Source organism: Zingiber officinale, chromosome 6A (assembly GCF_018446385.1).
Source record: "Zingiber officinale cultivar Zhangliang chromosome 6A, Zo_v1.1, whole genome shotgun sequence".
NCBI lineage: Eukaryota > Viridiplantae > Streptophyta > Magnoliopsida > Zingiberales > Zingiberaceae > Zingiber > Zingiber officinale.
This window is the reverse complement of record NC_055997.1, coordinates 145,104,280-145,248,458: the sequence shown is the minus strand read 5'-3', so window position 1 is coordinate 145,248,458 and position 144,179 is coordinate 145,104,280. Positions and strand designations below refer to the sequence as shown.

The window sequence follows — 144,179 nt, the reverse complement described above, 5'->3', positions numbered from 1 at the left end:
ACCCTAAATAGCTTTGATACTATAACCCAAAGCCTGAACACTAGAGGTAAAATCTAAACAAAAATTAACTTTGATACTATAACCCAAAGCCTGAACCCTAAAAATAAAATTTTTAAACAATATTTTAATTATTTTTTTAATTCAAAAATTTTAAAAAATTAAAAAAAACTAAATTCAAGTGATATCCTGCGCGCGCGCACAGTCGTGCACTGTGCGGGCGCGCAGGATATCAACTTTGTGTGTGTATATATATATATATATATATATATATATATATATATATATAGTTTTGATATGCTGCGCGATGCCACAGTACGCGACTATGCGCATCACGCAGCATATCAACTTCTTTTTTTTTAAATTATTTTTTTTAAGATTTTGAATTTTAAAAAATTCAAACATTTCCTAATATAAAATCTTAATACATAGATATATCTCCTAAACATGTTACAATACTCTATAATTACTTAAATTTATTCCATTTTTAATTTGTTTTAATTAAACATTATAATCCAATTGGGAAGCCTGAACCCTAGAGGTAAAATCTTAAAAAAAAAATTAGTTTAAAAATTATAACCCAATTGGAAAGACTGAAGCCTAGAAATAAAATCTTAAAAAATATTTTAATTATTTTTTTAATTCAAAATTTAAAAAAATTTAAAAAAAAAACAAAGAAATTTTAAAATAAAAAAAAAATCAATATTTCCTTATATAAATCCCTAATACATTAATATATCCCCTTAACATATTACAATACTCCGTAAATACTTAAATTTATTTCATTTTTATTTTTTTTTAACTAATCACTATAACCCAATTGGGAAACCTGAACCCTAGAGGTAAAATCTTTAAAAAAAAATTAGCTTAAAAATTATAATCCAATTAGAAAGTCTGAACACTATAAATAAAATTTTAAAAAATATATTTTAATTAAAATTTTAATTCAAAGTTTAAAAAAATACAAAGGAATCTGATATACTGCGCGACGCGCACAGTCGCGCACTGTGCGCGTCGCGCAGTATATCAAAATCGTGTATATATATATATATATATTCTATTTTAAATTGTTTTTATAAAACTTGATTTTTATTGATAATTATCTAATTTCTAAAATTGCACTTAAAATTTTAAAAACCAAATTAAACTGAACTAAAATTCAATTAGGTCTCTATTATATTAATTAAATTCTATCATAAATGTTTTTTAAAAAATATTTAATTTTTTCATTATATCAATTAATACGTTATATTGATTAAAAAAATCAATATAAATAAAGGAATTCGATTTAACTTAAAATTTTCATCTTTTCTATTTGTTTTCTCATAAATGACTAAATTATAGTAAAAATTTTAATTTGATTTATTATTTCTAAAAAAATAAATCACACAAAATTAATTCTTTTCAACATAAATTACATTACAGGAAAAATTGAATTAGCATGGGAGGCACAGTCATCGTAATCATTAAGTATATATCCCTTGTTCAAGAGTGATCTTATATTTTGTATTCGGGGTTATGCAAGATTAAAGCATAAGAATAGTCAAATAAATCAAATTATTATTAATTACATTAACTAAAATTCTTTTCAATCTTCCTCCATTGCTTACCGTGTCCTCTTATTGATTCAATATATCTCTGAGTATGTGTCATGCCATGTCAAAGTTTTTTCAAGTTAATCCTTCTATTGAATATGTGCAAAGCTATATTATTAATAATATTCAAAATCTCTTGAACTCATCTTTTTTTTTTTCCATTAACAAATGTTTTCTTTTATCTCACTCTACAAATCTATATTATCTCACCCTATAAAAGGTCATCGTCAGGCGGGAGGTCAGAGTCAAGATGATCAAGACCCGATTATTCGTTCGATCGGGCGAACCACCTTCCCGATCGGCACGAGGAGTAGCCGGTTCGACATCACTACAACTCGGCCAGGTACCGAGCTTCCGACGCTCAGGGAAGTCTCATCGAAGCACGCGCCTAGCGACCGTCCCGCTCGGACTCTCACCAGGTCCCAGATCCAGTAATGCAGAGGCGTAGCTCCCTCGCTTGGCAATAGGGGTCAGGACGGTCGAATAGTGGACGAGCGGCCTTCCCGCTCGACCCCAGAGACGACAGCGCCAGAACAACCGGCGGTTAGCCGAGTGGCTCTTCCACTCGGCCCCAAGAAGAGTAGACATCTAATGGGAATGGATCAGCTGAGCGGCTCTCTTGCTCGGCACTCTCCCGCTCGGCCCAGTAACAAACAAAGAGAGCAGCTGGGGATATCTTCCTAGGGACTAGTGTCGCCGACAGACGACATGGTTGGTGGCAGTGTCAGACAGAGAATCGTACGGTGGAAGTTTCCACTATCACGTCAGGGATATGCTCAGGCTGTTAAAGTATGGCGTCAGACACGCTTTTCTGACATGCACTTTCCAGGTATGCTTTAAGGAGTGTGCACGCCTCAGGAAGCGTGCACGCACATCCCGAGAGCCCTCTATAAGGACCCCCAGACTTCGACGGAGGTAGACTCACTTCTATTGTAGCTACTATTACACTGTTGCTGTCTCGTCTTCATCTTCCTGCCGCCGGTGACTGACTTGAGCGTCGGAGGGCCATCGCGGGGGAACCTCTCCCTGGCTTGGCACTAACGACTTGTGGTTGTAGGATCAACTCGTCGAAAGTCCAAACACAATCAGCAGTAGCACTACGCCCCCAGCATCCGTTAGCTCGACTCTTAGATAGGATCACTATACTTGTAATTTTCTAATATTTTTTTGGGAAAGTAAATGTATTATACACCCAAATAAAACATACAAGATACAATCATAGGATGATGGATATATAGCAAACGATTAATGAGTGATGAGTCTGAAGGCTTACTTCTCTAATGTGAAAAGTCCACATTCGAAGGTAGTGATGATGGGCCCATCTCACCTAAAGCGACTCCCTTCTATTTTGGATGTTCCATACGATCCATCATAGAAGAGCCATATCCATCATTGTAAGTCACGTATGCCATAACCATCTTCATCCTTAGGAAGACATATAGTAGCCCAAGATATTGGTGGATGTTTTATTGACTATATAAAAGAACAAGAGATGTCATAAATTTTACTAATATATAACTCCACTAGATATTGGGAGAATACATATCCAAAAACATTCAGCCCCTTGGAGTACCAATCTTACCAATTCCTATCTTCCGGCATGAGAAAGAGTGTGCTTTGGCTAAGATATTACTTTCTTTGTGATTGAGTCAAGGAGTGATCCATAATTCGCAATTAGTATTTTTTCCATATATTGCTAATGGAATACCAAGATATAGAAAGGGGAATGCGCCTTATTGAAAACTGATTATTTGTAGCAACTCCTCCTTTAATTGATCACTAACCCTGACCATGTATATATTTGGTTTAAGCGAGTTTGCTCGAAGCCCCGCTTTGTCACCAAAAATCATTAAACATTCCATAATGAGGTTAAGTGTAGGGACATCCTCCCTTGCAAACAATAAGAGGTCATCAACATATATGCTAGATGTGTGAGCTCTACTTGACACTTTGGATGATAATGAAAAATATTTTTTCCAAAAATTTCCTTCATAGAGCTTGAAAAAACTTCTAAACATAGACCAAATATTAATGGAGATAGAAGGTCACCTCATCTCAAACTTCTCCTTCTACTAAAAAATTCATGTAATTCACCATTTACACTTACGGAGTAAGATATGTGGTAATGCATTCTTATATCCATCCATAAAATTGTTGAGGAAAATCAAAACCAATAAGAGCAAACATAAGAAAACCCCAATCAATCGTATCAAAAGCCTTGAGCAAGTTAATTTTGATCACACATCTTGGAGAAATCCTCTTGCGGCCATACTTCCTTAGTAGTTCTTGAGCCAAATATATGTTGTCACCAATGGACCAGTTTTTTATGAAGGCCACTTGAGCCGGATGCAATAATATATCCATAACCTTTGTCAATCTAGCCTCCAAAACTTTGTAGATAACCTTGTAGAATACCGTACAACATGATATTGACCTAAAATTCGAAACCCTTGGAGAATGATCAGATTTGGGAATAAGGGCTATCAAGGTGTGATTCCATTGTTTAAAGAGCCGACCAATAGTGAAAAACTCCTTTATCGCCATGGTAAAATCATCCCCTACTATATCCCAAGCCGCCGTGTAGAATTTTGCATTATAACCATCCAAACCGGAAGCTTTATCCACTCTAATATCAAATAAGGCTTCCTTTATCTCTCACTACAGCCAATCTGCACAAAGACAACACCACAAAGATAACGATTTTAGAAAAAGCTGTTGTAAATTTAGTAAAAGACAATGATTTTTTATAAAACCATTGTCTTTGATGCAACAGTTACCCTAAAAGAACGTTGTAACAACAGTTGAGACAATAATTAAATGAACCATTATAAAAGATAATATTTTCACAATGCTTGGAATAAGGTGCATAAACTGTTATTGCTGTACTAATAAGACAATGGTTTATACCGTTATTAATGAAATTAAAATTTGTTGTGTTTTTTTTACCCCAAACTCCTGCTAAAAATTTTAGCAACGTGCATTTTGTGTGCTATAAATAATTTTTTTTACTGAGATCGTGCTCACCCTTGTGACTTATTTTATTTTGACCACGCCCAAAATTTCCCCGTTGCCTGCCTCATTGTTCCTTTGCCTCCTTGGCCCCCCGTGCTAAGGCAACAAATTGACTGATAAGCAAAGGTGGGGATGGTGATGGGGGGTGACTTGATAAGCTGCTGTCGCCACCCTACTCAGACCAGGTGCTGGAGAACGTGCTTCAGTTCTTGGTCTACCGAAGGGACCAGAACACGACGTCGTTAGTTTGTCAGTCATGGTACCACACCGAGGTATAGACCCAACGTGAGCTCTTCATTGGGAATTGCTACGATGTGTCATCGGTGCACGTGCTACGGTGATTTTGCGACGCCCGAGGCTCGTGCTCAAGAGGCACCCCCATTTCGTCGATTTCAACCTGGTTCCACTTGGCTGGGACGCCCGCTTCTCCCTCTGGCTCTCCGCTATGCCCTCCATCAACCCCTAGCTTAAGCGTGTCTACCTCAAGTGGATGACTGACACCGACCTCACCCTCCTCGCCCGCTCCTTCCCCTCCTTTAGCGATCTCACGCTCATATGCTGCAATGAGTTCAGTACCCCTGGTCTCGCCATCACTGCTGAGCTCTGCAGTTTATCCTCTCTGACACATTCCCTCCTTGAGCTGATTTGAAACTTTAGGATCTAACTTCGCTCATCCACCCCTAAAATTCCTCGATTTGGATCAGAATTCCTTCAATTGATTGTTCCGATCTACTTGCAGGAATCTTACAGTCTTGGATCTAATCAAGAATGATGTGAAGGATGAGGAGCTCATTGACTGGATCTCGAGGTTCCCGGAGACAAGTACCTCTTTGGAGCTCCTGTTTGAGTGCATGAGTTCCAGACAGCAGCCGCATCTGAAGCTCTCTTGCAACTGTCGTCATCCATCTCAGATGTGTTGGGTCTATCTCTTCATTATGATTATGCTTGTTGAATGTTGTTGGTTGTCTTTCTTTGAGTTAACATATAATTGATTGAATGCTTGTAATGGGATTTGCTCCCATGTTTAAAATTGCATGTTTTAGGTTTGAATTGCTAGATGCATATTAGGTGTTCGATGAATTTCCCCAATCACTTGTATTTTTTTTTCATTTCTTGCAATTAGGTTAGTTTAATTCTTGCATGTCTTGTCTCTTTCAATTGTTTTAAGTTCTTGTTTTTGTTTGGACGCAATTAGATTAGATTAGTATAAGTTTCATTCATGCTTTACATTATGTTGCTTTTAATTTTCTAGCAATTATAGTTTAAGTTAGCATAGATTCCCTTAATTTACATTGCCTTTCATTTATTATGATTAGATTTCATACTTGCTTTGTTATTTCATCCTATCATTACATTCCTCCATGCTGCTCGCTAAGGGGAGGGAAAATTTATGTAGCCGACTACAAATAGTTGGAACTAATTTAGCTCCTTATTGTTGTTTCTGTTGTATAGGATATATGTCTTAAACGCCTATGCCACAACATGGATAAATTCTCATCAGTCAATTTATTTTTTGTGCCTATACTATGCATTATTATGTTGTTAATCATAGGAGTTATGGTATTTAATTTATAAATCTTATCAACCATGGAACCATTGTCAACCAACACTGAATTAAAGAAAATACTGAACATTCATGTCTGTCTAAATGAACAATAATAACCTAATTTGTCTAAATAAGAAATTGAAATTAAATTCTATTAAAAAGATAATACAATAAATATATTTTATAAATCCAGAAAGATATTAGTCCCTAAATAAAGCCTAAAAATATCAATCAACTCTACTTTAATCTTCTTTCTATTCCCCATATAGATGTATCTTTCACCATCGAGCAGAAGTCGGTTCCTGAGATAGCCCTGCATAGTGCCACTTATGTGAGTAGTAGCACCTGTATCTATCCACCAAATGTTAGTGGGTACAATAGCCAAATTGACTTATAAACTAATAAAGTTGAGAAATATACCTTTCTTTATACGTCAGTTAGCATATTTGGGAAAGTCTTTCTTCATATGATATTTCTTCTTCCAAAAGAAATAAGTGGACTCATTATTCTATTTCTTTTGCTCCTTATGACCAACACCCTCAAAATCTACAGTTTACTTTTCCTTTCCTTTATTGATCCTTTTTATCTTCTTGCCCAAACCTTGAGAACCAGATGATAGGTGAGCATTTTCAGGTGTCTCACACCTCAGTCTATTCTCTTCTTGCATGCATTAAGCTATAAACTCATTTATGTCCACTTTTTCTTTTGAGTATTATAAGAAATCTTAAACGTAGTGAATCATGCAGATAGAGACATCAAAATGAAATGTACTAACATTGACTCAGATATATCGAGTTTAAGTTTTTACAGACTTGTGATGATATTGGACATCTCCATAATGTACTCCCTAATGTTTCTTTTACTATTATACCATATAGTTATCAATTTCGAAAGAAGTGTGGTACTCTCGACCTTTTAATTTGTTATAAAATAATCTGCTAATTGGCTAAGGAAACTCCTAGCATTTTCTCCCTCAGTTATTAAGTCTTCAATTAGTGCTATAATGGAAAGTCTCATGATACTTAGACACATGCGGTTTGATCACTCCCACTTTTAAAGTTCTACCTTCTATTCTATAGTGCTAGCACTAGTAAGGGTGCGGGGTAATCATATCTTAATGCATAGTCTAAGTTCATATAGCCTAAGACTATGACAAAGTATTATTTTCATTCAACAAAATTTGAATCAGTGAGTGTGAAGATGTTATTAATGCTAGTAGTAATAGACTGCACTGAAATTAAAGAGTGAAAAATAATGTAAGCTCATGATTTAATTAAAGCCAAGAACATATAATAAACAAAAGGTTATAAAATTAAAATAAAATTTAAATGCATATGAATGGACACTTTATGAGATATTAAATACAATATTGTATTTTACTCTATGGACTAAATATAATTTGTTAATGGCCTCTGATATAACTCAATCTTTAGTTAGCCACATAATGTGTCTTTTTTTGGACTGACCCATTGTATGCATAACACGATACTTTATATGAGTTATAAATTGGTCCATAGCTTACAACAACCTTAATCTGTCATACAACATGTCTTCCTTTGGGCTGATATATTTTGTGCATGATCTGAATAAAATAAATTTTGTTCTATAGTTATAGAGTACCCGTAAACATATATCCGACATAAAAATAATTTTCCTTTGGGTCAATTACTTTTAGCATAGATACACGTCTATCCATATAAAATATACTAAACTTACCCAAAATGTCTTCCTTTGGGCCATATAATAATTCAATTTAGTAGTACATGTATAGATAAAACCAAAAAACCCTAGCAATGCTAATCTAATATTCAGTCATACGATAAAACTTAATTGCTCAGAACTAGGCTTATCAATCGATTGACAATGTGTATCAATTGATTGGTATCATCCCATCGATCCCACTAGTCGATTATAGAACCTTCTGTATTCGATAATACACTGATCAATCAATTGATGATTCATGACAATTGATTAGCAATCACCAATCAATTCACCAATGCCTTGTGTGCTTGATTTCCATATTGACAATTAATTACTGAAAATTAGTAATCGATTGCCGCAAGAAATCGATCCATCTGTAGTGTAAAATCTGAAATAATACATGGTGATGCAGACTTATCTAGCTATTTTCTGACAAGTTTGAAAATGCCAAAATCTTACATAAAAGCAAAATTATTATTTTGGTGCATGACCAGCAGATTTCAACCTATTAATCGATTGATAAAATTAGATTGACACCATTAAATTGATTGACTTGATTGATTGAAAATTAATTCCGTATTTGATCCAGTTGTACTAATCAATTGATGAAATTTATCAATCGATTAGTGTCAATTGAATCGATTGGATAATTGATTCGGCTTAGTTCTGCTCGTAATTTTAGACTCGATAATCGATTGCTCAACCAAGACAATTGGTTACACCGTCACAATTTTGACCTAGAATAGATCAAATGTGATAATTATTCTCGAAGACGGCGGCGATTTACCTTTGTTCTTCATGAAATCATGAAAGCATAGAAGAGCAAGTCTTTCCTAGGTTTCTATTACATAATTTCAACCATCAAATACTATTAAACATTGATCAAGCATGAAATTAAAGGATCGACCAAAAACTCAAAAACTTCAGACCGTGAAAAATGATAAAATAGAGTTTTGACTTTGATACCAATTAAAAGAGTTAATTATTTTCCCTAATCTCAAGATTTCTAAGAATAAATAAAGAAATCAAACAGAGAAACACAAGAAACCTAAGCAAGATCTAGTTTCATCAGATCATGGCAATCCAAAATAGAAGCTTAAACCAAAAGTGACAAGGATCTAATTGAACCGTTATTGTCCTTGTCCTAGCATTATCGGTTTAATCCCTATGGAAAAAGATATAACGGAAAAAAGAAGGTCTTTCAAGGGACTTAGGATTGACGGTGCTACAAAACCTTCATCAATGGAGAATAAAGGGATATGTCAAGATATCCTAAACCAACATTCCTCAATGGAAACAAAGGGATATGTCAAGATATTGTAAATCTTTGGGGATCAACCATATATATAAGGAAATCCGATCTATTATCAACTCATAGATGATAATGAATCTTATTACGTGCTCTACACATTAAACCGATTTTTAATAACCTAAAATATAATAACCTTAAGTTAGAAAACTTTAATAGATTGCTGTGTATTCAGCCCAACTTATAATTAAGCCTTATAACCAACATGAAGATCAATATCAAGTGAAAGTGACGTTAAATGGACAGCTTATAAAATATCGACATGGAAAAAAGTAAGAAAAATCTCTCATATATAATACCTATAGTAAATTTTCAGATAGTTTCTGCATCAGATTATTCTGTATTTTTAATTTTTCGCTGGCCTCCAAGAAAGCTTTCTCTTTAGATGACCATATCGATTTTTCTACCTCCATTTCTAAAGGGTATCTGCAAATTGCTGCAGATCAAATGGAAATGAAGAAATTGGATGAAGTTCATAAGAAAAATACCAGAATCAGTGTTCCAAATGAAAGTTGCAAAAAATAATTATTATTCCCATCTCTTCTTTTTCTCTTAACACAGACTTCATAGAGGACTCCATTTCTTTCAAAACTGATTCAGACTCAACCAATCTCTCTGCCTGTAGCAATAGAACATGTGAAAGACAAACCATTAGGAAAAAGGAAACAAGATAAAGTAAAGGGAAATGTTTATCTTAAGTGGGACACACCATGGCCACCATCTCCTTCAATGACTTTATCTCAGAACCAGCAGTGCCTAACTTCTCCGAAAGGGCCTCTATTCTGAATTCAAAAATTCATTCCTTGAGAGTGCTTCTTCCTTTTCACTAAATGCACACAGCAAAGCCTCATTCAAACAAGTGAGCTCAACCTCCATTTCAAAGACATGAAGCTCGAGTTTTTGCTGGTCTTCCTAAACAAACAAATGGAGCTTTATATCTATAGTAATTGCAGTCTAATCAATTGGCACAAGATCATATGAAATATGAAAAGATTAAAATATAACAGAATAAGAAACCTGACCTGAAGATTTTCCTCAATCATGTTGACAGCCTTTTGCCGGTTATAATCACTTGATTTAGAGTCATGCATCCTAGCACCAAGGGAGTCACGTCTCCAAATGTCACGCATCCTAACACCCTTTTGCCAGTTTTGGATCTTCTCCTCTGAACCACTCAGAAGGCACACTTTCAAAATGCATAGGGTCTTTCTTTATTTTGGATTGTTTAAAGCCTTGTTCTTCTTATTATTCTCAGCTAAAAGTTATCATCCCAGGTCGGGTCTTAGGTGGGGTTAATTGTAGAGATAAGTAACCATAACATTAATGCATAATTATTTCTTCTTCTTATCCAAAAAAAAACTTGCAAGATGAAATTAAAGAGACAGAATCATTGTCTAGTGGACATGGAATTATACCAATTGCCTACTATGATTCTGGTGTTCTTTCAACAACTAGATTCTCTGGTTGGATTTTAGAATTTTAACAGATTATTGATGTAGAGTAGCTTCGCAAATTTTCCGATAATGTACCTCTCTTTATTGGTTTCCTACTCAAGTTTCTTGATTTTATCTTGACAAAATTGCAGATTAGTGATAATGCCTTAAGTTGCCTAGAAAGTGATCATGCCTTTAGTTATCTATTAACAAGGATTTAAGATGGTAAATGCTCACATGTTATTGTGGACTTGTGGTAATTTTAACTTGTAAATGTTTATCAATGAGATTTACACAAAATAACATGAGTATCATTTTTACAAAGATCGCCACAATATTGTTCTTGAGAATTCCTCTATTTGGAGTCTTCTTGTGTCAATTTCAGTTGAGTACTTTTATTAATTTTCATTTTCTTAGAAACATTTTAACAGAACCTTTTCTATTTTATACAAAAGTGCATCATCATATAAGAAAAACACTACAATGTATGCAAATAACAGGATCAAATCACATAACTGCCAACTCTATGTCAATATCATGTAGTTTATTTATTACAACATAACGACACCATAAAGCAACAACAAGATCTCACACTGGCAGTAAACCTTTAAGAGAGAAAAATCATAATGTATCAAGCAATAAAATGAAGTCTAGTGTGACATTATAATGAACCACATGTATAACTTAAAGCTTCAACTAGAATAAATTTACTTTCAAGATACAATATATATGATTGAGCAACAACTAAGATCTCATGCTGAGTCTAAATCCTCCGTGACTGAATATAGTGGTTAAAGAAAAGCAAAGGATGTGATGATCACAAAAGAATTAAATGAGTTAAAAGTTAAAAAAAACATAATTGAATATTACTAAATGAAAGATAACAACAGTAAAATATTATTGAATTATGCTTATTTAATACATCTTACCTATTATTTTTGGAGTATTCTAATCAATTTGAACACATGGCAGATGTGAGATGATGGACCAATCTTCGCCTTTCTCCCATCTTCTTTTCAATTGTGGCAACATATGTAGATTCTTCAAACCCCCTAATTCCATGTATGTGGAGTGATAGAACAGTTGTGGAGTGATAGAACACGAAGAGACTTGAGATGCTTTAGCCAGTCAGGCAAGGTCGTAAGATTGGAAATTCTATGTATGTATAGTTCTTCTAACACATTGCTTGTTGGTTCTGCTGTCATCAACGACTCCAATTCATCACAACAACAAATACCTAATTGTGTGACATTGTTGCCATCAATGCAACTATGCTTCATATTTATCCCATGTGCACCCGTTATAAACAATTTTTTGAGCGTGTGAAAGTGTTGCAGTTGCCCTCGTACATCGACATTCTTGTAACAAATATCTATTTGGAACTTATGTAGTAAATTCATTATTTGTACGAGTACTTCTGGCTGCACTATTATACTTGGACAACCTCTGAGACGTAGAAAGCAAAGAGAACCGAGGCATCCCACTTCTGACGGTAAGGATGCCAAATTATCACACCTGTCAATGGTCAATGTACGAATCATTTCTAAGTGCTGCATTTCATCGCCAGGAAGACATTGGAGTTGTTTGCACCCTTTGATTTCAAATGCCGTCAAAGATGTGAGGTTTCTGATGCAGCCATTAGGAAGGGATGTCATGTCGTCCATGGCCTCCACTCGAAGAACAGAAAGAGAAGTCAGTCTTCCAACGCATGGGAGTAGGCTCCCACTGCAGTATGATATGTCAAGGTATTGGATCCTAGGAAGCCTTGGCATACTTTTCAATTTAGGACATTTGACAATAAACAACGTCTTTAGTAAAGGGAACGATTCATCGACATAATCAGACTCTGACCATTCCTCTAAGTCATCCATCCTATCCAAGTAGAGTTCTTGAAGGGAAGGAAAGCCTCCGAACCCATGGAACTCAGCACCCATCTGTGTAACGGCATTCATTTTGTGCAATTCAAGCTTCTTAAGAAACTGCAGATTTCCAAATGGAGGAATGTGCTCACAACCACGGCAGTTTTTAAGGCAAACTTCAACCAAATTTGGCAACTGTGATTCTATCAACAATTCTGGAAATTGTCGGCTCCCATAATTGCATATGCTTAGCTTTTTTAAGCTACTGTTGGGACAAAGATCCTCCAACATATCCTTGTCATTACTTTCTGAACAATTAAACTTTAAGCGTAGTTCATTAAGATGTTTATTCTTCAAAATTTTTCTTCCACCGCAAGAGTAGTTTGTAAAATTCTCTGAAAATTGAATTTTCATTTCTCCATGGAGCTTCAAATCCTCAAGTTCTATGATTGAACATGCGCCAGCTCCATCCGCAGCAGCAAAGAAAGATAAACTTCGAAGATTAATTAGTCGTGACAACCCGCAGGGCATGTGTGTCAATCTTAAATGATGGCAATAAAGATATTGTAAATTGTGGAGAAGGGTAATGGAGTCGGGTAGAACTTTAATCCTATTCTTAGATAAGTTGAGGTACCTCAAATGTATCAGATTTCCTATTGACGTCGGCACCTCCTTGATTTTATTGCCAGTTAACTCTAACACCCGCAAATATTTCAGTTCTGAGAAAACAATTTCAAGCTGATCGCCGTTTAAACTAACATAGTTCAATATAAGGGTACGCAAGTACAATGGCTTCTTGCTTAAGGCCCGAGTAACTTTCGATGTATTTGCCAAGTATATGTGCAAATGATATGTTCTGTTTCCAATATGTTTCACCGAGTCTTGTTTAGAATTACAATATACATCTGCAGATACTGATCGTGCCAGATCATGCATCAAATCATGCATCGTGCACTTGGTTACATCTTGAGATGGTATCAAGAGAAAGAATGATCTCGACACAAGATCATCAAAGACACGGTTGCCCACTGTTTCAGCATCAAAATTTCCTTCTGAACTTACGAAACCATTTGCTATCCACAATTTTATTAGTTCATCCTTTGCCATCCTATTATTTTTTGAGAATAGAGAGGCAAATGCAAAACACTTCTTTGATCGTGGAGGGAGACTGTCATAGCTTAACTTTAGTACAGCTAACACTTTATCTTCCTTGTTTCCCAGCTGCCAAATTTCACTGTTCAATACCGAGGACCAATAGGGTTCATCCCGGGTGATGCGGAGCATGCTACCAAGAGAAATGGCAGCCAAGGGAACACCACCACATTTTTTAACAATCTTTTCACCAATTTCCATCAAGTTTTGGTCCACTGCTTCATCTCCAAATGCAAATTGTTGAAACAAGGACAAACAATCATCTCGGGACAATTGTTGTATTTGGTGGGTGGTATTGGACGAGCCCATAATTGAAGAGACCTGTTGGCTACGGGTTGTCACCAAAATTTTGCTTCCTCTCGCCCCACATGTTAAGGCTGGTTTCAATACATTCCACTTTGTTGCGTCTTCATTCCATACATCATCCAACACCAACAGAAATTTCTTCCCAGATAATGCTTTTTCTATTTTCTGCCTCACTAAATCTATTTGTGAGATGTTGACTGATGCACCAGTAGCCAATTCTAAAACAGACTTCATTATTTTTGCCGGGTCAAATTCAGCCCCCACAACTGTCCACATTCTTGAACTTTCAAAATGAGCTTTCACCCCCTCGTCATTGAAAACAAGCTGAGCAAGTGTAGTCTTCCCTAGGCCACCCATCCCAACAATGGTGATGACCTTCAATGTACCATGAGTACTGCTTTCATCATCATCATTTGTTAACATGCCGACAATCATATTCTTCTCTATTTCTCTCCCTATAACATCAAAGCTATTGCGGGAGTGGGTTTCTCTGTAGGGATTTAGTGACATGTGGCTACTGCTTTGTGGCAAATTAGGAAGAAAGGACTTTTGTCGCAAAATAGAATCCAGACTATTTGTTACAGCTTGTATCATATCACTTATCCTACTCGTAAACACAATTTGATTATTAGAAGAGAAGAAATCACGCACCGGCTCGAAAGAAGATATTGATGATCTCTGCCTCCGCAAGGCTTCGGTGTCGTAACAATCCATTACATCCTCCAGATCGTAGGCCAAGTATTTGAGCTTCCTCAACCAGTCCTTCACGGCATCTTTATTTAAAGTATGGGACTCGACATCTTCGATCACCATGTCAATAATCGTCGACAACTCCTTGATATTCTCCATCTTCTCTTCGATATCAGTCATTGCCTTGAGTTTCTCGTCGAGTTGGAAGAGAATTGCCGCCTTATCAGCTACGAAGCGAGTTGCAGCTACCAAAGCTCCTTCCATAGCTAATGGCTATGTTTGAAACTTAGAACAACAAAGATCCAGAAGCTCTTCTTCGTTGTGCCTGGAAGATTTGGAGAATGTAAATAACCACTAATTTAGACGAAGACAATTCTTTGCAGTTTTTAACAATATGCATTTTTATATACATAAAAGAATGTCGTCGATCCATACAATGATGGTAAATAAAATAAAATAAAGTCTTGGATGATCGTAAAAATACAATGGACAACTTCTCTAGGTTTCGTCGCTGCTACATAATTTACTTCCCCAACTTAAATAAAAGACACGTTTGACAAGTTTGTATGCTCTTGAAAAGGATTAATTCATCCTGCCCTGCATAAGACTTATGGGGATGGGTGATTATATAATTTATATTATATAACCTATTAGAATTATTTATTTATAATCTTAGGATAATTTAATTTTTTATCTTTATAATTTTGAGTTTAGATATAGTAGTTGACCTTTTCAATTTAGAATTTAGATTTTTTTTCTTATAATTAACTATATAAAGACCTTATATTCTTTATTTCTTAATCAATTTTGAATTTAATAATATAATTATATTTTCCTTCTCTTAATCTCTATATGGTATCAGAGATAGGTTCTCCTTCTCTGATCTATTTTTTTCTACCGCCCTCTATTATTGGTTCCTGTTACTGCTGTCGTCTCCTACTGCTGTTGTTGATTTCGACGTCATCATCTATTTTCTGTTCTATTTTTGTCAATTTCGACGCTGCCACCCTATCCTACCGATTTCGGTGCCAACATTCTTTTCTACTGATTTCAGCATCAACATTATTTTCTGCCGATTTCGGCACCAATATCCTGTGCTGCCAATTTCGACGCTGACGCCCTTTTCTGTCAATTTAGGTGTCGACATCTTATGTTGTCAATTTTGACATTGACATCCTTTTCTACTGATTTCGACACTGACGTCAATTTTTGCGGATCATACGACTTATTGTAATACCCCAGTTCTGAGATTCTAGTTAAGTATGACTTAAAAGGTTAGACGGTACTATCCATATCACTAAGGTGCACCTTCTTTTCGGAAGCACAAACTTAAGAACTCCAAAGTTAAGATTGCTTGACTTGGAGTAATTTGAGGATGGGTGACCTCCTAGGAAGTTTTCCAAGGTGCGTGCGAGTGAGGACAAAGTATGCTAAAAGGACCTTCGGTGGTTTGTGGAGCTAGTCGTCAACCCGATGGAAAATTCTAGTGGTGTTCCCGGTTCAATCCGGGTAGGGTCCGCCCGGGCCGGGGCGTTACAGATGGTATCAAAGCAACCTTGCGACCGTGAGTGCGCCTGTGGCAGGAGCACCCAGGGCACCACCTAGCGAGAGAGATTCTGGGATTTGTCTGTGGTGTAATTCATGGTGACACAACAAGGACGTTGTGTCTTAAGTGGGGGTGATTGTAATACCCCGGTTATGAGATTCTGGTTAAGTATGGCTTAAAAGGTTAGATGATACTATCCATATCATTAAGGTGCACCTTCCTTTTCGGAAGCACAAACTTAAGAAGAAGTCCCTGGTACCAAATAAATTGTCACGCCTCAGGTAGTCCCTGCCAGAAGAAGTTTCGGCAGCATCTCCCTTGTACGGGTGATAATATGAAACTTTACTACATTATTCCATATACCTCGGCCAACACGACTGGAACATATGTATAACATAAAACTACAATAAGTAAGTATCCACGCAGTTTAATAGTAACAACTAAACTAAAGAAAAGATAAGGAAATCATCGCAAAAATTCTACTCAACTACACCCATAAAACACAAATCCGATATCCTACTCAACTGCACCCATAAAACACAAATCACCAGCATACATTCAAACGAAAACCCATCTATAATAAGAGATCATACAAGATCCAAGTGGCAAAAGATGCAAGTCTAAATAACATAGACAATAACATAATAAGAAAATAAAAACCAAAATGTGCGAACTCGTTGCTACGTGAAGTGGTGGGGGACTAGCGATTGGAACCTCCTGAACAGCCTCAACCTGAAAATAGTAATAACGAGGTGTGAGTCCAACACTCAGCGGATACCTAGTTGACATGCATAGTAAATAATAACCAGCAGAAATAAATATGCGTACAGTCTCCTGGATAGAAAATGTAAAATGGCAAAGTAAGGAGTATCTGTACTAACCAGAACTTGAGAATAGGGATATCAAGGTCGTCAGACCCCAAGTATCATAAATCCTGTATGCATGTCAAACAATACATCCATCCAATAGGCAGCATATAAAGTGCAACAAACACAAGCAATAAATGCAAATATATGCATATGATGCCAATAACATGTCCTGGTCACCCCTGACGCCAGTCATCCATCTCACACACGATGGTGAGACCAAGTGGGTAGGACTATGACAACCGTGCACTCTGTCATCACTACTCCTGAGCGATCGAGTGGACGGGATGCTGTCGGAGTACACCTATCCTCCTACCCTAAATCATAAGCCGGGGAGCGCAATGCTCTCATCTCCTCGAGCCAGTCCAGAGGAGGGATCCCTGCCGGCTACCACGCTGCGTCACACTACCCATGAACGAACAAACGAAGCCAAACAGAGCAACCTGCTACACACACCCTGCCTTCTTGGTACCATATAGTTCTGTCGTGGGACCCCCATATCAGCTGCAGCCTCAACCCCTAGTCCAATATATGCAGCCCCGACCACTGGTTCAGTATCAGACGTAGTCTCAACTACCAGTACAGTATCAGTCGAAGCCCTCTCATCCACCTCTGGCACAGTCTCCAGCACCGCCTCAATGGTAGGCTCCTACCCAGATGCAGCACTCGCTAGCAGTGTTACCACCTCTACCTCCACTAGAGACTGGACGGATACACGCGATTACTAGAGAGGATGTGCAGCGGGCCGACGGATCCATTTTCCGCGGTACAATTTCTATTTATGCCTTATCTGCGGATATGCTGATAGATATTGGTAGCTCGTATTCTTTTATATCTCATACCTTTATGAGGGAGATTGGTAGATTACCCACCTTCAAACCACAGTGACTGACTATCTCTCTACCGTCCGGTGATGCTTTGGACGTCACCCAGGAGGTCAAAGGTTGCCCGTTAGAGTTTGGCAACAAGATACTTATGGTAGATCTATTAGTACTGGAAATGATCGAGTTCGATATTATTCTTGGCATGGATTGTTTGTCAGCATATCATGCCACTGTTGATTGCCAGATGAGGGTGGTTACATTCCGGCCTCCGAATCAACCCTCGTGGGATTTCACTGGCATCAGAGATGATGACGTATTGATCATTTCGACGATTCAGGCTCAGAAGCTGCTGTCACATGGCTGTCAGGGTTTTCTATTATCTTTGATTCATACTGAAGATAACAATAATTCTCAACTCTCCGACGTTCTAGTAGTCTGAGAGTATCTGGATGTATTTCCAGAGAAGCTACCAGGTTTACCTCCCAGAAGGCAAGTGGAGTTTGCTATTGAGTTGATTCCGGAAACCACGCCGATATCGAAAGCTCCTTATCGTATGACACCAAAAGAGTTAAACGAACTGAAGGTTCAACTCCAGGAGCTTTTAGACCGGGGATTTATACGCCCTAGTGCTTCTTCATGGGGTTCTCCGGTATTATTTGTCAAGAAAAAGGATGGTATTATGAGGTTGTGCATAGACTACAGACAGCTAAATGCAGTGACCATCAGAAATAAGTACCTCTTACCGTGGATCGAGGATTTATTTGATCAGCTCAGAGGTACCTCAGTGTATTCTAAGATTGATCTACGGTCCGGATATCATCAGCTGAGAGTCAAAGAATTTGATATTCAGAAGATAGCTTTCCGTACCAGATACGATCATTATGAGTTTTTGGTAATGCTATTTGGGTTTACCAATGCTCCAGCGGTATTTATGAATTTGATGAACCGCATCTTTCTGGAGTATCTAGATCAGTTCGTTGTCGTTTTCATCGACGACATATTGGTCTACTCACGTTCCGAGGAGGAAAATGCACAGCATCTTCGCACAGTATTGGAGACTCTTCGACGACATCAGCTATATGCGAAGTTCAGCAAGTGTGCTTTCTAGCTATCCTTAGTCGGTTTTCTGGGACATGTGGTCTCTAGCCGAGGTATTTTAGTAGACCCTCAGAAGATCGAGGCTGTCACTAGCTAGTAGCAGCCGAAATCAGTTCAGGAGATCCGTAGTTTTTTGGGATTGGCTGGATATTACAGACGGTTCGTCAAGGGTTTCTCGCGTATCACTATGTCACTGACATGCCTGACCAGGAAAGGCGTGAAGTTCACATGGTCCGAGCACTGCGAGACCAGCTTCCAAGAGCTGAAGTGGAGATTAGTGTTGGCTCCAGTTTTGGTTTTGCCCACTGGAGAGGACGGATTCGTGCTCTACACCGACGCATCTCTACAGGGTTTGGGTGTTGTTCTGATGCAGCACGGCAGGGTAGTCTCCTATGCTTCTCGACAGTTGAAGGAGCATGAGAAGAACTACCCAGTTCATGATTTGGAGTTGGCCGCTATTATATTTGCTCTGAAGATTTGGCGGCATTACCTGTACGGTATTACCTTTGAGATTCTCACTGACCATAAGAGTCTCAGATATCTGTTTACCCAGAAGGAGCTTAATCTCCGACAGAGGAGATGGATGGAGTTCCTAAAGGATTATGATTGTACCATTAGCTATCACCCAGGGAAAGCTAATGTGGTTGCCGATGCACTCAGCAGGAAGTCCAGAGGGACTTTGACTTGCCACCGAGCTTCAGTCACAGACTTGATTCAGGGTTTCTCCGAGTTAGGCCTTGAGGAGCAGGGACAGACAGAGCAGGATATTCTTGTTACCATGGTTGCTCAGTCGTCGATCAAGATGAGGATCCAAGAGGCCCAGGCTGATGATCAGCATTTTCAGTTCATTGGCAGCCAGATAGCTTCCGGGCAGCAGACCGAGTTCACACGAGATGAGGAGGGTATTATATACTTCTGAGGCAGATTATACGTACCTCAGTCTCACCCGGTCTTATAGGAGCTACTTCAGGAGGCTCATCACTCTCGATTTACGATCCATCCAGGTGGAACCCACATGTATCGAGATTTGAGGCGTTCCTACTGGTGGAACGGTATGAAGAAAGACATCGTGGAATTTGTAGCTAGATGTCTTGTCTGTCAGCAAGTGAAGGCTGAGCACCAGAGACCTGCCGGATTACTTCAGCGGATTCCTATTCCTGAGTGGAACTAAGAACACATTACCATGGACTTTGTGGTGAGTTTCCCTAGGATAAGTCGAGGTCATAACGCGATTTGGGTAATCGTTGATCAATTAATCAAATCAGCGCACTTCTTATCGATCCGGAAGACTGATTCCCTGGATTGATTGACAGATATGTATTGTCGGTAGATCATCAGATTACATGGTGTTCCTTTGAGTATTATTTCGGATAAAGACCCACGGTTCACGTCTTGATTCTGACAGAGTCTGCAGCAGACCTTGGGCACTTAGCTCCGTTTCAATACAGCTTTCCATCCACAGACAGATGGACAGTCAGAGCAGACCATTCAGACTCTAGAGGACTTGCTGAGGTCTTGCGTATTGGATTTTGCAGGCAGTGGGAGGACCATTTGCCATTGGTAGAGTTCGCCTACAACAACAGCTTTCATTCGGCTATCGAGATGGCACCGTTTGAAGTGTTGTATGGTAGGCCTTGTCGGACACCCACCCTCTGGGATGAGGTTGGAGAGGCCTAGCTGTTGGGACCTCATAAAGCTCAGCAGGAGGCAGAGTTGATCCGTACTATCAGATGGAGGATGTTAGAGACGCAGGACCGCCAGAAGAGTTATGCAGATCAGAGACGGAGACCCCTGGAGTTCTCTACTAGCGACCATGTTTTTCTGCGAGTTTCACCCACGAAAGGGGTGAAGAGATTTGGCCTCAGAGGTAAGCTAGCTCCGTGGTACATTGGCCCTTTCCAGATCCTGGAGAGGATTGGAGCAGTAGCTTATCGTCTGACACTGCCACCGTCCCTGGCAGACGTCCACGACGTATTCCATATGTCTATGCTGAGGAGATATATATCCGACCCGACACATGTGCTATCTGATATATCAATTCTCCTTCAGCCTAACGTTACCTACGAGGAGGTTCCGGTACGGATTCTGGACTACAAGGAGCGTCGGCTGCAGAACAAGACTATCCGGCTGATCAAAGTCTGATGGTGGCACCATTCGGACGAGGAGGCTACCTAGGAGCTCGAGGATATGATCTGAGCTCGATACCCCCACCTTTTCACTTGAGGTATGTGGATTAATTTACCGTTCAGTATTTATACTCTTTATCTGTTGCTAATACTTGCTGATGGTAGATAACGAAATTTGAAGACTAAATTTTTATTAGTGGGGGAGAATGTAAAATACTGAAAAAGGACGGATAACCATAAGGGAGTTTTCCGAAATTTTTATAAAAAATTTGAGAATTTTTCGGAGCTCGTATGGCTTAGGTTATGAGGATAAAAACTCGGTCCCGGGAAAACATGTTTAGACTACCCAATTTAAATGAGGAAAAGTTGAATTTTTATATTCTTTTTCTTTTTTTTTTCTTTTCCTCTCCTTCCCCGTTTCCGTACCCGACCCGCGCCTCCCGCCTCTACCATCGCCGTTTCTTCTTCTTCCCAAAACTAACGTGTCGTCGCTCGCATCGATTCTTCTTCTTCCCCGTGTACAAAGCCCTTGGTTAAGGAAGCCGAGCCTACTCTTCCTCTCTTCTGCCAATCACCCCTCTGCCCTAGGTTCACTGCCCGGCGCTAACTCCGATCGCCCGGTGCCCTAGCCGTCTCCACCGCCGATCCTCCTATGTTCTATCGGTGAGCGGAGGCTTTTGATTTGGTTCTTCTTCTCCCTCAATGTGGTCACACCTCTGTTGCCACCGTGCCCTAGATCGTCGACATCGAGTGGGGCTCAGGGCACAGAGGTGAGAATTCGGATCTGGCAACGATCTCTGGAGGCGGCTAATCAAGGTAAGGCAGTGACGAGAAGTATAGGGATTCGAGGATCTTGTTTGATCTCGGATCAATTTCTTGTGACCTTCTTCCTGTTCGGCTTGATTCATAGATTGTTTTGTGTTTTGGTGTTAGGATGTTAATAAGTGGTGTTGAATTCGTGTTCTTCTTTTCTTAATCTGTTTAGTGAATTGGGCCAGCAGGTGTAGGGTTCTCTGAAGCTAGGCTGGGAGGTTTCTTGTCTTGTCTAGCAGATCACCTTAATTCCAGCAGCTCACCTTGTTTCCGGTTGCAAACGTACTCCTTGACTGTGGGTCAGTCACGGCTGTGAATTAAGGTAAGGTATATGGTTTTGATCTTGTTGTCGATGATTGATTGTGGGTAAGAGGTTAGTTTAAAAGTTGTGGATTTAGATTTGAGTTTAAATTCCCAGCTGTGGATGTATTGATGTTCTTTAGGGTAAATTGTTTTGGAAATCCACAGCTCCAACCTCGCTCCAGTCAGGTCTACTGGCAGCAAGTTGTCTCCGGCTATGGATCACCGGCAGATCATCCGGATTTGGGTGAGTCTTGATGTTATTGCATTTCTATAAAGGATGATAATAGTGTAATGTGGATTAGGATTTTTGTTTAGCTATTTTGTTTTTAGCTAAACTGTACGATTTTATCACAGGATTCAGATTGGGGACGAGCACATCGACATAGAGGTTGATTAGCTCGATCTACATTGGAGGCGGGTACCTTGACTTATCTATTTTGATATGTCTTGTTGATATGTTTAGTAGATTTTAGCAAGTAGTAATAATTATATTTATATCTGCATCGGCATGCCACTATTTGTTTCCGAGCATGATTTGTTTGTTACTTGTTTAGCGTTCATGCCTTGTTTATTATTTATGTATGGAGGTAGTGACACGTCATGCTTTATGATATACTAGACTGGTTAGATACCATACCTGACATGTGTACTTAGATCATATTATTTGATTCACGTATATGGTACATGTTTTTATGGAGGTAGATAGGATCAAGATATTTCTATGCTTAGTGTCATGCACCATCTCGCATGATTGCATGCTGTACGATAGTCGACTCTATTATTGTTGAGCGCATCGCCAGTTACATGAGTCTGCACATACAACCACTCATCGGTTAGTGGTTTTTATACAATTGTAATACCCCGGTTCTGAGATTCTGGTTAAGTATGACTTAAAATGTTATATGGTACTATCCATATCACTAAGGTGCACCTTCCTTTTCGGAAGCACAAATTTAAGAACTTCAAAGTTAAGCGTGCTTGGCTTTGAGTAATTTGAGGATGGGTGACCTCCTAGGAAATTTTCCAAGGTGCGTGCGAGTGAGGACAAAGTATGCTGAAAGGACCTCCGGTGGTCTATGGAGCTAGTCGTCAACCCGATGGGTAATTCTGGCGGCGTTCCCGATTCAATCCAGGTGGGGCCCGCCTGGGCTGGGGCGTTACACTTATAGTTTGGTTGTTCTGAGAATTATTTATTCTGTCATCATGCCTGGTCATGCAGATGTTTCATGAAAATCTGATTCGTATATGTTTGAGCAGTTTCAACAGTTTCTTGCTTCACAACCTTCTGCCATGTCAGCTTCCTCTCATATAGATTTGTCATTGTCTGGTATTTCAAATATATCTTCGTCCTTATGGAGTTTGGACTCTGATGCCTCTCATTATATGTCATCCAATTTGTCATCTTTTATTTCTTTTTCTCCAATTCATTTATATCTATTGTGACTGCTGATGATACTCCTATGTCATTATCAAGTGTTGGTTCAATTGTTACATTTTCTTTTTCTCTAACTAATGTTTATTATATTCCGAGTCTTACTCTAAATCTTGTTTCTGTTAATCAATTATGTGAGTCTGGATATCTAGTTTCTTTTTCTTCATCCAATTGTTATGTTCAGGACCCGTGATCTCAGAGGCTGATTGGGACCGATTATAGGCAAGGAGAACTCTTATGTTTTTGATCAATTCAAAGTACCAGAAGTTGTATCTTCAAGTGTGAATTTATCATCTTTTCATTTGAGTCGTTCATCTTCTGATTTTTATTTGTGGCACTCCCGTTTAGGTCATGTTTCAGCATCCCGTTTGTAGTTTTTAGCTTCTATAGGAGTATTAGAACCTTTAAAAAGTTTTGATATTTTTGATTGCAGTGGTTGTAAACTGACCAAATTTTCTACCTTATCATTTTCTAAAAGTCTTTCTTTTTCTTCTACTCTATTTGATCTTATCCATTCTGATGTGTGGGGACCCTCTCCTATTCCTACAAAATGGGATTCAAGGTATTATGTTTCATTTATTGATGATTGCACTCGTTACTCTTGGGTCTATCTTATGAAACATAGATCTGATTATCTTACCATTTTTAATAACTGATCTTGTCCGAACCAGGAGTCAACGGACGCTGGGGATGTGGCGCTCCCTGCTGGATCCTCGAGTGCTCCGGCGAACCTGCAACAAAACCGAGCCGGGAGGGGTATCTCGGCGACGGCCCTCCGACGCTCAAGTCAGGCGAGGAATGACAAAGAGGTGACTTCAGAGATTCAGACCCGCGTACCTCCGGTGAAGAAATGGAGACCTTATATAGACCTCTCGAAGGAGCCTGGGCACGCCAATCAAAGCAATCACCTGCTTTCAACCATGCCCAGGTATGGGTCTGTCAGAAGGGCATCCATAAGGTCATACCGCTACTGTATCAACCTCTCCATGATGTGACGGCAAGACCCTCTATCGTGAAATCTTGTGTACGGCATAATCATCAAACATGCCTTTGCTGACATCCCATATCCCGAGCCGAACGAATAGGCCGCTCGGCTAACCTTTGTATCCTCGCCCTTATCCTGGCCGAACGGACAACCCGCTCGGCCCTTCGGTTCCAGCCGGCGGCCATTCAGTCCTCCCGCCTTGGCGTCGGAAACCCAAGTCTGGCTGGGTTATCTCTGGCTCCGCTCGGACCTGCTCAACTGCTTGACGCGGCCATTACCCGCTTAGTCAGCCCTCCATCCGTCCTCAGGCTGGGACCCTTCAGGAAGTGGGTCCCCCATTCTTACCGCCGGATCACTTGCCTCCCCTTCAAGTCTAGTCGAAGGAGGCAGTGAGTCCGACTGACTGGACTATGTGTCCGAGCGGGCGATCGTCGCCTTACCGTCGCTTATAATATCCCTTGAGCCGTTCGGCCCTTATGCTAAATTCAGCCGCTCGGCTCTTCGTTTTGGATGTCTTGGCGCTTAACGTGGATGTTTGCTTGTCTAAATTTTCTCGAAAATCACGTAAATCCTTTTCATTAAGTCGAAGCATGCGCGGTATGGGCGCATTAATTGCGCCTGGTGACAGAGCGCCACGTGGCTCTTCTCGCGTGGCGGTGATGATCCGTACGATGGGACGCCGATTGTTTTGAAATGGACGGTTAGATGATGACCTCGTCTCTCGTGACCTGCATCCAACGGACGAGGCCGACCAGCCTCGTTCGCATAAAGCCTTCGTCTTCGCCCTTACGCTGCATTCTCTGTTTAATTGCGCGTCCTCCGTCGAAGGTGCCCACGGCTGCATCGTTCCGGCTGTCCTAGTTCTTGCCTCTTGGTGGTTTTCGGCTTTCTGGTGATCCTCTCCGTTCATCTTCCCTCAGTAAGCTTCTCCCTTCCTTTCGTTCGGCCTTTCCCTTTCACGGGGAACTCCTTTCGTCCCCTTGCTTGCGAACTTTTATCTGTCCTCCGTTTTCGAGTTTCTTTCGGCTTCCTTCTTTCTTTTTCTTGGTACTTTAGTCATGGCGAGCACTTCCGTACCCGCTGTTGATGTTCATGGTCCCTAGTATATGACCATGGAGAGTAAATTTGACGAGGAGGGCGCTCGGCGTCTTGTTCGGACGTACGGGATCCCGGACGACCATGAAATAGTTGTAGCCGACCCGACCGATCGGCCCCATAACCCGCCGATCGGTACCATTTGTTTTTTTCTGGACCAATTCCAGGGCGACCTTAGATTTCCTACCCATCCATTTATTTTGGAAGTTTGTAATTATTTCCGCATCCCGCTCGGCCAACTTGTGCCGAATTCCTTTAGGCTGCTGAGCGGGGTGGTCGTCCTCTTTAAGCTGCACAGTATCCCACTCGACCCCAAAATATTCCACTACTTCTTCTACCCCAAACAATCCGAGTTGGGTACTTTTATTTTCCAAAGTAGAATAGGCTTCAAATTTTTTGAGAATATGCCGACCTCCAACAAGCACTGGAAGGAGTTCTTCTTCTATATACGACTTCCCGAGCGGCCAGCATTCAGAACCAAATGGCAGACCGCTGTGCCGACCCAGCCGGAGCTCGGCAAATTCAGAAGCAATCCGGCCTACCTTCATGCGGCGAACTGGTTGTCCGGTCAGCGGTACAAAATCGACCAGTTGCTTCTCAAGGGGGTGTTGTACATTTTTGGATTATCTCCCGTTCGGGCCAATCTTCCCTACCGCATGGGTAAGGACTCTTTACTCACTTCGCCTTTTTTGTCTAACTGATTTTAATTTTTTCTACTGCAGCTGAAGTCATGTGGCGCTCCAAGGCTACTGATCATCTGAAATTGAAAGCCGTGGAAATTGAGGTGGCTGGGGGGGGGGGGGGGGGGGGGCGGGCGCAGTCCGCCCCTGAAATAGAAGTTACCCAATCCGCTTCAACGGAGGTTGAGGCGGATCCTGTTTCCTCTGCTCCAGCCGAGCTGGGAGTCCCCCAGGCCGGGGGTTCACTACTGGAAGTTCGGCGGAAACGTCGAAGGGACTCCAGCCTTCCGCCGACCCCAGAGGGCGAACCACAGGCGCCGATCGAGATCGCTTCGCCAGATCGCACGCCGTCGCAGATCAGGACCGCCGTGGCCTTGCCTACCGCACAGCCCTCTGGCTCTCCTCCACGGACTCGTCGTCGCTTACGACGGTTGGGCGAGACTTCAACCATAGGGGAGTCCTCGGGCCAGGCGACTGCGGCTGAGGAAGTGCCGGCCGGCCACCCGACCATCAAGACTACGATTCCCATCGGAGGAATATTTATTGTCTGCCGATCGGCCATCAAGCCCCGTTCATGAAATAACCTTGACGGGCCCGCTCGCCAAACTTTTCGAGGACGCCCAGATTCGGGTGGCCCTCATGACGCCCAAGCAGCTCGGCGATAACCACATGCAGCAGGCCACTCAAGTAGGTTCGTTTTTCTTCCTGCGCTATGCTACTGTTTGGTTTCTGATTTTATTATTTCACTTACAGCATTGGGCGGAGCAAATCGCCACTAGCCATCGGCTGGCCGAGCTGGAGGATCTCATGGAAAAACTCCAAGTCTCGGGGGGTCCATCGGCCGAGCGAGAGAAACAAGCCCGTGAGGCCGAACAGAAGAAGGCCGCCGACCTGGCTATAGAGGTGGCTCGACTTGAAGGCCTAGTGAAGAAACGCGACGCAGACGTGAAGCGCGCCAGTAGCCGGAAGAAGCGGGCGATCGCTGATCTGGACAAGATGAAAGTTGAAGTCCGAGCTCTAGATCAGCAATCTAAGGATCTGGAAGCCCAATTAACTGCCGAACGGGATGGGCGCTCAGCTGAACGCACTAAAGCGGAGGTGGACCAAAAAGTTCTCCAAGATTCACTAATTGCCTCCCGAGCGGCGCTCAGAAAGTACAAGGAGGGGGAGCCGAGTCACCTAGCAGCAGCGCGCCAAGAATACCTCCTCTCGGAGCGGTTCGGCGAAAAGTTCGGTGGCAACGTCTCCTCAACTTTCGCCGAGGCGGTCAAGGTCACCATGGCGTACTTGAAGAAGGGTGGCCACCTCCCGGCGGAAATGCACATTCCCGCCTCTGATCTGGCAACCATGATAGACGACATTCCGGACGGTTTCTTTAACTTCGAAGACCCGGAGTGAGGCGAGTTCTTCCAAGTACTTTCTGTATTTCATCCGTTTTGCGGATGTAAAATTTTTGTACGCGCCGTTCGGCATAGTTGTGTTCCTTTGCTTGTATTTTTGTTTGCCCTTCATTGCCCTTCTTTTGTCTGTTTGGTGCTTATCCGTAGAGTCAGTTAAGCTCCACGTGTTCCCCACTAGACGACCGATCAGGCTAATCAGTTGACTTGTTTTCCTCGAAATCGTTTAGCGCTTGGCTATGCTGTTTGCATTCAGTGAATGCGAAGTATTGGCAAACTGATGGCCGATCGGACTTAATCAATTTAGTACTTGCGAACGCTCGTTATTTGGCGTCCTTAGTTTCGTCCAGTAAGCTCACAGTCACGGGTTCGACTCTCGATCTTTAACGACGGAGCTCGTCGGCGCGGCTCTCGATTTTTAACGACGGAGCTCGTCGGCCTTCTGCTCGGGGATTTATAGACGCCGGCTCGTCTCCCGGTTTCCCGGCCGGAGGGTTTATAGACGCCGGACCGTCTCTCGATCTTTAACGTCGAAGCTCGACGGCGCGGATATTTATAGCCGGTCGGCGCGGCTCTCGATCTTTAACGACGGAGCTCGTCGGCGCGGATATTTATAGCCGGTCGGCGCGGCTCTCGATCTTTAACGATGGAGCTCGTCGGCGCGGATATTTATAGCCGGTCGGCGCGGCTCTCGATCTTTAACGACGGAGCTCGTTGGGCTTTTAAGCCTAATTTGGACAACGTTTACCTGGCCGAACGGCACAGGGTCTTCGGAATTGAGCCTTTGGCTCGTACAATATACCTCCGGCTGAGCAGCTCGGGGCCTTCGTCGTCGAGCGCTTGGCTCCGATAATTTACCTCCGGCCGAGCGGCACGGGGCCTTCGGAATTGAGCCTTTGGCTCGTACAATATACCTCCGGCTGAGCAGCTCGGGGCCTTCGTCGTCGAGCGCTTGGCTCCGATAATTTACCTCCGGCCGAGCGGCACGGGGCCTTCGAAATTGAGCCTTTGGCTCGTACAATATACCTCCGGCTGAGCAGCTCGGGGCCTTCGTCCTCGAGCTCCCAGCTCGGATATAAACCTCCAGCTGAGCAGCTCGGGGCCTTCGTCGTCGAGCGCTTGGCTCGAATATAAACCTCCCGGCCGATCGGCTCGGGGGCCTTCGCTCTTCGAGCGCCCAGCTCGAATATAAACCTCCCGGCCGATCGGCTCGGGGGCCTTCGCTCTTCGAGCGCCCAGCTCGGATATAAACCTCCCGGCGGATCGGCTCGGGGGCCTTCGCTCTTCGAGCGCCCAGCTCGGATATAAACCTCCCGGCCGATCGGCTCGGGGGCCTTCGCTCTCGAGCTCCCAGCTCGGATATAAACCTCCCGGCCGATCGGCTCGGGGGCCTTCGCTCTCGAGCTCCCAGCTCGGATATAAACCTCCCGGCCGATCGGCTCGGGGGCCTTCGCTCTCGAGCTCCCAGCTCGGATATAAACCTCCCGGCCGATCGGCTCGGGGGCCTTCGCTCTCGAGCTCCCAGCTCGGATATAAACCTCCCGGCCGATCGGCTCGGGGGCCTTCGCTCTCCGAGCGCCCAGCTCGGATATAAACCTCCCGGCCGATCGGCTTGGGGGCCTTCGCTATTCGAGCTCTTGGCTCGGCTAATTTATATGCCCCTGCCGAATCGGCGTGGGGTCTTCACGCGGTAAGCCGTTCGGCGGAGAATGCTCAATGTGTGCATCTCTTTGCTTCTTGCATTACAAGAATATTGGCGACCGAAATGTATATAAATTTACATTTAGCGCACCTTTCACCCAGCTCGGATAACGTACTCCCGGCCGAACGGCTCGGGGTCTGCTTCGTCGAGCGCTTGGCTCGGATATTATACCTCCGGCTGAACGGCTCGGGGCCTACTTTATTGAGTCGGTGGCTTGGATCTTCATCCGCTCGACTGCCCGTCCACCCATCTTTCTCCTATGTAGTCAATTCATCGCTTGACATCAAACTCCCGCTCTTGAGGTTCCAGAAGAGGGGCTTGCTATAAGTTGAATTCGGGAGACGAAGCATCTGCTTTTGAGGGAAATGACTGGGGCAGTCGATGCTTCCGCTCGGCCGCTACCTCTTGGACCACCGGGGACTTCGCATGATGTGCCCGGGATGCCTCAACTCTTGGTCCTCTTGGTGGTTGATGGGCAGCGGGCTGCTTCTGTTCGGCATGGGTTCCCTTCCGTCGGGCAGCCTCCGCCTCTTCCACGTTTATATACTCATTCGCCCGGTGTAGCATGTGGTCGTAGTCTCTGGGCGGTTTGCGAATGAGCGCTCGGAAGAAGTCCCCTTCCACGAGGCCTTGCGTGAAGGCGTTTACCATTGTCTCCGAGGTGGCTGTGGGGATGTCCACCGCTACCTGATTAAATCGCTATATATACGCCCGGAGAGATTCTCTTGGCTCTTGTTTGATGGTGAACAGGCTGACGCTTGTCCTTTGATAACGTCGGCTGCTCGCAAAGTGATGAAGAAATGCCGTTCAGAACTCCTGAAAACTAGTGATAGAGCTGTCCGGCAACCTCCGAAACCACCTATGTGCGGATTCAGATAGAGTGGTGAGAAATACTCGGCACTTTACGCCATCGGAGTACTGATGCAAGGTGGCGATGCTGTCGAACTTCCCCAAATGATCGTCGGGGTCGGTCGTCCCATTGTAAGCTCCGATCGGCGGTGGTGTATAGTATTTTGGTAACGGATCCCGATGTATGGCTTCAGAGAACTGTCGGTGAACCTGCTCGGGCGGTGCATTCGCTCGGGGAGCTTTGCCCTTCCTATGATCCCGAACGGGAGGCTCATCAGATGAAGATCCTTGCTCCCCGTGAGCGGGCGCGATTTCTGGGGGAGTACGGAAGAGTGCCTGAGGGAACCCTCCTGTTGAAACATATTCCAGGCGGTCTGCTTGCGCCGCCGGGCCTGTTGAAGCCGAGGTTGTTTGCTGTTGCGCTCGCTCAGCTTGTGCTTTCTCCTTTTGCTGCGCCACTATCTTGGCTGCCCTCGCCTCGACTATAGCGTCCAACTCTTCTTGTGAGAGTACCACGGTATGTAGTCTTCCAACCTCGTCCATTGCCTCTACTCGGATGCAAGTGCGTTCCCACAGACGGTGCCAAATTGATCCTATCCGAACCAGGAGTCAACGGACGCTGGGGATGTGGCGCTCCCTGCTGGATCCTCGAGTGCTCCGGCGAACCTGCAACAAAACCGAGCCGGGAGGGGTATCCCAGCGACGGCCCTCCGACGCTCAAGTCAGGCGACGAATGACAAAGAGGTGGCTTCAGAGATTCAGACCCGCGTACCTCCGGTGAAGAAATGGAGACCTTATATAGACCTCTCGAAGGAGCCTGGGCGCGCCAATCAAAGCAATCACCTGCTTTCGACCATGTCCAGGTATGGGTCTGTCAGAAGGGCATCCATAAGGCCATACCGCTACTGTATCAACCTCTCCATGATGTGACGGCAAGACCCTCTATCGTGAAATCTTGTGTACGGCATAATCATCAGACATGCCTTTGCTGACATCCCATATCCCGAGCCGAACGAATAGGCCGCTCGGCTAACCTTTGTATCCTCGCCCTTATCCTGGCCGAACAGACAACTCGCTCGGCCCTTCGGTTCCAGCCGGGCAGACACCCGCTCGGCCATTCAGTCCTCCCGCCTTGGCGTCAGAAACCCAAGTCTGGCTGGGTTATCTCTGGCTCCGCTCGGACCTGCTCAACTGCTTGACGCGGCCATTACCCGCTTAGTCAGCCCTCCATCCGTCCTCAGGCTGGGACCCTTCAGGAAGTGGGTCCCCCATTCTTACCGCCGGATCAATAACTTTAGAACTTTTGTGAGAACTCAACATTCTAGTGCCATAAAGTGTTTTCGTTGTGATTTGGGGGGCGAATACACTTCAAATCCTTTTTCACAGTTACTTGCTTTTGATGGTACTATTTATCAAACTCATGTACAGATACTCCTGAACAGAATGGTATGACTGAACGAAAATATAGGCATCTTGTTGAAACAACCCGTTCATTTTTATTGTCTGCCAGTGTTCCTAGTACCTTTTGGGGGGAAGCAATCCTTACCGCTGCTCACATGATTAATAAAATTCCAACCTCACACAATCCAAGCTTGTCACCCTTTGAAAAATTGTATGGGCATGCTCCTCTCTACTCCTCTTTGCGTGTTTTTGGTTGTACTTGCTTCGTCCTTCATCCACATATCGAATGTAATAAATTAGCCTCTCGGTCTGCTCTTTGTATCTTTCTGGATTATGGTGTTAGTCAAAAAGAATATCATTGCTTTAATCTTATTAGTCAAAATTGTATGTCTCTCGTCATGTTATATTTCTTGAATATATTTCATTATTTTCTATTCCTGCTAGTTCGCATAATATGACAAAGTCAGATCTACTTTGCATTGATCCTTTCAATACCGACACTGATGAAGCTTCACCCATATCTCCTACTGGTAGCTCAACTGAATTTGGTACATTGGTTCCCGAGATATCCACTCCACATGCTCCTCCTTCTGCCACTACCAAATCATCTCCTGAGATTGCAGATGATCCTTCTCTCCACCGTTGTCAATCCACTCATGTTCGTAAGTCTACTAAACTATCAGGTTTTGCTTACTCTTATTATTCTCATTATTTTGCTTCATTTGTTGCATCTATTCATTATCTTTCTGAGTTCATATCCTATAGAGAAGCTGTTTGTAACCCACTTTGGCAGAGTGCTATGACTGAGGAACTAACTGCTTTATATCAGAGTCATACATGAGATTTGGTCTCATTGCCCAGGAAAACATACTATTGGTTCTCGTTGGGTATATAAGATCAAAACTAAATTTGATGGATCTATCGAACGATACAAAGCTCGTCTTGTTGCTAAAGGTTATTCTCAGGAGTATAACATGGATTATGAAGAAACATTTGCTCCTGTTGCAAAAATGACGACCATTCGTACTCTGATTGTTGTTGCTTCTGTTTGTCGATGGAGAATATCTCAGATGGATGTTGAATGCATTTCTAAATGGTGATCTTCATGAAGAATTTTATATGACACCTCCTCCTGGTATTTCACACCAACCTGGTGAAGTTTACAAGCTTTGTAAAGTGTTTTATGGTCTAAAACAAGCACCTCGTGCTTGGTTTGAGAAGTTCTCTACAATGATTACTTCGTTTGATTTTCATCATAGTAATCATGATTCAACATTGTTTGTCAGATGTACGAGTGCAAGTCCTATTCTTTTATCATTATATGTTGATGACATGATTATTATTGGTGATGATTATGATAGAATTGCTTCCTTGAAGTCTGAGTTGGCTCATTGTTTTGCTATGAAAGACTTGGGTATGCTACGCTACTTTTTGGGCATTGAGGTTGCTTATTCCCTGAAAGGTTATCTTTTATCTCAGTCGAAGTATATAAATGATCTATTTGAGTGTGCTCGTCTTACTGATAATAGAGTTATTGATACTCCTATTGAGACTAATGCTCGATATTTTCTATCTAATAGCTCACCTTTACTGGATCATAATTTGTATAGAACTATTGTTGGAAGCTTAGTTTATCTCACCGTGACTCATCCAGATATTGCGTACGCTGTTCATGTGGTTAGTCAATTTGTCGCTGAACGAACTACAATTCATTGGGTTGTTGTTCTTCATATTCTCAGGTATCTTCGGGGCACTCAATTTCAAAGCCTTTTATTTCCTTTTACATCATCTCTTGAGCTACGTGTATACTCTGATGCGGATTGGGCTGATGGTCCTACAGATCGCAAATCTACCACTGGTTTCTGCATTTTTCTTGATGATTCCCTCATTTCTTGGAAGAGTAAAAAGCAAGATGTTATTTCTAGATCTTCCACAGAAGCTGAGTATTGTGCCATGACCTCAACTACTTGTGAGATAGTTTGGTTGCGTTGGTTTCTTGCGGAGATGGGTATATCTCTTCATCAATCTACTCCGTTATATTGTGATAATTAGAGTGCTATTCAAATTACGCGCAATTCAGTTTTTCATGAACGGACGAAACATATTGAAATTGATTGTCACATTACTCGTCACCATCTTCAGATTGACACCATCACATTGTCTTTTGTTCTTTCAAAACTATAGATTGCTGATATGTTTACCAAAGCTCATTTTGCTTCGCGCTTCCGATTTTTATTTGATAGACTCTCAATGCTTCTGGCTGTAGCATCGTGAGTTTGAGGAGGGATGTTAGATTATCTAATTTATATTATATAATCTATTAGAATTATTTGTTTATAGCCTTGAGGGCAATTTAGTCTTTTATCTTTTTTGTTTTGAGTTTAGATATAGTTTTTTACCTTTTCAGTTTATAATTTAGATTTTTTTTCTTATAATTAACTATATAAAGGACTTGTACTCTTTATTTCTCAATCAATTTTGGATTCAATAAAATGATTATTTTTTCCTTCTCTTAATTTTTATAGGCCTACTCAGGGGTTGATGGGACCCACCCCAAAATCGGACCGTGATCGTGGTCGCTAGCATGGTTGTTAGATTGTAGCCAGATTTCGACAGTAATCCGGCCATGAACCGATCGGGGTCTGGCAGCAACCGGATTCCGACCATGATCGCACCGGATTCCAACCACGATCGTGCCGGATCGCGGCTTAAATCCAACAGTGATCGAGCTGGATTACAACCGATCGCTATTGGATTCCAACTGGAATCCATGCCACGATCCCCCAAGGGTTCATCTTCTCCCTAGATTATGGTTTGGGTGGATCCAAGCGGCCGGAGGCCGTCGTCGGTAGGCAGGCGGCTAGCGGGTGAGCGGGTGGCCAGCGGGCCAGCAGGTGCGATGAGCACGACGCATGTAGTTTTGATGAGAAAGAAGAAAAAAAACAAGAGAAAAAATTATATTTTAAAAATATAAAATTGGCATGGACCAGCCACGAGAACAGTCCATAGCAATCCGTCGAAAATGGTCCCTAGTGTAAATTTTGTTTTTTTTTTCCATGAGACTTAAAGCTCTAAGGATTCTCTCTTATTCCATATTTTGAAAATGATTTTTAGTTTTAAAAATTTACTAATAGCATTCATACATATCAGGGACTGAACAACCTGTTCTGGATTAAGGTTAATATTGTGCGGACAAGTTTGAACATTCTATCTTTTTTCAATAGATGAAATGGAAAGTGCAACCAGTACAAATACATATAATTATCTCATATATTATATAGTCAATATGAATCCATAATCTATTTTATTCAACTAAAATGGTTTTCTTTCTCGTACCTTTTGAACCATGTCCGACTGAATTCGAGGAGCCTATGAAATATGAACACATGGTGGATGTGAGATGATGGACCAATCTTCGCATGTATCCCTTTCGCATCTTCTTTTCAATTGTGGACAGTTGATAATTCTCATAGTTTCCAACATATATAGATTCTTCAAACCCCTTGGCAGAGTTCCTAGTTGTGAACAGTTGTGGATTGCTAGAAAACGAAGAGAATTGAATTGTTGTAGCCAGTCAGGCAAGGTCGTGAGGTTTTAAACTCCATCTATGTATTAGATGTTGTAGCATACTACTTGCTGGTTCTGTTGTCATCAACGACTCCAATTCATTACAACAACAAATACGTAATTTTGGATTTCCATACTGATCAGAATACTTGTAGGTAGATGATGCATCATGTGCACCACTTAGAGACAATCGTCTGAGCGTGTGTTAGTGTTGTAGTTGCCCATGTAAATCGACTTTTGTTACTACAAATCTGTATTTGGAACTCATGTGCTAAATTCAAGATTTGTACGAGTTCTTCTGGCTGCCATATTATATTTGGACAACCTAAGAGGCGTAGAAAACGAAGAGAACTAAGACGCCCCACTTCTTCTGATGGGAAGGATGCCAAATTATCACAACTGTCAACGGCCAACAAATGAATCATGTTTAGGTCCTGTAATTCTTCCCCAGGAATGTGAGGTTTCTGATGCAGCCACTAGGAAGGGATGTCATGTCGTCCATCTTTGTCACTTTGAGAGTAGGTTCCCACTGCAGTTAGCTACCTCAAGAGATTGGATTTTAGGAAGCCTCGGCATACATTTCAATTTAGGGCAATGGAAAATCCACAACTTCTGCAGTAAAGGGAACAATTGATCTACAACATGAGACTCCGACCATTCCTCTAAATTATCCATCCAAGAAAAGAAGAGTTCTCGAAGGGAAGGAAAGCCTTTGTACCCATGGAAATCAGAGCCCAGGTGGGTAATGCCATTCATAAATCATAATTCAAGCTTCTTATAAAACTGCAGATTTCCAAATGTAGGAATGTGCTCACAACCACCGAAGTTTTCAAGATGAACTTCAACCAAATTTGGTAGTTGTAACTCTATAAACCATGTTGGGAATTGTCGGCTCCCATAATTGCATATGCTCAACTTCCTTAAGCTCATGTTGGGACAAAGACCATCCAACATGTCCCTGTCATTACTCTCTGATCTATTAAACTCTAAGCGCAGTTCATTAAGATCTTTATTTTTCAAAATTTTTCTTCCGCCACGAATAATTAGGAAAATTCCTAGAAAATGTAAGATTCATTTTGCCACGAAACTTCAAATCCTCAAGTTCTATAATTGAGCATGCATCACTTTGGTTATCAGCAACAAAGACTGGCAAACTTCGAAGATTAATTAGACGTGACAACCCACGGGGCATGTGTGTCAATCTAAAATTATGGCAATAAAGATATTATAAATTGGAGAGAAGGGTTATGGAGTTGGATAAAACTTCAATATTATTCTTAGATAAGTTGAGGTACCTCAAATGTATCAGATTTCCTATTGACGTCGGCACCTCCTTGATTTTATTGTTAGTTAAATCTGACACCCTCAATAGTTTCAGTTCGGAGAAAACAAATTCAAGATGATCGACATTTAAGCTAAAATAGTTCAATTATATAAGGGTACGCAAGTACAATGGCTTCTTGCAATGTAAGTACGATCAGCACATAATACCCAATCGACTTATGACTGATTAAATATATACTAAGTGTCTTAGCACGAGTGAAGTACTAGGTGCCTCAAGTCCGATTGACTCTTAGGCCAATCGTCCCCTTATAGAAAACTTTAGCATTGGGTGAGGAATAAAATCCTGTTGAAAGTCACACGCTAATTGTTATTTTTCTTATGACTTTGATCACCATATCATATTAATTTTGACCGTCACATCATGGCCGGAGCCGCTCACAACATTCCCGTATCAGTATAATTTGTAATTTCATCAAGAATGTGAGGTGCTGCATTTCATCACCGAGAAGAGATAGGAGTTGTCTGCATCCAACACTATTTACCGTTCTAATTATGATCGTATTATTTAATCGGTTTAAACTCAAATATAATTCTTTTAATATATCTCTTAGAAATCTAATGGTATCTAAAAGAATTACATGATTTTTTTTAATAAAATAATACATTAATTACAGATATTTTAGGCAACGGAATTGAAAATTTGTGGCCTGTGGGGTTCGCGACGTAGATTTTATCAAGCGAGATGGAATTTGTAAGCAATCTTATCGGAGACGCAACTATTTTTATTAACGATTAATTGGAGAAAAATTTTTAATCATAATTTACTTTCATATGTCTTTATATTAATAAATATATATTTTCATTTCTTACATATACAATTTTAATTATTTCAACTCTCTCTCATGTAATCATCATTATTTAATTGTCTTTCATATTTTTTTTAGATAAAAAAATCTAAAAATAAATATAATTCTTTTTAAATTCAATACTTAAAATTTGAATCTAAATATATTTTCTATCAAAATTACTCATCATAGTTTTTTAGCTATAAAAGATTTTAAAATAAATATAATTCCTATTAAATTTAGCATTTTAAAATAGAATCGAATATATTTTCTATCAAATTGAGCATAATTTTTTTCTATTTAATATAATTTCTCCTAAATTTAGTACATTTAAAAAAAATCTAATATATTTTTCATTCAATTGAGCACTATTTAAAGAGAATATAGTATATTTTTTATCAAATTAAGATGGAAAAAAAAAGTCGTGCTTAATTTAATAAAAAATTTAACATATTCTAGTTTAATATCTTAAATTTAAGAGAAATTATATTATTTTTAGATTTTTTTATCTTACAAAATATGAGAAATAATTAGATTAATTAATATCTATTGTGTTAGATTAGGAAGTGAAAATAAAGAATTTTTAGACATGAGTGATGCCTTCAAAATTTAAATTATGAATGGACAGCATGTAAAATTTCTCTTTTAATAATCCATCAAAAAGGATGATTTTGAGCCAGTAGGGATTCTCTGGTCCGTAAATTATAGACCAGACGATGCCCCATTTTTCACCTTGGATGTTGAGCAAAGGGCGCCTTCATGTAGCTTGAGGGTGCCCTAAAGTCTGAGCATAGGGCGCCCTCTATGGAGCTGAGGGTGCCTTGGATGCAGGTGGAGGGCGTCCTCCATGCGGTTGGAGGCGCCCTTAGGCGGATAAGCTGCGAAGTAGTCAGAGCTTATCCACGCTACAGATTTGGTGTAGATGAGGGTGCCCTCCATGGTGTTGGAGGCGCCCTCAACAGGCTATATAAATCTGTCTCGAGTAGTAGCAAAAGAAAAAAAATAATTTGACAACCTTTCTTTTGTATGCTGTTCAAAGAACGATTTAGCGAAGCTGTGACAAGTCCCCGACAACCAGGAGCTTCAAAGATTATTGTTTTCATTGTCGGTATAATTTCGTTACTGTTTAATATTGTAAATCTGAATTGTAACTTTCCTAGCTTATAGTGATTGCTAAAGTAAATGCTCAACGAGCGTGAGCCTTGGAGTAGGAGTTGCCCCAGGCTTCGAACCAAGTAAAAAATCCTTAGTGTTTGCGTCTGCATTATTATTTACTTTTCCGCTACGTAATTACTTGAAAGTTTTACGAAACGTAAGCGAAAGTCACGAGTGTTATTAACCCTCCCTAGCGCTTTCGATCCAACATAACTCGTATCAGATATGATCTAAAATTTTAGATATATTTTTTTTTAATATATATTTTGAAATGCTTGGATGAATCCAATACAAAATCCAAAATTATGCTTGACACAGGGATTCCACTTGTGTAGCACAAGGCAATTTGTTTGCTCCAGTGTCCTAGTTAATCAGTTCATAGGTCAATGGAGGAGGTAAATCATGAGTAACTATTAGCTATTAGTGTAGATGGATAAGGTATGGAGGAAGGTATGTTCAAATGTGTTGAGTTTTGACTCTAAGACCTTATGTGATAATATTTTATACTTCAACTACTGTACCACCTGGAAGAAACGAGTTAGAGATTGTACTTGACATATGCATATATCATTATTGACCCGACATAAAATTGAATCGTGCTTATTAAGTTGTCTTCATTTGACTCAACTCGTGTATATATATATATATATATATATATATATATATATATATATGTCGGGGTCAACCCCCATCGGGTAAAAGATTAGTTAGTGTTGAGTTTTGTGTTTTCTTTTTTAATTTAATTCAAAGTATATTTCTTATTTTTAGTTGTTATGGTAAACATATGTGAATGTATTTAGTTTCATATTGCTAAGTTAAGAAGGTTGGAAGATCTTCTATATGGATTCCTTCCATCCTTGCTTAGCAAAGTTAAGGGGACCTACACGTATGCACAGGCCGAGTCCAAATCAGGTGGTTTCGAGGGGTTCGAGTCTGAAATCCATAAACCGGGTGTAACGCACACGATCATCGCGCGTAGGGGGGTGCAAATCCCCAGCTCGTGGGCCTCACACTTGCAGGTGAACTGGTTTGGTTTGGTTCTGTCCCGCGTGTGAGGGAATCGATGCTTTTGTTCGCTGGCGAAGCAGACGCGAGTGGTTGTCGGATCTTGGGAGAATTTTGCCGAAGAACCTCTGCACTGTGGGTGGCAATAAATTCTCTAAAGACAGTCGGCACGTCGACACTTCAACCGGAAGATAACAATTTCTGAATCTTACTCTTTTATTTACTTGTTTATTGCATGCTTATTATTTTTGGTACGAACATATTATTGTGTTAGTGCTCTTCTAGATCATGTCACAAGCTACCTAATATTTTTTATACTTTTAATTATGATCACATTATTTAATCCGTTTAAATTTAAATATAATTTTTTAATAGATCTCTTAGAAATCTAACGGTACCAAAAATAATTACATGACGTTTTAAAAAATAAAATAATACATTAATTACAGATATTTTAAGCAACGGAACTGAAAATTCATGAATTCCCACGTCACTGCCACGGCGAGCTGGAATGTGTAGGCAATTGGCCCAGATTATGGTGTAGCGGAAGTTATCACTCTAGTATTCGTAATTCGATCTTTGCTACACTGCATGTATTGGATTTTTTTTTTTTAATGGACGTGTACCTAATTACTAGATTTATGGTTTATATCCATAGCGGCCACTTTTCCGATTTACAATGAGGACGAATGAAAAACTTCTAACACCATATCAATCACCCCATATTAAATTTTTTTTTTCAATATTTTTTTTTTAAATGTGCAAACAATCTTATTCAAGACTCAACCCTTTTTAATAATCCATCCAAAAAAAGAGACTTCAAGTAGTCGTCGCCCTGCAAATTGTTGCTTCTCTTTAACCCTCTAAGCAAATTATTGCTTCTAAAAATTACAATATAATTACAGATATTTTAAGTAACGGAATTGAAAATTTGTGGTCGGTGGGGTTAGGGACGTAGATTTAATTAATACTATCACTATCACGGTGAGCTGGAATTTATAAACAATTTTAATGGAGATCCAACCCTTTTTAATAATTCATCAAAAAAAGGAAGACTTCAAGGAGTCGTCGCCCTGCATTATTGTTCCTCTTTTCTCCTCCAAGCTATCTATTGTTAGCCAGGCCCAGATCCACAGGAAACAACTTCTGCATCCTTCATCAGAAGCTATGGCAGCAGCTTTGGTAAGTGATGCGTCTCGCTTCAAGGGCGAGAATGTAGCAGATCTCCTCCAACTCAAGGACAAACTCAAGGCTATAACGGGTATCGAAGGGAAGATGGAGAAGCTCAAGGAGTCGTCTGCGATCATTGACAAGGTGATCCAAGACGTTGACTCCCGCCCTTTTGATCATGCTGTGAAGGAGTTGGTGAAGAAGCTCAAATACTTGGCCTACGATCTCGAGGATGTTGTGGATTACTATGACACCAAAGTCTTGCAGAAAAAGCCGAGATCAAAAACTTCTTTGGGGCCGGTACGTGATTTCTTCTCTTCTGATAATCAAGTTGTGTATACCAGTAGGATAAGTGGCATGATCCAAGCTGTAACAGAAAGTTTGGAATCTATTTTGCTGCAAAAGTCCATCCTTCTCAATTTGCCACAAGGCAATATCCTCGTGTCGAAACCAAGTCCCTACAGAGAGACCCACTCCCGCAATAGCTTTGATGTTATAGGGAGAGAAACAGAGAAGAAAATGATTGTCGACATGTTAACAAAGGATGATGATGATGATGAAAGCAGTCATGGTACATTGAAGGTCATCACCATTGTAGGGATGGGTGGCCTGGGGAAGACTGCACTTGCTCAGCTTGTTTTCAATGATGACAGTGTAAAAGAGTATTTTTATCTAAGAATGTGGAAAGTTGTTGGGACTGAATTTGATCCCGCAAAGATAATGAGGTCTGTATTAGAACTGGCTATTGCTGCACCGGTCAAAATCTCAGAAATTGATTTAGTGAGGCAGAACCTAGAAGAAGCATTATCGGGGAAGAGATTTCTGCTCGTACTGGATGATGTATGGAATGAAAATGTATTAAAGTGGGGTGTACTGAAAGCAGCCTTAACCTGTAGGGCTCCCGGAAGCAAAATTTTGATGACAACCCGTAGCCAAAAGGTCCCTTTGATTATGGGCTCATCCAAAACCACCTATCACATACAACAATTGCCCCGAGATGATTGTCTGTCCTTGTTTTATCATTTTGCATTTGAAGACGAACCAGTCGATCAAAAGTTGATGGAAATTGGTGAAAAGATTGTTGAGAAATGTGACGGTGTGCCCTTGGCTGTCATATCTCTTGGTAGCATGCTCCGTGGCACTCGAGATAAAACTGATTGGTCCACGGTATTGAACTGCAGTGAAATATGGCAGATCCCAGATAAGGAACAGAATGTGTTAGATGTGCATAAGTGAAGCTATGACACTCTTAGTATACAGTCAAAGAAGCGTTTGTCCTCAGATTCAGCCGGATATGGTTGAAAAGGTAAGATAGAAAACCATTTTAGTTGAATAAAATAGATCACTATATGGATTTGTATGGTTGCACAACATGATTTCCTTTTTGTTTCTATAAAAAAAATTTAGTCTTCAAGCATCCAGTCAATAATAATCTGGATATGGTAATCTAGAGAGGTTGTTAAGTCTCCTCATATACATGCATATTGTTCGAATTCTTGTAAAATTAAAAATAGTTACTCATAATTCTCATAAAAAAATAGTCACTTATTAATTTAGACATTTACTATATATATATATATATATATATATATATATATATATATATATATATATATATATATATATATATATATATATATATATATATATATATATATATATATATATAAAATCATCGTACGATTTTCCCGATCTAAATCGAATAGGTTTTACATGAAGAAGATTTTATTTAACATGTTCTATTCGATACTAGTAGGAGAAGAACCCGACTCGGTATTGTTAAAAAAAGAGGGGAAGCAGAACCAAGTCAACAAGTCAAGATGATATGAATCACCCCTTCTTCTTGTGCCAAAGATCTTATCATTTCCGAAGAAATTGGAGTTACATTCCTTTTCAATTTTCATTCAAGAGTTCCTATGTATTTCCACATCCTTTTTGGAGATCTTGAAATATATAATTCTTTCTTTGCAATGCAATAGTCGCTTATATTATGTGCAACATAAATATATTTGTCATTCAAAAAAGATATTACTGATTGGCATACTCTTAAAATAACTAGTAAGATAATATTGAATAAATATTAATTCAATTATATGTATAGTGCCGTTATCCTTCCTTTTAGTTTTATTCAATCATGATTCTTTTAATCTCTTTTAGGTCAGTAAAGCCATTTGTGCTCATCATGTTTTTTGTTTTTCTTTGACCTATAAATTGGTAGGCTGAGGATGGAGACTGGGCATGAGATCGTAGTTACGTTGTTGCATCTTATGAAATCCTTTTGTTGCTAGTAAAATTATTTTAGTTTTTTATATTCAGAGACTCTAATGTTAGATTTAATTTCTCAATTTTTGTGAGTTCTAATTGGTTTCTTAATTGTGGGTTTGTGTGTATTAGGATGTGGGTTGTATACTTGTATGTGTGTAATCCATTAACTCATTATCGTTAATATTGACAAGCTATTAACGGGTTTCGGGTGGGTCTAAAGTTTATAAAACGTGTGATGCCCTCTGGGTTAAGGAATCTGGAAACTCTGCTTATCCCATTCGAGAGAGACTCAAAATATGGTTGTCGTAACTCCAGTAGAAGATCTCATCTGTCGAGTCTTCTCCATCTTCGGTTTTCAAATCAAAATCGAGACTAGGTGATGTTTTTGGATTCAGGTTTGGTTTATGATTTTTCACAATTATTGCTTTCTGCAATTGTATGCTATGAATTTTAGACAATTGCATGATCTTGTATATAGAATTGTTTTTGTTTAATTGGTTGCATGAAGTAGAATGATTCATAAAGTCTCCATCAAATCGTATGAGAGCCACAAGTTTTAGGAGGGTTGTCGAGTTCATGGCATTCAATTTTCGACAATTTTGGTTCATATGTGAGCATTTTCATCTTCGTCAAATTTTGGTATAGAAAACATAGGAGTCGCGCTAGTTATGTGTTGTTTGTGTTTTTCCGTTAAGAGCAGCGACGGTTTTGGCAGCAGCCATCAGAGTTCGTCGGAGTTCGCCGGAGCTAGCTGAGTCCGCCAGCGAAGAGGGGAAACGGAGCCCTAGTTGCTGCCCTCTTCCAGCTCCCTCTTCCAGCAACATGAGTAGAGCCCTTTCTTCTCTCGTTTCCAGCAACAACACCAAGAGCAGAAAGTTTTTCCCTTTCTTCTTTCGTTCTTCCAGCAACACTCAACATGCTAAGTATGGATTCAATAATCCTTTCTTCTTCCCTTCCTGCTTTTCCAATGGCAGGCCAACATCAACAAGCTAACCGGACGGGCGACTGTCGCTAGTCGCCGGAGAAACGAGGAAAAGCCACAGTTGGCTATTTTTCTTTCTCGTTTTCTGAGATGTTTTTCTGACCAATTTAAGGTAATGGATTGTTAAATTTGATTTATTGATGTTGGAGAAGAATTAGTTAATTTGGACTAATTATTGTTCGTCCTAACAAAAAATCTGCTAGTTAACTATCCAGTGCCAATATAATTACACAGGTGTATGGTTGGTAAATCTTAGATTGACACTTGTTGAAATTTGACCTTTAATCATTCGATGTCAGTGGTCACTGTGGTATGCCCTGCGATTACTATTCATCAAGATTGGCTGGAACAGTTTGGTATTGACAAAACATCTTTGTTGTTTTATCGGTCTAAAGAATATTACGAGATATATATTTTTATCTAGCATATTATTCAAAAGTAATGGGTGTCATTTAGGAATTAAAAATATTATGAGATAATGGAATAAGATTTGACACGTCTTGTGTTATTATGTTATTAGTTATTATTTTGAGTATTTGAATTTTTTTTATATGATATTTATAATAAAAATATAGATCAATTATATTAACGAACTTTTACTGTCGACCTCATGAATTATATTAACGAACTTTTACTGTCGACCTCATGAATATAGAAGAAGGTAAATATAGATACACAAGTTAAAAATGTCATGTGACTACTGTCTATGCTATGTTTTGGGATCTATATATATTTCAAAAATTGATTTAACTTAAAAATTTATTTAAAAAAATATTTTAACTTAAATATTATCTTAAAAAATTATTTTAAAAATTGACTTAACTTAAAAAATTATTTAAAAAATATTTTAAAAATTGATTTAACTTAAAAAATTATTTTAAAAAATTAACCTAAAAATTTATTTTAAAAACTTATTTTAACTTAAAAATTATTTTAAAATTAACTTAAAAATTTTTATTTAAACTTAAAAATCATCTAAATTAAAAAAAAATTGAATGTAAAAATTTTAACGTTAAGATTAAAATTTAGAAATAAAATTAACAATTAAAACTTAAAAATTAGATTAAAATTAACTTAAACTAATTTTTAACTTCTACTTATTGTAAGAAACTAAGTGGATATTGAACAATGGTTGTTCCAAACATATGACTGGAGATCACACCAAATTCACTCAATTAACCTACAAAAGCTTAGGAATAGTTGCCTTTGGAAACAATAGAAAACTCAAGGTAATTGGGATAGGTAATATTGAATTCAAAATCGATTTTATTATTAAGAAAGTTTTACTTGTTGAAAAACTCAAGTACAATCTTCTTAGTATAAGTCAACTGTATAATTCTGATTATAAGGTTAGGTTTCTTTCTGCTGAATGTTTAGTTAAGCACTTAGATAACCCTACTATAAGCTTAAAAGGGTTTAGTGATGGTGCAACGGGGCCGACAAGAGGGGAGGGATGAATTGCCTGCAAGTAAAAACAAAACCCTCCTCGTTCTTTCAACTCAAAAATAGAAACAATAATAAAATAAAATAGAAATAAAACAGTAGAGAAAAGACCCAGGCTTTTGACTTGATTACAACCTAGGTGGTTATTAATCCAAGGCGATTGGAAAGCGCATTAAGAAAGTCTTCTTCTCTGAAGGCGGAGAAACTTTTACACACTAAAAGCTCAAACAGTTGTTAGGAAGTTGATACAGAGTTGAATGAATAATTTCCTACCTCCAGGGGCCTTTATATAGCTCCTGGAAATCCTATCTCGAGCCTTGAGGGTGCCTCCAGAGGGGTTGAGGGTGCCTCCAGTCAAGGCAATGGATAAAACTTTATCCAGATTCGAAACGGTCAAGTTGACACGGTTGAAGGTGTCTCCAATGACATTGAGGGTGCTCGTGTCGGCCTTTTTGCATTGCACGAGGTACCCCAAATTGCTAAAGATTAGAACTCATTAAAATTAAGACAAATGTTGTAATAACGAGTCCCAAGTCGTATTTTTCCAAGGATAACTGGTGAGTGTGTATAAATCAAGGTTAGAATCAAAGAAGGTTCATTCTCTTCGAAACATAATCCAATTCCTTTTCACCAAGTTAGCATCAACTAAATTCAAATTCCTCCATTCACAATTCAATAACAAAAGATACATTACTAGAACAGAAATATCCTTCACTCAAAACTTAAACCTAATTCAAACTTGCACAAACTGAAATAAATTCCAATTCGTAATCACACTCAAAGGTCACCCAATTAATTTATAACTCAAGCTTGCATTAAGAATTTCACAGAATTCTTTCTCCATCTAAATTCAATCTCAGTGACATAGTACAAGAGTTTCCCAATTCCATAATCGAATCTAACACAAACTTATGGGGATTCAAATGGAAGATTTAAACTAGAAAGTGATTTATTCATGTAGCCAAAATAAGATCCGCATTATATTTGTTCATAGAATTCAAATGGCACATTTTAGAAAATCAGAAACAATTTGCATCTACACTAAATAAATGAACAGGGGGTTGAAATGCAGAATTCTAAAGGAATCATATTGCAAGTAAGAAAATAGAACAAGATTGCAAAAGTAAACTTAAACAGAAAAGAAAATGAAAAAAAAATTATCAGATCATCATATCTTAGCAGGAACATTAACAATTCAAATATAAAGATAAAGAAAATTAAACCCTAAGCATTCCACAACTAAATCCGGATCAGATCTTCTTCATTCTGCTAGAAAAATAGAGTCACCTCTGAGAACGCCCTTCGAGTAACCACGGGCGAAGAATCAAGCTTCCAACTAGTGCAACCTTTCAATCACAGCCTCTGGGAAACGCCCTTCGGGCTCACGAATCGGTAGGAACTCACATCGCACGAAGATCAGTAGCTCTATTCTGGAATTTGCTTCATTCGATCAACTGATCAGATTGGTTCGTGTTGGTTGGTCCTAGGAAGATCGTACCGGTTCTACTGTACAAAAATTTTGTACAAGTGTCGAACCTTTCCTAAACAACCTATTGTGTTCTTTAGAAATTAAATTAGGAATCGCAAACGGAACTTAACATTATTGATTCCAAATTTAACTTATCTGTTCTTAATGATTTAGACTTGGATCGCAAGCGGAACTTAACACTATTGATCCAAATAACTTCTTGATCTTCTACCATATTCCTCTTCTTATCTCGGACGTTGTGTGGGCAACGATCTACCGAGATGAGAACCACCAAAGCTCCTTCTTCTCCTTGCAAGATTCGGCCACCACAAGTACTCTAAGAATAGATATGGTTCGGCCACCACCACTAAGCTCCAAGGGATGCTAGAAACAAAGCCTCCTTTTCCTCCTTCTCCAAGCAAGATCCGACCACCTTCCAAGCTTCAAAGGTTGAAGAAATTCGGCCAAGGAGAAGAAAGAAAAAGGAGAGGGAAGAACTTGAAGGGCCGGCCACACCAAGGAAGAGAAAAAGAATAGAGTTGTTCCTCATGAAGGCTCCTCTACCCCCTCTTTTATAATCTTTGGTCTTGGCAAATAAGGAAAATAAAAAACTTTCTTATTACTTTGCCATGAAAAGAAAATTTTAATTAATTAAAATTAAATTTTTTTTCTTAAACCATATGTCCGGCCACTTAAAATTCTCCATCAAGGAAAGTTTTTATTCACAAGAATTAAAATTTCCTAATTTGTTTTCGAAAATTTATAAAAAAATTCTCTAATAATTTTTCCCTTCATGGTGGGTTATAAAAGGAAATTTTATAAATGAAAATCTTTCTTTTAAACATGTGGATGATTTCCAAAAAGGAAAGTTATCTCTAAAAATTAAAATCTCCTTTCAATCTACAAATAAGGAAAGATATCAAATCTTTTCTTAATCTTTTGTAGAAACTTATAAAAGGGAATATTTAATTTTTAAACTCTCTTTTAAATCATGAACATGGTTAAAAAAAAGAAAGTTTTCTCAAAATTAAAATCTACCTTTCAATCTACAAATAAGGAAAGATTTCAAATCTTTTCTTAATCTTTTGTAGAAAGTTATAAAAGGAAAGATTTAAATTTTAAACTCTCTTTTAAAACTATGGAATCCACATAAGAAAAATTTATAAATAAAATCCTTTTTATATTATATGTGGCCGACCACACCTAGCTTAGACTCCAAGCTAGGACCGGCCACTAATCTTGGCTCAATCCTTGGGTCTTGGCCGGCCCTAGCTTGAGTTCCAAGCTAGCTTGGCTGGCCACCAAAGAATGGGTAAGAAGGCGGGTATAATTCTCTATATACAAGAGGCTACGATAGGGACCGAGAGGAGGAATTGGTTTTGGTCTCCCGATGAAAATAAGCTTCCCGTGTTCACCCTGACACAACTTAATTTCATCAATAATAATTCATACCACTAAAGAATTATTATTGAACTACTGCACCAATCCCAAATTACATTTTGGGCTCCTTCTTATTATGAGTGTGTTAGTCTCCCTGTGTTTAAGATATCGAATGTCCACTAATTAAATGAGTTATTGACAACTCACTTAATTAATATCTTAGTCCAAGAGTAGTACCACTCAACTTCATCGTCATGTCGGACTAAGTCCACCTGCAGGGTTTAACATGACAATCCTTATGAGCTCCTCTTGGGGTCATTCTCAACCTAGATTACTAGGGCACAGTTTCCTTCTATAATCAACAACACACACTATAAGTAATATCATTTCCCAACTTATCGGGCTTATTGATTTATCGAGCTAAATCTCACCCATTGATAAGTCAAAGAAATAAATACTAAATATATGTGTTTGTTATTATATTAGGATTAAGAGTACACACTTCCATAATAACTAAGGTATAGTTCTTTTATCAAGTCAGTATAAAAAAAAATTTACCTAAAATGATCCTACTCAATACACTTAGAGTGTACTAGTGTAATTTATTAGTCAAGATAAACTAATTCCTAATCACACTACGACTTTACCGACGGTTTGTTCCTTTCCATTTTAGTCGTGAGCAATTGTTTATAATTTATAAAGAACTGATAACATGATCTTCTGTGCGTGACACCACACACCATATTATCTACAATATAAATTAATTAAACAACTACACTTAACATAAATGTAAATATTTTTGGCCAAAAGTGATTCTTTATTTCAAAATAAATGTTTACAAAAGCTAGGCTTTTAGTATACACTCTAACAATCTCCCACTTATACTAAAAGGCTAAGCTGTCATATCTGCTGCCATATATCTGATTCCCAAACCTTCAACATACCCATCAAAAGCTCTTGCCTTAAGGGCCTTAATGAAAGGATCTCTTAGGCTATCATCTGATGCAATCTAGGCGGCAACAACTTCTCCTCGTTTATACGATTTCTCGTATTAGGTGGTACTTGTTGGTGCGGGAAGCATCCGACAATCGAACTTAAGTTTTGATAATGGCAAAGGATTCAAAGTTAAGGTTATGTTGTGATCTAACAAGTCTGTTTAAGTGTTTCAGGAAAAGTCCTAGCTGTGGTTAGGCAAGTGAAAACCCTAGGGGGTGGTAACCCTAGGTCATAGGGGGTGGTAACCCTATGCGGAAAGTCTTGGTGGGTCGAGTGCTTCAGGAAAAAGTCCTTGGGAGGGTAACCTTAGGTGGAAAGTCCTGGTGTCGCGGACCAGGTGAAAGACTAGACCAGCCGGGAAGCGGAAGTCCAGCAGAAAGTCCGGAAGTATCGAGCACCAAGCAAAAGTCCAGTCGATCTGGAGGATCACACTGGCAACAGGTAAATCTCTTGAATAGAGTAGGTGAGGACGCGTTCCCCGTAGAGGAAACAGTAGGCGTCGGGTCGACTTAGGATTTCCGGTCGAAAATCTCAAGTCAGACTCGGACAGTCGGGAGACTGTCAAACTTTAATTCATTATTATTATTATGCACTAACTCTGTGTTGCAGGTACTCTGGACTAACACATTTCGCAGGTACCAAAAAACACAAGCTATGCTCGGATGTACAGTGTCCGAGGCGCCTCCATGGGGCTTGGAGGCGCCTCAGGTGCGAGCCAGCTTCTGCCAGCGCAGCTCAGTGGAGGCACCTTAGTCCAGACCGGAGGCACCTTGGACCGGGCTTTGAAGGCGCCTTGGAGAGCACAGAAGGCGCCTTGAAGGGATAAGTCACGATTAGTTTAGGCTTGATCCACGCGGGCGACTAGGCCATCCTGGAGGCGCCTTGGATGGCTTTCAAGGCGCCTTGAACACCCTTTATAAGCAGCACTCGACCAGCAGCTCATAATAACTACTCCTAAGCGATACTCTTACGACAAACTGCAAACTTAACGACCCCGAAGTGCTGTAGCAACCTCCCGACAACCCGGAACTCCAAATTCGCTATTTTTAAATGTTGTCGGTATACTTTAACTTTTGTTTATTGTACTTAATCTGTAGTATTTTCAAACTTATAGTTGTTGCCCACTGAAAGCGGTCAACGACCGCGGGCCTTCGAGTAGGAGTCGAGATAGGCTCCGAATGAAGTAACATCTCGTGTCTTTTGTGTGTTTGTGCATTTTTATTTCTGCTGCTTTATAACTCGATAGTTTTACGAATTCGAAACAGTGAAAGCCACGAGCGCTATTCACCCCCCCTCTAGCGCTTTCGATCCAACAATTGGTATCAGAGCGGGGTTGTTTTGAACCAGTGCAACCACTATTCAAAATATTTTTTTTCGTGATATTTTCAGATTTTTCAAAGTCAAATTAGAATTAGCTTATTAGCTACATTCTAATTGTTTTATTGAATCGGTTTTGCTCGAGGTTGGTACAATACCACTCGAGCTCGTTTTCCCTTCTTCTCCCGCACTACTAATCCAAGACCCAGTCTTGGAACCGGTTTTATTGTTTTTGTCATTCAGGATTTTAAATGGCCCAACAAGAAGGTTTCAGCACCGTTCGCCCCCCACTTTTTTCCGGAGAAGACTTCGGATATTGGAAGGGGCGAATGGAAACCTTCCTCAAGACACAATTCGACACGTGGATGATAATCAAGACCGGACTACAACTGCCATCCGACGAAGACGGCAAGCCAACACCTTGCGAAAAATGGGAACCGTCCCTAATCAAGAAGGTGGAATATGATGTCAGAGCAATCTACACCCTCCAATGCGGACTGACCAAGGAGGAACTCAACAAAGTTGGACCATTCTCCAGAGCAAAAGAGCTTTGGGAGAAGCTGATCGAACTCCACGAGGGAACCTCTGACACAAAAGTAAGTAAATGTGATTTGTTGCTTAATAAATTGTATAACCTAAAAATGCAGGAAAATGAGACGACCTGTCAACTCCACGCACGTATACAAGACATCCTCAACTCCCTCCACGTAATTGGTCAAAAGGTCGAGAATAGGGACATCATAAGGTATGCACTCAACTCTTTCCCTAGGAGTACATTGTGGGCATCAATGGTAGATGCCTACAAAGTCTCCAAAGATTTATCTTCAATTAGATTAGACGAGTTATTTTCAGAATTCGAACTTCATGAGCAGACTAATACACAGTCTTCCGAGAAAGGAATTACTTTACTTGCAGGTACCGGTGGAACTCGCGAATCAAGATCACGTCGAAGAACTGAACAGGAGCCGGAAGCAGAAACCGACTCAGAAGAAGAAGACAATGAAGTAACCATTAAACTCATGAACCTTGTGCAAAGACTCTACAAGAAGAAGAAAAGCTTCAACAAGAGGGACCTAAAGAAGGCAGTCCAATCCAAGGAGACCCAACCGAATTCTAAAGTAAAATTTGAGGTGATTTGCTACGGATGCAACTAGAAGGGGCACATCAAGACCAACTACCCCAACCAAAAGGAAGCCAAGAAGCAGAGAAGGAAGAAGGCCCTGAAGGCGACATGGGATGAATCTTCCTCAGAAGACGACGACGACGAACTCGATCAGACGAGTTTACTTGCGATGATGGCCCGAGACCAAATCAACCTGTCCGAGAGTGAGAGCGAGTCGGAGGCCGAGTCTGAGCAAAGCCACGGATCCGTATCCGTTTCCGAAGGGCCTGATCCCTCTGTAAGTATCTCTTGACTCAATAATTTAGTTAATTATTTGTTACGAAAGTTAGCTAAATCAAACCTTAGAGTCAAGTCACTTCTAAAGGAAGTAGAAGTCCTTAAAAAAGTGACTAACTCCGAATCTTTGACTGAACCAGTTCAGACTGGAAACTCAACTCAAGTCCAAAAACTTGTAGAAGAGAATTCCAGCCTGAAAATTCAAGTCAAGGATCTGGAGAAAACACTAGAACGATTTTCTTTAGGTTCCAAGAATCTTGACCTAATTCTTGGGATACAAAGAGTCGTTTACAATAGAACTGGTCTAGGATTTAAACCAAAGAAAAAATATAAATCTTATTTATCTCTTGTACAAAGAGCAAATAGAAAAACAGTCCAAGCATGGGTCTCCAAGTCCAACCTGGTTAATCAATTTGGACTTGGTCAATATTGGGTCCCTAAGGATCAAATACATTACCTCGATAGACCATACCGAGGTTATGATCCTGGGGAAGCTAGAAGAAAAATAATACAAATAAAATTAAATTAAAACTCAAATTAAAAATAAAATTAATTTAAAATTCAAATAAAATTAAATTAAAATTCAAATTAATCCAAATTCAATTAAGTTTTTACAAAAATCTTAAAAAAACCAAGGGAAGGCTCCAGAATAGTTGGCACCTCCGAACTTAATCTACCCGATAAGGGTAACAAAGAGTAGACTACCCGATAGGGTAATTAAGGTTAGAATAAAAAGGGTTAGGGTTAACTTGATTCCATGATCTCCGTGTTTTGTTGCTAAGGAGGAGTCTTCTGGACTTGTATGTCGCTTGCGAAAATCTTTATATGGTCTCAAGTAGTCACCCAGAGCATGGTTCAGTAGATTTAGTACCGTAATTCAACAGTTTGACATGACTCGAAGCGAGGCTGATCATTCTGTCTTTTATCACCGCTCATCTACTGGTTGCATCTATGTAGTGGTTTATATTGATGATCATTACATGTAATTACAATATCATCAACATAAACCACTACATAGATGCAACTAGTAGATGAGTGGCGATAAAAGACAGAATGATCAGCCTCGCTTTGAGTCATACCAAACTGTTGAATTACAGTACTAAATCTACTGAACCATGCTCTGGGTGACTGCTTAAGACCATATAAAGATTTTCGTAAGCGACATACAAGTCTAGAAGACTCTCCCTGAGCAACAAAACACGGAGGTTGCTCCATGTAGACTTCCTCGAGCAGGTCACCATGTAAGAATGCATTTTTGATGTCCAATTGATAAAGGGGCCAAAATCTCATATCTTGGGAGCCACGAGTTAGACCTTTATATAGGAAAGAAGATATACAAAAAAGTCAAAAATACCTTTATAAATATTCTATTCTAACACACCCCCCCAAGCTGGAGAATATAGATCATACACACCAAGCTTGTTACATATGTAGTCAATTCGGGGACCTCTAAGTGACTTAGTGAATATATCTGCTAGCTGATTATGTGAGTTGACAAAACTAGTAGATATTTCTCCAGATATGACTTCCTCTCTAACGAAGTGACAGTCAACTTCAATATGTTTTGTCCTCTCATGAAAGACTGGATTTGAGGCAATATGGATAGCGGCCTGGTTGTCACATATGAGTGACATTTGTGTAACCTCTCTAAACCTTAGTTCCTGAAGTAACTGTTTTAACCATATAAGTTCTTGACTGGCTATAGCCATAGCTCGATATTCTGCCTCTGCACTGGATCTTGCCACAACATTCTGCTTTTTGCTTTTCCAAGAAACAAGATTACCTCCGACAAATATACAAAATCCAGAAGTAGATCTTCTATCAGAGGGAGATCCTGCCCAATCTGCATCAAAATATCCCACAACTTGAGTATGTCCTTTGTCTTCATATAGAAGACCCTTTCCCGGTGCACCCTTGATATATCGAATAATGCGAGTCATGATATCCCAATGTTCTTTGCACGAAGAGTTGAAAACCTGACTTACTACACTTACTGCAAATGAGATATCCAGACGAGTGATAGTAAGATAGCTTAGTTTCCCTACTAATCGCCTGTACCGTTCAGGATCTGAAAGAGGCTCCCCTTGATTTGGCAGGAGCTTGACATTAGGATCCATGGGATTGTCGACTGTCTTTGAGTTTAACATTCCTGTTTCTTCCAGAATATTCATTGCATACTTCCTTTGAGATATAATGATCTCATCTTTAGACTGTGTCACTTCTATCCCTAGGAAATATTTGAGTTTGCCAAGATCTTTTGTCTGGAAATGTTTGAAAAGATGTTGTTTTAAGGAGAAAGAAGAAAAATACAAAGCAATGTTTGAGATCATTGATAAGAGATAGGAATGCCAACTTCATCGGCCTCTGCATGTTGCAGGACATTATTTGAATCTAGAATTTTTTTTATTCATACACAGATTCAAAAATCTGTGGAGAAGTGGTGAATGATTTGTTTGAAACTATGGAGAGATTGGTTTCAATCGCTGTTGAGCAAGATAAAATCACTACTCAACTCTCTATATATCGAAAGACAGAAGAACTATTTGGGAGGAATATGATAATTAGACATAAAAGTTCATTATCTCCAACAGAATGGTGGGAATGCTATGGAGCAAATACTCCAGAATTACAAAAGTTTGCTATTAAAGTGCTTAGCCTCACTTGTAGTGTTTTCGGCTGTGAGTACAATTGGAGTGTATTTGAGCAGGTATGTAATAAATATAAATGTATAATACTATTAATATGTTACCTTTATAAGTAGAAAATAATCTTTGCTATTTTATTATACTTATTATGATTTTTGACATTTTGTAGATTCACAACAAAAAAAAGAATAGGCTAGCTCAACAGCGTTTAAATGATTTGGTATTTGTGAAATACAATCGTGTCTTAAAACTTCGATATGATGCACGTGATAAGATTGACCCCATCTCTTTGATGGATATTGATGACAGTAATGAATGGCTAATGGGTAGAATGAATGGATAAAGTGATAATGGAGAAGATGAGTTGGGTTTTGAAGGTGATGACTTGACATGGGATGTCGTTGCTAGAGCTAGTGGAGTTGAAGAGCCTGAATATTGTACTAGAGAAAAAAACATTACATCCATGACCTCTAGTTCACATGCTAGGTTTAAACAAGTTGAGAAGGGAAATACATCTTCTTCTATGAGACACTCATCTCTAAGACTTAGAAGATAAAGAAGGAGAAGAAGAATACAATGAGGATGATCTTGAGCTTGATGATTAATTTGACTTATTACACTTGTTTTGATGAACTTTGTTAGTTTAGATTAGAAAGTTGAAACTTGAAAGTTTGAAACTTTTATTAATTTTATCATGGTATTATTTTGCTTGTCATATTATGTAGTTTATGGCTAGTGGTTCGATATTTGTATGTGGAATATTAATAGTTATCACATATAATATGAGTGTGTCAGTAGTTTAGTAATCAACCTTATGTTTAAGAGGCGCGTCTCGAGATAGTATAAAATCGTTATCTTCTGTTGATTGTATAAAAAAATCATCATAAAAGATGTTGCTGATTAAAAAATGAGCTCAATTATAACATATAGTATAAAATCATTATCTTTTGCGTAATATAAACACTCAAACATAATGATTTTATCATCTTTTATTAAAATCATAATGATTTCTTCTAAAATGACTATCTTTATGGTATTATCTTTTAGTAATTTTTTTTATAGTCTATCTTACTAGTTACTTTAAGAGTATTCACAACAATAATATGAATTCATAATTTATTTTATTCAACTAAAATAATTTTCTAGCTTATCTGTTGAGCTATGTCTTGCCGAAACTGAGAAACTTGACAAATAATAATATGTGGCACATGTGAGATGATGCACCTTTCGGCATCTTCGTCCCCGCTGTGGGCAGTTCATAAGCCTCAAATCTTCCAGATGTAGATCCTTCAAACCCCTTGGCACCCTTTTTAATAGTGGATAGTGCCGGATTGATAAAAGACGAAGAGACTTAGGTAATGTAGATTGGAAAATTCATTTATGTATAGATCTTCTAGCACAGTAGTGCTTGCTACTGGCTTGTCATCAACGACTCCAATTCATCACAATAACAAATGCCTAACTGCGTGGCTTTGAGGTAATAGAAAAATATACCATATTCATCGCTTATTAACAATTCTGATTGCGCAGTTGCCCAGGTAACTTGACTTTCTTGCCACGAATCTCTAACCGGAACTTATGCTGTGAATTCAAGGTTCTCCTCTGTGTAAGTTGTGGCTTCTAGTAGTCAGAGGATGTAAGGCATGGAGTTTATATAGCATGGTTTTAGATGAACCACTCGGAAGGCACACCTTCAAAATGCATAGGGCCTTTCTTTATTTTGGATTGTTTAAAGCCTTGTTCTTCTTATTATGATCCCAGGCCCGTTCTTAGGTCGGGTTACTTGTAGAGATAAGTAAGCCTTACATTAATGCATAATTGTTTGTCCTTCTTATCCAAAAAAAACTTGCAAGATGAAATTAAATCGACAAAATCATGGTTCATTAGACATGGAGTTATAGCAATTGCCTACTGTGATTCGGGTCAGAGCCAGACCTGAGACAAATCTCAGGAGTTATACCAATTGCCTACTTGTTGTCCGTTTTAAGGGGTCATTTTTAAAATTTGATTCAGGCCCAGAAAATCTCAGGTACGGCACTTATTCTGGTCCCTTTCAACAGTTAGATATTCTCTCGTTAGATTTGAGAATTTTAACAGATTATTGAGGTAGAGTAGCTTTGCAAATTTTCCAAATCATGTACCTCTCTTTATTGGTTTCCTACTCGAGTTTCTTAGTTTTTTCTTGACGAAATCGCACTCCTTTCAACTTGAAATTCTAGTTACACCCTCCTCTAACCCAAACGATAGCCAAGGATTATGTTCCTAGGAAAAAAAAAATGAATTCACTGTGTTATCCAGTCGTTTAATTAAAAAGTGATCATGCCATTAGTTTTCTATTAGCAAGGATTTAAGATGGCAAATAATGCTCAAATGTTGTTGTGGACTTCTTGTGATTTTAGCTTGTAAATGTTTATCAATGAGATTTATACAAAATAAATTAGGTACCATTTTTACAAAGATTGCCACAATACTGTTCTTGAGAATTCCTTTATTTGGAGTCTTCTTGTGTCGATTTTAATTGACTTTCATAGAAATATTTTAACAGAACCTTTTCTATTTTATACAAAAGAGCATCATCATATAAGAAAAAAAACTACAATGTATGCAAATAATAGGATCAAATCACATAATATCCAACTCCATGTCAATATCAAGTAGTTTATTTATTACAACATAACGACACCATAAAGCAACAACAAGATCTCACATAGCAATAATCCTTCGAGAGAGAAAAATCATAATGTATCAAACAATGAAGTCTAGTGTGACATATATTGAATCACATGTATAATTTTAAAGGCTCAACCAAAACAAATTTACTTGCAATAAAAGGACTTCATAAGACACAATGTATATAGGTTTGAGCAACCACTAAGATCTCATGCGCAGTCGAACCGTTCGCCAATGAATCTAGAGGTTAAAGAAAAGCAAAGGATGTGGTGAGCACAAAATGAATTTAATGAGCCAAAATTAAAAAAGAAAATCATAATTGAATATTACTAAAAGGAAAGGTAAGAAGACTACAAAATAATTGAATTAATGCTTATTCAATGTCATCTTAATTGTTATTTTTGGAGTATTCCAAACAATATTCACACATTTGAATTACAAATGCATTTTGTGTTGTGTATGGTGGCAAAGTATTTAGTGCCTTCGTTAATTGTACATTTTATCTAGACATAAGTACTCTATTTAATAATATATTCATCGAATGTCAAAATTTTGTCCTTTTTTTCTATGAGACTTCTGAAAGCTCTAAGAATTCTCCCTTTTTCCTTGTCTTGAAATTGATTTTTAATTTTAAAAACTTTCTAATAGTGCTCTGCATTAAGCTTATTATTGAATGAAGAAGTTTTGAATACTATCATTTTTCAATTAAAAAAAAAAGGAAACTGCAACTAAAATAGTTTTCTAACGTACCTTTTGAACTATGTCGATCGGCTGAATCTGAGGAGCATATTAAATATCAACATATGGCACATGTGCGATGATCGGCCAATCTTCGCCGCTGTCCCTTTCGTATCTTCTTTTCAGTTGCGGGCAGTCAATAATTGTCAAAGTTTGCAACCACAAAAGCCGTGGCAGCGTTTCTAGTCGTGAGCAGTTGTGGATTGACAGAAAACGAAGAGACTCGAGATGCTGTAGCCAGTCAGGCAACTTCGTGAGATTGGAAATTCCATCTATGTATAGATGTTGTAGCACACTGCTTGCTGGATCTGGTATCATCAATGACTCCAATTCCTCACAACAACAGATACATAACTGGGTGTCGCTATAGATATCATGTTCGCCAGTTATAAACAATTCTCTGAGCGTGTATAAGCGTTGTAGTTGCTCATGTAAATTGACATTCTTGCCACAAATCGTTATTTCAAACTCATGTACCGAATTCAATATTTGTACGACTTCGTATGGCTGCAATTTTATCCTTGGACAACCTGCGAGCCGTAGAAAACGAAGAGAATTGAGACGTCCCACTTCCGACGGCAAGAATGCCAAACTATCACAACGATCAATGGTCAATGAACGAATCTTTTTTAGGCGCTTCATTTCACCCCTAGGAAGAGACAGAAGTTGATCGCATCCTATAATTCGTAATTCTATCAAGGAAGTGAGGTTTCTAATGCAACCACTTGGAAAAGATGTCATGTTGTCCATCTTCTCCACTCGGAGAATAGAAAGAGAAGTGAGACTTCCAACATATGAGAGTAGGCTCCCATCGCAGTAAAATATCTCAAGGGATTGAATGTTAGGAAGCCTCGGCATACATTTCAATTCAGGACATCTGTAAACCCGCAGCCGCTGCAGTGAAGGGAACAACTGATCGGCACCATGAGACTCTGACCATTCCTTTAAATTATTCATCCTATGCAAGTTGAGTTCTTGAAGAGAAGGAAAGCCTCCGTTCCCATGAAACTCAGCTCCCAGGTGTGTAATGCCATACGTAGAGATTAAGTCAAGCTTCTTAAGAAAGTGCAGATTTCCAAACGGAGGAATATGCTCACAGCCACGGCAATAATTAAGACTAACTTCAACTAAATTTGGCAGTTGTGACTGTAACTGTATAAACCATGTTGGAAATTGTGAGCTCCCATAATGCCATATGCCCAACTTCTTTAAGCTCGTGTTGGGACAAAGATCGTCCAACATGCCCTTGTCATTTGTCTCCGAACGATTAAACTCTAAACTTAGTTCTTTAAGATGTTTATCCTGTAAAATTTTTCTTCCACCACAAGAGTAGTTTGTGAAATTCTCAGAAAATTTAATTGTCATTTCTCCATTAAGCTTCAAATCCTCCAGTTCTGTAATTGAGCATGCACCACTTCTACTATCAGCAACAAAGACAGGTAAACTTTGAAGATTAGTTAGTCTCGACAACCCACAGGGAATGCGTATAAATCCAGAATTACAACACCTGCAATCAAGATCCCGAAGGCTTTGCATATTCCATAACTCTTTTGGTAGCTCTTGAAGTCCCTCATTGAAACTGAGATTGAGATATTGTAAATTGGCAAGAAGGGTTATGGAGTCAGATAGAACTTCAATAATATTCCGAGATAAATTGAGGTACCTCAAATGTATCAGATTTCTTATTGACGTTGGCACCTCCTTGATTTTATTGCCAGTTAAATCTAACACCCGTAAAAATTTCAAATTTGAGAAAACAAATTCAAGTTGATCGGTGTTTAAACTAATATCTTTCAATATAAGGGTACGCAAGTACAATCTCTTCTTGCCCCGGGCTTGAATAGTGTTTGATAAATTTTCAAAATCTTTGTGCATGTGCAAATGATATATTCTGTCTCCAATATCTTTCGCCAAATCTTCTTTATCATTCCAATATATATTTACCGATACTGATCGTGCCAAGTCATGCATCACATCATGCATCGTGCAGTTGGTTACATGACTAACATCTCCAAGATCATACCCCTCGGAAGATGCCCATAGAAAATCTCTAAAATCACGCTCCTTGGAAGATGCTAAGAGAAAGAATGACTTATGTACAAGTTCAGTAAAGACGTGGTTGCCAATTGTTTCGGCATCAAAATTAGCGTCTGAACGCACAAAATCATTTGCTATCCATAGTTTTATCAATTCATCCTTCACCATCGTACAGTTCTTTGGGTATAGGGAGCCAAATGTGAAACACTTCTTTGACTGCAGAGAGAGATTGTTATAGCTCAACTTTAGTACAGCTAGCAGGTTGTTTTCATTGTCCCGCTTCCATATTTTACTGCTCAATAAGGAGGACCAATACGATTCATCTCGAGTGCTATGGAGCATGCTACCAAGAGAAATGGCAGCCAAGGGCACGCCGCCACATTTCTCAACAATCTTTCCACCAATTTCCATCAAACTTTGATCCACTGTTTGATCTCCAAAAGCAAACTGTTGAAACAAGGACAAACAATGATCTTTGGACAACTGTTGTAATTGGTGGGTTTTGGATGAACCCATTATCGAAGAGATATGTAGGCTGCGGGTTGTCACTAGAATTTTGCTTCCTTTTACTCCGCATATTAAGGCTGCTTTCAGTACACCCCACTTTAATGGATCTTCATTCCATACGTCATCCAGCACGAGTAGAAATTTCTTCCCGGTTAATACTTTTTCTAGGTTCTGCCTTGCTGAATCTATTTGTGTGTAGTTGGCTGGTGCACCAGTAGCGAGTTCTAAAACAGAGTTCATTATTTTTAGAGGATCAAATTCAGCCTCAACAACTGTCCACATTCTCAAACTTGCAAAATGAATTTTCACCGTTTCATCATGGAAAACAAGCTGAGCAAGTGTAGTCTTCCCCAGGCCACCCATCCCAACGATGGCAATGACCTTCACTGTTTCATGGCTGCTTTCATCATCGTCATCTATCAACATGTTGACAATCATCTCCTTCTCTGGTTCTCTCCCTATAACAACAAACCTATTGCGGGAGTGGTTCTCTCTGTAAGGACTTGGTTGCGACATGCCTGGTGGCAAATTGAGAAGAATGGACTTTTGCAGCAAAATAGATTCCAGACTTTCTGTTATAGCTTTTATCATGCTGCCTATCCTACTCTTAAACAAAACTTGATTATTAGTAGAGAAGAAATCACGCACCGGCCTTAAAACAGTACTGTGTGATCTCTGCTTCTTATGCAAGACTTTGGTGTCATAGTAATCCACAACATCCTCGAGATCGTAGGCCAAGTATTTGAGCTTCTTCAGCAAGTCCTTCACAGCATCATCGATAAAAGGGCGGGACTCGACGTTTTGGATCACCGAGTCAATGTTCGTCAACAACTCCTTAAACTTCTCCATCTTCCTTTTGGTACCAGCCATTGCCTTGAGTTTCTCGTCGAGTTCGACGAGAATTGCCACCTTGTTGGCTAAGAAGCCAGCCGTGGCACCTACCAAAGCTCCTGCCATAGCTCCGGATGAATTAAGGATGCGGAAGTTGTTTGGTGTGGATCTGGCTAATGATAGATTTGGAGGAGAAAAGAGAAGTAATAATTTGCAAGGCGATGACTCCCGAAGTCTTCCGTTTGGGTCTACATTAAGATTGATTATAAATTCCAGCTCACCATGACAGTGATAGTATTAATTAAATCTACGTCCCGAACCCCACATACCACAAATTTTCAATTCCGTTACTTAAAATATCTGTAATTATATTGTAATTTATAGAAGCAATAATTTGCTTAGAGGATTAAAGAGAAGCAACTGTCGGGAAGTTGAGAAGATAGATTTGTCGGTGTGACATGTCTGAAATGTTGACCGCATCTCCTTGACCCGAGTGGTGAGCTGTCTTCTATGTTTATCAAGTCATCAGAAATCCTCCGGTCGACGCTACCTGCAGTCAGCGACCGGGTTGCTCCGGTCTCTGGCGATGCTCGAGGCAGGTCCTGGGCACAATGAAATAAATATAGTGTGAGTACAATGATGTACCCTGGCCCCGGGGGGCGCCCTCGGATGGATCGGTGAGCTGATCGCGGTATTGATTGAGTAGTCGCGGCCCTGACAAGCAGATGGATGTGAGTCAACTGAGGAGCCGGATCTGAGGGCGACGACATGGAATCTGATGCAGTCGGGGTCCAAAGAGACGACACGTAGGAAGGATGTGATAGCGGCTCGTAGGCCGTCACACGTCACGCAGGCTGTATAATGTCACTAACTCAACGGCTCGATGGCCGGAATACAACACGCAAAGCATAATACAAACCATGGAGGTCGGGGGTCGGCTAGTGGTTGTCTCTAGAGGTGACATCGGAGGTGGGAGTCGGCGGAGGCGGCGACAGCCGTTGTAGGCGGTGATGACAACCGCTGGAGGCGACTGCGATGGCAGTGGCGACATCAGTTGCTGTAGACGACAGTGGTGGCTGCTAGGCCTAGCGACAGCGACTGCTGGACTCAGCGGTGGTCGCGGGACTCGACGGCGGTGGCGGTTGCTAGAGGCGTCGCCGGCAACCGGTGGAACAGGTGGCTCTGGCCAGAGGTGAAGGCGGTTCCCACTGGAGCCTGCAGCGCTCGCTGGAGGCGTAGGCACCTGCTGGAAGGGGCGGCGACCACTGTAGGAGATGGCGGTCGACTGAGGAGGTGCTCCGTGGCTATGGCAGCGCTGGAGAGGAGCACGAGAGGGAGAGAGGAAGAAGTGGAGGCTAGTGTAGCCAGCGGCTCGCGTGAAGGGGAAAGGCAACAGTGGCGTCGGAGGCGGGAGGAGACTATTAGAGTGTATACTAAAAGTCTAGTTTTTGTAAACATTTATTTGTTGAAATAAAAGAATCACATTGGTAATATCTGTATTTATTTGTTAAATGTAATTGTTCAATTAATTTATATAGTAGACAACATGGAGTGTGGTGTCACACTCAGAAGATCATATTGTCAGTTCTCTATAAATTATAAACAAGTTGCTCACGACTAAGATGGAAAGGAACAAACCATCAGAATAGTCGTAGTGTAATTAAGTATTAGTTTATCTTGACTAATAAATTACACTGATACACTTTAAGTGTATTGAGTAGGACCATTTAGGTAAGTTCTTTTTGTACTGACTTAGTAAAAAAACTAGACCTTAGTTATTATGGAAGTGTGTGCTCTTAATCCTAATATAATAACAAGCACATATATTTAATATTTATTTCTTTGACTTATCAAAGGGTGAGATTTAGCTCGATAAATCAATATGTCCGATAAGTTGGGAAATGATATTACTTATAGTGTGTGTTGTTGATTATAGAAGGAATCTGTGTCCTAGTTATTTAGGTTGAGAATGTCCCCAAGAGGAGCTCATAAGGATTGTCATGTTAAACCCTGCAGGTGGACTTAGTCCGACATGACAATAAAGTTGAGTGGTACTACTCTTGGAGCTAGATATTAATTAAGTGAGTTGTCAGTAACTTACTTAATTAGTGGACATTCATAATCTTAAACACAGGGAGACTTACACACTCATAATAAGAAGGAGCCCATAATGTAATTTGGGATTGCTGCGGTAGTGCGATAATAACTCTCTAGTGGAATGAGTTATTATCAATGAACTTGAGTTGTGTGTTCGGGGCGAGCACGGGATACTCAAGCTCATCGGAAGACCAAAACCAATTTCTCCTCTAGGTCCCTGTCGTAGCCTCATTATAGCCTCAAGTCCATCCAAATATAAGGCTCTTCTTAGTGTCCAAGAAGTGGGCCGGTCCAATGCTTGGTGACCAAACAAGGGCCGGCCACATCCTCTTTATAGGGGTCGGCCCCTTGCTTGGTGACCAAGCATGAAGGGGGCGGCCACAATATTCAAACAAGGAGGGTTGTTTTTGAATTTTTAAAATCTTCTCTTTGTAGAAAACTATAAGTTTTAAAAGAGAGATTTTATTTTTTTTTAAAAAAACTTTTCTTATTTGAATTTGGTCACATGTTTTAATAGAGAGTTTTAAAAGTTTTAAAACTTTCCTTTTTTAACCATCCTCATGGTTTAAAAAAAAAAGAAGAAAAGTTTTAAAATTAAAATTTTCTATCATCATGTTAAAAAGAGAAATTTTATGAGAAGTTTTAAATTTTAAAACATGGTTTTAATTTTTAGAACTTTCCTTTTTTAACTCCTAATTTAGGAAAGAGAGCTTGTAAATTTTATAAGAGGATTTTTTATTGTAAAATTTATAAAAATTATATTTCTTTTTTCCCTTGATAGGGTGGCCGGCCACCTTGCTTGGTGCCCAAGCAAGTGGCTGGCAATATTAAAAATAATAAAATCATCACAAAATAAAATTGGTGATTGATTTAATCAAGAGGAAAGAAAAGGAAAAATTAAAAGGGAAAAGGAAAAACTCTTGGATGATTTTATTTTTGTAAAAACCTTTTCCTTATTTGCCTTGGACAAGTAATATAAAAGAAGAGGTGAGGGGGGCTTCATGAGACACAATTCTTATTCTCTTGCTTAGAGATCATCAAGTGGATGGCCCTCTCTCTCTTCTCTCTTTTCCCTTTTGCTCTCTTCTCCTTGGTGGTGTTGGTGGCCGGATTTTAGAAGAAGAGGAGGAAGCTTTTGGGTGGTGTTCATCTTGGAGGATCGTCTCCCACACGACGTCCAAGGCGAGATGACGAATACGGCAGAAGATCTCGAGGTCATTAGCTTACAAAGAGAAGGTATAACTAGTAATTTTCTTCCGCATCATACTAGTTATTTTCTTTGTAAGAATTCTAAATACAAGAGGCAATTAGATCTAGTTTTTTGAATTTATTTTTCGAGTTTGTGTTTTCTTCTTTTTCGAATTTGTGATTCGATTGTTCTTTTTGGTTAACCTAGAGTTATTTAAGGAAATTAAATGTTAGCTTTCCTTAAAAGGCTTTGCCTAGCCGGTGGTGGTTGCTCCCATATCCAAAAAGGTCATGTGCCTCGCCATGCAGTCCTAGAAGCCAATTTTGGAAATTAATATTTAATGAAATTAATAACTTAGGTGGATTTGAATCAATAGTGTTAAGTTCCGCTTGCGATTCAAATTTAAATCATTAAGAACAGATAAGTTAAATTTGGAATCAATGATATTAAGTTCTGTCTACGATTCCTAATTTAACTTCTAAAGAACACAATAGGTTATTTAAGGAAAGGTTCGACACTTGTACAAAAAATTTTATTCAGTGGAACCGGTACGTTTTCCTAGGATTAACTAACAATTGGTATCTGAGCTAGGGTTTGCCTCTGTGTGTTTAGAATTCAAATAGTTTATACACATGTCATACATAATTTAGGCAGGATAATAGTAGGATGTGCTAACTCTTTGGTTGCAGGCTCCAACTATTATGGCTTATTGATATTGTGTGTGATTGGACCCTTGGATATGTCAAGGGCATTATTTGTGTGCATAATTGTATGTATAAAATACAGCAGGAGTTGTATTATTTTTAGAATTTTATTTTTGTTCGATCTAGAATACATGTACATTCGCTCGTGGAATATAGGATCGATATATGTAAAATTCTATTTTTGTCGCGGATCGGATTCTTACGAGGCGTGGTACTTTTGGAGCACCAGAGGCGCAGCAGAATAAGAAGCAAGATGGATGCGACTGTTGGATCGTGAAGTTTCGATAGAGGGGGGGGGGGGTGAATATCGATTACAAAAATTTCGATAAGAGTGAGCGCAGCGAAAAAGAAAATCAATGCTAACACAGAACTAATTTTACTTGGTTCAGAGTCTGTGTCGACTCCTACTCCAAAGCCCGCACACGAGGGTGCTTTCGATGGGCAATTCACTAGCAATTCGATAACTATTACAAGCTAATACAGGAATGCTAATAAAAAACAAAGTAAAGCTATACCGACAAAAGAAGAAATTAAAAGAACAGCGTTGTCGGAACTTCGCAGCGTTGCAAGAGCGTAGGAAAGTGGATTCTGAGTTGTTCTGAAGCTCCCCTCTGACCCTCCTTTTATATGAGGCTCGGGGCGCCCCGGATCCCTTCCGGGCACCCTGGTGAGACGTGGCAGGTCCAACCAACGAGCTCCACGTGGCGACGCACGATCTGAATAAAAATCACCTCCCGGGCGCCGGGATCCCTTCCGGGCTCTCGGACCTTTGGGCGCTCGGATCCCCTCCGGGCGCCCGGATCACCTTTCTCCAGAAACCAGCTTTCCTGCAAAACAAGGTTAGTCCGAGGTGCATAAATAGTGTATATCCTGCAAAACAGAGTGTTAGCGCAGTTCATGAGTTTGACACAGAAAGTATGACTTAGACTCCGTCTTTCCGAGACCGGAATCTAGTCACGATCTCGACTTAGAGATCCGAAATGGATCTAAGCCAGATCGACGCCTAATGTCCCCTTCCCGGGAATGCGTCCTCACAGTCACTCCCTTCTAGTGACTTCCCTTCACTTACCTGTCAGACGTCCGGTCAGCCTTTCGATCCATCTGGACTTCTTGCCAAGCGTCCGGTCAGCCCGTCGACCCGCTTGGTCTTCTCACCAGCTATCCGGTCAGCCCGTTTACCTAGCTGGACTTCTTGCCAGATATCCGGTCAGCCCGTCGACCTGTCTGGACTTCGTCTGCACACTCGGTCAGAGTGTTAGATCACAACAAACCTAACTTAATCCGATTTGTCATTCATCAAAACCCGAGTTAGACCGTTAGTGCTAACCGCACCAACAATCTCCCCCTTTTTGATGGAATGATAACCTGGTTAAGTTAGTAAAAATATGCGAGTAAACAGGTTAAACATTTTGTTCTGTTCTAGCATGAAGTTTAAGTTAGTTTTTAATTTTATTTTATTTTTCTAACTTAACTACCTATCCCTCCCCCTTTGGCATTCATCAAACAAGGATATAATTTAAACATACAGAATACATAAAAAAATGAGGGAAATGATGTCAAGTTAACTTGGGGGAGTTTTAAATTTCACCACATAGTAATTTAATTTTTGTAACATAACTAAGTTTTGAAAAATAACGAATTTAGCAACATAACTTAGTATATTTTAAGTTTTAAATGCTAATTTTAAAATATAAGTATCCAAGTTTCAATAAATTGAATTTTCAAAATAAGTTTCAACTTGGAATTCTTTACAAACATGAGTTTTCAAAATTTTAACATTAAGTTTGTAAATCTACTTTTCAAGGCTAATTAAAATTTATTTTTCAAGTCTAAGTTTACAAAATCCAGATTTTCAAAATAAAGTGAAGTTTAATTTTCAAATCAAACTTTAAAGCTAGATCTAATTATTGAAATTTTCAAAATAAGCTTGTAAAGTTAAAACACCGTTTTAAACATAAGTTTTATAAAGATTATTTTACAAAAGTAAGATTTTCAAAACCAAGTTTATTAGTGTTTACAAAGATAAGTCAGATTTGTTAAATATATTTAAAATATTTTTAAGAAAGTATTTTTAAAAAATACCAAACATAAATATGAGACTAATTAATCCTCCCCCTAAACCTGATATCTACAATAGCTGTGTAACCAATTAGTTACTTACTGACTATCAGAAGATGACAACTTTCACTTGGTTAGTCAAGTTAAGTTCATTGTGATCAGTTAGTGGTTGACTAAGCAGAATAACTTAACTTGATTAATGTAGGTTTTGTATTTAACACCCAGACTTATATCGATGCACTGACATAAGCATCTTAAGTCCAGACAATTGGCATATACATCTCACCCCTTTCTAAGTTTGTCAATCACAAGCAAGGTAATCCTAAGGTGTTGGTGAGATGCTCAAATACTAGTCCTGGGGGAACATGATTTCTAAGGGGATTTTTCTAGTCTAAGGCTAAAGTTGTTTTGAAATTCTAAAAGTTGGAAGGTTTTAAAACAAATGAAAACAAATTTAACCTAGAATTTAAAACAGTCAATTTGAAAGTAATTTTGAATTTTAAAAATCCTAGTCTATTAAACACATTCCTAACTATCTACGCAAATTGCTAAATTCACTTTCAGGGAGTGGTTTTGTGAATATGTCAGCTAAATTGGATTTGGACTCAATGTATTTGAGTTCAATGTCCCCTTTAGTAACATGATCCCTGATGAAGTGATGTCTAATTTCAATATGTTTAGTTCTGGAATGATGCACTGGATTTTTTGTTAGGTTGATTGAGCTAATGTTGTCAATTAAGACTTTGACATTTGTGAGGTTCAAGTTGAAGTCTTTTAGGGTGTGCATCATCCATAATAATTGTGCAACACACTCTCCTATTGCTATATATTCTGACTCAGTTGTAGAAAGGGCAACATAATGTTGCTTTCTACCAAACTAGCTGACAAGTGATGGACCTAATAATTGACATCCGCCACTTGTGCTTTTGCGGTCTAACTTGCATCCAGCATAATCTGAGTCAGAGTACCCTATTAATTCAAAGTTATTAGTCCTAGGATACCAAATGCCTAGATTTGTTGTTCCTTTAAGATATCTAAAGATTCTTTTGACTTGAGTCAGATGGGATCCTTTAGCACAGGTTTGGTATCTTGCACACATACTAACTGCAAATAAGATATCTGGTCGACTTACAGTTAAGTATAGTAGGCTACCTATGACACTCCTATAATATTTTAGATCAACTGGTTTTCCATTGGGATCATCATCTAGGATTGTGTTTACTGCCATAGGTGTTTCCATTTCTTTGGTGTTTTCCATTTCAAATTTCTTAAGTAATTCCTTAGTATATTTTTGTTGATAAATGTACTTACCTTCATTTGTTTGTTTGATTTGTAACCCTAAAAAGTAGGTTAATTTGCCTACCAGACTCATTTCAAACTCGCATTCCATTAAACTTGTAAATTCATCTAGGAAATCTGAATTTGTTGAACCAAAGATTATGTCATCTACATAAACTTGTGCTATAAAGATATCTTCCTTTATTAATTTGACAAATAAGGTTGGGTCAATTTGTCCTTGGTTAAATCCTTTAGATATTAGGTAAGATATTAATCTTTCATACCATGCCCTAGGTGCTTGCTTAAGTCCATTTAAGGCTTTCTTCAATTTATAGATATAATCAGGATGTTCTAGACTCTCAAATCCAAGTGGTTGTCCTACGTAGACTTCTTCCTTTATTAGTCCGTTTAGGAATGCTGACTTAACGTCCATTTGGTATAGTCTAAACCCTTTGTATGATGCATAACTTAGTAGCATTCTAATGGATTCCAGTCTAGCTACTGGGGCATATGTTTCATCGTAGTCAAGTCCTTCTACTTGACTGAACCCCTTAGCAACTAGCCTGACTTTATTTCGTGTAATTTCTCCAGTTTCACTTAATTTGTTTCTAAATACCCATTTTGTTTCTATTATTTTCTTATTTTTGGGTGGTGGTACCAAGTCCCAAACTTCATTTCACTCAAATTGAGCTAATTCTTCTTGCATAGCTATGACCCAGTCTGGGTCAAGTAGTGATTCAGCTATGGTTTTGGGTTCAATTTTTGAAATTAAAGATATTTGACTTAGATTTCTGAAGGATGATCTAGTTTGAACTCTAAGATCTGGGTCACCAATTATTTGATCAGTTGGGTGATTTGGGTTGACTCTTATAGTTCTAGGGGGTTGACTTTCCTGAGGTTGTTCTTCTTCTTCAGGACTTAGAGTTTGGTTGGTTCCTTCAGAATTGTTATTTTGTTGAACAAATTCAATTGGTTGAAGTTGTGTTTGTTCTGGGTTTTGTTTGGATTCTTCAAATTTCACATTAGTAGTTTCTTCAATTCTTAAGGTAACCTTATTGTAAACCCTGTAGCCTCTACTATTTAGGGAGTAGCCTAGAAAGATTCCATTTTCAACTTTAGAGGTGAATTTTCCTAAGTGTTCTCTTGTGTTTAGGATAAAAATGGGACACCCAAATACTCTAAAGTATTTTATATTGGGTTGTTTATTATGATAAACTTCAAAAGATGTTTTGTTATGGATTTTATTTAGTGTTGTTCTGTTTTGTACGTAGCAAGCTGTACTGACAGCTTCTGCCCAAAAGTATTTAGGTAGGTTGTATTCATTTAACATTGTTCTAGAGGCTTCAAGTAAGGTTCTATTTTTTCTTTCTACAATTCCATTTTGTTGGGGGGGTTTTAGGACACGAAAATTTGTGATGGTAGCCATTTTCAAGACAGAATTTGTTGAAATTATGATTTTTGAATTCTCCCTCATTATCACTTCTAATTCTTTTAATTTTAAGGTCCTTTTCATTTTCAACTTGTTTACAAAAGTTTGTAAAAATTTCAAAAGTTTCGTCCTTATTTTTTAAGAATTTTACCCAGGTGAACCTAGAGTAGTCATCTATTATCACTAGACAGTATAGACTTCCATTTATTGATTTGACTCCATGGGAGTCAAATAGGTCTAAGTGTAATAGTTCTAGTATTGAGTTGGTTTGTGATTGATTAGTTGGTTTGTGGGTGGATTTTGTCTGTTTACCTTGTTGACAAGCATTACATATGGTTGAATCTAAGTTAGGTAATTTTGGTAGACCTCTAACTAATCCATTTAGTTTACTTATATTTCTAAAATTTGTGTGTGACATCCTTCTATGCCATAACCATGTTTCTTCTTTTTGTGTTAAGTGACACTCAATTGAAGAAGTGGTTAAGTTGATTGCATAGATGTTGTCTTTTCTAAACTCTTTTAGTCTTATGTTAGGGTTATCTAGGTGTTTGATTAAGCATTTTTTAGATAAAAACCTAACCTTATACCTAGTATCACACAGTTGACTGATACTCAAGAGATTATATTTGAAATTTTCAACAAGTAAAACATTTGTAATAATAAAGTCAATTTTTAGTTCTATGTTACCTATACCAATTACCTTAAGTTTGTCATTGTTTCCAAAGGCAACTGTTCCTAGGCTTTTGTAGGTGAGTTGAGTGAATTTTGTGTGATCTCCAGTCATGTGTTTGGAGCAACCACTATCCAAAATCCACTTAGTTTCCTACAATAGGTAGGAATTGAGGTTAGTCTACCTATTGAAAAAATGTTTTAAGTTTTAATAAATTTTTAAGTTAAAATATTTAAGTTTCAATTTTAACATAAATTTTTTAAAAAAATTTTAAAGTAAAAAAATAAAAATTTTAAAGTTAAAAAATAAAAATTTTAAAGTTAAAAAATAATAATTTTAATTTAATTTAATTTTAATTTAATTTAATTTAATTTAATTTTAATTTAATTTAATATAATTTTAATTTAATTTTAATTTTAATTTTAATTTAATTAAATTTTAATTTAATTTAATTTAATTTTAATTAATTTAAACTTTCTTAGTCATCTCACCCGATCTATGTTTTCAATCAGGGAATCCTATAATTTTGTAAGATGAATTTTGTTTCAGTTTTGGATTTTGTTTTTAACTTGTGTTAGATTAAGGTTTAGCTTTGGGTTCAACAAATAGGCGTTGTCTGGATAAACTTCTGGCTATGGTGAGTTATTCGGACATCATTAAAGTAACCATACCTTCGAGGTTTTCCAAATAGTCCTATCCACTAGACTTAGTACAAAGCATTGGTCTAACTAGTTAGGATTCATAAAGGGTAGCTTCGGTCAGTTCCACTTAGCCAAATGCACCAGGTCGAAGCCATATCTTCCTAGACATGCATAGACTAAGCTTCCCTAACGTACTATCATCCAATATTTCACCAGTACCATTTTTCAAGTTAAACTTGAACCCTTTTTAACTAATCCTAATTACCCTGCCGGGTAGGTTGGTTAGGGTTACCCTGCCGGATATGTTAGTTTTGGAGGTGTCAGCTATTCTGGAGCCTCCCCCTGAATTAATTACCATTTAATTTAACTTTGTTCTCGGTTTATGTCTATTTTTTTTTATAATTACATTTCACTTGATGATAATTTACATTTTGTTGAGTTTTAATATGTTTAGACTTTAACCCTTTTGGTTCAGGTTTGTATTCTGGTTTATTTGACTTTATATAATATACTTTATCTTTAGGGATGTAGTATTGATTAAGTCCTATTTGCGTGATTAAACACGCTTTCGGAACCCAAGCTTGTTTTGTTGGTTTGTGTTGGGTTATTAATGATTTAAAAGTTTTAGTTGAACTTGATTTGTAACCAAGTCCAGTTTTGTTGTAACTTGCTTTTTTGATTATTTAAAATTAAATCTAAGTTCTTTGACCTCGTTGTGAATTTTTCTAATATTTCTTTTAAATTATTAATTTCTAATTTTAGTGATAGATTCTCCACCTCAAGTGTTAGATCTTGAGTTGGACTCGAGTTTTTATTTGTTCCTTGAGATCTTGATTTTCCTCGAGGAGTGACTTATTTTCATTTTCTATTTTTACTAATTTATTATTTAAGCAGGAAATAATTTTAAAAAACTTTCTGTTTAGATTTCGGTATACCTCTTCGAAACCTTCGGAAACGAGTACGGACTCGTGGCTTGATTCGGGTTCAGACCCGTCTTCCGATTCATCCTCCGATTCTTCTTCGCGGGCCATCAACGTGAGGTAACTCTAGTTCTTTTGTTCTTCGGCTTCCGATTCGTCTGAGGAAGTGTCGTCCCATGTCGCTTTGAGCGCCTTCTTTTTGATCAGCTTTGGTTTGTCGTTCTTCAGTTTCGGGCACTCGTTCTTGTAGTGGCCCTTTTTGTTGCATCTGAAGCACGTTACGCTCCTTGGTTAGGGGGAGTTGATTTTCTGAAGGTCTTTCTTGCTGAAGCCTCTCTTTCTCCTGGTGAACATTTTCCTTACCAAGTTCACCAGGTGCTCTTCATCTTCAAAGTCCTGGTCAGAATCTGCTTCAGACTCAGGCTTGTTCTTCTTTTCTTTGGAGGGACCTGCAAACAAAGCAATTCCTTTCTCGGCCCCGACGTTAGTTTGTTCGTGTAGTTCTAATTCATAAAACAACTCGTCTAATTTAAGTTTCGATAAATTCTTAGAAATTTTATAGGCATCTACGATAGATGCCCACAAACTATTACGTGGAAATGCGTTTAATGCATACCTTATCAAATCCCGGTTCTCCATTTGGTGGCCGATGGCGCGGAGCCCATTGAGGATGCCCTTGATCCTCGTGTGAAGTTGACTTGCAGTTTCTCCTTCCTGTATTTTTATATTAAATATTTTATTTAATAATAAGTCTCGTTTTGTTACCTTAGCGTCGCTCGTTCCTTCGTGCAGCTCGATCAGTTTGTCCCACAGTTCTTTGGCTTTCTTATGTGGTCCGACCCGGTTTAGTTCTTCTCTGGTCAATCCGCACTGTAGGGTGATGATTGCTTTGTTTTCTGTTGACGCCTTCTTCTTTAGGTCTGACGTCCAATCTTCTGGATCCAGTAGATTTCCGGAACTGTCTACTGGTATTTTATAGGGTCTGGTGATGCTCATCCACTGGTCGAAGTCCGTTTTGAGATAGACTTCCATTCTCTTCTTCCAATACGGGAAGTCATCCCCGTTGAAGAGGGGAGGACGCACTGTGCTGAATCCTTCAAGCTGTGACATTTTAGTCCTGTACACAAGTAAACAAAATAGACAAAAAGTCCCAAGACTCTGTCTTGGATTAGTAGTGCGGGAAGAATTAAAACTAGTAGAAAGATCTAGATTGGTGTTGCACCAATTTAGATTTAATTGCCAAAAAAAACTTTCCACAAGGGCAATGATATTAATCGTAAAAAAAATGAAAGCCGGGAAAAAAAAAGAAAAAATATTTTACCCCCTTTTCTGATTGGTGGTTACACCAAATCAGAGCGATACCTGCTCTGATACCACTTGTTGGATCTTGAAGTTTCGATAGAGGGGGGGTGAATATCGATTACAAAAATTTCGATAAGAGTGAGCGCAGCGGAAAAGAAAATCAATGCTAACACAGAACTAATTTTACTTGGTTCGGAGCCTGTGTCGACTCCTACTCCAAGGCCAACATACGAGGGTGCTTTCGATGGCCAATTCGATAACTATTACAAGCTAATACAGGAATGATAATGAAAAACAAAGTAAAGCTATACTGACAGAAGAAGAAATTAAAAGAACAGCGTTGTCGGAACTTCGCAGCGTTGCAGGAGCGTAGGAAAGCGGATTCTGAGTTGTTCTGAAGCTCCCCTCTGACCCTCCTTTTATATGAGGCTCGGGGCGCCCCGGATCCCTTCCGGGCGCCCTAGTGAGACGTGGCAGGTCCAACCAACGAGCTCCACATGGCAACGCGCGATCTGGATAAAAATCCCCTCCGGGCGCCCGGACCTCCGGGGGTTCGGATCCCCTCCGGGTGCCCGGACCACCTTTCTCCAGAAATCAGCTTTCCTGCAAGACAAGGTTAGTCCGAGGTGCATAAATAGTGTATATCCTGCAAAACAGAGTGTTAGTACAGTTCATGAGTTTGACACAGAAAGTATGACTTAGACTCCGTCTTTCCGAGACCGGAATCTAGTCACGATCTCAACTTAGAGATCCGAAATGGATCTAAGCCGGATCGACGCCTAATGTCCCCTTCCGGGGAACGTGTCCTCACAGTCACTCCCTTCCAGTGACTTCCCTTCACTTACCTACCAGACGTTCGGTCAGCCTTTCGACCCGTCTGGACTTCTTGCCAAGCGTCCGGTCAGCCCGTCGACCCGCTTGGTCTTCTCGCCAGCTATCCGGTCAACCCGTCGACCTAGCTAGACTTCTTGCCAGACATCCAGTCAACTCGTCGACCTATCTAGACTTCGTCTGCACACTCGGTCAGAGTATTAGATCACAACAAACCTAACTTAATCTGATTTGTCATTCATCAAAACCCGAGTTAGACCGTTAGTGCTAACCGCACCGACGACGACGACTCGACCTGATGGCGGTGGCTAAATAAGGCAGCAACTAGGGTTGGAGCACATGGAGGACAGTAACAAAAAAAGGCCATAATAGTTGGAAAATAATTTCCATATTTATTGCTTTTATTTACTGTGATGTGTGTATATGCATTTGATGTATGCTAGGATAGTTTAAAATTCCTCATTTTAAATAACTAAGTAGGAGAGGGATTTTAATAAATCTCATGGTCTCTATTACTGGTTTGTAAGTGATGCAACAAGCTTGCGTGTTGGCTCTGAGTGCCTCCCTCCACAACGGGTGGGTTTATTGCGGATCACTAGATCAAATTTCCTTAATGGATGGTTATAGGAAATTATTTAGGAGCGTGTGATCTTCTCCAACTGAAGGGGCACAATCCTATTTAATGGACTTAGTATCAAGTAATGGTATACACTTAGACGCATTCAATATTATCCTCCCCAACGGAGTCACTGCTATTGTATTGTGTGACCAAAGTGAAACCAACTATTAATTTTATTTGTCATAAAGTTAGGATGACAAGATAATAAAATTAATGGGTCACACTCTCCTCTTACAAATGTTGAATTTGTATACGTCCACACTAACGTGGCATGTAATATTTACGGTGATTTAAGGTGTTGCTTAATTTAAAATAGTATTATTTGAGGAATCAATATTATTCTAAATTTAGAGTCTTGACCAAAGTTTATTTTTATAATTCTTAGGATGACTTTCAACCCACTGGCCATTATACTGAAAGAGAACAAACTTACTGGACCCAACTACATAGATTGGAAAAGAAACTTGGACATTGTCCTTACTGCTGAAAGCTATAAGTTTGTACTGACTGAGGCTTGCCCTGATGCACCTGACGGTGACTCTATCACAGAGGAGATTGAGTATCATAAGAAATGGGCAAAAGCTGATGAGATGGCGCGGTATTACATTTTGGCATCAATGTCAAATGTATTGCAACATCAACATCAAGATTTACCAACAGCTTATGATATAATGAACAATCTCAAAGAACTCTTTGGGCATCAGAGTCAGACTGCTAGGCAAGAGGCAATGAGAAAGCTAATGACAGCCACCATGTCTGAGGGAATACTCGTAAGGGATCATATCCTCAAAATGATGGCTTATCTGAATGAAATACAAGTCCTTGGATGAGAAATAGATGGGGAAACCCAGGTCGATATAATTCTCCAAACGCTACCCAGAAGTTTTGAGAAGTTCCGCCTGAACTATAACATGAACAAAAGAGAGTATACGTTGGCGGAACTTCTGACAGAACTACAGACAGCAGAAGGAATATTTCGTCATAGTTCTCAGATTCACTATACTGAAAATGATTCTACTTCTATGTCGAAAGGCAAGAAGAAGAAGAAACAGGTCTTTTCAGCAAAGAAGGTGAATAAACCTCAAGGTACAGGACAGAAATCTGGTATGAAGAAGTCGAAGGGCAAGTGCTTCATCTGTAAGCAGTCTGGACATTGGAAAGCGGACTGTCCTCATGGGAACCAGAACAATAAAGGTATATCTCATACTCTAGTAGTTGAAGCATGTTTAGCGGTGTTATCTACCAGCACCTGGTGTGTAGATACAGGAGCCACTGATCATGTCTGCAATTCTTTGCAGGGGTTCCAGGAAACTCGGCAACTATTTGATGGAGAGATAACTGTCTACATGGGCAATGCTACTAAGGTGGCGGCTGTTGCAGTGGGAGACGTCTACTTATCATTTGATAGGAATAGAAATTTGATTTTAAGAAATTATCTTTATGTACCTAGTTTTAGAAAGAATTTAATTTCAGTTTCTAAACTGTATTTGGATGGATATTCAGTTTCCTTTAGTAACAATGTCGTTATAAAGAGAAATAAGGTGATTATCTGTTCTGGTGCATTGGTTGACAATTTATACACTTTAAATGTAATTTCTCCCACAAAGCAAAATATGAAAATTAATAACACATCTTTTAACTCTAATAAGAGAAAAGAACCTTCGGAAATAAACCAAATATATCTTTGGCATCTAAGGCTTGGACATATTAACTTAAGTAGGATTCAAAGCTTGTAGCCGATGGACTCTTGGGTTCATTAGAGTTGGAAAACTTTCCAACATGTGAATCTTGCTTGGAAGGTAAAATGACCAAGAGACCTTTTAAGGCCAAGGGGTATAGAGCCAAAGATGCGTTAGAACTGGTTCATTCTGATTTGTGTGGTCCTATGTCTATCCAGGCAAGAGGTGGTTATGAATACTTCGTTTCCTTTATAGACGATTATTCAAGATACGGATATTTACCTGATGCGCCGTAAGTCTGAATGCTTTGACAAGTTCAAAGAATATAGGGCTGATGTGGAGAAACGTCTTGGTAAAAGTATCAAGACACTACGGTCTGACCGTGGTAGCGAATACCTCTTTGGAGAGTTTAGGAATTACTTATCAAAAGTCGGGATTCAATCCCAATTGTCTGCACTTGGTACACCCCAATAGAATGGTGTGGCAGAACGAAGGAATAAGACTCTTATGGAAATGGTTAGATCGATGATGAGTGTACTGGGGATATGCTCTGGAAACAACAGTGTACATTCTGAATATGGTATCTCCTAAAACAGTTCATTCTACACCCATGAAATTATGGAATGGGCGAAATCCTAGTCTGAATCATATCCGGATATGGAGTAGTCCAGCACATGTGCTGAAGGGATATACTGACAAGTTGGAATCACGTACAGAAGTTTATCTGTTTGTGGGATATCCTAAGGGAACGAAAGGTGATTTGTTTTATAATCCTAAAAATCAGAAGATCATTGTTAGTACCAATGCTCGATTTTTAGAAGAAGATTATGTAATGAACCATAAGTCCATGAGCGAAATTGTTCTAGAAGAAATTAGAGAGGACACGTCTACTTTAGTACCAACAGTACAAGATGAAGTACCATAAAAAACTGCAACACGTGTCACATATGATACACAGCCAGAGACAGTGCCTCGTCGTAGTGAGAGGGTTGTGAGGCAACCTGAGAGATTCATGTTTTTGGGAGAGTCTTCGGACTTGATCCCAGGAAAACATGAACCTGATCTCCGAACATATGACGAAGCACTCCAAGATATAGATGCAGTATCTTGACAAAAGGCAATGAATTCCGAAATAGAATTTATGTATTATAATAAGGTATGGGAGCTTGTAGAACCACCTGATGGTGTAAAAGCCATTGGATGCAAGTGGATCTACAAAAGGAAAAGAGCGATAGATGGGAAGGTAGAAACCTTCAAAGCAAGGCTTGTTGCGAAAGGGTATACTCAGAAAGAGGGAATCGATTATGAGGAGACTTTTTCACCGGTAGTCTATCCGGATACTCTTATCCATTGCCGCTCATATGGATTATGAGATTTGGCAAATGGATGTCAAGACAGCTTTCCTTAACGGAAGTCTTGAAGAAAACATCCATATGAAGCAACCAGAAGGTTCATTGAAAAGGGCAAAGAGCATCTAGTGTGTAAGCTCAATCGGTCCATTTATGAACTGAAGCAAGCTTCAAGATCTTGAAACATCCGGTTTAATGAAGTAATTCAGTCATATGGATTTATTTAGTGTCCGGATGAGTCTTGTGTATACAAGAAGTGTAACGGAAATGTGGTGGTATTTATTGTACTATACGTAGATGATATTTTGTTAATTGGCAACAATGTCAAGGTATTATCGGACGTAAGGGTATGGTTGTCCAGACAATTTGATATGAAGGACTTAGGAGAATGTGCACATATTCTTGGGATCAAAGTTATAAGGGATCGCAAGAAAAGAATGTTGTGCTTATCCCAAGCTTTATATATAGATACAATCTTTGCTCATTTTAGCATGCAAAACTCCAAGAAAGGTTTCTTACCTTTTAGGCATGGAGTAGCTTTATCTAAAGAGATGTCTCCGAAGACATCAAAGGAGATAGAGGACATGAAGGCAGTTCTTTATGCCTCGGCTGTAGGAAGCCTTATGTATGCAATGCTGTGTACGAGACCTGATATCTGTTTTGTCATGGGCATGGTTAGCAGATATCAGAGTAACCCTGAACAAGGACATTGGACTGTGGTAAAGCATATATTAAAGTACCTGAGAAGGACTAGAGACTATATGCTAGTTTACCAAGCAGACGATTTGCTCCCTATGGGTTACATGGATTCGGATTTCCAATCAGATAGGGACAATAGTAAGTCTACGTCAGGCTATGTGTTTACTCTAGAAGGTGGAGCTATTGCATGGAGGAGTATTAAGCAGAAATGCGTTTCGGACTCAACCATGGAAACTGAGTATGTGGTCTGAGGTAGCCAAAGAAGCTGTACGGCTCAGGAACTTTCTAATGGACTTAGATGTGATTCCTGGTTTTCCCAAGATCATCACAATTTATTATGATAATAGCGGTGCAGTTGCAAACTCGAAGGAACTGTTGGTGCGGGAAGCATCCGACGATCGAACCTAAGTTTTGATAATGGCAAAGGATTCAAAGTTAAGGTGCTTTGTTATCTGACAGCTTTTGCTGAGTGTTTCAGGAAAGTCCTAACTGCGGTTAGGCAAGGTAAAACCCTAGGGGGTGGTAACCCTAGGTCATAGGGGGTGGTAACCCTATGCGGAAAGTCTTGGCAGGTCGATGGCTTCAGGCAAAAGTCCTAGGGGGTGGTAACCCTAGGTGGAAAGTCCTGGTGTCGCGAACTAGGTGAAAGTCCGCAGGCCGGTGGGCGGATGTTCACAGAAGTCCGAAGCATCGAGTCGAGCAAAGTCCAATCGATCCGGAGGATCGATCGGCAATGTAAATCTCCGAGTGGAGTAGGTGAGGACGCGTTCCCGTAGAGGGAACAGAGGCGTGTCGACCTAGGGTTTCCGGTAGGAAACCCGAAGTCGGACAGTTCGAATGTTGTCAAAACTTTTATTATTATCATTCATTATGTTTTGCTAACTTTGTTTTGCGGGGTATGTGTTTGGGACTAACACATTTTGCGGAACAAAGGAGCAAGTTACAACTCGGATAATGTCCGAGGCGCCTCCATGGAGCTTGAGGCGCCTCAAGTGCAAAAGCAGACTGGAGGCGCCTTGAATGGAGTTCAAGGCGCCTGGACCGGAGGTTGAAGGCGCCTATAGGCTGAAGGCGCCTTGAACCGGATAGAGTTCGACCAGGTCCGTGATCCACGCTGGTGACTCGGCTCGTTCAAGGCGCCTGGGTGAACAGTATAAGGCGCCTTGAACCCCTTTATAAGGGGTCTCGACCAGCGACTTCAGAGGAACAACTTTGTGATCTTACTCTACAAGCTGCTCACGATTCCAAAGTGCTGTTGCGAGACATCGACGACCCGGAGCTCTGAATCTTCAGATTACGATATTGTCGTCGGTATAACTGTATTCTTTTTAATACTTAACTGTAATATTTGTACTCTTGTCGAGCTTATAGTTGTTGCCCACGGAAAGCGATCAAGGATCACGGGCCTTCGAGTAGGAGTCGTCACAGGCTCCGAACGAAGTAAAAATCCCTTGTCTCTCTGTGTTATTTTATTCCGCTGCATTAACTCTTACGTTTTACGATTCCGATAATCGAACGATTATAGCCACGAGCGCTATTCACCCCCCCCTCTAGCGCGTCTCGATCCAACAATTGGTATCAGAGCGGGGTCATTTTGAATTGGTGCAACCACCTTTCAAAACAAATTTTTCGCAGTTTTTTTCGTTTTCGGAGTCGAATTAGAATTTAGCCTTATAGCTATATTCTGTTTCCCTCGAATCGACTTTTGCTCGAAGTAGGTGCAACACCACTCGAGTTCGTTTTTATTATTCTTTATTCCAGCACTACTAATCCAAGACTTAGTCTTGGAACATATTCTGTTGTTTTCTTTTGTTACATATTATAAATGGCCCAACAAGAGGGTTTCAGCACTGTACGTCCCCCGCTATTCTCCGGAGAGGATTTTGGCTACTGGAAGGGAAGAATGGAAACGTATCTAAAGATACAATTCGAAACGTGGATGATCATAAAGACGGGATTGAAACTGCCAATCGATGACGACGGCAAAACTACACCCTGCGAGAAGTGGGACGCTTCTCTAATAAAAAAGGTGGAAGCCGACGCCAAAGCTACCTGCACCCTCCAGTGTGGTCTTACCAAGGAAGAACTCAACAGAGTTGGCTCGTTCTCCTCTGCAAAGGAGCTCTGGGAAAAGCTCATCGAACTCCATGAAGGCACTGACGACACTAAGGTAAGTAAAAGAGATCTTTTACTTAATAAATTATATAATCTAAAAATACAGGAAGGCGAAACGGCGAGTTCTCTTCACGCGAGAATACAAGACATCCTTAACTCTCTTCACGGAATTGGCCAGAAGATAGAAAATCGGGACGTAATAAGGTATGCCCTAAACTCGTTTCCAAGGAATACATTGTGGGCATCAATGGTAGATGCCTACAAAGTTTCCAAGGATTTATCTTCTTTAAAACTAGATGAACTTTTTAGTGAATTTGAACTTCATGAGCAGACTAATGCACAGCCAACCGAGAAAGGTATTGCGTTGGTTGCAGGTACAAGCCGAACCCGGGAACCGAGACCACGACAGAGAACCGAACCAGCATCAGAAGCTGAACCAGATTCTGACGATGAAGAAGGTGACATTACAACCGAGCTGGTAAACCTCGTGAAGAAGCTCTACAAGACGAAAGGATTCGACAAAAGAGATCTAAAGAAGGCAGTAAAATCAAAGGAAGGCCCACAAAATACAAAGATGAAGTTTGAAGTTACATGCTACCGGTGTAACCAAAAAGGGCACATCAAATCAAACTGCCCTAACTGAAGGAGGTCAAAAAGCAAAGAAGGAAAAGGTCCTTAAGGCAACATGGGACGAATCTTCATCGGAGGACGACGACGACGAGCTGGAACAAACGAGTCTACTCGCATTAATGGCCCGGGACCAAGTCGTCGAATACGGATGCGAGAGCGAGTCCGAGGCAGAGTCCGAGCAAAGCCACGGATCCGTATCCGCTTCCGAAGGACCGGACCCCATAAGTATCTCCCGGTTGAACATTTTAGTTAGCTATTTATTGCACAAATTAGCTAAGTCAAACTCGAAAGTTAAGTCACTTCTAAAGGAAGTAAGTGTCCTTAAAGAAGTGGTCGACACTAAACCCTCACTGACCAGAGGACTGGAATTTCAACTCAAATTCAAAAACTTGAGGAAGAAAATTCAAGTCTAACAAATCAGGTTAAAGATTTAGAAAATACCTTAGAACGGTTTACTTTGGGCTCCAAGAATTTGGACTTGATTCTTGGGACACAAAGAGCCGTCTACAACAGAACTGGGCTGGGATACAAAAGTAAATATAGATCTTATTTATCATTAATAAACAAACAAAGTATTAAATCAGTCCAAGAATGGGTCTCCAAGTCTAACTTGGTCAATCAAGTTGGACTTGGACAATACTGGGTTCCGAAGGATCAAATATACTACCTCGATAAACCATATCGAGGCCATGATCCAGGGGGAGCAAAAAGAAAAACAATCCTAAAAATTTAAAATTCTAAATTCTAAATTGAAATTAAAGTTAAATTCAAAATTCGAAATTGAAATTAAAAATAAAATTCAAAATTCGAAATTGAAATTAAAATTAAATTAAATTCAAAATTCGAAATTGAAATTAAAATTAAATTAAATTCAAAATTAAAATTAAAATTAAATTCAAAATTCAAAATTCGAAATTGAAATTAAAAATAAAATTCAAAATTCGAAATTAAAATTAAAATTAAATTCAAAATTCAAAATTAAAATCAACTTCAAAATTTAAAATTAAAATTAAATTCAAAATTCGAAATTAAAATTAAATTCAAAATTCGAAATTGAAATTAAAATTCAAAATTAAATTATAAATTCAAAATTCAAAATTAAAATCAACTTCAAAATTTAAAATTAAAATTAAATTCAAGATTTGAAATTAAATTAAATGGAGGATCCAGACTCGCTGGCACCCCCAACTAAACTACCCGGCAGGGTAACTGAACCTAATCTACCCGAAATGGGTAAAACAAGAGTAGATTACTCGGCAGGGTAATTAAGGTTAGATTAAAAGGCAAGGATTAACTTGACCCACAGTACTAGTGAAGTTTTTTGGATGATAGTACGTTAGGGAAACTTGGGCATCGCATGTCTAGGAAGATATGGCTTCGACCTTGTGCATTTGGCCAAGTGGAACTGACCGAAGCTACCCTTAAATGGATCCTAACTAGTTAGACCAAGATTTAGTACTAAGCTCAATGGGTAGGACTATTTGGAAAACCTCGAAGGCATGGTTACTTTAATGAGTTCCTTGTGACTCACCATAGCCCAGAAGTTTATCCAAAGAATGCTTACTTGTTGAACCCAAAGCTAAACCTGAATCTAACACAAAGTTAACCCAAACCTTAAAATTGAATTATAATTCATCTCACAACAATTATAGGATTACCTGATTGAAAATTTAGGTCGGGTGAGATGATTAAGAAATTTAAAATTAAAAAAAAAATTATTTTAAAAACTTAAATTTCAAAATTATTTTAAAAAACTTAAATTTCAAAATTATTTAAAAAAAAAACTTAAATTTCTAAATTATTTTAAAAAACTTAAATTTCAAAATTATTTTAAAAAAAAAACTTAAATTTCAAAATTATTTTTTTAAAAAAAACTTAAATTTCAAAATTATTTTAAAAAAATAAAACTTAAATTTCAAAGTTATTTTAAAAAAAAAAACTTAAATTTCAAAATTATTTTAAAAACTTAAATTTCAAAATTATTTTAAAAACTTAAATTTCAAAATTATTTTAAAAAACTTAAATTTCAAAATTATTTTAAAAAACTTAAATTTCAAAATTATTTTAAAAACTTAAATTTCAAAATTATTTTAAAAAACTTAAATTTCAAAATTATTTTAAAAACTTAAATTTCAAAATTATTTTAAAAACTTCAATTTCAAAATTATTTTAAAAACTTCAATTTCAAAATTATTTTAAAAACTTCAATTTCTAAATTATTTTAAAAAAAAAACTTAAATTTCAAAATTATTTTAAAAAAAACTTAAATTTCAAAATTATTTTAAAAACTTAAATTTCAAAATTATTTTAAAAAAATTAAATTTCAAAATTATTTTAAAAAAAAAAAACTTAATTTTCAAAATTATTTTTCAAAATTATTTTAAAAACTTAAATTTCAAAATTATTTTAAAAAATTAAATTTCAAAATTATTTTAAAAGCTTAAATTTCAGAATTATTTTAAAAAGTTAAATTTCAAAATTATTTTTCAAAATTATTTTAAAAACTTAAATTTCAAAATTATTTTTCAAAATTTTTTAAAAACTTAAATTTCAAAATTATTTTAAAAACTTAAATTATTTTAAAAACTAAATTTCAAAATTATTTTAAAACTTAAACTTCAAAATTATTTTAAAAACTCAATTTCAAAAAATGTTAAAACTAAATTTCGAAATGAAATTAAACTTCAAAATTATTTCAAAACTAAATTGCAAAACTCTTTCAAAATTTATCTCTAACAAGTTTACTTCAATTTAACTATCGTGAAATCCATTAAAACAATTCAACCACGTCCTATGTAGGAATTGGATCAATAGATGTTGGATAGTGGCTGCTCCAGACACATGACTGGAGATAAATTGATGTTTACTAAACTCACGTACAAGAACTTAGGATCAGTTGCATTCGGTAACGAAGGTCAACTTAAGGTAATCGGAAAAGGTAATATCGAACTCAACTCCGATTTTATTATTCGAAAAGTCCTTTTAGTTGAAAATTTCAAGTTTAATTTACTAAGTATAAGCCAATTGTGTGATAGCGGATACTTAGTAACTTTTGACAAAACCAAGTGTTTAGTTAAAAACATTGAAAATTCTGAAATCTTACTTAAAGGACTTAGGATAAATAATATGTATTCAATTAATCTACCGACATCCTCAACAAAGTGTTTTCTAACACAAGAAGAGGAAACTGATTTGTGGCACAGAAGATTGTGTCACACTCACACTAGACTCATTTCAAAAATGAGTCATAATGGTCTAGTTAGAGGTTTGCCCAAATTAAAATTTATTGAAAACTCAATCTGTAATGCTTGTCAACAAGGAAAACAAACCAAGTCAACCCACAAGTCAACCAATCTAGAAAGAACTAACACTTTACTTGAGCTCCTTCACCTTGACCTATTTGATTCACATGGAGCCAAGTCACTAAACAAAAACCAGTATTGTTTAGTGATAATTGATGACTACTCTAGGTTCACATGGGTAAAATTTCTAAAAACAAAAGATGAAACCTATGAAATATTCAGTAATTTTTGCAAATTAGTAGAAAATGAAAAAGACACTAAAATTAAACGAATAAGAAGTGATCATGGGGGAGAATTTGAAAATCATAGGTTTACCCAACTTTTTAAAATAAATGGATATCAACATGAATTTTCATGTCCTAGAACCCCCCAACAAAATGGTCTAGTGGAACGTAAAAATAGAACACTACAAGAAGCCGCTAGAACCATGCTAAATGAATATAATTTAAATCACCAATTTTGGGCTGAAGCAATAAATACTGCAAATCATATTCAAAACAGAATCTTGATCAACAAATTTCACAAGAAAACTCCTTATGAACTATATTATCATAAAATTCCTAACTTAAATTATTTAAAAGTATTTGGATGTAAAGTTCACATTTTAAATACTAAAGATTATTTAAGAAAATTCACACCCAAATCTAACAAAGGAATATTTTTAGGATACTCCTCAAACAGTCGAGCCTATAGAGTCTACAATCAAAACACCCTAAAAGTTGAAGAAACAACTAATATAATATTTGATGAAGAAAATAATCTACCAAATATAAATGAGAATGTTGATATTGATCCAAGAAATATAGAAGATGATGAAATTCAACCAAATCTTAATAAACCAGAGGAACCAGCCCCTGACCCACTTATAAGACCAACTAGGGCCAGTACCTCTCACCCATCCGATCAAATTTTGGGTGATCCAAATCTAGGAGTCAGAACTAGATCCTCCTATAGAATCCACAGTCAGATTGCCCTAATTTCTAAAATCGAACCAAAAACAATAGAAGAAGCACTACCTGACCCGGACTGGATCATAGCTATGCAGGAAGAGTTAGCCCAATTTGAGAGAAATCAAGTCTGGGAACTTGTATCTAAACCCTCAAATAAATCAATAATCGATACAAAATGGGTATTTAGAAACAAGCTAGATGATCAAGGCGAAATAATTAGAAATAAGGCTAGGCTTGTAGCTAAAGGATTTAGCCAAGTTGAAGGTTTGGACTATGATGAAACCTATGCCCCAGTAGCTAGACTCGAATCCATTAGAATGTTGTTAGCCTATGCAGCAAACAAAGGATTTAAACTATACCAAATGAATGTCAAGTCAGCATTCTTAAATGGATTTATTAAGGAGGAAGTATATGTAAGCCAACCCCCAGGATTTGAGGACTTAGGATATCCTAATCATGTATTTAAGTTAAAAAAAGGCCTTGTACAGACTTAAACAAGCCCCTAGGGCATGGTATGAACGATTATCAAATCACTTAATATCTAAAGGTTTCAACCAAGGTCAAATAGATCCAACTCTATTTGTAAAAACTGTAGAAAAAGACATCTTCATAGCTCAAATCTATGTTGATGATATAATTTTTGGATCAAATAACTCTAAATTTTTAAAAGAATTTATTAGATTAATGGAAAATGAATTTGAAATGAGTATGGTTGGTGAACTTAATTTTTTTCTTAGGCTTACAAATAAAACAAACTAAAGATGGAATATACATTTATCAAACTAAATATGCAAAGGAATTAATTAAAAAATTCTGCATGAAAAATTCAAAAATAATAAATACTCCAATGGCAACCAACATTAACATAGACTCTGACCCTGAAGGAAAACCAGTAGATCCAAAGTACTATAGGAGTGCCATAGGAAGCTTGCTTTACCTAACTGCAAGCCGACCCGACATATTATTTGCGGTTGGTATGTGCGCAAGATACCAATCTTGTGCAAAAGAGTCACATTTAACCTATGTTAAAAGAATACTTAGGTACATTAAAGGTACTCTAAATATAGGACTCTGGTACCCTAGAACTTGCACCTTTGACCTTCTTGGCTATTCTGACTCGGATTACGCCGGATGCAAGTTAGATAGAAAAAGCACAAGTGGTAGTTGTCAATGTCTATGGCAATGCCTAGTAAGTTGGTCAAGTAGAAAGCAACATTGTGTTGCTTTATCTACCACTGAAGCTGAATATATAGCCTTAGGTGAATGCACATCTCAATTGCTTTGGATGATGCACACTCTTAAAGACTATCAACTGAACTATCATAACACAAAAATCTCAATTGATAATATAAGTTCCATAAATTTAACAAAAAAACCCAATTCATCACTCAAGGACTAAACATATAGAAGTGAAGCACCATTTTGTAAGGGATCATGTAGCTAAGGGTGATATTATACTCAACTATGTTGAGTCAAAATCAAATCTAGCTGACATCTTCACAAAACCCTTACCTGAACTTGAGTTCAGCTCACTTAGAAGACAAATAGGAATGTGTTGGGTAGAATAGACAATGTTTTTTAAATTGGTTATCATTTGCTTTTAAAATTTCTAGGAAAATACTTATTTCAAAATTCCAATTTCTTAGAATTTTCAAAAATTCGGATTACGCCTAGCTTTCCCCCTAGATATCATGTACCCCTAGATTAAAGCCAGAGCATCTCACAATCACCTAGGTATACCTTGCTTGTGTTTGACAAACTTAGAATGGCGTGAGATGCATAGGGTACAGCTTGGACTCAGGAATGCTTATATTTGTGCATCAATATGAGTCTGGGCGTTAAACACATCATAAATAATAATCAAGTCAAGTCTTCCAGCTCTAGCCAACTCTAACTGGACTTAATTTGACTAACCATGTGAAAGCTACTGCCCTCTAGGCAATCAGCAAGTAGCTAAAGGTTAGACAATTGGGAAAAGTGTGTTTCAATTTTTTGTTTAAGCATGATTGTACTTTAAAGTTCTAATCAAATTACTTTACCTGATTATTTTAGGCTCTGATACTTAATCAAATTAAACTCAATAATTTAATTTGACTCATGCTTGGACTAGAAACCAAACTACTGCTACTCCCTTTGTCCTAAAACTAAATATTTTTCTTTAATATCAAATTTTCTTCAAAATGAGTATTCAAAACTTAATTACAGTTTTTCAAAAAACTTGTCCATGTAAGTGAGTATTCAAATATTTTCAAATCTAGTCAACTTTTTATAACGTTTTAAAGTTATTTTTTTTCAAATGACCTCATATTTTATAACTTCTAAGCAAATCCTTTTATTGAAAATTCAAATACTCATATTTTCAAACTTAGTTAATTTTAAGACTATTTTAACTAGACTTAGTTAGATTGTACTCTAAACTTAGCTATTTGGCAAAATATTTTCTCAATACAAATCATTTCGAAGCTGAATATATAGCTAAGTATTTTCAAATTTCAAAAAGCTAAGTCGTTTTGCTAAGAAGAAAATTTATTTTTTTTCCTCTTTGAAAATTTTCCTTCAGAAAAATACAAATCTACTTTCAAACTGGTTTGTTTTTGATATATGGCAAAGGGGGAGAGTAGGTAAATTAAAGTTAAAGGAAAATTCAAAGTATTTAATAAAAAGAGGGCTTTTATTAAGGGGGAGTCTAATATTACAAAGTTAAAAGTTTTCAGCTTAACTGTTATTGCATTTGAAGTTTATTTACTTAAGCTTGGTTAACTTTATGCAGTTATTACATATGTTGTTTTTCTTAACTTTGAATTACGTGTTGCCATAATCAAAAAGGGGGAGATTATTGGTGCGGGAAGCATCCGACGATCGAACCTAAGTTTTGATAATGGCAAAGGATTCAAAGTTAAGGTGCTTTGTTATCTGACAGCTTTTGCTGAGTGTTTCAGGAAAGTCCTAACTGCGGTTAGGCAAGGTAAAACCCTAGGGGGTGGTAACCCTAGGTCATAGGGGGTGGTAACCCTATGCGCGGAAAGTCTTGGCGGTCGATAGCTTCAGCAAAAGTCCTAGGGGTGGTAACCCTAGGTGGAAAGTCCCGTGTCGCGAACCGTGAAAGTCCGAATGAAGCGGATGTTCGCAGAAAGTCCGAAGCATCGAGTGCCGAGCAAAGTCCGGTCGATCCGGAGGATCGCCTGGCAAGTAAATTCTCCGAGTGGAGTAGGTGAGGACGCGTTCCCGTAGAGGGAACGCGTCGGTCGACCTAGGGTTTCGGTAGGAAACCCAAGTCAGACTTCGAATGCTGTCAAAACTTTTATTATTATCATTCATTATGTTTCTGTGCTAACTTTGTTTTGCAGGTATGTGTTTGGGACTAACACATTTTGCGAGAACAAAGGAGCAAGTTACAACTCGGATGAACAATGTCGAGGCGCCTCATGGAGCTTGAGGCGCCTCGGGTGCAAGAACCAGGCAGCAGACTGGAGGCGCCTTGAATGGAGTTCAAGGCGCCTTGGACCGAGGTTGAAGGCGCCTTGATAGGTCAAGGCGCCTTGAACCGATAGAGTTCGACCAGTCCGTCTGATCCACGCGGTGACTCGGCTCAAGGCGCCTGGTGAAGATAAGGCGCCAACCCCTTTATAAGGGGTCTCGACCAGCAGCTTCAGAGGAACAACTTTCAGGTGATCTTACTGCTACAAGCTGCTCACGAGACGATTCCAAAGTGCTGTTGCGAGACATCGACGACCCGGAGCTCTGAATCTTCAGATTACGATATTGTCGTCGGTATAACTATATATTCTTTTTAATACTTAACTGTAATACTTGTACTCTTGTCGAGCTTATAGTTGTTGCCCACGGAAAGCGATCAAGGATCGCGGGCCTTCGAGTAGGAGTCGTCACAGGCTCCGAACGAAGTAAAAATCCCTTGTCTCTCTGTGTTATTTTATTCCGCTGCATTAACTCTTACGTTTTACGATTCCGATAATCGAACGATTATAGCCACGAGCGCTATTCACCCCCCCTCTAGCGCGTCTCGATCCAACAGGAACCACGAGCCCATAAGGCAAGTAAACATATAGAGCCACCTGATACGAGACATCGTCAAGAGAGGAGAAGTTGTCGTCGCTAAGATTGCTTCAGCAGATAACCTGGCAGATCCTTTCACAAAGGCACTTCCGGCGAAAGCTTTTGATCGACATGTGGAGGGGATGAGAATCAGATGTATGGCAACAGATATGGCAGCTTAGTCTTTTAGTATAAGTGGGAGATTGTTGGAGTGTATACTAAAAGCCTAGCTTTTGTAAACATTTATTTGTTGAAATAAAAGAATCACATTGGTCAATATCTACATTTATTTGTTAAATGTAATTATTCAATTAATTTATATAGTAGATAACAAGGAGTGTGGTGTCACACTCAGAAGATCATGTTGTCGGCTCTCTATAAATTATAAACAAGTTTCTCACGACTAAGCTGGAAAGGAAAAAACCATCAGAATAGTCGTAATGTAATTAAGTATTAGTTTATCTTGACTAATAAATTACACTGATACACTTTAAGTGTATTGAGTAGGATCATTTAGGTAAGTTCTTTTTATACTGACTTAGTAAAAGAACTAGACCTTAGTTATTATGGAAGTGTGTGCTCTTAATCCTAATATAATAACAAGCACATATATTTAATATTTATTTCTTTGACTTATCAAAGGGTGAGGTTTAGCTCGATAAATCAATATGCCCGATAAGTTGGGAAGTGATATTATTTATAGTGTGTGTTGTTGATTATAGAAGGAATTTATGTCCTAGTTATTTAGGTTGAGAATGTCCCCAAGAGGAGCTCATAAGGATTGCCATGTTAAACCCTGCAGGTGGACTTAGTCCGACATGACAATAAAGTTGAGTGGTACTACTCTTGGAGCTAGATATTAATTAAGTGAGTTGCCAGTAACTTACTTAATTAGTGGACATTCGTAATCTTAAACACAGGGAGACTAACACACTCATAATAAGAAGGAGCCCATAATGTAATTTGGGATTGGTGTGGTAGTGCGATAATAAATCTCTAGTGGAATGAGTTATTATCGATGAACTTGAGTTGTGTGTTTGGGGCGAGCACGGGATACTCAAGCTCATCGGAAGGCCAAAACCAATTTCTCCTCTAGGTCCCTGTCGTAGCCTCATTATAGCCTCAAGTCCATCCAAATATAAGGCTCTTCTTGGTGTCCAAGAAGTGGGTCGGTCCAATGCTTGGTGACCAAGCAAGGGCCGGCCACATCCTCTTTATAGGGGCCGGCCCTTTGCTTGGTGACCAAACATGAAGGGGTCGGCCACAATATTCAAACAACGAGGGTTGTTTTTGAATTTTTAAAATCTTCTCTTTGTAGAAAACTATAAGTTTTAAAAGCGATATTTTATTTTTTTTAAAAAAAATTCCTTATTTGAATTTGACCACATGTTTTAATAGAGAGTTTTAAAAGTTTCCTTTTTTAACCATCCTCATGATTTTTAAAAAAAAGGAAGATAAGTTTTAAAATTAAAATTTTCTATAATCATGTTAAAAAGAAAAATTTTATAAGAGAAGTTTTAAATTTTAAAACATGGTTTTAATTTTTAGAACTTTCCTTTTTTAACTCCTACTTTAGGAAAGAGAGCTTGTAAATTTTATAAGAGGATTTCTTCTTGTAAAATTTATAAAAATTATTTTTTCCTTTTCCCTTGATGAGGTGGCCGGCCACCTTGCTTGGTGCCCAAGCAAGTGGCTGGCCATATTAAAAATAATAAAATCATCACAAAATAAAATTGGTGATTGATTCAATCAAGAGGAAAGAAAAGGAAAAATTAAAAGGGAAAAGGAAAAACTCTTGAATGATTTTATTTTTTGTAAAAAGTTTTTCCTTATTTACCTTGGGCAAGTGATATAAAAGAAGAGGTGAGGGGGGCTTCATGAGACACAATTCTTATTCTCTTGCTTGGAGATCATCAAGTGGCCGACCCTCCCTCTCTTCTCTCTTTTCCCTTTTGCTCTCTTCTCCTTGGTGGTGTTGGTGGCCGGATTTTAGAAGAAGAGGAGGAAGCTTTTGGGTGGTGTTCATCTTGGAGGATCGTCGCCCACACGACGTCCAAGGCGAGGCGAGGAATACGACAGAAGATCTCGAGGTCATTAGCTTACAAAGAGAAGGTATAACTGGTAATTTTCTTCTGCATCATACTAGTTATTTTCTTTGTAAGAATTCTAAATACAAGAGGCAATTAGATCTAGTTTTTTGAATTTATTTTTCGAGTTTGTGTTTTCTTCTTTTTCGAATTTGTGATTCGATTGTTCTTTTTGGTTAACCTAGAGTTATTTAAGGAAATTAAATATTAGCTTTCCTTAAAAGGCTTTGCCTAGGCGGTGGTGGTTGCTCCCATATCCAAGAAGGCCATGTGCCTCGCCATGCAGTCCTGGAAGACAATTTTGGAAATTAATATTTAATGAAATTAATAACTTAGGTGGATTTGAATCAATAGTGTTAAGTTCCGCTTGCGATTCAAATCTAAACCATTAAGAACAGATAAGTTAAATTTGGAATCAATGATGTTAAGTTCCGTCTACGATTCCTAATTTAACTTCTAAAGAACATAATAGGTTATTTAAGGAAAGGTTCGACACTTGTACAAAAATTTTGTACAGTGGAACCGGTACGTTTTCCTAGGATTAACCAACAGAGACACTGACGGCGTCTGCTTGGTGATCGGCCCTTCGTGACGTCCTCGACTCCCCTGGCCTCTGCTGGCGAGAGGAGAGGGTAGGGTTGACGGTGGCGGAGGCAAGCCCAGCAAGCCCTCCTTCCTGGTGGCAGCGGCCTCGCGAAGAGGAGGGAGAGGAGCAGTGGTCGGTCCTTGCCGGCGTCGCGAGGACTGTGGAAGGGAAGAATAAGGCCTTCTCTTTGTTCCTGTTGGCGGCGACGAAGCCAAAACCACGAACCAGCCCCCCCCCCCCCCCCCCCTCTCTATGGGAGATGAACAGTGTTCCTTAAAAACAAAAACCCTTATCATGAAAAAAGACCAAACTGCCCTGCTCTTTCTCCCTAATCACTCTTATGCTCGAAGCTCTATCCGCATCACAAGCCTCCCCTTCAAGTCTAGTCGAAGGAGGCGTAAGTCCGACTGACTAGATAGTCTGTCACAAAGGCCGACTCGCTCTCAACATCAAAGACAAATCACTGAACCCCCTTGCATAATACCACACGAGCGATTGCGAGCACTAAAGATGGCAGCGATACCGAGCAAATGACGAAGCAATGAATGAGGCAAGTGCTGACAAAATGACGTGCGCTGGGCCGAGTGGCGAGAAAAATGTCGACCGAGAGGTGAAAAATAGTGCTGAGCGGCAGACGCTCGGTCAATGTTGAGCAGAGCGATCGGGAGTGATCGAGCAAACAGTCTAGTGAGATTGACCAAGTGGCTGCGAAGATGCCAGCGAACTATGAGAGATAATACCAAGTCGACAAACGGATTGATACCTTGCGAGCGGCAAAACGTCAAGCGAGCGACGAGTAAAATCATAGTAGACCGAGAGACACGCGAGATGCTGAGTGGACCGAGAGAACGAGCGGGTGATGTCGAGCGAGTGACCAAGAAAGTGTCGGCCAGTCGATTGTAAAATGCTGACCAGATCATCTACAGAATATCAAGCGTTCAACCCAAGTAGTTTGAGTGTGTGGCTGAATGGACGGCTGAGCGATACCGGTCGGACGACTACGAGAGTGCTGAACGAGCGGCCCGGAGAGTGTCGATTGGACGATCATAAAATGTCGATCGGATTGTCGTAAAATGTGACGGGGTGACCTGAAAATGCCAACCAGGTGACCATAAAATGCCGACCTGACAACCATCAGGATGTAGAGCAAAACAAGCGCGTGGCTAAGTGGATGATCGGGCATAGGATCAGGCGGCCTAGAGAATGCTAACCAAGCGACGAAAAATAGGGTCGAGCGGTCGCCTGGCTAGCTATTGGGCAAACGCCAAGCAAGCGCCTAGACAAATACCGAGCAAGAGACGAAGCAGCGCTAGGCAGGAGTGGAGCCCGAAAACTGAGCGGGAGTATAGCCTGTGAAATCGAATACGCACAGAAACGAAAGTCGTGAGTCGAACGGGCGCATCGCCCGCGAAATCGAATGTGCATAGAAACGAAAGTCGTGAGCCGAACGAGCGCATTACACATGAGTTGAACTGGAGTGTCACCCGTGAGTCGAAGGCGTGTGGAAGCAAAAGTCGTGAGCCACACTGGCACATCACACGAGAAATCGAATGCGCACTGAAACGGAAGTCGTGAGCCGAACGGGCGCAGAGCCTATGAGATATCCTGGTCCGAAACCAGTGGAGATGCTCTTGTTCATGACCATCAACGATAGCTCGACCCCGAACGGGGGAGATAAAATGTTCCGATACGTCCGTGACTAGTAAAGACCGTTCGACCCTGAACGAGGAGGATATGAGATCCGATATGCTGGTCCGAGACCAGTGAAGGCCGCTCGACCCCGAATGGGGAGATAGAATATTCGATACGACTGCTAAACCCTGAACGGGGGAGATAGATGCTCGTGAAGACTGCTCGACCACGAACGGGGGAGATAAATGCTCGTGGAGACTGCTCGACCCCGAACGGGGGATATAGTTGTGTTGGAACCCCCAAAGTTGTTTTGGTGTGATCAACAAGTTAAGTTAGGTCCTGTATATTTTTAACCTTGTGTCTAAGTGTACAGGAGCTTAGGAGCACAGGTAGTCGAGTGGAAGACGTAGCTAGCGAGAAGGACGGCACGCGGTGCGTCCGAGGGACGAGGCGCTGCGAAAGAGTACACCGACGGACGAGAAGGAAGGGTGCGGTGGTTTCGAGGGGCGAAAGCCGGAGCGGAAGATTGTTTGGGGAGCAAGAGACGCAGCTAGCGAGAAGGTCGGCGCGGGGTGCGACCGAGGGACGAAGACTTCGGATGAGTACGCTGACGGACGAGAAGGAAACACGCCGCGATTCCGAGGGACGAGAAGCCGGAGCGGAAGCCCACTCGAGAAGACCGGAAGTTGGGTTCGGGTGAGCCCTTTCCGGATGTTCGAGATCACCCAAGTAAGCGGATCTGGAGTTGAAGACCCGGACCGAGGCGACCAGAGCCGGAGCAAAGGACCCGGACTGAAAATGTCAACCAAAGTTGACTTTTGGGTCCAGGGTGCCCGGAGCTGACCAGGGCGCCCTGAGTTGACTTTTTCCCTAGATCGAGCTTTGACTCGATCTGAACGTTGGGGGATAAAATTTATACCCCTAGGGCGCCCGGAACCCTCAGGGCGCCCCGACCAAGGCTATAAATATAGCCTTGGTCCAGAAACTTGAGAACAACTCAGAGCATTTCATTTCCAACGCTTGTATGCTTCAGTTTTATATTAGCTTCTTTGTTTTGCGCTTTCAATGCTGTAAGAGGATTCTCCGCCTGAAAGAGATACTAGTGCGGCATTCCTTGTATTAACAACCTCCTTGGTTGTAACCAAGTAAAAAATCCTTTTGCCTCTTTCTTTCTTTAGTTTTCTGTTCAATTTATTTTATGCAAGTGTTTTGTTGAAAGTTCGAGAAGGGGGTTTTTGGTTTTGTGGTACTGGGCTATCAACCCCCCTTCTAGCCGGCCGCAACGGTCCTACAAGTGGTATCAGAGCCAAGGCGCTTCAGGAGGACTAACCGCCAATCGAAGTAAAGATAATGGTCGGACCAAGCATCCACCTGCCAAAATACGAAGGGGATTTCGCAACCTGGAAAAAGTTGATGCAGGTATTCTTTACCACAGATTTTGAATTAATTTTAACAATGGAACTTGGTTTTACAGCACCAGAAGGTAAAGAGAAACATCAATGGATAAAAAAGGAGTAGGCCGACTTCGTGGTGAACGGCAAAGCAGAATACCATCTGCTAAGCGTTCTTCCGCCTCAAAAAGTCAACAAGATCAGGAACTACGACTCGACAAAGGAACTTTGGGAGAAGTTCCTTGAGCTGCACGAAGGGACGTCCGAAGCCAAGCTCGCCAGTAGAGATCTACTTCGCAATCAGCTCACCAGCCTGCGACTTGGGGAAGACGAGACAGTTGCGCGCCTGCACTCGAGAATCAAGGAGATCATCATCGGACTCTCTAATCTTGGAGAAAAGGTAAGTAACCGAGATTCGCTAAGGTACGCTTTAAATTCCTTTCCTAGAAATACCAAATGGGCATCATTAGTAGATGCCTTTTACATTTCTAAAGATTTAGAAAAGATTTCGTTAGAAGAATTATTCTCGACTTTTGAAGTGCACGAATCAAGATATGCAGGTTCGAAGGAGCCCAAGAACAACGTCGCCCTCAAAGCTTCAAGAGACGAACCTGAGTCGGAATCTTCTCTCGATGACGAGGAAATGTTAATGATGGTAAGAAGATTCAAGAAACTTTGTAAATCTAGATCTACTAACCATCCGCAGGGGAAAAAGAAAAGGACAATCCGCTGCTACCACTACTAGGAAGAAGGGCACGTCAAGGATAACTGCCCCAAGCTGAAGAACAAGGACAAGGAGAAGGGTAAGAAGCCAATCCAAAAGCGAAAGGCCCTAAAAGCGACGTGGGACGATACGCCGTCGGAATCGGAAATCGAGGCATTCTCCGGACTTACTCTAATGGCAAGTCATCAAGATGACGACTACGAGACAAGTTCTTCCGAAATGAGCATCGAGATCATCGATGAAGGGTGAGCCACGTCAGAAGAAAGCAGCAGTTCAGGGGGAGAAACGAACAACGAGATCGACAAGGTAAGTGAGGTATGATCACTTCCTCCCGATAAACTCTTTAAGTTTGTTAAACTATTAACAAAAGACTGTTGCAAATTAGAAAAGGAGATTAAAAATTTAAAAATAATTTTGTCTAAATCTTGTCCCTTAGAAGAATTAGACAAATCAAAATTAGAAAATGAGAAATTGAAATCAGAAAATAAAGATCTGAAAATTCAAGTAGATAATTTAAAAAATCATGCATGCTCATCTAATTTTAGAAAATTTAAAATTTTAAATTGGTATTATAGATATCACTAGGGACAAATTAGGAATATTTCAAGAAAATATGTACCTAAGAAATATTTAGTTAATCCAGTAGGCTGGAACCTATATTGGGTTCCTAAATCTTGCTTAGTCTAAATTTTATACGAAATTAGCGCTTTCAGTGAGAAAATTAAACAATGAATTTCTCTATGAGGATTTGTCTAAGGAAGTAGTTGTTGCTCCAATAACCAAGAAGGCATAGTATCTCGCCACGACCTGGAAGCCAAAATATTGAAATAAATATTTAATTAACTTACTAATAAAGTATTAATATTAGAATTAATTAATGCTTTAAAAAAAGGGTTAGTCAAACATCCTTTATCAATTTAATTACTTAGAAAAATTTTCTTAAAAATTCTAAAAGATTTATGTTAGATTTTTTTTTAAAATAACTTTTACTTAGAATTTTTTTTAAAATTAGAAAAATTCTCAAAAATTATTTTACCTTAGTTAAAATTTTTTTCCTGAAACTAGAAATTTTTACTTAAATTACTTAGAAAAAAATTTTCAATTTTTTTTAAGTTAGAATTTTTTTAAAATTTTTTAGACTATTTCTGTAAAAATTTAAAAATTATTTTTAACTAAGTTTTGACTTAAAAAATATTTTTCTAAAAATTAATTTTTCAAAATCTTCTAAGTTTTTCAACCCTTAGACTCTTTTTCGGAACCCCATTTTTTATGTGATCAAATGGGGAGAGGAGATAAGTCTAGGGGGAGGTAAACTACAAAATTTAACTTGTTTTATTTTTGCACTTAATTGCAAAGTTAGTTAAGTTTATTTTATGTCTATTTTTTCCCTAGCTTAACTTGGATTGCTCACACCAAAAAAGGGGAGATCGTTGGAACCCCAAGGTTGTTTTGGTGTGATCAACAAGTTAAGTTAGGTCCTGTGTGTTTCTAACCTTGTGTCTAAGTGTGCAGGAGCTTAGGAGCATAAGTAGTTAAGTGGAAGATGCAACTAGCGAGAAGGACGGCACACGGTGCGTCCGAGGGACGAGGTGCTGCAGAAGAGTACACCGGCGGACGAGAAGGAAACGTGCGGTGGTTCCGAGGGACGAAAACCGGGGCGGAAGATTGCTCGGGGAGCAAGAGACGCAGCTAGCGAGAAGGTCAGCATGGGGTGTGACCGAGGGACGAAGACTGCTGATGAGTATGCTGGCGGACAAGAAGGAAGCACGCGGCGATTCCGAGGGACGAGAAGCCGGAGCGAAAGCCCACTCAAGAAGACCGGAAGTTGGGTTCGGGTAAGCCCTTTCCGGATGTCCGAGATCACCCAAGCGAGCGGATCCGGAGTTGAAGACCCGGACTGAGGCGACCAGAGCCGGAGCAAAGGACCCGGATCAAAAAAGTCAACCGGAGTTGACTTTTAGGTTTGGGGCGCTCGGAGCTGACCGGGGTGTCCGGAACGTACCGGGGCGCCCGGAGTTGACTTTTTCCCTGGATCGAGCTATGACTTGATCTGAACATTGGGGAATAAAATTTATCCCCCCCCAGGGCGCTCGGAACCCTCAGGGCGCCCCGACAACGGCTATAAATATAGCTTTAGTCTAGAAACTTGAGAACAACTCAGAGCATTTCATTTCCAATGCTTGTACGCTTCAGTTTTAGATTAGTTTCTTTGTTTTATGCTTTCACTTCTGTAAGAGGCTTCTCCACTTGAAGGAGATACTAGTGCGACATTCCTTGGATTAACAACCTCCTTAGTTGTAACCAAGTTAAAAATCCTTTTGCCTCTTTCATTCTTTAGTTTTCTGTTCAATTTATTTTATGCAAGTGTTTTGTTGAAAGTTCGAGAAGGGTGTTTTTGGTTTTGTGTTACAGGGCTATTCAGTCCCCCTTCTAGCCGGTCGCAACGATCCAACAAGTTGCTTGTGGAGACTGCTCGACCCCGAACGGGGGAGATAGATGCTCTGATAAGCTGATCCGAGACTAGTGATAATCGCTCGACCCCGAATGAGGGAGCTAGACGCTTTGATAAGCTGATCCGAGACTAGTGATAATCGCTCGAACTCGAACGAGAGAGATAGATGCTCTGATAAGCTGGCCAGTGAAGATACGGGTTTAAGGTCACTGCTCGATCCTGGGGTTTATAGTCGCCGTTCGACTCTGGGGTTTAACGTCGCCGTTCGACGGTCTTCAAGGCGGATTTTTATAGTCTCCGCTTCGACTCTGGGGTTTAACGTCGCCGCTCGACGATCTTCAAGGCGGATTTTTATAGTCACCGCTTCGACTCTGGGGTTTAACGTCGCCGCTCAATGGTCTTCAAGGTGGGGTTTTATAGTCGCCGCTTCGACTCTGGGGTTTAACGTCGCCACTCGATGGTCTTCAAGGGGGATTTTTGTAGTCGCCGCTTCGACTCTAGGGTTTAACATCGCCGCTCGACGGTCTTCAAGGCATATTTTTATAGTCGTCGCTTCGACTCTGGGGTTTAACGTCACCGCTCGACGGTCTTCAAGGTGGATTTATATAGTCGTCGCCTCGACTCTGGGGTTTAACGTCCCCGCTCGACGGTCTTCAAGCATAAATCAAACCCGGCTGATCGGTGCGGGAGTCTCTAACAGAGCTCGTGGCTCAGATAGTATACACCCGGTCGATCGGCGCGGAGTCTTCATCAATGAGCTCGTGACTCAGATAATATACACCCAGTCGAACAGCGCGGGGTCTTCGACAATGAGCTTGTGGCTTAGATAATATACACCCGGTCGAACGGCGCGGAGTCTTCGACATCGAACCCGTGGCTCGGATAAATACACACCCGGCCGATCGGCGCGGGGTCTTCGTCATTGAGCCTGTGGCTCAGATAATATACACCCGGCCGATCGGCGCGGGGTCTTCGTCAATGAACTCGTGGCTCAGATAATATACATCCGACCGATCGGCGCGGGGTCTTCGACAATGAGCTCGTGACTTAAATAATATACACCCAGCCGATCGGCGCGGGGTCTTCTACATCGAGCCCGTGGCTCAGATAAATACACACTCGGCCGATCGGCGTGGGGTCTTCGTCAATGAGCTCGTGGCTCAACTAATATACACCCGGCCGATCGACACGGGGTTTTCGACATCGAGACCGTGGCTCAGATAAATACACACCCGGCCGTTCGACGCGGGATCTTCGTCAATGAGCTCGTGACTTAGATAATATACACCCGGTCGATCGGCGCGGGGTCTTCGACAATGAGCCCGTGGCTCAGATAAATATACACTCGGCCGATCGGCGTGGGGGTTTCCGACATCGAGCCCATGGCTCGGATAAATACACACCCGGCCGATCGGCTCGGGGGTTTCCGACATCAAGCCCGTGTCTCGGATAAATACACACCCGGCCGATCGGCTTGGGGGTTTCCGACATCGAGCCCGTGGCTCGGATAAATACACACCCGGCCGATCGGCTCGGGGGTTTCCGACATTGAGCCCGTGTCTCGGATAAATACACACCTGGCTGATCGGCTCGGGGGTTTCCGACATCGAGCCCGTGGCTCGGATAAATACACACCCCGCCGATCGGCTCGGGGGTTTCCGACATTGAGCCCGTGGCTCGGATAAATGCACACCCGGCTTTCGGCGTGGGGTTTTCGTCAATGAGCTCGTGACTCAAATAATATACACTCGGCCGATCGGCGCGGGGGTTTCCTGTTGGAACCCCAAGGTTGTTTTGGTGTGATCAACAAGTTAAGTTAGGTCCTGTGTATTTAACCTTGTGTCTAAGTGTGCAGGAGCTTAGGAACACAGGTACTCGAGTGGAAGACGCAGCTAGCGAGAAGGACGGCACGCTGTGCGTCCGAGGGACGAGGCGCTGCGGAAGAGTACACCGGCGGACGAGAAGGAAGCGCGCGGTGGTTCCGAGGGACGAAAGCCGGAGCGGAAGATTGCTCGGGGAGCAAGAGACGCAGCTAGCGAGAAGGTCGACGACCGAGGGACGAAGACTGCGGATGAGTACGCTGGCGGACGAGAAGGAAACACGCGGCAATTCCGAGGGACGAGAAGCCGGAGGGAAGCACGCTCGAGAAGACCGGAAGTTGGGTTCGGGTGAGCCCTTTTCCGGAAGGCAGAGATCACCCAAACGAGCGGATCCGGAGCGGAAGAACCGGACCGAAGCGGGACTGAACCAGAGAAGCGGTCCCGGATGAAAAAGTCAACTGTGTTGACTTTCGGGGTCCGGGGCGCCCGGAACAGTAATTTTGACCAGATCGAGAATTATCTCGATCTGAACGTTGGGGGATAAATTTTATCCCCCCCAGGGCGCCCGGAACCTTTCCAGGCGCCCCGACCAAGGCTATAAATATAGCCTTGGTCCAGAAGCTTTTCATCAGTTCAGAAATTGTAAACAACACTTGTGTGCTTCCACTGTTTAGATTAGCTTCTGTCTTTCTGTGCTTACACTGCTGTAAACGAGGCTTCTCCGCCTGAAGGAGCTCTTAGTGCGATCTTCATCCTTGGATTAACAACCTCCCCGGTTGTAACCAAGTCAAATTCGGTGCCTCGTTTTTATGCTTTATTTTCTGTTTAATATATTTTTTATGTGTTAGCTTAATCGTACGAGAAAGGGTTGTGTTTGATTTTTCAGGGCTATTCAACCCCCCCTTCTACCCGGCCGCATCGGTCCAACAAGTGGTATCAGAGCCGAGGCGCTTCAGGAGGACTAACCGCCGAACGAAGCAACAAGATGGCCGGATCCAACATCCACGCACCAAAATTCGAAGGGGACTTCGCTAGCTGGAAAAAGGGAATGGAGGTATTTCTTGAAACAGATTATGATTTATTACTAACAATGGAATTTGGCTATGAAGCACCAGAGGGCAAAGCAAGAAATCAATGGTCAAAGAAGGAGCAAGCTGACCACGTGGCAAACAAGAAAGCAGAATTTCATCTGCTAAGTGTACTTCCAACACAAGAAGTCAATCGAGTCGGTACCTACAACTCGGCAAAGGAGCTTTGGGATAAATTCCTTGAGTTACACGAAGGAACATCCGAAGCCAAACTTGCAAGACGGGATTTACTTCGTAACCAGCTTACAAACCTCCGATTTGAAGAAGGTGAAACAATTGCACATCTACACTCGAGGATTCAGGAACTTATCACCAGACTTACGAATCTCGGAGAAGAGGTAAGTAACCGAGATTCGCTAAGGTATGCCCTAAATTCCTTTCCTAGAAACTTAAAATGGGCATCACTAGTAGATGCCTTTTACATTTCAAAAGATCTAGAAAAAATTTCATTAGACGAATTCTTTTCAACTTTTGAAGTGCATGAGTCAAGATGTGCAGGTCCGAAGGAGCCCAAGAATAATGTCGCCCTTAAAGCTTCGAGAGACGAACCTGAGTCGGAATCTTCTCTCGACGACGAGGAAATGGTAATGATGGTAAGACGATTTAAAAATATTTGTAAATCTAGGAAATCTAACCATCCGCAGGGGAGAAAGAAAAGAACCATCCGCTGCTACCATTGCGATGAAGAAGGGCACGTCAAGGACAATTTCCCTAAACTGAAGAACAACGGGAAGGATAAGGGTAAGAAGCCTATCCAAAATCGCAAGGCCCTAAAAGCGACGTGGGACGATACGTCGTCGGAATCAGAAGTCAAGGAGTTCTCCGGGCTCGCGTTAATGGCGAGTCATCAAGACGACGACTGCGAATCAAGCTCTTCCGAAATGAGCATCGAAAGCATCAATGAAGGGGGAGCCACGTCCGAAGAGAGCAGCAGTTCAGGGGGAGAAACCGACAACGAGATCGACAAGGTAAGTGAGGTACGATCTCTTCCTCCTAATAAAATGTTTAAATTCATTAAAATTTTAACAAAAGATTGTTGCAAATTAGAAAATGAAAATAAAGATTTAAAAGCAATATTAGCTACATCTTGTCCGTTAGAAATGCTAGATAAATCAAATTTAGAAAATGAAAAATTAAAATTAGAAATTCAAAATTTAAAAATCCAAGTAGAAAACTTGAAAAACTCTGCTTGCTCATCTAATTTTAGAAGGTTCAATAATTTGAATTGGTATTATAGATATCACCAGGGACAAATCAAAAATATCTCTAGAAAATATGTCCCTAAAAACTTTTTAGTTAATCCAGTAGGTTGGAACCTATATTGGGTTCCTAAATCATGCTTAAATTAATTTTAAAAGTAAAATTAGCTTTTTAAGTGAGAAAATTAAATAAAGAATTTCTTTATAAGGCTTTGTCTAAGGAAGTGGTTGTTGCTCCAATAACCAAGAAGGCCTAGTGCCTCGCCACGACCTGGAAGCCAAAATATTGAAATAAATGTTTAATTAACTTACTAATGAAGCATTAATACAAGAATTAATTAGTGCTTGAAAAAGGTTATTCAAAACATTTTATTTCAATATTCTCAAAAATTATTTTTTTTCTAAGATAAGAATTTTTTTCTTGAAACTAGAAATCTCAGCTTTAATTACTTAGAAAAATTTTCTAAATTTCATAAAAACTTAGATTTTTTTAGAAATACTTTTTCTAAGTCTTTAACCCTTAGATTATTTTTCTTGGAACCCCATTTTTTTGTGATCAAAAGGGGAGAAGGGAAAGTATAAGTCTAGGGGGAGGTAGATAGATTTTTTTTCTTTTCTATCTTTTTGCACTTAAATTGCAATTTAAGTTAATTTACTTAATTCAATTTTATGTCTGTTTTAACCCTAGCTTAACTTGGGTTGATCACACCAAAAAGGGGGAGATTGTTGGAACCCCAAGGTTATTTTGGTGTGATCAACAAATTAAGTTAGGTCCTGTGTGTTTTAACATTGTGTCTAAGTGTGCAGGAGCTTAGGAACACAGGTACTCGAGCGGAAGACGCAGCTAGCGAGAAGGACGGCACGCGGTGCGTCCAAGGGACGAGGTGATGAGGAAGAGTACACCAGCGGATGAGAAGGAAGCGTGCGGTGGTTCCGAGGGACGAAAGCCGGAGCGGAAGATTGCTCGGGGAGCAAGAGACGCAGATAGCGAGAAGGTCGGCACGGGGTGCGACCGAGGGACGAAGACTGCGGATGAGTACGCTGGTGGACGAGAAGGAAACACGCGGCGATTCCGAGGTACGAAAGCCGGAGCGGAAGCACGCTCGAGAAGACTGGAAGTTGGGTTTGGGTGAGCCCTTTTTCGGAAGGCGGAGATCACCCAAACGAGCGGATCCGAAGTTGAAGACTCGGACCGAGGTGACCAGAGTCGGAATAGAGGACCCGGATCGAAAAAGTCAATCTGTGTTGACTTTTGGGTCCGGGGCACCCGGAGCTGACCTCCGGGGCGCCCGGAACGTACCGAGGCGCGGAGATAAATTTTTCACAGGATCGAGCTTTGACTCAATCTGAACATTGGGCGATAAATTTTATCCCCCCCCAGTGTGCCCACAACCCTTAGGGCTTCCCCTGTTTAGATTACACTGCTGTAAACGAGGCTTCTCCGCCTGAAGGAGCTCTTAGTGCGATCTTCATCCTTGGATTAACAACCTCCCCGGTTGTAACCAAGTCAAATTCGGTGCCTCGTTTTTATGCTTTATTTTCTGTTTAATCTATTTTTTATGTGTTAGCTTAATCATACGAGAAAGGGTTGTGTTTGATTTTTCAGGGCTATTCAACCCCCCCCCCTTCTACCCGGCCGCATCGGTCCAACATTTCCGACATCGAGCCCGTGGCTCGGATAAATACACACCCGGCCGATCGGCTCGGGGGTTTCCGACATCGAGCCCGTGGCTCGGATAAATACACACCCGGCCGATCGGCTCGAGGGTTTCCGACATCGAGCCTCGTGGCTTGGATAAATACACACTCGGCCGATCGGCTCGGGGGTTTCCGACATCGAGCCCGTGGCTCGGATAAATACACACCTAGCCGATCGGCTCGGGGGTTTCCGACATCGAATCCGTGGCTCGGATAAATACACACCCGGCCGATCGGCTCAGGGGTTTCCGACATCGAGCCTGTGGCTCGGATAAATACACTCGGCCGATCGGCTCGGGGGTTTCCGACATCGAGCCCGTGGCTCGGATAAATACCCACCCGGCCCATCGGCTCGGGGGTCATCGATCGAGGAACTATGGCAGATCATATAACTGAAAGAAAATATAACGAAAAAACTGACCTGCCGACCAGCAGAGGATCTGACTCAGTTCCTCGACTCCCGAATACCCGTAGAGTGAGGAGAATATAATATATTCATCGAAGCCTACCGAGGTCATGAGAATGGCAGAATTTTCCGGCGTTGTCCATCTTCACGTTCCAGATCAGGTGTGTTCCCACAGACGGTGCCAATTTGATCCTGTCGGGAAGCTGAGAAGACGGATCTGCCGGTGTGACGTGTCTGGAATGTTGACCACATCTCCCTGACCCGGATGGTGAGCTGTCTTCTATGTTGACCAAGTCATCAGAAATCCTCCGGTCGACGCTACCTGCAGCCAGCAACGGGGTTGCCCCGGTCTCTGGTACCTCGATGGTCGAGGCAGGTCCCGCGAACATATAAGCAGTCGAATAATAGAGGCACAATGAAATAAATATAGTGTGAGTACAATGATGTACCCTGGCCCCGGGGGCCGCCCTCGGATGGATCGGTAAGCTGATCGCGGTACTGACCAAGTAGTCGCGACCCTGACAAGCAGATGGATGTGAGTCAGCTGAGGAGCTGGATCTGAGGGCGGCGACATGGAATCTGATGCAGTCGGGGTCCAAAGAGACGACACGTAGGAAGGATGTGATAGCGGCTCGTAGGCCGTCACACGGCACGCAGGCTGTATAATGTCACTAACTCAACGGCTCAATGGTCGGAACACAAAGCATAATACAAACCATGGAGGTCGGGGGCCGGCTAGTGGTTGTCACTGGAGGTGACATCAGAGGTGGGAACCGGTGGAGGCGGCAACAGCCGCTGTAGGCGGTGATGACAATCGCTGGAGGTGGCTGCGATGGCAGTGGCGGCAGCCGTCGCTGTAGGCGGCAGTAGTGGCTGCTAGGCCTAGCGATGGCGACTGCTGGACTCAGCGGTGGTCGCGGGACTCGACGGTGGTGGCGGCTTCTAGAGGCGTCGCCGGCAATCCATGGAACAGGTGGCTCTGGCCAGAGGCGAAGGCGTTGCCCACTGGAGCCTGCAGCACTTGCTGGAGGCGTAGGCACCTGCTGGAAGGGGCGGCGGCGACCACTGTAAGAGATGGCGGTCGACTGAGGAGGTGCCTCGTGGCTATGGCAGCGCTGGAGAGGAGCGCGAGAGGATGAGAGGAAGAAGTGGAGGCTAGTGTAGCCAGTGGCTCGAGAGAAGGGAAAGGCTACAGTGGCACTGGAGGCGGGAGGAGACCCCGACCGCGTCTACTCGGTGATCGGCCCTTCGCGACGTCCTCGACCTCCCTGGCTTCTGCTGGCGAGAGGAGAGGAAAGGGCTGACGGTGGCGGAGGTAAGCCCAACAAGCCCTCCTTCCTGGTGGTGGCGGCCTCGCGAAGAGGAGAAGGAGAGGAGCAGTGGATGAACAGTATTTCGTAAAATAAAAAATCTTTATCATGTAAAAAGGCCAAACTGCCCTGCTCTTTCTCCCTAATCACTTGCTTTATCCGCATCAGCAACAATTTGCAGGGCGACGACTACTTGAAGTCTCTTTTTTTGGATGGATTATTAAAAAGGGTCGAGTCTTGAATAAGATTGTTTGCACATTTAAAAGACAATATTGAAAAAAAAAAAAAAAAACTTAATAAGGGGCGATTGATATGGTGTTAGAAGTTTTTCATTCGTCGTCATTGTAAATCGGAAAAGTGCTCGCGATTGATAACCCATCAATCTAGTAATTAGTTACACGTCCATTAAAAAAAAAAAATCCAATACTCGCACTGTAGCAAGATCGAATTACGAATACTAGGGTGATAACTTCCGCTACACCATAATCTGGGCCAATTGCCTACACATTCCAGCTCGCCGTGGCAGTGACGTGGGTATTCATTAAATCTACGCTGGCCACGAATTTTCAGTTCCGTTGCTTAAAATATCTGTAATTAATGTATTATTTTATTTTTAAAAACGTCATGTAATCATTTTTGCTACTGTTAGATTCTAAGAGATCTATTAAAAAAATTATATTTAAATTTAGACGGATTAAATAATATGATTATAATTAAAAGTGTAAAAAATATTGGGCAGCTTGCGACGTGATCTAAGTGAGTCTTTTACCCGATGAGGGTTGACCTTAACATATATATACGACGAGTTGAGTTGAGTCAAATGGAGACAACTTAATTTAACTTGGGCATGACTCAATCTTATGTCGGGCCAAATTTGATAGACGCCTAGGTTAAGTACGATCCCTAAGTCATCTTCTCAGGGCGCGCGGTACGATAATTAAGAAATAGGATGTTATCGATCTTAGAATCAAAATTCAACGCATCCGAATATACTTTTCTTCATGCCTTAATCACTTGTACTAATAACTAGTAATCATCCGTGTATTTAGGAACGAATTAACGGAGACACTAAGGATAAACGAATCACCTTATGTCATACAAGTAAAATCCTTGAGTCGAGCATAATTTTGTATTGTTTCATCCAAGCATTTCAAAATATTAAAAAATTTAAAAAATTATATCTAAAAATTTTAGATCATATCCATCCAAATTTATATTTGTTTTGCCTAAATTTAATTTGAATAAAAAAATTTATATCTATTTTGAATAGGATGAGACATTATTTGATTATTTTTTATCAAAATAAAAGGTACACTTAATATTAAAAAACAAAGGATGATTTTTTTTAAAAAATTTTGCCCTTAAAATTTTCATAAAATGTGAATATACCCAAGGTCCTTTCCGAATAAGAAGTCAAGGCTCAATTAGCATAAGTAATAACTCTATTATTTTATAAGCTAGTACCCGTACCAGTTCTTTTAAGGACTTGTCTTGTTAACCACTTTGTCATAGTAAAAAATAATTAATTAATATAAAAGTAAGTATCAAGCAATAAGATTAGACTCAAATTCTACTATCTATCTTCTTTTTTAAAAATAAATCACAATTACCTTAGCTTCAACATTAAATTCACATAATTAAATTTTACATAAGAAAAATATAATTAAACAAGCATAAAAGACTTATGTTATATACTAACCTCTACAATATAACCAATGGCCTAAAACTACTATGATCTCTCTTTAGTTGGCTATATAGAGATACAACAAAACCAATATAAACGAATTGACTTTTACAACATCCCAACAAAACAATGGTAACTTATAGAATGTTCAAGCATCAAGAATATTAAAATTAACATTTAGTTGTAATATGAGATCGGACGAGATACTGATTATCTACATAATATAATATTAATAATAATAATAATAATTCCATTGATTTAACTACGGAAAATAATCTTATAAAATCGGTTGATTCATAAGAATACTAGAAAATAGAAAAAAGAAAAATAAACGGCATGACTAAAAATATTATTCGTCCAAAAACATACTCTAACATTAGCTAAAAAATTATTTAAATAGATTCAAAATCTTAAGATGTGAAAGAAAGGGAAAAATCTTAATACTCAAATCTTAAAAACTCTAAATAATGGACTCAAAATCTAAAAATGTCAAAAAAGAATATATATCTAAAAAACACAATCTTTAGAGCCTCCTGCATCAATCATCTTAGGTTGAAAAGAACTCGCCCTCAAGTTTAGAATAGTGTCAGGTGGTAGCTCAAGAAAAAGATCCTCCGCCATTAACTCAAAAAAAAATCTCTTAGCAACTGTTGTACTTCTGCTGGTAAATCAAAATCTAAGGCTATTGGATTCACATTCACTACAAAAAGAATAGCAATTAGCGATCGAAATTTTGGTTGCTAATCAGTCACTTAGCACCCAATTTTTTCAATCGCACTAATTTCTATCGTCGAAGTAATGTTAGCAATCGAATTTTATTTCCGTCACTAATTAGCGATGGAATAGAATTTCTGTCCCTAAATTTAGTGATGAAAATAAATAATTTTCGTTATTAATTTTAGATACAACACGTGGGTTTGCCAGAGTATCATATCTATGTATAGATGCCTGCACAATATACTTTCTCCATATTAATGTGATTGATGGATGCGATGTAAACATAATGATAAGATAGATTGATTGATCGTAGGATAATGCCTCATATATTAATGCGAAGATTGTGTGGGATATTATAAAAGAGATTTTTCTTTGTTAGCACAGGTAGGCGCACAAACATATCTTCTTCTGTTTGTTGCTACTTCCTATCGTTTTTATGCTACCATTGCTTTTGACTTGGTCGTCGGAGTAGCTGTGGCAGGGACCCCTTGGATCGCTTATTGATGGTTTCTTTCTCTCCTCCTCATTAGCTATTTGTAGGAGGTTATTGGAATCCCGTGGCAAGGCCATTATTGGAGTTCTTAGAGTAGGTCAACTTGTGCGCCACATCACCGACAGTCTATTCTCCATCAATTCTAGACAGGATCAAATTTGATGCCGTTTATGAGAACACATTATGCCTGATCTGGAATGTGAAGATGGACAATGTCGAAAAACTAACTGTCACTTTATTATAAGAAGATTTCAACCTATTTGTGATGGAAAAAGTACAAAAACTTATACAAAGCAGCAAACAACAAATCTTGCCCCTTCATAAACACTCACTGCACCTGTCCAGTCATCTAAAGGACACTTGTTGTTGAGTGAGGACCCAAGTCAAAACAACCAATGGAGTTCCCCCGGGCATTTGTCAGAATGCCTACGGAAGACTGCCTTATAGTCAAGCGGTCCCAGGGATCTAAGATTGCCTTATAGTCGAGCGGTCCGAGGGATCTTCAACTAGAGATTCACCCCTTAGGGATTCAAAATAGGGCAAGGCCCTAGCCGTTGCCAACTCGCCCAAACGGCCGGGAACACCTTTCTTGCAAGAAATCCTAGAAGATAAACTACCCAAATGCTTTTGACCTTTGTCGATTGAAGAATATGGAGGCTCTATCGATCTCGAGGATCATCTAGGGATGGCAATGGGGCGGGGCGGGGGCGGGTTTGTCATTATCATCCCCGCCCCGTTCTCATTTTTTCGGGTTCAGGGATTCCTCGAACCCGAACCCACAGGGATCAAATCCCCATCCCCCCATCCCCGCCTCATTCCCAAATTTAATTTATATTATTATTATTATTATTTAATAATTATTATTAATGATAATATTAATATTAATATTAATATCAATATTAATAATAGTATTATTATTAATATTTTAAAATTTTTTAATATTAATATTAACACTATTATTAATACTTTTTAAAAAAAATCATATTATTATTTATTAATAATAATAATAATAATAATATTTGGGGCGGGTTCGGGGATGAGGATAGTATTCTCATACCCGCCCCGAACTCGCCTCATCCTCGAAAAATCGGGGATCCCCATCCTCATTTCGGGTTTTCCCCGCGGGGCCCCAAACCCACGGGGAAAATTGTCATCCCTAGGATCATCTCTGTAAGTTTAAGAATGATGATCTTCTGTATCAATACACTGATGGCGTCAAGTACCGAGTGCTCCTAATAACTCTCTCTGGCTCAGCGCAAAAGTGGTTCAACCAGCTCCCTGTCGGTTCGATCGCCAACTTCAAGGACTTTAAGAAGGCTTTCCTCTAATACTTTTCTAGCAGCCGAAGATACCACAAAATTAACTTAAACTTGTTCACCCTTAAGCAGGCAGGAAAAGAATCCTTGAAGACCTATATAAAGAGATTCAACCAAGTACCTATGGATCATAATTTGTAGAATTGTGATCCTACACAGAATAGATTTAGGGTTAGGGTCGGATCGGTCGGGATCAAACCGTAGAATCGTGCAATCCTACCAAAAATCCTCAAAATCTTATCATACATGATTAATAATTAGAAAAAAAATACCTAAAAAACTCATTTACATATAAATATATAACTAATTTTGCATGTATATATATATATATATATATACACACACTCAATACCTCATATTACATTACTACATGTATAAATTTAAATTAACTAGTAAATTAACCACCATTCTCGCATAATAATAATATTTATATTTTTATATCATAAAATGAAAGAATATAAAATATCTATTAACACAATAATAATAACACATTCAACGTCAAAAATATTTCCTTGGTTTATAAGATGATCAAATTTAAAGGCTAACAAAGCACCTAACGTACATAACAGAAGCTATTGAATCCTTTGATTCAAATATGAACGCCGGAAATAATCTTCTAAAGATGGGTTGATGTCACACAATACTGGACAATAGACATCCAAAAACTCATCATTTGGGGAAAAGAAATGACAGAATATTATTGATGAAAAAACTAACTCAAAAATAATTAAATATATATTTAAATAATTTAAAACCCTAACAAGATGAAAAAAAGATAAAATCTTCTAAGCACCCGAAAAAGATTTAAATGATATCTTTTGGATTTGAAATGGGGTAGTTAAGGATAAACTTTGAAATTTATTAAAGATCTTTAAACGAACTTAGATTTGATATATTATAGGTCTCGTGGTTCAATCTGAGTCAAAAGTTATGACCTCTCAAAGCTTCTGCTGATCCTTCTCCGATTCTACTCCGATCCTACCGATTCTGTTCCGATCTTACTGATCCTACTGATCCTGCTGGGATCCTACTGCAAAAAATTGATTCTGCATGATCCTGGATCAATTTTGGATTTTTGGATAATAGGATCGTACGATCCTACGATCCAGATCGTGATTTTGCAAACCATGATATGGATGTCCCCTCTGCAACATTTGAAATTTTGATGAGCACTTTTTCACACGGGCTTCTAGACGGGGATTTCTTTCGCTCTTTGGCGAGAAAGCCCCCAAAAGACTTCAACAATTTGTTGGGTCGGGTAGGTAAATACATCAACGTGGAGGAAGCTCAAGCCGCTTGTAAGAAAGAAGCACCTAGATCAGTCCCCCCCAAGCCAAGCGAAAACCCCCTCCACCGCCCATGTGACAACAAGAACACCGATCAGTGACTGTTCCTCCAGCTTGGGAAGGAAGGGTTGTACAATATGTGGAGGTAGCTCGGACATCATTCGCCGACCCACGACAGTGGATTCCAACTTTTCGTATGTACCATTGGATGAAGACGTGCAACATGCAAGATTGTCAGCAATTCATCCGAAATTCACTCTGAGCGACTGAAACACCGATGGCGTCAGCAATTAATTGATTTGAGTTGATTTAATTGGGTTTAGACTAAATATGATCAAATGACCAGATTTATTCTATTATGTCAAATTTGATTAAAATGATTAGATTTGTTCTAATTAGTCAGACTTAATCCAATGAGTATTAGTTTGATCAAATAGACCTGAATTTGATCAATAAGTCTGAGATTGGCTGAAATGAACTTAGATTACATAATAACATAACATAGGTAAAATAAAAATCTCTGTCCAATTAAATTAGTTCTAATAAAGATAATGGACCAAACTTAGAATCTGGATTCCCGGTCGACCGGTCCAATGGGTCAGTCGACTTAGACTCCTAAAAATCGAGAAAAAATATTTTTCTTGATTTATTATGTTAGTACTATGTCTTTATAAAATGAATTAAGTCGGTTTTGTATTGGTTAGTTGGTTTTATTTAATTCTATATAGAGGCATACGCTTAATCATTTCAAAGTTGGCATCTCTTGGTTTAGCATATATATATATATATATATATATATATATATATATAAGGAAAAAGTTTACAACTTATACCAACAGATGTAATAGATCGAGATCTAGTCTTTATAAAAGCCTCTAGTATATGTAATACAGGAAAAACTTTAGACATTAGAGTCAAATGTCTAGTAAATATCCATGGCCATGAATTCACCCTACATGCCTTTTTAGATAGTGGAGCTACCAACTCCACCATAGATGAAAATACACTTCTTTCTGTCTTACCAAAAACTTTTATAAAAACAGCATCACAACCATTACTAAGTACACAATTTGATGGCCAACAGTTAGCTTGCACGCAATTTGTTACTAACACCCATCTAAGATTTTATGACAACTGTGGTAAATACGGCACACCACTCTCACTTCCTAAGCTATGGATTAAGCCACTCTTACATCCTAATATTCATTTAATCCTAGGTTTAAATTTTCTGGTAGCATCAGATAGAGCTTGTCTTCTAACTAAGGATTATGCTCTTTTCTTTTCCTCACCCATAATATCTCCAATAGTATCAGACTATCCCTCTATTGTCCATCCCTTAAATACAAAATCCCACATAGAACTTCTACCTTCAGAAAACACATCTTGTCAATGTTCTCCTAAAAATGCCTGTAAACAACCTAGTAAGAAGACACAACCGGATAACCAGACCTGTGCCCTAGCTTTTTCTGACTACCAAGACTCGGAAAACTAGCCCTACTTGGCTGGTCAAGCCCTATAACTGATGACACCTGTATCCCATATGATCTTATACTCCCACAACAGTTACTTCAATTAATAAACACACATAAACCTGATTTAGACTCTCTCATTTCTAGATTAGAAAAATTAGAAATAATTGGAGAAAATCCTACTAAATATTGGGACAGAGATAAAGTATACTGCAAGCTATCAATCATTAATCCAGACCTTACAATTAAGACCCAAGACTTAAAATATACAAATTGGGAAACTGAAGAATGCAAAATGCATATTAACCAACTCTTAACTTTAGGAGCCATTCAAAGGTCTACATCTAGGCACCGAAGTCCAGCTTTTATAGTTAATAAAGGATCAGAACAAAAACGTGGCCAATCTAGAATGGTATTTAATTACAAGAGACTAAATGATAATTGTCAAGAAGACGGTTATAAAATTCCCGACAAAGACCAACTCTTAAATAAAATCCAAAACTCAAAATGGTACTCAAAATTTGACATGAAATCAGGATTTTGGCAAGTTAAAATGCATCCTGAGTCCATTGAATGGACAGCATTTTCCTGTCCCGAAGGACATTTTTAGTGGCTTGTTATGCCTTTTGGCCTTAAGGTCGCTCCTCAAATATTCCAAAGGAAAATGGATGACATTTTTCGAGATTTTTCTCTCTTCACTTGTGTGTATATAGATGATATTTTAGTTTTCTCTAAGACTAAACAAGAACATTATGCTCATCTTCATATTATATTTAATTTATTTGAGAAACATGGTCTGATTATTTCTCGAAAGAAAATGACAATAGCCACTACTCATATTGATTTCTTAGGAGCAGAAATAGGACAGGGACAAATAGCCCTTCAACCTCATATCTCTGCTAAAATCCTTGCTTTTCCAGATAAGATGGAAGACACTAAAACTCTAAGAGCCTTTTTAGGACTCCTAAATTATGCTAGACCTTATTTAAAAAATATAGGAAAAATCAGCGGGCCCTTATACAACAAAACCTCCTTAACAGGACAAAAACACTTTAATCAACAAGATATAGCACTTGTAAAACAGATTAAAGAATTAGTAAAAACAATTCTCATGTTAACACTACCACTTGATGCTGACTACTTAGTCATCGAAACAGATGGATGTGAAACAGGATGGGGAGGAATTTTATTTAGAAAAACATCCAAGTATGATCCTAAAACTACAGAAACCTTATGTAGATATGCCTCTGGAAAATTTCAAGAAAAAGGACATCTTACCTCGTTAGATTTTGAAATATTAGCAGTTATTTATTGTCTAGAAGCCTTCAGATTATTCATTTGTAATAAGCAAGAAATTACCATTCGAACCGACTGCGAAGCTATAGTCAAGTATAGCCAACAAACTAAAAGGTTAAGAAAAGGATTAAGTACTAAGAGATGGCTAAAATTCACAGATAATATTATTAATAAAGGTTTGCGTATTCACTGGGAACATATAAAAGGAATTAACAATTCTTTAGCTGATACTTTATCTCGTTTACTCCACTAACAATTTTTGTTTAGGTAATGGATCGGCCAAGGAAAGTTCGCACATCGTTTGCTACTAAAACATTAAGATTTGGAACACAAGAACTACAACAGTTTACACAGCAAGAAGATCAGTTTCGCTCTTTATTCAGAGACAAACTAGATCACATTCAACACTGTTTGATAGATAACATTTAGCACATTCCTACCATCCCTGGTAGCTCCGGACACAAGATAGCAGTCATAAATGCTTTAACAAACTACTTTCTAACAACCATACAAAAGCCAGCAGGCAAGAAATTCTCTTGCTATGTAGTCTTTTCTGGGCCACAAGCTGGGGTATATGCTACTTGGGAGGAAACAAATATGGCCATACAAGGCTTAGAACATCCTTTCTTCAAAGGGTATTATTCACTTGAAGAAGCCTTTAATGCTGCCAGGACTCAACTTGGTGCTAATTTCTTTATTAGCACTTTATTAAAAACAACAACTATGGTGCCAACTAGCTCACAATCAGAAGAAACTCCTACATATGCACAAATTACTGAAGGAACTCATGGGTCTCCTTCCTCTTCCACAACATTAGAAGAAAAGAAACCACAACGGGCCAATTATCTAACACTGGCCCAGTTAAAAGAACAAGCTGCAACAACTTTTGCTCAAAGAACATCCGCAACCCATATATTGGGCCTGCCCAACACCATACCTGAGGATATCAACTCCTACGTTCGAAACCTAGCAGAACAATCTACACTACAAACATTTTTTGAATTATGTGAAGCACTAAAGGCCTTCCACAAAAATCCCCCTCCTGGGATAACTATTACTTATGAAGCAGAATTTGGCCCAAAACTTAAATGTCAGAAAATTGGGCCAACCTGTGAAGACTCTGCTAAATACGGATGTCCATGCCAGCTGCTATATTCCTTCCGAAAAGCCAACCTAGATTATGAAAGGTATAAAGCAATTTTATACAAAGGAAGGCTTATCACTCCTTTTCTTCTGATGGACTACGGACTACTATACAAAGTTTGGGTACATGATCCAGATTCTGTTAAAGATTTTCCTAAAAAGCTTGGTACTATTATCTCTTTGGCCCTCGAAGAAGAGGAAACGCTTGTTGTATGTACTTTTGGCAGCTCTCCACCGGAAGGGCTTAACCCTAATATTAAACCAGCCAAACATCTGGTTAAGCTGGATATCAATGAAGTCGGGGGTATCCAAACAGAACTTGAAGATTACCCATCTGACCCCGATCTCCATTGGGAAGCTCTCCCTACTATTGAAGATCAATTAAAGCATTGGAGAGCATCAGTACAAGGAACTAATTGGGCTTGGGATCGCTTGACAGATCCAGACAATTACTTCCTAGTAGGAGAAACGTACACTGAGAAGATCTATTGGCCAAAAGATATGGGAACTAGATTCCTCCCTTTCTCCTTCAAAACACAGCATACGACATTGCTTCAACATTATAAAAGAAAAACTGAAAGATACTGTCAGAAGAGACTAGCCAGCTCTGTTCTCTCTGCTAGAGCATATAGAGCAGCACTCAACAGAAGTATGCAGTCAGACTTAGCCGGAAGTTCACAAACTCCCTCTCTGGATCTTACCAGTGACAATAATCTCGACAACTTAATGGAGACTTAATAACGTCATCCATGACGTCCTCTCCCATAAACACAACACTACAAGAACATCTACCAAAAACGTCATTCATGACGTTTTTTTCTGCCACCTAGCCATTATGTCCACCCACCTAAAAAGAAGCCATCTGTCCTCTCAACTAAACCCTTCTTTTGTCAGGCCCCCTTTCTATTTCTTAGAGCTTTCCACTTGTCCTTCGCCAAGCTTTCTCTTTCCAGGCCCCTCTCTTTCCCTGCTTTCCTTCTCCTCCAAGAAAAGCTCTCTCCTCCTCCTATAAAAAGACCCCAAAACTCTCTTGCTGAGGCATCCACTCCCCCCACTGCACTCACTACTGTCCATACTCTTCCGCTGTTCTTCAAGTTTGCGCAAGTGTGTTTGTAAGTTCTCTCTGTTAAGTTATGTAAAAATTCGGTACTTTTATGTAATATATGTTGTCTTCTATGTAAGCTATCTTTATGTAAAAATTTTATGTAACTCTCTGTAAAAATTCTCTATTAAATAAGATCTATGCTTGTTGCTTGTTTTATACTGATAATCTAAGTTTCTGTCTCTCTCGTCTTGGTTCTTTTCCTCAGTCCTTGTCTTAGTAACCGATAGGTGAACAGTAACTGTATCAGGAATAACCAAAATCATATAAGACCTGTGCGGGCTAAGTAAGAAGGGTAGCAACCCAAAAACTTAATGTCCTAAAAAGGGGAGGCCCCCAGGAAAAAAAAAAAAAAAAAAAAACAGTTTAATAAAAAAAAAAAAAAAAAAAAAAAAAAAGAGTAAAAATTTAAAAAGTCAATATATTTAACCATACCATCACGGTATTGTGACTATCTACTTTATTTCTGCACTTCACTATTACTGTATTTTTCTTTTACTATTTACTGTTTACTATTTACTATTTACTGTTTACTGTTTACTATTTACTGTTAACTATTACTGTGTTACAATTACTGTCAAGTTATTTTTGTTTACTGTTAATCTACTTCTGTTATTATTTACTGTTAATCTACTTTATTTCTGTTTAAAAAAAAAAAAAAAAAATATTTTCACTATTACTGTATTTTTCTTTTACTATTTACTGTTTACTATTTACTATTTACTGTTTACTGTTTACTATTTACTGTTAACTATTACTGTGTTACAATTACTGTCAAGTTATTTTTGTTTACTGTTAATCTACTTCTGTTATTATTTACTGTTAATCTACTTTATTTCTGTTTAAAAAAAAAATATATATATATATATACTTTATTTCTGTTTAAAAAAATATATATATATATTGGTATCAGAGCTTCTCTTTACTAAAATATTATTTCTCTATAATAACAGCCATTATTAAGACCAACAGTTAAATTAATCCCAAAGATTGGTATTATTAGACTATTAAAAAATATTGGTATTTTCCTAGTTCCGGGTTACAATAGTTACCCGAGACTGCTGTTAATGCTAGAAAGTCATTACAAAAAGGTTTAATCCAGTTCCAACTAAAGAGTTGTAATTGTTCTAAGTCTCTCATAGCTTCTCTTTGTCTTATATCTAATCCAGTATTAGCATCTCTGGCAGTAAACAACCTATGAAGTATATGGGGTAATCTTTGTTCTTGGGGGATGTCCTTCCCCATAATCCATAGTTCTCATAGAACTTTCAGGGTATCTTACTTGTAGCGGTTGTGGTCTGAAGTTACTAGTGCTACTAGATTCGGCTGGATTCATTAGATTTACTGTTGAGAAGTAATCTTGTTTTTTTAGCAATTATGTTATGCTCTTCGTCGAAATATAACATCCAGTCAGGCTCTAATTTATGGTGTAAAAGGTCAAAAGTTTCTAATTCTTTTAAATCTTCTTTAGTGAAATAATTGGCTATTTCAAATGGAATGTAAACATATTCATTTAGATCGTCATAAAATAAATAATTACTTTCCGTATTATTGTTTATAGGAGTGTCAAGTATGCTATATTCAATGTTCATTAAATTCATGTTAGTTTGAGTTTCTTCATTATCTTCTTCCTGTGATGTTGAAGGTTTATAATTATGAAATCTTACTATAGAGCTTCCATGTCTATCTTTATAAATAATGGATTCTGTTGGTTGTAAGGTTTGTGGTTTATTGTTTAATTCTAAATTAAGAGTCCAGTCCAATCCTGCAAGTAATGTTGATGAGAAGTCCTTAGGTTTGTGGAAATAAATGCCTTTTGTCGTAAGGGTTTCAATAACACTAGTAATTTGAACTTTAAAACTATTGTTAATATTTGTCATAGTTTTCCCTAGAAAGATTATGTCTATTTGAATATTATGTCTTTGAAAGTCTCCATACCCTCTGGCTTGTACTGAAATTTTAATATGTTCTATAAAGTCTGGGATTGTCATATTGAAGTTTGGACAGAAATAGGTAATTCCTAAATTGCTATTCATATCTACTTCAATGAGTCCAATAATTGCCTTATCATTGTCAGAAAATCTTGAGTCATAAAGGACTAAAAATACTTTAGCTCCTATACTTTTTCTAGTAAGTCCTCTTAGTCCAAATACTATTAATCCTAGATGTATGTAGTGATGTTTTCTTTGTAAAAGTGTTCTTGCCGATTCTTCTGTCATGAGTGTAAATCTTTCTTCACCTCCATCTGGTAGATGAAGTGGTTGTGTTCTGTGATGTCTATAAAGTGATGTCGAGAAGGACAATAGTCCTTGATTATATATTCTTTTGGGGTTTAAGGTATTTAATTGTTCGTTAGAAAAAGTGTCTAAATTTTGTTCTATGTCTATAAGTTCTTCTAATTGATAAGTGGCAATATTTGTTGAGGACCTTCTGGGTATTATGGATAAGTTTTTATTTGGTTGTCTTAAAGTTTGTGATAAACCAGAAAAACTTTCAGTTTGTTTCTTTGTTTGTAGATCCATTTGAAATGATATCTTGAGTCTTATAAGTAAGAAATTTATAAGTAGTAGGTTGTTGTCGGATAACTGTTTTTCCTAAAGACAATTTACTAAGGTCTTTGTTAATACTTTCAAGAGTTTCTTTTAGATTACTTGTGTGAGTATCTTTATAGATATGATTTTCTAGAGTAAGTAGTTGAGTTTCTAATACCGTAAGCCGATAATGTAAAGAAGTAAGTAGTGCTAGTATGGTGTTATTTTGTTGTACTAGTACTTGGTCGCCTTGATTTACTAGTGAGATGTTACTGTAACCAGTTTCTTTACTTTTAGCAAATTGTTGGGAAAACTCAATAGCTTCTTCGTAATGAGTGTTTCTAAATTGTAGTTTGTTCATAAATTATAGGGTCCTAAAGGGTCTTGAGGCTCTGATACCAATATTTTTTTTTTTTTAAACAGAAATAAAGTAGATTAACAGTAAATAATAACAGAAGTAGATTAACAGTAAACAAAAATAACTTGACAGTAATTGTAACACAGTAATAGTTAACAGTAAATAGTAAACAGTAAACAGTAAATAGTAAATAGTAAACAGTAAATAGTAAAAGAAAAATACAGTAATAGTGAAAATAATTTTTTTTTTAAACAGAAATAAAGTAGATTAACAGTAAATAATAACAGAAGTAGATTAACAGTAAACAAAAATAACTTGACAGTAATTGTAACACAGTAATAGTTAACAGTAAATAGTAAACAGTAAATAGTAAATAGTAAACAGTAAATAGTAAAAGAAAAATACAGTAATAGTGAAAATAATTTTTTTTTTTTTAACTAAACTGCTTTCTTTTCTTGTTTGTTTTCCAGGGAGCCTCACCTGTTCAGGACCTCACCTTTCAATCAGTGCCCCGGCTTATGCATAAGTTTTTGGGTTGCTACCCTTCTTACTTAGCCCGCACAGGTCTTATATGATTTTGGTTATTCCTGATACAGTTACTGTTCACCTATCGGTTACTAAGACAAGGACTGAGGAAAAGAACCAAGACGAGAGAGACAGAAACTTAGATTATCAGTATAGAACAAGCAACAAGCATAGATCTTATTTAATAGAGAATTTTTACAGAGAGTTACATAAAATTTTTACATAAAGATAGCTTACATAGAAGACAACATATATTACATAAAAGTACCGAATTTTTACATAACTTAACAGAGAGAACTTACAAACACACTTGCGCAAATTTGAAGAACAGCGGAAGAGTATGGACAGTAGTGAGTGCAGTGGGGGAAGTGGATGCCTCAGCAAGAGAGTTTTGGGGTCTTTTTATAGGAGGAGGAGAGAGCTTTTCTTGGAGGAGAAGGAAAGCAGAGAAAGAGAGGGGCCTGGAAAGAGAAAGCTTGGCGAAGGACAAGTGGAAAGCTCTAAGAAATAGAAAGGGGGCCTGGCAAAAGAAGGGTTTAGTTGAGAGGACAGATGGCTTCTTTTTAGGTGGGTGGACATAATGGCTAGGTGGCAGAAAAAACGTCATGAATGACGTTTTTGGTAGATGTTCTTGTAGTGTTGTGTTTATGGGAGAGGACGTCATGGATGACGTTATTAAGTCTCCATTAAGTTGTCGAGATTATTGTCACTGGTAAGATCCAGAGAGGGAGTTTGTGAACTTCCGGCTAAGTCTGACTGCATACTTCTGTTGAGTGCTGCTCTATATGCTCTAGCAGAGAGAACAGAGCTGGCTAGTCTCTTCTGACAGTATCTTTCAGTTTTTCTTTTATAATGTTGAAGCAATGTCGTATGCTGTGTTTTGAAGGAGAAAGGGAGGAATCTAGTCCCCATATCTTTTGGCCAATAGATCTTCTCAGTATAAGTTTCTCCTATTAGGAAGTAATTATCTGGATCTGTCAAGCGATCCCAAACCCAATTAGTTCCTTGTACTGATGCTCTCCAATGCTTTAATTGATCTTCAATAGTAGGAAGAGCTTCCCAATGGAGATCGGGGTCAGATGGGTAATCTTCAAGTTCTGTTTGGATATCCCCGACTTCATTGATATCTAGCTTAACCAGATGTTTGGCTGGTTCAATATTAAGGTTAAGCCATTCCGGTGGAGAGCTGTCAAAAGTACATACAACAAACGTTTCCTCTTCTTCGAGGGCCAGAGAAATAATAGTACCAAGCTTTTTAGGAAAATCTTTAACAGAATCTGGATCATGTATCCAGACTTTGTATAGTAGTCCATAGTCCATCAGAAGAAAAGGAGTAATAAGCCTTCCTTTGTATGAAATTGCTTTATACCTTTCATAGTCTAAGTTGGCTTTTCGGAAGGAATATAGCAACTGGCATGGACATCCGTATTTAGCAGAGTCTTCACAGGTTGGCCCAATTTTCTGACATTTAAGTTTTGGGCCAAATTCTGCTTCATAGGTAATAGTTAGCCCAGGAGGGGGATTTTTGTGGAAGGCCTTTAATGCTTCACATAATTCAAAAAATGTCTGTAGTGTAGATTGTTCTGCTAGGTTCCGAACGTAGGAATTGATATCCTCGGTATAGTGTTGGGCGAGCCCAATATATGGGCTGCGGATGTTCTTTGAGCAAAAGTTGTAGCAGCTTGTTCTTTTAACTGGGCCAGTGTTAGATAATTGGCCCGTTGTGGTTTCTTTTCTTCTAATGTTGTGGAAGAGGAAGGAGACCCATGAGTTCCTTCAGTAATTTGTGCATATGTATGAGTTTCTTCTGATTGTGAGCTAGTTGGCACCATAGTTGTTGTTTTTAATAAAGTGCTAATAAAGAAATTAGCACCAAGTTGAGTCCTGGCAGCATTAAAGGCTTCTTCAAGTGAATAATACCCTTTGAAGAAAGGATGTTCTAAGCCTTGTATGGCCATATTTGTTTCCTCCCAAGTAGCATATACCCCAGCTTGTGGCCCAGAAAAGACTACATAGCAAGAGAATTTCTTGCCTGCTGGCTTTTGTATGGTTGTTAGAAAGTAGTTTGTTAAAGCATTTATGACTGCTATCTTGTGTCCGGAGCTACCAGGGATGGTAGGAATGTGCCAAATGTTATCTATCAAACAGTGTTGAATGTGATCTAGTTTGTCTCTGAATAAAGAGCGAAACTGATCTTCTTGCTGTGTAAACTGTTGTAGTTCTTGTGTTCCAAATCTTAATGTTTTAGTAGCAAACGATGTGCGAACTTTCCTTGGCCGATCCATTACCTAAACAAAAATTGTTAGTGGAGTAAACGAGATAAAGTATCAGCTAAAGAATTGTTAATTCCTTTTATATGTTCCCAGTGAATACGCAAACCTTTATTAATAATATTATCTGTGAATTTTAGCCATCTCTTAGTACTTAATCCTTTTCTTAACCTTTTAGTTTGTTGGCTATACTTGACTATAGCTTCGTAGTCGGTTCGAATGGTAATTTCTTGCTTATTACAAATGAATAATCTGAAGGCTTCTAGACAATAAATAACTGCTAATATTTCAAAATCTAACGAGGTAAGATGTCCTTTTTCTTGAAATTTTCCAGAGGCATATCTGCATAAGGTTTCTGTAGTTTTAGGATCATACTTGGATGTTTTTCTAAATAAAATTCCTCCCCATCCTGTTTCACATCCATCTGTTTCGATGACTAAGTAGTCAGCATCAAGTGGTAGTGTTAACATGGGAATTGTTTTTACTAATTCTTTAATCTGTTTTACAAGTGCTATATCTTGTTGATTAAAGTGTTTTTGTCCTGTTAAGGAGGTTTTGTTGTATAAGGGCCCGCTGATTTTTCCTATATTTTTTAAATAAGGTCTAGCATAATTTAGGAGTCCTAAAAAGGCTCTTAGAGTTTTAGTGTCTTCCATCTTATCTGGAAAAGCAAGGATTTTAGCAGAGATATGAGGTTGAAGGGCTATTTGTCCCTGTCCTATCTCTGCTCCTAAGAAATCAATATGAGTAGTAGCTATTGTCATTTTCTTTCGAGAAATAATCAGACCATGTTTCTCAAATAAATTAAATATAATATGAAGATGAGCATAATGTTCTTGTTTAGTCTTAGAGAAAACTAAAATATCATCTATATACACACAAGTGAAGAGAGAAAAATCTCGAAAAATGTCATCCATTTTCCTTTGGAATATTTGAGGAGCGACCTTAAGGCCAAAAGGCATAACAAGCCACTAAAAATGTCCTTCGGGACAGGAAAATGCTGTCCATTCAATGGACTCAGGATGCATTTTAACTTGCCAAAATCCTGATTTCATGTCAAATTTTGAGTACCATTTTGAGTTTTGGATTTTATTTAAGAGTTGGTCTTTGTCGGGAATTTTATAACCGTCTTCTTGACAATTATCATTTAGTCTCTTGTAATTAAATACCATTCTAGATTGGCCACGTTTTTGTTCTGATCCTTTATTAACTATAAAAGCTGGACTTCGGTGCCTAGATGTAGACCTTTGAATGGCTCCTAAAGTTAAGAGTTGGTTAATATGCATTTTGCATTCTTCAGTTTCCCAATTTGTATATTTTAAGTCTTGGGTCTTAATTGTAAGGTCTGGATTAATGATTGATAGCTTGCAGTATACTTTATCTCTGTCCCAATATTTAGTAGGATTTTCTCTAATTATTTCTAATTTTTCTAATCTAGAAATGAGAGAGTCTAAATCAGGTTTATGTGTGTTTATTAATTGAAGTAACTGTTGTGGGAGGATAAGATCATATGGGATACAGGTGTCATCGGTTATAGGGCGTGACCAGCCAAGTTTTGCTATTTTTCCGAGTCTTGGTATTCAGAAAAAGCTAGGGCACAGGTCTGGTTATCCGGTTGTGTCTTCTTACTAGGTTGTTTACATGCATTTTTAGGAGAACATTGACAAGATGTGTTTTCTGAAGGTAGAAGTTCTATGTGGGATTTTGTATTTAAGGGATGGACAATAGAGGGATAGTCTGATACTATTGGAGATATTATGGGTGAGGAAAAGAAAAGAGCATAATCCTTAGTTAGAAGACAAGCTCTATCTGATGCTACCAGAAAATTTAAACCTAGGATTAAATGAATATTAGGATGTAAGAGTGGCTTAATCCATAGCTTAGGAAGTGAGAGTGGTGTGCCGTATTTACCACAGTTGTCATAAAATCTTAGATGGGTGTTAGTAACAAATTGCGTGCAAGCTAACTGTTGGCCATCAAATTGTGTACTTAGTAATGGTTGTGATGCTGTTTTTATAAAAGTTTTTGGTAAGACAGAAAGAAGTGTATTTTCATCTATGGTGGAGTTGGTAGCTCCACTATCTAAAAAGGCATGTAGGGTGAATTCATGGCCATGGATATTTACTAGACATTTGACTCTAATGTCTAAAGTTTTTCCTGTATTACATATACTAGAGGCTTTTATAAAGACTAGATCTCGATCTATTACATCTGTTGGTATAAGTTGTAAACCTTTTCCTTTATCAAGGGTAACCTGAGAAGAAGAATGTGGAGGAAGATTTTCTTTTATTTGTTTATCTAGGATCTCAATTTCTGTTTCTAATTTATTAATACGTGTTTCTAATACAGAAACTCTTGTTTCTAATAAAAAATTTCTAGTTCCTCCTTTAGAGAGCTGGCTTATAGGTATCGTAATAGAGAATAGTTGTTGAAGACAAAGATTACAGGCTTGTTTTTTACATATTTTGCAGGTTCCTCTTTTGTCTAAAGAAGGATAATAACTACAAAAGAAACAAGGAATGTTATCAGTTCCTGTTTTGAGTATCCACTCATGTATGCAGTTAAGTTCTTCTGTAGTCTTATTGTTAAGTTGTTTAAACATTAGATTTGTATCTGGAAATAGAGAGTCTTCCCATAATTCATCTAGATTGTCTAATGTATCATAGGGTATGTAATTTTCAGGATATAGGTTATACTGCTGATGCGAGGGTTGCAAGAAAGAGTTTACAAGACTGTAATCAGAAGAAGGAACAACTTCTTCTATGTCATCTACAGAAACAATAGAGTAGATAGAGGATGTATCAGAAACATCTGATTGTACTTCTATTAAATCTAGATTTGTACAGGTAACTAGTTTTGCTTCTCGGGTATATAAATTCTTTTTATTTGGGCAGGCAGAGGATAAATGACCTGGTTCATTACAGGCAAAACATGTGATAGTATTGGCATATGTCTTCTTTGGTTTGAACTTCCGTATATGTTTTTCTTTATTTAAGTAAGGTTTCTTTTCTCTACTTTTTCTAAGATAATAAGTCTTTTTAGGTTTTATTGCCTTTGACCTTGTTACCAATTTTCTGGGTGTTCTTGATGAATGATTTAGTCTTGATTTAGGTTGGGTGAGGCCATATTGTTGAGGGGTATATATCTGACTATATATATATATATATATATATATATATATATATGGAGTTTTGCGTCGCGCACAGTAACAGCGCTTTTTTTTTTTTTTTTGAATTTTAAAAATTCAACATTTCCTTATTTAAAATTTAATATATAGATATATCCCCTAAACACATTACAATATTCAATAAATACTTAAATTAATTTTATTTTAATTTTTTTTTTTAAACCAAACACTATAACCTAATTAGAAAGCCTAAACCCTATAGTTAAAATCTAAAAAAAAAAATAGTTTTAACACTATAACCTAATTTTGTAATATGCATTTTTATATACTTGAAAGAAAAAAAAAAAGTCTCCGATACATACAATAATTGTAAAAACTACATTGGTCAACTGCTCTAGTCTTCGTCACTGCTACATCAATCATTTTCTCCGATTATGCATTTTGATTGGACGAAGAAAGTCTCCGATAATGATTGTTTACTTACCCTTCCCTCAAGTCACAGCTTACGATTGGGACAATTAAGCAAATCTTTATTGCCCATGAAAGCAATTGCGGTGGTGTCAAATCCGTTATTTAAAAGGCTCTCCATCTTTGTGGCTTGTAATTAAGTATTCATTGCCATGGCATTGATTTCTAATTATTCTAAATACTTGCAAATTGGCATTAATTTAATTAAAATGGTGCATGAGAAACCAAATAGCGTTGCCCTACTGTTTTAAAATATAAATTCAATTCGATTTAAAATAATTATAAATTATAAATCAAATAATTAAAGAACATTAGAATAAATAAAATGGTTTTTTTTCCTTCTTATAATGCAACCGCGCACAAGCTTCCATTCATGGGCAACCCCAACTATTTTGAGAAATGTGAGAACCATAAATAGGGTTATAAATGAGCTAAGTCGAGTCAAATTTTATGTTATTCAAGTTTGTTTAATAAAATAATTAAATCAAGACAAGTCTAAAATGTATCAAGCCATTAAATTCATTATTCAAACTTAGTTTGGTTTCCTTTTTATGAGCTTGAACTTCATTCAAGTAGGCTTGAGCTTAATGTTATCGATCTCCCAAATCATATTTGTTTGATAATTTAAAATTTTTACATTTTAAACTTGTTTGATTGATTATTGACAAATTATGCAAGTTTATTCATTTAATTGATCTTATGTGTATTGAAGGAATATAAACAAACTCTTACCAAACTGAACTAATACTAAACTTATTCACGAACGTTTAGTTCATTTACATCCTATAGAGCCAAGGCCAGCCTTGAGGCATGTCACCGGGGGCGATGGCCAAGGGCCCCTGATTTTTTAGATCATATCCTCTGTCCCAAGATTCTCCGTGTCCCCTCACCGATCAAACGGGCTAGATCATATCTCAAGGATGCAGTGCACATCACGAGGCTGGCATGACCGTCCGATCGACGAGGGGACACAGGGACACGAGAATCTTGGGACAGAGGATCTGATCAGGGGGCCCCAAATTTGACATGCATATATAATATATATTATATATAATTAGATTGTTTTAATAAAAACCTAAAAAAAATTACTGGATTATTTTAATAAAGATCCAAATATATATTATTGAATTGTTTTAATAAATGTCCCAAAAATATATTTTCTATTAAAATTTAATAAAAAATCTAAAAGAAAGAAAAAAGAAGGAAGGTAAATGATCATTTTTTTCTCTTTCCAAGATTTTATTGTTTGTGTAGCTCTTTCTTCATTAATTTGTTTACAAAAGTCATAAGATTATGACTTCTGAAGAGTAAAGTATGAATTCTGAATGCTAATTTTGTCCTTTCTTCTTCTTTGAATCTCTTCTAATTAAATCAGAAAATTATAATCTCCAATTGAAATTTTAGTTTCATCAATATCATAATTCATCAATATATAAACTTACAACGTAAGTTACCTACTTATCTATATTTTTTTCTTATTGTCAATATTCAATATTAATTTTTATATTGTATTGGAGCCAATATTTTATGGTTTTTCTTATCGATTTGAAAGAATTAAAATAAATCATCTCAATTTTAATCATTATAGAATAAATTATATCGATTATTTCAAGCATAAATCAGACTATATTGTTCTTCAACTATTATTTTCACTGTTTGTGTTTGTTTAATTATTAGCTTTGTTGCTGATTATGTGTGTTTTATTTTTACACTTGAAATTTGTAGTACAAACATGTTTTCAAAGAAATATCAATCTTGGAATTAGAAAAGAAATAAAAAAAAAAGTGGAACAGATTATTAAAACTCACAAAGATGTTCTTTGTAATTTTTTAAAGCTAGCTCTTCAATTGAAGATTCAATTGATGAATTACAAGAAGAAAGTCAAGAAGAACTAAATGATCATATAACAAATGAGCAACAATCGCAAGAAGAACTAAATGATAATACAATTAATGAGCAGGAAGAATTGAGAGAAAATGATGATCATAATCATGCAAAGAATGAGCAGGAAAAATTGAGAGAAGATGATCATAATGATTTGAATATAAATGGTTTGACAATTTTATGTATCAAAAATGAGGTGTTAAAAAAAATTGATTTTGAAAACCTTATTGATGATTTTGCTTCTTAAAATGCTAGAAGCTATAGATTTTTTCAATGATTATTTCATATATTTTTTTTGTATTTGTAGGTATTACACTTTTTGGAGAAACTTAAAAAACATATGTTATACGGTGTTGTACTTTTTAAAGAATCTTGAGAAATATATTTTGTATGGAGTTTATCATATTTTAAATAAAATATATTAATTTTTAAATTTTTCTATTAAACTATATTCAAATTGTATGTTAGTATAAATTTTTTTTTCCTATAGGGTCCCTTTCTCTTTTCGCCCATGGGCTCCGAAAAGTCAAGGTCGGCCCTTTATAGAGCATAAAGAAAGAAGCCTAAAAGAGATAACTAAGACTACACAATATTATTTTGTTTCTCATTCAAATCCTATAGTGTAAATATATCTTATATAAAGATAAACAAGTTGATAAATATATCCACATCGTAATGTATATATTTCATATAATCAAAAACTACCATTCCAAATCTTTATTTAATACACATCTTGCAAATCTTAGAGCTTGATTGCATAATTAATTGGCATTAGCTATCCAGCGAGCACCATATACTTGAAAATAAAACTCAAAACAAAACCTTCTTTGCTATGATAATAAATTGCTTACAACTTTTCCAACATGAACGGAATGATTGGTTGTTTCCATTGAGAAAACAGTATCAGTCAGAAGGGCAGGAATCATCATATAGACGAGGGCTGGGTTATGTTCCTAGGAAAAATTGAATTCACTATGTTATCGAGTCATCTAAAAAGTGATCATGCCATTAGTATTCTATACATTAGCAAGGATTTAAGATGGCAAATGTTCACTTGTTATTGTGGACTTGCAGTGATTTTAACATGTAAATGTCTATCTATGAGATTTACACGAAATAACTTGGGTAACATTTTTTGCAAAGATTGCAACAATATTGTTTTTGAGAATTCCTTTATTTGCAGTCGAGTGCTTTTATTAATTATTCATTTTCTTAGAAACATTTTAACCGAACTTTTCTATTTTATACAAAAGTGCATCCACGTTTAAGAAAAAAACTGCAATGTATGCAAATGATCAGTATCAAATCACATAATTGTCAAACTCAATATCAAATAGTTTATTTATTACATAACACCACCATAAAGCAACAAAAAGATCCCACGTAGCATCCACCAAGAGAGGAAAATCATAATGTACCCAACGACAAATGAAGTCCTAGTGTGACGCATAATAAACCACATATATACTTTCAAAGTTTCTGAAAATAAAAAACTTAAAACAAATTTACTAGCAATAAAGGATTTCATAAGATGCAACTCTCATGCCGAGTCTTCATCTGCTCAGTCTTCATCCGCCCAATCTTCATCCTCGGCCTACCAAAGTAGAGGTCAAAGAAAGACAAAAGACATGATGAGCACAAACGAACTTAATAACCTAAAAGAGATTTTTTCAAAAAAAAAAAATCATGATTGAATAAAATTGATAACACCGTAGATGTAATTGAATTAATGTTTCTTTAATATCATCATACGAATTATTTTAAGAGTATTCCAATCAGTATTATCACATTTGCATAATAAATGCGTTGTGCATAACAGCTATTACAAAAAAAAAAAGTATACGGTTTTATATGTATATATAAATGTCTAAATTTTGCTATTAGTTTTAAATAAGTGACTATTCTTTATGAGAATTTTGAAAGCTCCCAGGATTCTCCTTTTTTCCAATCTATTTTTTAAAAATCTTTTTGAAAATATTACAAGAATTCCATCAACATGCATGTATACAACAGCACTGAACAAACTCCTATAAATTACCATATATATCAACATTATTATCAAGTGGATGCTTGAAAACTAAGATTTTTGGATAAAAAAGAAATCATGCTATGCCATGCAACCATACAAATATATATATAATGATGTTGTTTATTTAACTATAATGGTTTTATATCTTACCTTTTCAAAATGTCCTTCTGAATCCCCGTAGTGTATATAAATATTTCACAGATATGAGATGATCGGCCAATCTTCGCCTGTCTCCCTTTTGCATCTACTTTCCAGTTGTGGGCAATTGGCAATCGTCAAACCTTCTAACATATGTATGTTCTTCAAATTCTTTGGCAGTCTTTCTAGTAGTGGGCAATTCTCGATTGATAGTAAACTAAGAGATTTGAGATGAAGCAACCAATCAGGCAAGGTGGTGAGATTGGAAATTCCAATTATGTGTAGTTCTTCTAGCACAATACTGCTTGCTGCTTCTGCTGTCATCAACAACTCCAATTCATCACAACAACAAATACATAATTCTGGATGCTCATACGCATGGTTCTCGAACAGATCTGGTGCATTATGATCACCAATTAGCAACAATCCTCCGAGCGTGTGTAAGTGTTGCAGTTGCTCACGTAAATTGACTTGGTTGCCACAAATCTGTATTTCGAACTCAGGTATTGAATTCAAGATTTGTACGAGTTCTTCTGGATGCAATATTATACTTGGGCAGCCTGAGAGCCGTAGAAAACAAAGAGAACTGAGATGCCCCACTTCTAACGGGAAGGATGTCAAATTATAACAACCTTCAATGGTCAATGAACGAAGCATTTTTAGGTGCTTCATTTCATTCCCAGGAAGAGATTGGAGTTGTAGGCAACATATAATTTCTAATTTCGTCAAGGATGTGAGGTTTCTGATGCAGCCACTTGGAAGAGATACCATGTCGCGCACATCAACTACTTCAAGAACAGAAAGAGAAGTCAGTCTTCCAACACATGAGAGTAGCCTCCTCCTGCACCAAAGTACCTCAAGCTCTTGGATTCTAGGAAGCCTCGGCATACATTTTAATTCTGGACAATTGATTATCTTCACTCGCTGTAGTAAAGGGAACAACTGATTGACACCATGAGACTCCGACCATTCCTCTAAAATATGCATCCCATCCAATATGAGTTCTTGAAGGGAAGGAAAGCCTCCCCACCCATGGAACTCAACACCCATCTGTCTGATACCATGCATACACTGTAAGTCAAGCTTCTTAAGAAACTGTAGATTTCCAAACGGAGGAAGATGCTGACAAAAACGGCTTGTAATGCAAACTTCAACCAAATTTGGCAGTTGTAAATCTATCGACCATGTTGGGAATTGTGGACTCCCATAGTTGGATATGGTTAACTTCTTTAAGCTCGTGTTGGGGCAAAGATCATCCAACATGTCCTTGTCATATCTTTCTGAACCATTAAACTTTATGCATAGTTCATTAAGATCTTTATTCTTCAAGATTTTTCTTCCACCACAAGAATAATTCTTAAAATCATCAGAAAATTTAATTTCCATTTCTCCATGAAGCTTCAAATCCTCAAGTTCTATAATTGAGCATGCATCAGTTCCATCCCCAGCAACAAAGACAGATAAACTTCGAAGATTAGTTAATCGTGACAACCCACATGGCATGTGTGTCAATTTAAAACCACTATCAAATAAATAACTTGATAAATCAAGATCCCTAAGGCTTTGCATATTCCCTAAATCTTTTGGTAGCTCTCGAAGTTCCTTATTGAAACTGAGATTGAGATACTGTAAATTGGAGAGAAGGGTTATGGAGTCGGGCAGAACTTCAATCATATTGTTAGATAAGTTGATGTACCTCAAATGTATTAGATTTCCTATTGATGTCGGCACCTCCCTGATGCCGCCGTATCTTAAATCTAACGCCCGCAAAAATTTCAATTCTGAAAAGACTTCAAGCAGATTGATGCTCAAACGTGAGGAATTATACATAAAGGTGCGCAAGTACAATGGTTTCTTTCCTAAAACCTGAGTCATGCTTGATTCCTCTCCTCGTTGAATTTGCAAATGATATGTTCTGTTTCCAACATCTTCCACTGAGTCTTGATCAGAATTCCAATATGCATTTGCAGATACTGATCGTGCCAGATCATGCATCAAATCATGCATCGTGCACATGTTTACATGACTATCATCATAAACATTGGAAGGTGCCCAGAGAATGAATGACCCCATTAGTAGATCATTAAAGACATGGTTGCCATTTGTTTCAGCATCAAAATTTCCTTCTGAACGTACAAAATCATTTGCTATCCACAGTTTTATCAATTCATCCTTTGCCATCCTATAGTTCTTTGGGAATAAGGAGCCAAATGTGAAACACTTCTTTGACCGTGGAGGGAGGGTGTCATAGCTCAACTTTAGTACAGCTAACACTTTATCTTCCTCATTTCCCAACTGCCATATTTCACTGTTCAATACCGAGGACCAATAGGTTTCATCTCGAGTGATGCGGAGCATGCTACCAAGAGAAATGGCAGCCAAGGGAACACCGCCACATTTCTTAGCAATCTTTCCACCAATTTCCATCAAGGTTCGATCCACTTTTCTGTCACCAAATGCAAATTTTTGAAACAAGAACGAACAATCAGCTGGGGACAACTGCTTCATTTGGTGGATATAAGATGAGTCCATGATGGAAGAAATACATTGGTTACGGGTTGTCATTAAAATTTTGCTTCCTCTAGACCCACATGTTAAGGCTGCTTTCAGTACACCCCACTTTAATGCATCTTCATTCCATACATCATCCAGCACGAGCAAAAATCTCTTACCAGATAATGTTGTTTCTAGCTCCTGTCTCACTAAGTCTATTTCTGAGATGCCGACAGATTTACGAGTAGCCAATTCTAATATAGACTTCAGTATCTTTGTGGGATTAAATTCGGGCCCAACAATTTTCCACATTGTCAAACTTGCAAAATGCTCTTGCACCCTCGCATCATTGTAAACAAGCTGAGCAAGTGTAGTCTTCCCCAGGCCACCCATTCCGACGATGGCAATGACCTTCACTGTGGCATGGTTGCTTTCTTCTTCATCATCATCATCATCATTTGTTAACATATTGACAATCATATTCTTCTCTGTTTCTCTTCCTATAACAACAAAGCTATTTCGGGAGTGGGTCTCTCTGTAGGGATTTAATGACATGTGGCTACTGCTTTGTGGCAAATTAAGAAGAATGGACTTTTGTAGCAAAATAAAATCCAGACTTTGTGTTATAGCTTTTATCATGCAATTTACCCTGCTCTTAAACAGATTATCAGAAGAGATGAAATCACGCACCGACTCAAAAGAAGCATTTGATATCTGCATCTGCAAGACTTTGGTGTCATAGTGATCCACAACATCCTCAAGATCGCAGGCCAAGTATTTGAGTTTCTTGAGCAAGTCCTTCACGGCATCATCAATAAAAGGACGGGAGTCGACCTCTTGGATCACCTTGTCAATGATCGTGGACAAGAACTTGAGCTTCTCCATCTTCCCTTCGATACCAGTTGTAGCTTTGAGTTTGTCGTTGAGTTGGAGGAGATCTGCTAGCCTCTCGCTCATGAGGCGATACGCATCACTTACCAAAGCTTCTGCCATAGCTCCGGATGATGGATTATGCAGAAGTTGTTTGCGGAGGATGTGGCTAATGATACCTTTGGAGAAGAAAAGAGAGCAATATTAATATTTTGCAGGCCGACGACTCCTTGAGGTCTTCCTTTTTTATGGATATTAAATCGATTATTATTTAAAAAGGGCTGGATCTCCAGCAAAATTAGTACAAATCCCTGCTCGCCATGCCCGTCACAATCATGGTTCGTCGGGACGGACTTGGAACGGCCGGAACGGGCGTCCCGGCACGGGAACGCCTCAAGCCGTTCCAAAGTTCCGGTAAATAACGTGGTTTGTTTTGAAACGCCGTTCTCGGACGTTATAAAGGCAAAAGAACGGATCGGATCGGATCGGATCAGAAATGATTACCTCTGGATGAATCGGACAACGACGTCGGAGGCGCTCCGGCGTGGCGGCACCTCACGGGGCGGGCACGGCGCAGCGGCGGTGATTTAGGGTTTAGGCGCGTGAGAGAAGACGAGAAGACGAGAAGACGTACCATGCTTATAGAAATTTAGAACTTAGAATTTAGATTTTAATAAATAAAATTCAGTTTCTAGAAATATAATCATTTTAAAATAAAATATAATAAAAATTCATTTTAAATTTTTAAAAGTCTTAAAAAATATATATGATGATATAAAATTATTTTCCTATTAACTATTAATTATATTATTATATTTTCATAAATAAATTTAATTAGATTAGATACTAATTAGTTTTAATTATTATTATTATTATTATTATTATTATTATTAGGGTTGTCTAGAATTATACATAGAACGAATGTCTAAATTAATATTTTCATATACCTACGCCGCAACCGTTCAGTAGAATTCATGATGATTATTATGATCATTCTAACGAATCAAGATCAAAAAGGCTCTCCATTTATGTCTTAAACAAGAAGTAAATATTTTACTATCAAGACATTCAAATTTATTCATCAAAAGTGACATCCATCTTATGTACATCTCAATTTACTAATTCATTTTAAACCTTCGAGCCCGTCTTGTAAAAAAAAATTGATAAACTCAGCTAGTTTTAAGGTAATTGTTTGATTCTATAGAATTTTTTTAATTAGTCACTAAAGTAAATTAAAAAATATTTATGATGGACCGTCTAAAAATTTAATATCTATTAGTTGTGTATTTAGAGAATTTTTTTTTACAAATATACTATAGTTAAAGATTAAATGTCAAATGTCTGAGACCTCCATGTCCTTCCTACCGTATTTGGAAAAGAAGGTAAATCACACCAATTGATGTCAAGTAATTTTTTTCCCCCAAAAGATTATTCTCAGGAATTCGATCTCATCTATCATATTAATTTGATTGTGTCCGTGGGAGCCCAATTTGCATGCTCTCGAAAACACAACTAGCATTTGGCTTCTAACTGAGTTTAGTTAGTTTTATATATTTAGTATATCCCAATTGGTTGTATTTAAATTATTTGTATAAAAGTTTATTTTCATTGATAATTAACTAAAACATTTAAATAGTTTTTAAAATTACAATTAAAATAAATAATAATAATAATAATAATAAATTAAACTGAACTAAATTTTAATTTGTAGTAAAAAATACAATAGCCTGGCTTAATCACTGTTACATAATTGCTTCTGATTAAGTACTTTGATTGGACAAGGAAAGTCTCTTATTGATAGTGTTTACTTAGATGTACTTGGTTGGATGGTATGAAAAGAGGAATAGGAAAAAAATGGAATAACGGTCCTACAGAATCAATCTTCCAAATATGGGATTACTTAGCAGGGTATAGAAAATTTTTCATTCTCATTCTACACTTCTATTATTCTTATTTACATTACCATTCATATTCTTGGGACGAGTTAACGAGGACACTGAGTATTCATCTTTTATCATTTCCATTACCATTCATATTCCTTTCCAAAAAAACAAGCGCACCCTTACCCTTCTCACAAATCATGGAAGCAACGTGATGTCAAATGGCATGGTTCAAATCCATTATTTAAAAGGCTCTCCATTGACTTGTTAAGGATCTGGTAAGTATTTTATCGCCAATGGCATGTTGAGACCGGCTCGTCAAAATTGATGTCTAAGTTATTTACATCACAATTCTATATGCTCTTCTTCCCACATCGTATTTGATTTCTAATTATTCTAAATACTTGCAAGTTGGCATGCATTTAATTAAAATTAATGGTGTATGAGAAACCAAATAGTTCCCATAACGTTTTAAAATATAAATCCAATTCCATTTAAAATAATTATACATCAAATAAATAAAGAATTTTAGAATGAATAAAATAGTTTTCTTTCCCCTATAATACACAAGCTTCAATTCACTCGCAACTACAATTATTTTGAGGAACATTAGTACAATAAATGTAGAGCACAGAGAAAAAAGCCTAAAAGGATGAATTACTTCTCCCTTAATCATTGCAAGAGAAGCAAGACATATATGAGAAATTTCATAGAACTAAAAACAACAAAAGGCTGCTCTTAGTCTTGTCCGCTTGAACCTTCCAAGAAGAATATGTTAGGATCTATAGTGAAAAATAAATTACAAAATATAGTAAACATTGATCCTTCAGATATTCAGATGAATGCGGAACTATTCTTATAACTACTCTAGTGAATGAGATTGTTACCTTTGATACATAAACAACTCTTACAAGACTATTTGTCCGACGGATCTAAATGCGATCAGAATGTCCACACCTCTATGACAACCACACGAGTATATTCTTCATTCATCCCATGAACTCAAAACTTTAGAGAGTCTCACACACATTTTCTTTCTTGCTAAAGATAGTTATTTAAGATGGTAATCTAAGAAGAAATTGGCTCTTCACCTTCTTGCCCTGTTGAAAGATATGTCATTTAAGGTGGCAATATAGAGATGGCTATTTAAGGTAGCAATTAAAGAAGAAGCTAACTTGCCCCCAGGGCGTAGCGCAGACGGTGGGCGCATGGTATCTCTGGTGTAATAGCCAGGGGTCGATTCTCAGGAACTGACGACATGGGGTTTATCCCGCATGGGTTTATCCCGCCATGCGCCTATGGCCTGTGTACCTGCATGAACCTCCCTCCATATCCGTGGGGTCGGCACTAGGGGGGCCGCTAAGGTAGCGGATCTACCTTTAAAGAAGAAGCTAACTCTTCACCTGCTAACTCTTCACCTTCTTGTCATTTTAAAGAGATAATCTCATATGGTTCTCTGCATATAGGAATATGTCAATGAAGCTCTTACTACAACTCGAGTACAAGTTTCCTTCGACTTGAGGTATTCAAATCACCTTGGTCATGCAGACTTATACTTTGACATTTTAAGTAAGTATCTTCGTGGAGTTGTAGACCCGGGATGATTGGATATAAGTCGAAGTGTCTGAATGTGTTTGAATAGCCAACAAAGGATTCACCACTCCTTATAAGAATATGTATACCCTATGACCACTTGTCAAGATTGTTACTCAAAATCTTTGGCCAAAACATCACATGTTAAGAGTATTGTACTCGTGGCCACATGTATGAGTAATTTGAATCGGCAAAATAAGGAAGTACTACTTGAACTAGGTGTGACATAGTCAAACGAGTGGGGACTGACAAATAAACCATGTCGTGAACCAAGTGGGTATAAGCAAGTGAAAAAAAATGAGACACAAGGTTCAGAAGTGGTTATGGAATCAACTATAATTTTTCAATCAATTGGGGATCATGATATACTACTAGGTATCATTCATGAACATTCCATAATTAATTATTAATTATGGATGTCCAACCGAAAACTTATATGGTCACACACACTACGAGTTTATCTTAGAGACTTAAAATGAGTTTGAAAATTAAATTTTTAAATCGAAAGAGAGACAAAGTTGGTTGGATCAAACAAAAGATAAATATAGAAAAATATTTATCGAAACGGATGTATGGATGGGTCATGACTATTGTAGGAGATATGGATTCATTATGGTTTGATAATAAATCAAAAAGGGTTTGGTTTAGTTATGAAACAACTAGGTTTAATAATAAACCAAAAAGGATTTTGGTTTAATTATAAACCAAGATGATTTTGATTTTGAACTAGACTTAATCTTAATGGTAATTAATCGGGTTGGCTTTGCTTATTGGATTTGGAAGATGACTTGCTCCCCAAGTCATGTAGAGGGTTATAAATACTCCTCTATGAGGAGAAGAGAGGAGTGATTTTATTCTTTGAAAAAAACACTAATTTGATTAGGGATTCTTCTTATCCTCTTCTTTCTCTCTCTCTCTCTAATCACTGCTCAAGTTCTTACTGTCCGAGAGTTACCACCGGTCATCTCTAGCCACGGAATCAGTGCAACCAAATTCAATGCAGACAAATTCAGTGTCGACGATTTCATTGCCGAAGAATTTAGAACCGATAATTTCGTTGTCGATGAATTCGGTGTCGACGATCTCGATGTCTGATAACCATGATTTAGCTATATTATTTTGATTCATAATGCATATTTTTGATGGTCTATTCATAGCTTAAACTCATATATACATTACATTTTGTAATTACATTTGATTTTGGACTTAATTATAAATTAGCTTATTTTCATGGTATTTGGTGCTAATATTTGATTCTTATTTTGTAGGCATCAAAAGGGTCATGGACCCGATCAGATCAGTCCACACTTGGGCTCAAATCTAGGGCTAAACAAAGTGATCAAGCCTTGGAGTGTTCTGGACCGTCCAACATTTGATGGGAAGTTCAAAATTTGGTGTCGGCCTTTTTGCATGTCACGAGGCGCTCCAAATTAATAAAGATTGAAACTCAACTAAACTAAATGAAACACGTGTAGTAAGGAGTCCCAAGTCGTATTTTTCCAAGGATTAACTAGTAAATGTGTACAAACTCTAGATTTGGTTCAGATTAAATTCTAATTTCAACTCGAATTAATCTAATTCCCAAAAGTGCAATAGAGCAATTCAAAATGAAATCAAAGAAAGGGAAATCTATCTAAACATGCTCCACTTCGTTTGATTCAAATTATCAACAGTTAAATTCAAATTCTAATGTATCATTAAATCCAATCACTTGAATAAACCGAACTACATCCAATTCTCAATAACAATCAACTTCAACAACCAATGCTAAAAAATTCAGACTTAATAACATTGAATAGAGGTAGCAATCAACACATTAGGTTAAACATTCTCCAATTAAACTGAATCACAGCTGCAATTAATCTCAAAAGCTCAAGTTAGACATTCAACATTCAAGCAAACTCACAATCACAAGATCAATTGAATCGAGCAAGAAGTTGCTGATTAAATATTCAACTACTAATTAGCAGTAAACTAAACTACAATCAATTAAAACTAAATCCGGATTGTATAAAACGAAACTGCAAAAGGAATTCAGATATGGAATTGCAAATGGAATTCAAACAAAACAAAATGGCAAGGAATGAATCAGATCATCAGATCTGAGCTAATTCAAGAACAAATCAAACACAGAGATAAAGAAAACCTAATCTATAGCATTCCACAAACCCAATACCTCGTCGCAAGCTTCTTCACCCTGCTGTCACTACAGAACCACCGCAGAGAACGCCCATATGGTGATCAGCTTTGAATCTTGAGCTTCCAACTAATCCACCGGATGATCACAGCCTCAGAGAACGCCCATACAGCTCACATCCGAATGGAATTCACAAAGCACAATGAAACAGCGCCGATTTCTGGAAATTGCGACACCACTCGATTGATCAGATCGAGTCTGGAGTTGCTGATGGAATGAAGAAACGGGAGTGTCGTCGGAGCCTCAGAGAACGCCCATACAGCTCCGGTGATGATGGAAATCGTGGATCGGAGAACGCCCCTGCATCCAGACTATGACATGGACAGAAACCAACTGCATGGACTGGAGAACGCCCCTGCCACTGCTGTGCCCTCGTACGATGATCGCCGGAGCTCAGGGAATCACCGCCGATGAAGAACGCTAACTTCTGGATCGGGAATGAAGAATGGGAGCTGCGGCGTCGCGGTGGAGAAGAAACAGGAACAGTAGAAAATCGCGAGCCGAGCCCAACTGTAGCTTCTCACGCGAAGCCTTTTAAACCTCCTCAGTTTTGATCGGACGGTCAAGGTCGTTTCTGGCTTGATCAACGGCTGTGATGTCTTCAGATCTGGATCAAAACCTCTGGATCCTCATCTATGGCTCAGATCTATCCCTCATTAGGTTGGATGAGCCAGATCTTCAACGGATGACTCAGATTTGCTCAATCTTAGATGAACGGCCTATAATGCTCCGAGGCTTGATCGACTTGATTAGCCCTTGATTTGAGCCCAAATGTAGCCTGATCTGATCGGGTCCATGCCCCTTTTGATGCCTACAAAATAAGAATCAAATATTAGCACCAAATACCATGAAAATTAGCTAATTTGTAATTAGGTCCAAAATCAAATGCAATATTGAGATATGATGCTAATGTGAGATTAAACTATGAATAAACCAATAAAAACATGCATTATGATTCAAAATAATATAGGCAAAATCATGGTTATCAAATCCCCCACACTTAGCCTTGGACCCGTTCAAGTCAAGAAAACCTAAAATCATCTCCACAAAATTCCCTAGCAATACTTAGAAGATAGTAAAAAGGTAATTAGCTAAGATCATCTTAAAGATCACGAACAATCATGAATACAAACCAAACAATAATCAGTAGGTATGGTGGTTTCAATCCAATTGAAGAATTAAGCAAGTTACAATCTCACAAGGTATGTACCTATTCTAGCCCTCACACTCAAAACATGTATTCGTGGAGCTCACTCAATGTCACTCACAACATTTCACTACCATAAGCTTGCTTATTTTCTAATTCTCCACCACCATAAACATAGCATACATGAATCAAAAGGATTTTATCATCAAGAATTGAAATGGAAGCAAAAAGAACAATGAAAGTAGATGTAGTAGCAAAAGAAAAGGCATCAATGAAGAAAATGAGAAGATGAGAGTATTGGAGGAATATACTTGATGAGTTGACCATTTTGATGTGAAAAGAGATGAATACCATTTGTTTTAACCAATTCAAAGTATCAAGCTAACCTCCCCTTCAATTTGATGGCAAACAAAGAATCTTGATACTCTATTGATGTGCCACTTTTCAAATTTTTTCTGTTTTTCACTGTTTTTGCTCTTTTTCCACTTCAATTCCAGCATTTGAAACTCAAACAATCTCAACTCAATTAATGAATAACTCTCCTCCCCCACACTTAAAATCTTGTCCGTCTCGGGCACTAAAATCCATCAAGCTTTCCAATTACTTGAAACTCTTTAAGTCATATTTTCATTTCATTCTTCTGTGTCCATCTGATTTGGTAAATTCCAGAATCCTTCTTACTTGATCTCTAACTGTCCCAATGAACAGAATTCAGCACATCATTGAGCAATATCCACACTTAGAAAAGTAGTTTAATCCACCTCAGCATTTCCATCAGATGTAGCACAAGAAATTCAAACGCATCGAATTGATTTGAACAGCTTCTGCACTTGCATTCTATCTTGCTTTTGAGTAAATAACATCAAATAGCATTACAAAACAGACATTGAACATGAATATGATTAATGCAACAGATTATGTTGCATTGGCACAGCTATCAGCTTCCCGAAAATTCAATTTCAGAAACTAGGATCTGGGCAGTTCAGTTTCAGTCCAGATTTAGAATTAGGCACACTATTCTGCACTCAAAATGCCCACTGATCAGAATTAGGCACACTATTCTGCATTCAGAACTTGTATTCCTGCACCTCAACAACAACATAATATGACACACTAACACTTAAGTTGGTGCATTCTTTCACATTTCAAAGCTTCCTCAAAAACAGTAATAATAATGTTTCAAAGACTGAGCTTTCACTTCACAAAAAACTTAGTTCATTAATATCCTAATGTTTATCACAGAAATCCACAAGACAAGCTCCAAATTTTCCGAAATCAGGTTCAATTCAAGGTCCCTTTCTGTTCTGTTTCAATTAATTTGATGCGAGATCACCATTTGTTTCTTCATTTTCCAACTTCCATGTTCGCAACAGAAAGAAACAAATTAAAACTTCTCAAATTCAGCATCATACCATAGTAAGTTAATCTTCCACAACAGAATTCAAGTTGTATCCTCATCACTCTTTAATTAAGCGATTCACTTAACCTCTGAAATCACAGCTTCAGTTTGGAACTAACATAGTTAAAGCTTGATTTCAATACATTACTGACCAGAAGACAACTTGAAGGTTTGGCACAAACTTGTATTAAGCATGTCACTGCAGCTTGCACAGAATCCAGCAATTCATGGCATTTTGTTTCAAAGACAGAATTTAAAGCCTTGAAGTGAGCTTCATCCACTTTCATAACTAGTAGTACTCTTCTAATTAGTTAAAAACTAATCTTCTAGAGGAACCATTCAGATTAAATCTCGCACAGGAAACTTGATACCACATTTCAAATTCAATTCTGTTTTCCCCTTTCACCTCACTGTTTTGCGAATCAATTGCTCCATTGTACTCAGATTTTAATAGCTCAAGCATTCCATTCGTCTTCAGCACACTCTTAACTCCAACTAAGCTTCCACTCTTCATTTACATAATTAATTAGTTTGCCTTTCAATCACTCCCAACTGAAAAAAAAAAAACAATAGATATTCTAATCAGCAAACATTTCATTTCTGCACATCAAGCTTCCGTATTAAGCATTCAACAGAGTTTCAAGAACAAGGATGCTGCCTCTGTTTCTTCTGGTTCCTGAAGCTTAGTTTCAAGCAAGGCATTGAAATTTGGCACAAAACTAGAATTCTGAAAATACAGAATTTCATTCCTGTAGATTTTCTTCCTACATTTCCTAGCTTTTGCTCTCTTCCAATTCTGCAGCTTCGACCATTCCTGACATCAGATTCTGTATCTGATTCCCATCAATTAAATTCAATGTAATTCCATTGAAGGCATGAAGAAATCAGCTCATATTAATGTATCACTTCAGATTTTCTTCAAAATGAAAGTGCTCTCTATAAATTTCCCCTTAGAAAATTTGAGAATTAAACTTGGCACAATCAAATGAGGTTGATACAACTCCTTGTTTAATTTGGTTAGAACTTTATATAATAATGATGATCTTTCAGAAGACGAAGAATTTTCTAAGCTGAAGTTTCAATGGATTGAGCTGAAGTTACATTGATAAGCAAGAAATCTGGAAATGTTTATATTTTCCATTGATCAGTGAAGGACCAATTTCAGAAATGCTAGTTGCTGTAATTGAGTTGCAGTTTCTGCTGCAGTTGCAGAAGCCAACAATTGCATTCTTCCAAGCTTCTGATCAGATTCTGAAAATAGGATTAGTCACTGTCCAGGAAGTTCATTCAGCATTCCAAGAGCACAGAATTTGGTGTTAACAGAATGCCTTAATTAACATAATCCAATTTACTGCCAACAGCAACTTCCATTTCCTTAGTCATGAGATAAGTCCCCATTAGCTAGGTTTCCTCACTAAATCTTTCAAGCATTCTGAAACTTCAAAACAGATTTAGCAATTCATCAGATATCTCCATCCCATTTGTTGCTGCACAATATAGGATTCTACTTGAATTTCTCACTGGTTTAAACTTGCTACTAGATTTTGATACACCACTTGATACAAAACAATTCCCAGCTTCCTTGTTTCTGCACTTAAATCTTCTGCAATTCCCAGCTTTCTCTGGTGTAAACATAACAAATAACATTGAACTGTTAGTGGCCTCAATTTAAGGAATTGACAATCAAAAACATCACTATCTTCCTTCATTTCTGCCTCTACAGCTCACTATAGCCTTCATTTACTGTCAATGGCACAAAAAACTCTACTTGAATCTTAACTTCCTCACTGTTTTGTAAGATACTTATAGCATTTCAAAACACACACTTCCAAGCAATCTAAATTGAATTCTCTCATGCTGCTCTTGTTCCAGAATGTATCACTGATCCTCATCAACTTTTAAATATTGGCACATAGCAAGTACTGAATTCCTCTCAATTCTATTCCTGTTTATGTTCCAAAATAGCTCACTGATTTCAACTTCAATTACCTTTCAAAACAAAGATTTTTATTTAGCACAAACCTCTTCCAGCAACTTCAGATTTCAGAACCTCTAAACTGTCCAGAACAAACAATGTTCAGCAACCAAATTTCTGAAATTCACAATAGGTTTTTCAACATTAGGCTTCCACATATTTCTCCTAAAATTTATGCTTAAAACAATGTTCCAGATTCAAACAATCTTCATAAATTCAGTTCTTCATTAGTATTTAATTTCAACACATGCAGATTTCAACTTCATTTCACATCTTTCCGCCACATATAGCACATCAGCAACTTCTTCCAACAAATGTCTCCTATAGCTTAAAATGTATCAACATAGTATCAAGTCTCTAAATCCGAAGCAAGTGTAACTTGTTCTTGGCATGATAAAACTCAAGAAATGAGACATTTAGCATAGAACATTAGAGCCATTCTTTCACAAACGAATTTTCA

General features: G+C 38.5%; 5 protein-coding genes across 6 annotated transcripts; 1 reads left to right on the top strand and 4 right to left on the bottom strand.

Moving 5' to 3' along the window:
• Nucleotides 1-9,459: 9,459 nt before the first annotated feature.
• LOC121995439 (putative disease resistance protein RGA4) lies at nucleotides 9,460-14,864 on the bottom strand. The gene is made up of 6 exons (XM_042549179.1): nucleotides 12,038-14,864; nucleotides 10,183-10,325; nucleotides 9,999-10,072; nucleotides 9,870-9,942; nucleotides 9,724-9,779; nucleotides 9,460-9,586 (listed from the first exon to the last, which is right to left on the bottom strand). The coding sequence occupies exons 1-6, from the start codon at nucleotides 14,862-14,864 to the stop codon at nucleotides 9,460-9,462; spliced, it is 3,300 nt and encodes a 1,099-aa protein (XP_042405113.1).
• A 25,720-nt stretch (nucleotides 14,865-40,584) lies between these two features.
• Nucleotides 40,585-42,522, top strand: LOC121995438 (putative disease resistance protein RGA3). Its single transcript, XM_042549178.1, has 2 exons — nucleotides 40,585-42,049; nucleotides 42,497-42,522. The coding sequence occupies exon 1, from the start codon at nucleotides 40,585-40,587 to the stop codon at nucleotides 41,977-41,979; it is 1,395 nt and encodes a 464-aa protein (XP_042405112.1). The 3' UTR covers nucleotides 41,980-42,049; nucleotides 42,497-42,522.
• Nucleotides 42,523-57,263: 14,741 nt separating this feature from the next.
• LOC121998504 (putative disease resistance protein RGA4) lies at nucleotides 57,264-61,655 on the bottom strand. Of its 2 annotated transcripts, XM_042553455.1 has the most exons (3): nucleotides 59,710-61,655; nucleotides 58,059-59,625; nucleotides 57,264-57,548 (listed from the first exon to the last, which is right to left on the bottom strand). In XM_042553455.1, the coding sequence occupies exons 1-2, from the start codon at nucleotides 61,545-61,547 to the stop codon at nucleotides 58,098-58,100; spliced, it is 3,366 nt and encodes a 1,121-aa protein (XP_042409389.1). In that variant the 5' UTR covers nucleotides 61,548-61,655; the 3' UTR covers nucleotides 57,264-57,548; nucleotides 58,059-58,097. The 2 variants fall into 2 exon arrangements, with proteins under 2 accessions (XP_042409389.1, XP_042409388.1); XM_042553454.1 differs by having other exon boundaries at nucleotides 58,059-61,655.
• Nucleotides 61,656-62,259: 604 nt separating this feature from the next.
• On the bottom strand, nucleotides 62,260-106,494 carry LOC121995436 (vegetative cell wall protein gp1-like). Its single transcript, XM_042549177.1, has 4 exons — nucleotides 106,325-106,494; nucleotides 105,736-106,174; nucleotides 105,469-105,677; nucleotides 62,260-62,839 (listed from the first exon to the last, which is right to left on the bottom strand). Exons 1-4 carry the CDS (start codon nucleotides 106,492-106,494, stop codon nucleotides 62,260-62,262), a joined length of 1,398 nt encoding a protein of 465 aa, XP_042405111.1.
• A 22,788-nt stretch (nucleotides 106,495-129,282) lies between these two features.
• Nucleotides 129,283-134,167, bottom strand: LOC121998503 (putative disease resistance protein RGA1). The gene is made up of 3 exons (XM_042553453.1): nucleotides 134,033-134,167; nucleotides 130,178-133,707; nucleotides 129,283-129,592 (listed from the first exon to the last, which is right to left on the bottom strand). The coding sequence occupies exons 1-2, from the start codon at nucleotides 134,163-134,165 to the stop codon at nucleotides 130,223-130,225; spliced, it is 3,618 nt and encodes a 1,205-aa protein (XP_042409387.1). The 5' UTR covers nucleotides 134,166-134,167; the 3' UTR covers nucleotides 129,283-129,592; nucleotides 130,178-130,222.
• Nucleotides 134,168-144,179: the final 10,012 nt, after the last annotated feature.

Bases quoted from the DNA above. Each gene is read 5' to 3' on its own strand.
- LOC121995439 (XM_042549179.1), bottom strand. From the start codon at position 14,864: ATGGAAGGAGCTTTGGTAGCTGCAACTCGCTTCGTAGCTGATAAGGCG. The intron at 10,326-12,037 runs GTTGTCCAAGTA...TGAGTGGTTCAG, and splicing joins TTGCTTTCTACGTCTCAGAG to AGGAGAAGATCCAAAACTGG. The intron at 9,943-9,998 runs GTGTGCATTTAG...TTTTGAATTCAG, and splicing joins TGTTTGAATGAGGCTTTGCT to AATAGAGGCCCTTTCGGAGA.
- LOC121995438 (XM_042549178.1), top strand. From the start codon at position 40,585: ATGGAGATCCAACCCTTTTTAATAATTCATCAAAAAAAGGAAGACTTC.
- LOC121998504 (XM_042553454.1), bottom strand. From the start codon at position 61,547: ATGGCAGGAGCTTTGGTAGGTGCCACGGCTGGCTTCTTAGCCAACAAG.
- LOC121995436 (XM_042549177.1), bottom strand. From the start codon at position 106,494: ATGCGGATAAAGCAAGTGATTAGGGAGAAAGAGCAGGGCAGTTTGGCC. The intron at 106,175-106,324 runs GTCAGCCCTTTC...TGGCTACACTAG, and splicing joins TTGGGCTTACCTCCGCCACC to CCTCCACTTCTTCCTCTCAT. The intron at 105,678-105,735 runs GTTTGTATTATG...GACATTATACAG, and splicing joins GCCGGCCCCCGACCTCCATG to CCTGCGTGCCGTGTGACGGC.
- LOC121998503 (XM_042553453.1), bottom strand. From the start codon at position 134,165: ATGGTACGTCTTCTCGTCTTCTCGTCTTCTCTCACGCGCCTAAACCCT. The intron at 133,708-134,032 runs GTAATCATTTCT...TCTTCTCCAAAG, and splicing joins GTTGTCCGATTCATCCAGAG to GTATCATTAGCCACATCCTC.